This window comes from Anopheles moucheti, chromosome 3 (assembly GCF_943734755.1).
Source record: "Anopheles moucheti chromosome 3, idAnoMoucSN_F20_07, whole genome shotgun sequence".
Lineage (NCBI taxonomy): Eukaryota > Metazoa > Arthropoda > Insecta > Diptera > Culicidae > Anopheles > Anopheles moucheti.
The window spans coordinates 41,878,414-42,019,004 of NC_069141.1; the positions used below are offsets into that span (position 1 = coordinate 41,878,414).

The window sequence follows — 140,591 nt, forward strand, 5'->3', positions numbered from 1 at the left end:
TTCGGGAAGAACCTTTCAAGCCGTTCCATTGGTTAGATCTGTTACAAGGATCTCGACAGCGGGATCTCGAAAATTTGGCCTGAGATTATAACAAAAATGACATTCCAAAGTGGACGAGAAATATGTGGTTCTTCTAAACGAGTTCGAGGAAAAAAAAAATCGAGGAAAAGTCTCAGTAGTTTGCAATCGAGGAGTTTTCACGTAATACTACTAATAATTTATAAACTACTGAAACTAATTTGTTTCCACTTTTCACTTTTTAAGCGAAAACTTGCATAAAATCGTAAAATAACTGAACATTTATTTTGGCAGTCGGAACGGATCGAGGTACCAAAGAGGTTACGGAACGCATTAAACATGTAGCTCAAGAAACCAGCATACTGATTTAACCTTACATTCCGAATTCTTAATCGTTTAGAAAAGAACTACATTCGACTGTCCGCTGCGTGCTTTGGCTTTCCATTTCTTCACCACAGCCAACACCACCGTACTCATGGAACCGTTTTCCACATTTTCCACCCACCCAAAAAAAAGGGTGCGAAAACGTCGCCCTGCACAGATCACGATCATTATCCTGGTCACGTTTTTTCGTACATCGTTACCAATATCATAGCCGTCGTCGTTGGTTCTGTCGGCAGCGGTCTGCGTTTAGGTGCTATCTGATGAAACACATCATCCACGAATGTCCACCCGTGTCCAGGCTCGTTACCATTTTCCTCTTGCCAAACCCACTTTCCCCACATGTGATGTGTGTTTGTGTGTGAGAAAGAAAGCGCTTTGATCCACGGTAGGATTTTTGGTGTTTTATTTTATTAGCTTCCGGCTGGACTTTATCGTGTCAGTTTCAAGAGTGCAACATGCCGGCGATGCGATATCTATCCCTGTGTTGTTTTAGTGGTTTAGGGTGTGTTTTTCATGGTATCTTATCCTGGAAGCAGCGGTTAGGGTGATTTTGTAATGTATATAATCTTAGACATTCGGACTGGAGGTAACTGAGTGGCTTACCATACCAGTCATCCATTCCGGGAGCGTGTTCGTAAAACGGAAAGTTAAATCTGTTTGCCTTTGCTTTACATAAATTTCCACACTTGTCACCAAAGTCACCACACACCAGGACAATAAAGTATGAATTATAGAAAAAAAACGTACTGTTTACAATTGATCGCTCATATTAACGAATTGAATAGGGAATAAGTTGAAGCACTCTCCAAAATAATGCCTCACAATCAGTTCCTAGTTCCACCATCCATAAATCATCCCCGAGTTCGATCGGATGTACACTTGTTTTGGTTGAATGTGTGTTTACACTTAAACTGCACGCGTTCTCTCCAAACGCTTCGCACTTGCCACATCGTACGAGGCTGCGCGAACAAAGACCAACGCCTATAGCGAGGAGGAAAAGAATTCATTCATGGTTATAAGCACTTGCAGCTGCGCGTTGATTTTTACTCCTAAACAAACGGAAACGATTCGAATATTTATGTTTTGAAATGATTCTAATCTCCTTCTCTAAAGACCCGTTTGATCAAGTGTGAGGTATGTTAAGCGTAGACGATGGTTTTTTATTAACCAAACGGCGTTAAGAATCGTTCTTTGTTCCGCACTGCCGAGACGATGGAACGAAGCGCTTACGAAGGTCTCCTATTTGGTGACATAAACAAATGCCTAGATAATGAAGTCACTGACATGAAAGGTGACCTTCGAGACAACTGAAAGGGTTGTAGTGTAATGTTTACTTTGAAGTGCGCATTGGTTAAATCTTGCCAAGATTGAGCAGTTTTGGGGTTTGTTGAAGTTAAAAATGTCTTCATGATCTTCAATAATTCAATCAAATTAGTCCTCCTAGCTTGAACTTGATCATTGAAAATCGAATTAGCTATTCACACTAAACTTCAGGCACGCTTTAGCTACTTATTTTTAACGATATTTTCCATTCGAAACCTTCTCGAACGAATCTCATTTTAAACTCTGCACCAAATTCAAATTCAAGCTCGTAAAATGCAGCAACGCCTATAGGCAAGAAAGAACATTTCATCTCACATCAATGTGCCACCAGTAAGTGCGGGACACTCTACACTGCACCATAAGTGTAAGCACCCAGCCTGAAGCGCAATGCTGCGATCAAACATAACGGCGACCCCACTAGTGAGGAAAGAATGTTTTTCCTTTCTTCGGGTTCTCGGAATTGTTCATCCCTGTTGACAGACGAAGCGTTATGTATCCGTTGTACACAAAACCACCCATGGAAGCGCTTGCCAAACGCTTGCTCTCCCGGCACTACTGGTGTCCACATTATCCGGAAGGACCTCGCTGAATGCTAATGCCACCCGCGCGAATACATTACACGATACGTTCGCCCGGGGGTTTTCGTTTCTTTACGATTATGACGATTGGTGGTCGGCGGCATCGGCGTAAAGAAAACACTGCACAGTGCGACAAACCTCCTCGCTGCAAAATGGTAAATAGTGAAGAAGAATAAAAACGAAATGTCCCATCCTCGTTACAGTTCGAACAGTAAACAAACAACGTCTGAAGTTTCCTGCCACCGCTATCGACTTTGTGGTGACCGATTTTCCAAGCGAACGGGCCCGGGACGGGTATATTCGCACGACGAACACCCAACGATCGGACCAACTTCACCAACAACTCACCCAATTGCGGAAGAAATAAAACACTACACGACCGTTCTTGTGTTTTTTTTTGTTTGTAATTTTTTTTACTTTTCTTCAACATCATTTAATGATAAACGTTTCATCGTACGTTTGATTTGAATTCTTATCTATTTATACACTAGCGGTAGATCAGCGATCCGGCTTCTTTACAGTTTTTTTTTGCAGTTTACGTTAAGGGCTACAGAAAATCATTAACTAAGAAGTAACAAAACTTTTAATTCAACCGAATTGAGCGGTTGAGCTCATTTCCTTTTCCCGATCGATACATAATACAATGGTTCTATCGTGTTTCGATCGATCGCTCGTGAATTATTACATTTTATTAACATGATATTTACTTCCCTCGCGATCCTTTTTATTGCTTCACTGCCTGTTGCTGCTGTAGTCTCTGTTACTCAATGTGCCTTTGTTTCAATATTACAACATATTTCATTCGCTACATTTGTTATTATTATCGTCGTAAACATTAGCCGCTTGTTCTACTGGTGGCCGCCGCGACCGGTTTTATACAAAGTTTTTGTTTTCTTCCGTTCCTAATGAGACACAGTTCAATAGTAGAAGAGAAGACCGTTGCTACACTTTCGTATACTCTACAGTAGTTACTCAGGTGAACACAATGAAACAATGTTTTAATGTTGTACTACAAGTGAGTACTGAACGAGCAATGAGTCAATGGGCTAATAATTGTGCTTACCAATGTGTTCCGCTCAAAATTGAAAATGCCCCCACAGTGTTTGCTCAAAAGAAGTTATAAAAAAAAAGATGGAAGCAGAAACAATCCTCAACATTTCAATTACGTCTTAGTGGAAGTACTTTGATTAATAAAAAAGTATGGGCCTTCTTAAAAATATCCAATAAACAAGAACAACTCAACAATAACAGCTTCCCGGTACCGGTATCTTGGTCATTTACGAACAAAAATTTAGAAAAATGTCAAAACATGGTCAATGTGGAGCAGAACAGAACAGAACTAATCAAAATTAAAGATGCTGTGCACCTGTAGATGCACCTGTTAATGTGCTCCAAAAGAGATATTAAACACCTGTTCACCATGCCGTTGTCTCGATCGAGCTTCCCCATCACTAACAGGATCTATTGATCATCATCTCACAGACTGTACTCGGCCGTGCACTGTGAAACTAAGGTCTACTATTTACAGCTTCCATCGGCCACCTCCTTCCGCCCTTCCGCCTCACGGACACTCTCCACTCACAATCACACACCTTTCCACCTGGCAGCTCGGAATTAACAGGCATAGCGCCCAACCCACGAGGGTGTTTGATGATTACCGAGCGATGTCTGGCGTCATACGTAGTATTCCTGTGACGTTACACTCTCCGCGATCAGCTGCTTGACCGAGGAAACTAACCCAGCACCAACACCCCCACTGCCAGCACCACCACCACCACCTCCTCCTCCAGCACCACCTCCACCTCCACCACTACCATTGCCGGCACCTGCACCACTGCCACTACCAGCGCTTCCACCGCAGGAACCGTTGTGTTGCGATGATCCCAAGTGCTGCTGTTGTTGATGATGTAGATGATGTTGTTGCTGCTGCCGCGATTGTTGCTGCTGATAGTGTTGATGCTGCTGCTGCTGCTGATGCTGTTGCTGATGTTGGTGTTGTTGTTGGTGTTGCTGCTGCTGTTGCTGGTGTTGCTGCTTGTGGTGGGCCTGTTGTTGATGTTGATGCTGCTGTTGCTGCTGCAGCACGTTGGCCGTCTGCTGTGCTGATTGATCGCGCTGGTGCATTTGCAGCGTCTGGATGAGCTCGTCCCGTTCCTGCTTAATCTTCGCCAGTTCCACCTTCATCTGTTGCATCTCGTGATGCAGATGCCGGTTAGTGATCTCGAGATCGTGTCGCTGCTGGAGCCGCTTCGACCGACAGTTCTGCGCGTAGCCGCGATTCTTCAGCGTGCGTCGCTTTTGCTTCAGCCGCACCACCTGATCCCGGGGACAGCCGTGAAGACGCTTGTTGAGTTCACGCACCGAGAGCGTCATCAGGAGCTCATCGTTGATGAGGTCCTCGGATGAGAGTCCGTTGCCGGATCCCGATCCTCCCAGACCGTTGTAACAGCTTCCTCCGCCACTGCTGCTGGTACCGTTGCGAGGCGAAATGGTGGAGCTGGTGGAGCTGACCGAGTGCGGTCGGTTCGTGTGCAGGCCGTGGTGATGATGGGAGTGATGGTGGTGCGGATGTTGATGCGAAACATTGTGCATGTTGAGCGGTCCGAATTCCAGCTGGGCCGTGATATGGTGATGATGATGCTGGAATCCTCCACCAACTCCACCTCCCCCACCCACACCGTTGTTGCCCACCGTGCCGACACCACCGTTGGGTCCGGCTGCACCACCACCTCCACCCGCTCCGAGCATACCATTCTGCCCATTTTGTCCGTTGGAAACCGCCAGCACGCTGGCGTACTCCTTACGATCCATCCAGTCGCCTTCCGGACCGATGGAACAGTGCAATGGCCGAAGATCGAGCGGTTGTTCGCCACGCATTGTCTGCGGCAGGAACATCATCTCCTCCACCAGCCCTGTCTGCGATCGTGTGCCATAGTACGCACCACCAACATAACCTCCGCTGCTGGCCACCACACCGTTGACACCGCCAGCACCGCCCGAAGAGTTTGGAGAACCAATAACTGGCGGAGTTTCCGGCGGTGTGGATGGAACGCCACTGAGCGGCGGATTGAACAGCATCGGTTGGCCATGCGTTGGTGCTCCGACGTGTGTGAACAGGTCGCCTGGGCCGGGCGAACAGGCGTGTATCTTGCGAGCGTCGTCCAGGTGCCATCCGCTACCGACGCCCGCAGTCACCACGCCGTTGTTGACCGCTTTCAACCTTATAGGCACGATGCCACCGTTCTCATCCATCGTGGTGCCGTTCCAGAGATGCTTCGACCCAGCCCCATTGCCGAGGACAGTGGGGCTAGTGTCCTCGCGCTTCACATTCGGGCCCGTATCGTGGTCCAGATGCTCCAGGACAAACTCCTGTATGTAGTTATCACCGAAGCTGGGTTCTTCCAGATTCATCACTCTAGCTAGTCGATCGAACGGCAGTTTCATAAAAGATCGTTTCGTGTCGTCGATCTGGTGTCGCATAGAATGTAAAGAAACACTATTTGCAAGCAACGAAACTACGCGAACACTGCGGCGATGAGTCACGTTATGGTACGATTATTCCAAAGTTCCGCGACGATGTCTCGTTTCTTCCAACTGTACAGAAAGATCACCACACTGGATAGCGCCTGTTACAGTCCACTTACTTTATCCGGTTCGGTGCGAAAGACTAAACTTAAACGCATGGTTTCGTACACACGGAAGCACTGACCGACATTAACGGGTCCTAGATCCGTACCTACCGGGCCAAGTCGACGCCCATTGGATGTGTTTGCCAAGATTTCTGTCTTACGAAAAAAAGCCCCGACTTTTCTGAAGGAAAAACAATACCCTTACACACCGAGCTCACTTTATACCGTGCTCCATCGTCGGAAAAACGTCAGAGACCGCTTTCCCTTTTATTCCTGCGCGACTCCCTTCCCAGGCACAATGGAACTTTGCTTTACTTTGGTTTGCTTCTTCTACCGAAAACAAATAGGATACACACGGAAACAATAACACGGCGGTGCCCCGTTCCAACTGACAACAACTTTGGAGCGCGATATTTGGAACGGCACTTCTTCTAGCCCAAGAAGACGATGTTTGTCGCTTGTTTAACTTTGGCCAAACAAAACACCTGGCCGGCTCACTTCTGAACGACTGCTCGCACTGCTTTCTCCACTTTCTCGCTATCGAACCAAGACTGCTCCAGGCACGTGATTCATTCAACCGTTGCTCAAGTGTGAGGTAATGTTTCAACCAGGAAATACACACAATATGCCGTCACCTAAAACACTCCGATGTACTTCTTCAAACCTGAGACCACTAATTTTGGGTTGTGTCCTTTCACTAGCCTATACCCGGAACATTTGTCCATCAATCGTTACAACTAATTCACGCCAGCTTCACTGCACTACGAGCGAAAGATGATGTACATCCGTCCGCACTCAGCAACAAACAGATTCTGCCGGCATTTCTTCGCTCGGTGCGCCGACGTACGGAAAACGCGTACGATTTTTTAACGCGCGCGTATCTGTTGCTCCTCCTACTCAGACCACTACCACGGGGAGGAGCGTGCTGTGTTGGTCGTGCGTTCCTGTGCGATAAAAAGAGAAAGCGAGAGAGGGAGAAAGCTCGTGTACGGCACAGTGGCATCGCTGGTGGACTTGCGCATTATGAATTATGACGCGGCTAGCAAATGCCTTCAGTGGCGATGGTTTGTTTTCCTTTCCAGTTCACTTGCCTCATTTCCAACTCGGTGGATGTGAAAAGTTTCTCCTTTGGCGAAGTGTCTTGTGCGGAGGAATTCAGTTAGAAGAGACCAATAATCGTTCCCTAATTCTAAGTTCACTAATGATAATATTTACGTCAACATCTGCCAACAAACGGCAGCATTCAATCAGGTGTTTGCATTATTGGTGGGACAGCATGCCCTGAAGTCGTCGATTATGTATGTGAATCCGTGAGAATTTTATCTCCTTTTAAAAAAATATGACATATTTTAAATGATGAGCTTCGTGTTTTCCATAGTTTTCCGTGACTAAATAATTGGAGCATTAGAAACATGGGACGTTAGAATTATCTGCTCTGTTCTTTTTTTTCTCTGTTTGTTTTTCAATGAATTATCTTTCATTGGAATTTTGGGCTCTTTAAGCAAGCGAATAAACCCGTGAGAAACCTCAAAGCTTTTAAGATTGTGCACGACTTTGGACAAAACTTTATAGTTATCATGTTGTGTAAATAAAATTCTTGAAATGAAGTAGGAAAAACCACCCCAGCTACAACAGTTTGAAAAAAATGTTCAATAGTCTTCAGAACATTCCATGTGTGTTTGTGATTTTTTTTTAGCCAACTATTCAGCTACGATATCAATTTAAATTATCACGTTTATTTCTATGGTTGCAGCTAAACTGTTGATATAAACGAACACAGTCTAATTTCGTTCCATGTTCGAATGTTAACCGAATACAACCGGGCCGAAACGAGCGATACACTTCAATGACCAGATTATGTTTCAGTGACCGAGTTACCCGATTGACTGAGGACGGCGCTAAAGCGGAATCGGTACTATTACTACGAAACCAAAATCTTCAAACAGTTGCAACTTCTGATAACCATGTAAGTAAGTGTGTTTGCAAGCATAACATAGTGCAATTAGTTCAGTAATCCACATTACAGATTTGCATCAAAATTGAAATTGCTTCGAAATTGCATTAAATAGAATTGAAAAAGAAATCCAAGGTTTTTTGGCAGATATGGACGGAAATTATTTTTTACAACTGCTGTAGTTTAGCTTGGAGGATGCAACCACATGCTCTGAAATACCGAAAGGGAATGAAAATTAAAACCGAATCGAGTATTTAACGGATTCGTTAGTTATATTACACTGTATTTGTTGATTGATCGAAATCAACATCGAAGCAAAAAGAATTGCGTTACATAGCGTTATAAGTATCAAAAATATGTTTTGCCGATTTTTCGTTGTGTGTGTCTGGCCCCTTTGATTGCGTTACTTGGGAATTGTCAACGTCTGCTGTCATTGATGATTTCCCCCAAAGCTTGACAATCGGTTTGTTTTGATGCGGATTTTTGGCGATGTTTTCATTTGTTTCCGCTATTCTGCGAATGGTTCAAATTGAAGCAGCATTTTCACATTTATTTTAAAGTAAAGAACAATCCATCTTTCTCGTCGAAACTGCTATTCTAATGCAATTTATTTGTTTTACTTTTAGCATCAAAACCAAGAGATTCGTAAGTCAAACTCGTAATTCACGGACAAGCTCATTTGTTGAACGAAGGCAGTATGTACTTCAGATGGAGGAAGATATCAGTTATTACGTGTACATCTCACTGACGCTCATTCCAGTATATTTAGCATTTAAACTCGTGCAGTGGATGGGCTGGGAATTGTTTGTTAACAACTAGGTGCAAGAGAGGTGCTGTAGAATATGCAGAACAAATAAAATGTGATATCCAACGCAATGAGGAAGTTTCTGCTGTTGGTAAGCCTTCAGTAACCACTCAGCGCAGTGGACGAGGGAAAATGAGATCGCAACAGTTGGCAACGATCACGATCAATTGCGATGGTGCGCCGCTTCAGCATGATTTCCCGTTCCAATTCATTGCGACGGTTGATCAGCTCCTGCTTTACATCCTCTTCCTGTTTCAGCTGGGCGTTCATGGCTGACGTGCCCACCTCAAGTGATTTAACTTCGGCAATTAGCAAATTTTGCGGCTGATCACGACAATTTTCTACCCGTGGCCGTTGATTGCGATTATCCAGACGAGTTTGCACAACCATCACAGAGTAGTCCATGTTTCTTATAGCCACCTTCAATTTATCGATTTGAATTTCCGTGTCTGCTAAACGCTGCAGAATCTGTAACAAGAAAATGAGATTAACATGGAAGTGATGTAGCACATTGTTAGCTACGATATGCATACAGTTCGAAGATCAATCTCAAGCTTTTCTCGAATTTCTTCCATGCAGGATATACGCGTGGCTAGCGCCCGCTCCACGCTATCGGCTTGCGTTCGCAAATCCCGAGCCGCATTCGTAAGTATTGCATCCAGCGTGTTTCGCAATTGTTCAGACTTATGGCGACAGTTCTGATACATGTCCAGCGTTTCACGCGAAAACTTTTCCCAATAGATTTCCGTTGATTGCCTGATATGACGGATGCACAAGAACAGAGCTGTATTAAACGGCCGTGCAATCGATCATAACACTTACTCATTCGAGCATCTGGTAGCTCCGGGTTTGAACAACGTGTTGGTGGATTGGTTGCGAAGATTACAGTTAATGGCATCGTTTTCGTGAGCCATCTTTTTCTCGCTCCAATCAAATTCCATTCGTTGTCGTACGGCACGGTTGTCGCTTTGCTGCTGCTCAATGTTAGCAAGTGTTTGGAGTAAAATCGCTTTTATCTCGGATATCAAACTGATCTCTTGTATTAACTCCTCTTCGGGCCGATCGCGGATTAATTCCGTGTCCGGACGTCCCGTACGGCGTTCCAAGCATTCGTTTGCTGGAAGTAAATGCAAAGGTTAACATGTTTTAAATGGATACGTCCCGTTTTGTCACTTCCATTACCGATAGCTTCCGGCATACGAAGCACCGCCAGTGATTGCTTCAAGCGTCTGCGTTGCCGTTCGAGTGCGGCTATTTCCTCCTGCATGCTGGAAATGGCTCGATTCAGTTCACACTTTAAGTTATCAATATTTTTGGCCCGCACGTGCAAACTGTGAGTGCAATCGGTTTGCGTTTTGTCCGCAATGGCGTATGTACGAATGATCGTATTTTTGCTTGCATTTTCCACCTGCACGCTTTGATCGACGGTAGTGTCGCAGGCATTTATCATATTCGCGTTTCTCTGGCGCCATTCGTCCACGCTATATCGCGTAATGGAGTACTGGTTGACTACGGGGCGTGTGCCGGTTTGACCGGACAAAGCACCCCAATCGACGCGCCCGGTCGCCCATGGGCCGATGGGTCCCATCGGCTTGGCCAAAGGATATCCATCCGAGTTGCCAACCCGCTGGGGAAGATACGGAGGTGGATCGCTGGCAGGCAACCCGACTGGACTCGTTTGTAGCTAAATTAAGAGCAGGTGTAATTTAAAGCATTACACAAGTAGGAGATGCAAAACTCTACAATACCTCTTGCTGATATGCATGAATGTCCGCTGCTGTCGGTTCTCTCGGCTTATGAAATGGATTATCAACGGAAGTTTCCTGTAAAATGGTAAGAATAGTTCTAATTGTCGATATATGCACACACCCTTCTACTGTTTACCGTTTGAATTGGTTGATGTTCAATGCACACGGACGCACACGGGGTACAAGGTGGACAGTTTAGTTGTGCCATTATCCTGCTTTACTGAAATTTCATTTACAAATAATCAAGCACAACGCATGTGAGCTACCTAGACCGATAAAACACGAACTAGAAATCCTTATTATTTAACTATAGAGACCGTTACTACGGCAACGTACCGATGTCTAGACAACGGTGTCCTTGTTTATTTCAGTCGCGTACGAAGAGCCAATTTGTAATAAGAGAGCGCATGGTTTAAGTATATCATACCTCTTTTATTATATCTAATAATACAGGATTTACAATGTTTTTACACTGATCCATCTCCTTTACGGAGTATTGCATATCGTCTAGCAACTCCTTTACAGAGGCACGATTTTTTATCACACCCGACAAAGCATTCACATAATCTTGCATGCTCCGCTCGAGTTCTACCAAAGCCTTCGGTGAAGCCGTGCCGAGCGGGTTCGCAACAAGGATGTAGGAGGAACTGTTCCAACCATGCCTTAACAGCCGACCTGTTGTAGAATCGTAGTGTGAAACGCTTTCTTCCGGTTCCGTACCGTCCGTGTACCAGGTCGTTTTCCGTACCTCTTTCACCGCTTCGGATGGATTCTGTCGATGCGCTTTCGGTACTGGGACCGCAGCTGAAATGTTATGTATACAGTTTCCAACTCTCCCTTGAATGTCGATTGTTTGGCTACAAATTTCGCCCACAAAGTTGCTCAGTACTAAATAGCGCAGCAGCAGCAATTGCAACCCATCGGGTAGAATAGTTTGTCTTGTGTCGCTACCATCCTCACCGCCCTTTTCTGGCCCCGACAGCAGCCCGTGAAAGCTTTCGGTATGTAGCCCATTGCTTTCCTGCCGGTAGGCTGTGACGTTGTACGCCTCGTCAAAATAGAGCTGTATTTGTTTCTCCTGTTGAGAAAGAAGTTCACAATAATACGTAAGTTTGACGTCGTTACCATCGGTAATCAATGTGTTAATTATCACATGGGCGCGAGAAGCAACACTACGCCCCCACCGTTGACCCACCTGCCTGCCCGTTGGACCAGATATCAACGTTTCGCATTTGCGTTCCTGCAGCGGTCGACAGTTGCGGTCCGCAAATGACATCAGCTCACTTTCTGCCGTAGAATGCCCAAGGAATGTAAGTCTCGTACTGGAAAATGCCGCCAACACTTCGTCCGCTATCATGCTCACGTTGATAGCGGCTCCTCCAACGATGGTTTCGCTGCCATCACACACAAGCAACATTTCGCTGAAGCACAGCTTTCGCAGGACCTCGTCGGAAATTGGACGTTGCAGGATATCTTCCAACTGGTGCACGGAATGTACCATCGGTGCCTTATCGAAGGATTCGTCTGTTCGTAACACTTCCGGTGCGATGAGCTGCACATCACTGGTAACCGGCTCGACAGGCTCGCGTAGGGTGGTCTGGCGGAGAAAGTCCTCTGATAAATTGTACATGCATTGTTCAATTTCGAAAACTTTACTACTTTCTCTGCGATCGATGCTTTGTGCATGAGAACGGCAATTGAAAGCAGATTTTGAAGCCATTGCAAAGACGATCGGAAACTGTTCCAAAAACTGTGAAATATCCTTAAACCGACGAGCCGATCGATCGGACTGCACACCGTGAAATGAAAGCAGTTGCTCTCGTCGTAATAGGCGGTGAGGTTGATCCGAGGTTGCTTGATTCTACGACTTTGCTCAATACAAACGCATTTTCTAGCGGCTCTCCATCTGTATCAGTGTAAATTGCGCGATAGAAAAGCCCACCCGGTATGCAAAGAACGGATTGTATATGTACGACAATTCGCTAAATGATCTGCTAAACAAATGAACGCTGATGGTGCTTTCAGCCAAACATTTAACAAACACAACCGAGGGTGTGACTTGCTGTGGCTGCTGCTACGTTACAATGTGCGCGCCATATTTAAATAGCGATTAAAACGAGCCTAAAAATAGGACTCGCTGCATGTGCAGTTGCACTCAGCATCAGTTGTAGGGAGTGTGTGTATGAGCAGCACGTTGTGACTATTGCGTCTAGTTGTATAACGCACGATGAAGCTCGTGTGCTTCACACATTGTAACGTTCGAATGCCACGCTTTGCTCATGTGGGCCATTTCTTTGTACAAACTTTGGAATGTTACATTTGTGCAGGACTCGAGCTGAACAGAACGTAACACAGTTCTTTTCATTCAATGAAGATTACTTTTGCTCTTCGTTGGATAATTAGCTCTGTGCCCGCGGGAACGAGCCATAATTTTAGAAATTCCAGGATTGTTAGACTTCGCAACTAGATGCCTACAGAATAAGCCGGTTTACCATGGCTGGGTATTTGCGTTAATAAAACTGTTTAGATGAACTCTTGAGTGATATCTAATTAGTATAGAAGAATATGAAGACACTCTCGTGACTGGATATTTTATATTTGGTTGCTGAATGAAACGAGAATTTCAAAACATTCAGCGAAACGAAATGTCAGAGTCAAGTGTCATAAACCCGAAACGTCATCCAAGCGGGTCAATTGTGGCAGTTGCAATTTCGAACGCAAACAAACTGTGTTGTGTTGTGAATAACAAGCGAGCGGAATGGACCCGCTGAATACAATATTCCAGAAGCAATTGGATACCATGCAGCGGATTGAACTTTTTCTGGACATCTATAAATGTAAACCCTTCGTAACAAACGATTTGCGAGAGCTGAAGGAAGAAGCATGCAGCGTTGCGGAGAAACTGCAATGTACCAAGCTATACCTCGAAACGGATCGCAAGGATGTGTGTTCACAGTTTATTGAAATTATGCAGAAAATGCGACGCAATGAGCTTTTGATGCTTCATTTGTTGGAGCTGGGAATACAGAATGAAAATTTGGATGCGAAACCAACCCAATCATCAACCACGAAACAGATGCCACTGAAAGAGGTTCGTATCGATTGTGGACGAAACGGGATTGTCAATTTCAAATTCTCCTCTGGTGCACCTTTCAGCTACAAAACGAAGCGAATCCCTCTAAAATGTATCTACAGGATTACTCCAAATCTCCGTTTGCATTACGTTCAAAGCCGAGGGACATCCATTTCTATGACTTTGATGTTAACATCACGGAAGAAGAGTTTGAAACGATTCCCAAATATTTGAAGGGCCGTATGCAGCTGTCTGAATTGAAACAGTTTCTCGAAAAGGAAGTCACAAAATGTTTCGAGGAAAAGTACACGCTCATGTACAAACATCGCAAAGCCTTGGTAAGCCAGCACGATGTTAATGAATGGAAAGCGTACAACAGCATGCAAGCTCACTTTCCGGGTAAGTGCCACATTCGTGTACCGGTCAACCCGGTATTCTAAAGTTCTAAAGTATACTAATGTAACATCCACGCGATTCATTCGCAGATCAAAAATTCATTACCCAGGAAGACTTATCGCGCAAAACGGGCAAAGTTTTAGACAAAAAGAGCTATTCAAAATTACAAATGCTTCGACATCTTCACATTCTTCAAGAAGTGCGTTCCGAAGGAACGATTTACTTCCTATGGAGTTATAGCAAATAAAACATTCAACGTTTTCCGCTTGCAGCCATGAGTTTATATCGATTAGAGTACATAAAGAAAGATTATAGTTTCATTTTCTTCTCCGGTGGTACATCGTTATTGCTACCTCCTCGTGACCCACTACCGTCGGTAGGTTCTTGCTTAATCATTGCGTGATCTGAACCGGAATGATCATTCTCACCGGCAGCACCACTATGATTATTGTTCGCGTTGTTCCCATCGGACGAATTGACGCCTGCAGTACTGTTAGTCATCTGTGGTAAGGGTAGAGGGAACTTTCGGAGCAAATCACCCAACAACATGTCGACACGCTGACGTTGAAAAATTGAACTCGGTTCCTCTTTTACCGGAGCTTCCTTTTTGGTTTGTGTTTTCGTCTTTTCCGCAACTATGAAGCGAGAACAATGGTTTAGTATAGAAGTCAAATAATGTACGCAGTAAATACATACTGGCTTTGTTGGAGGAGAAATCCCATGAATATCCTTTGCTCGGATGGTAACGGGAGTAAGAACTGGCTTCATCGAACGCTGTTTGTAAGTGATGTACGGTGGAAAGTATTCGTGAATTGAACACGCTGGCCAAATCCGGTGCCTGATATACTGTGCCAGCAATGATGTAGTAATCAGCCATCGGTGTAGCCTCGGTCGGAGAATGACGGTGCTGCTTACGTATCACGTACAGTATCGGATCTTGAACGTGGAGAGGAATATATTCCACCCCAGTCATGTTGCTGCAATTGCACAAAGTCAGAAACAAGATTAATTTCGACGTACTTAGGCATTAACACTTTACTCAAACGCACTTCAGAAGCTCCAAACTTTGGCGCTGCATTCGTACGATTTCGTTGTTGCATGTTCGATCGTAGAATGGATTCGATTTCTCCGAAAAGTAGTCCATCACATTGCCAGGGTTGAGTACCGGTATCCAGTTCGAGTCGTGCCACGAAATCCATAGCGGATTCTCTTGAACCATCGGCGTAAGCCCCAATCTACCAGGATTCATGGTGGCAGGGAAAATTAGCACTGTGCGTGATTCGAGAGTACGTAGGAAAATAAATATTGCCCGAATGCGACCGATGTTTACGTTTGCTTTTTCTCTCTTTCTCCCACTCACGCGTTTATATTCAATGCGTGAAGTGTCATATTGGTGAATGGATGTCTGTTCGCTAAAAAATATTTATTTTAATAATTTGTACTAATTCAATTCAAAGTGAAGAGACCGGAGGGATGGAGAATTTTGTATAGTGCATCAATGCCCCCGAGTGTGCATCAATTTGTGGTTGTTTTCCATTCCGAAGTTTCGCGCCATTTACAAATTTACCAGAATTACTGCAGTTTGGTTCGAATCCCGAACACAACAAAATGACTCAAGCAAGCTGTCAAACGTAGAAGCGAAGAAGAAACAATCACCAATAATAGGAAAAAGTGTCTGATTTCTAACCTCCTATGTTATCCGAATAGAGCATTTTAGATTGTGCGAACTGTCGTAATTCCCGTTCATTTTGGCAGGAAAATTAAACCTTCTATAACTTGTCGCACAAGAGGTGCAGCCGAAACCCAACGGAGCAGTCGTTTTTTCCGAGAAAACGTTCCAAAGTGCCGTTCCGATACCTGCGAAAGGGAAGCATAAAATTGCGCTGTGCGTGCCAATCTGAGGTGGAATAGTTTTACGTATCGACCGTGCCCCATTCATTTTGCGCACCACATGTGATGTGATCAAAATACAAAACAAACATCAGCTCATAGCAACGGTTCTTCCCCAACGAAAGAGCGAATTTTTCACGCTAAAGTGCACGAACAAATAAAAACAAACGCACGCCGTATAGTGAAACTACTCGGGTGTGTGGAATGTTCATAATATTGTCACCGAGTCGCACATGAGGTGGCATTCGTCGAACTAGAACCCCCGAGCCGAGTTGACTGTGAAGTACGCCGTCGAGAAAGAGAGTGAGATAAGCGAAAGAACCAACAGCATTTTGCCTGTCGGTACTATCTGGAACAAAATTGATAACAACAAACGGGAGGAAAGAGCTTGATTGAAATACTTAGCAGCATCACCATTCGCTATCGAAGCGATTGAGGTATGTAAAGGATGTTGGGAAGTTTGGGTTTTTATGTAGATTCCCTATGTTGTGTATTTAGTAAACGAATGGTGGTCCAACAGCCTTTTGCGCATCGGTTGTCTCTCAACCATCTTGAGCATTATTTATTTTAATGAAATTTGCTTATTTCTGTACTGTTAACTCAGATTCTTGCACAAAAGGTGAATACCGGCAATATCGTCTTTATCGAATTACGGGGTGCAATTAAATTCTACCAGATATGTAACATCAGTGTATTAAATACAAATTTCAATATCTTTGCAGATCTGTGCGCGCGTCCCCAAATCGTCACATTATTATTCGTCTAGCGCGTGTCAAAGGAATGTAAATAATGATTGAAACTACAGAGCAATCAAAGGATTCGAACGACACGGAAGATGAGGACGACGCTTTGTTACCGGTCAGCTTTAACTGTGAGCGCCACCGTGGCAAGATAGAGGGAATCAATTGCACCACGCAATGTTGGCGCGTAAGAGACCGTATGAAGACGGTCAGCGTGGCGCTAGTGTTGTGTCTGAACATTGGCGTCGATCCACCGGACGTTGTAAAAATCGACAAATGTGCGCGGGTAGAATGTTGGATCAATCCGGCCTCCTATTCCCCGGGGAAAGCATTGGAAATGATCAGTTACCAGCTGCAGAAGCAGTACGAACGGTGGCAACCCCGTGCACGCTATCGCTATTCGCTTGACCCAACGATGGAAGACGTAAAGAAGCTCTGTACCTCGCTGCGTCGAAATGCGAAAGAGGAACGGGTGCTGTTCCACTACAACGGTCACGGAGTACCTCGTCCGACGGCAAACGGCGAGATATGGGTGTTTAACCGGACGTTCACGCAGTACATCCCACTGTCGATCTACGATCTGCAAACGTGGATGGGTGCGCCATCGATCTATGTGTACGACTGCTCAAACGCTGGTATCATTGTGAACAGCTTCAACATGTTTGCCGAACAGCACGAAAGCGAATTGGAACAAATGCGAAATCGAAGCGGCAGTACGGCTGGACAACCGCACGCTAGCGCGGATCTGCAGGCGGACGAAAGCCGTGTATCACCGTCGCCATCTGCCGGTGGGACCGGTACGACGACGTACCGGAACTGCATTCAACTAGCAGCGTGCGCCTCCGATCAGTTGCTGCCGATGAATCCAAACCTTCCAGCCGATTTGTTTACTTCATGCCTTACGACACCGGTTAAGATGGCATTGCGATGGTTTACGCTTCAATCCACCTCGCAGCTTGTCCCGGAAGTGACCGAGGAACTGATTGAAAAGATTCCGGGACAGCTTAACGATAGACGCACGATGATGGGAGAGCTGAACTGGATATTTACCGCCATTACGGACACGATCGCGTGGAATACGCTTCGGCCTGAGCTGTTTCAGAAACTGTTCAGGCAGGACTTACTCGTAGCGAGTCTGTTCCGTAATTTCCTGCTTGCCGAGCGCATACTGCGCGCGTACGATTGTACACCCATCTCGAGTCCAGCACTACCCCCTAGCTACCGGCACCCGATGTGGTCTGCGTGGGATTTAGCGCTTGATCAAGCCCTCGCCCAGCTGCCGGACATCCTAGAGAAGGGAAAACCATTCCAGCATTCGCCCTTCTTCGAGGAGCAACTGACGGCGTTTCAAGTGTGGCTGGAAGGCAGCACGGAGCAGCGAAGCCCTCCGGAACAGTTGCCAATCGTGTTGCAGGTGCTATTGTCGCAGGTTCACCGCTTGCGTGCCTTGGAGTTGCTGGGACACTTTGTCGATCTCGGACCGTGGGCCGTTAATTTGGCACTGAGTGTCGGTATCTTCCCGTACGTCCTGAAGCTGTTGCAAAGTTCGGCGAAAGAGTTGCGACCCTGCTTGGTGTTCATTTGGGCGAAAATAGTAGCGGTCGATGGAACATGCCAGATCGATCTGATACGTGAGCATGGTCACAAGTATTTCCTTAACGCCCTGCTAGAAACGAATCCGGGTGGTCAACCGTTTAAGGGCAATCACCGAACGTACGCTGCCTTCGTGCTGGCCAGCATTGTGCATAACTTCCCCAACGGACAGTCGAGTGCACTGCAGGGTCAGCTCGTTTCAATCTGCCTCGATCAGCTGAACGACGATAGTAACCCACTGTTACGACAATGGTTGGCCATCTGTCTGGGCCATCTGTGGCAAAATTACGAGCAGGCCCGCTGGTCCGGTGTGCGAGACAATGCGAACGAAAAGCTTTACCCGTTGCTTAGCGATCCTTATCCGGAGGTGCGAGCTGCTGCCGTCTACGCACTGGGAACGTTTATTAGCTCGGTGAAGCAACGATCCGATCATGCAAACAACATCGATCGTTCGACGGCGTTGCACCTTTTCGCCACGGTAAGCAACGATATGAGTCCGCTCGTGCGCATGGAGCTAATAGCGGCAATCCAGTGGATGGTACTGTTCTTCGAATCGCAGTTCGCCGGGACGTTTCTACAGTTGGACAGCCCCGAACGTAGCACGAACCCGATGAAACGTGTTTCAAGCACAAGCAACATCCTTGGCGTCGGCAAAACATCTACGCGGCAAAGCATGGTTGGCTTTTTTCAAAAACTGTGGAATGGATTCATCTCCCTGTCGAAGGATCCGTTCCCGGAGGTGGCTACGATGGCACAGAAAGTTGTCGATTATGTACGAGCCGACAGCGCAAAAGAAGTAACGGTTTGCGAGAAAGGCTCACACCATTCCGGTAGTACGTCCAGCGTAAGTTTGCCTCCATCGCCAAACACTCGGGTTGGTTTTCTGGCTGGTGAATCACCACCAACGCATAGCGGATTGCACGGCTCGAGCGATAACGGTGGTAGTCATAACAGGCTCGCGAATCAACAAACGCCCTTAGCAATGAAGAAGCGAATCCACATCGTAAACGACAGCCCATCGAACGATTACATCGACGGACAGGATAAGCCATCATACCCGTCCACCCACTCTCTGCAAGCATCCACCACCCCGCTGAAACCGATCGTTGGGACGAAATTTATCGAATGGTCGGTCAGCTTTTTTGCCCAACCGTCGAAACGCATGAACGAAACGAGAGCGGCCGGTACGGACCACAATTCGTACGAATTTCTCATCCGAAAGTCGCGCTGGTTGCGCAACAAAGAGGTACGGGCCGAGGGTCGGTTGCAGCGAAAGAAGGCAATCTTCAAGCGGCTAGATGTGCAGAGTTGGTACTGCCGAACGCAGCATGCGCCAACGATCATTAAGCTGAATCCGTACGACGAGCAGGTGGCTTTTGCCTACAAGTAAGTGAGCGTAGTTTGGAAGTATTCTTTCTGTTAGCTACTCATAGTCGTGATCAGGACAATGAAGAAGCCGGTTTTGAAATCTGAATTGTGTTTCCTTCCCAGGGATCGAGTTATCGTAGTGAACATGAATACGGAAGTGACGCACACTCTTACGCCCCAAAGACAATCCATTTACGACAGCTCCAGCAGTCTGATCAGTAACACCAGCAGCGGGTACCAATCCTTGCAGCATCATGGAACGCATCGGCTAATGAATCAGTCGATCACTTCTCTTGACCAGCACCATCCGTCACTTTTCCAGTCACAGCAGCCGCATTCATTTCCGCACCACCAATCGAAGCCGTCGAGTGAATCGTTACCCACGCATGGATTCGGCAGTCACGCGCTCGCCGTTACATCGCTGGAGTTCCTCAATGCCCACGACGTCGGTGTAATAATGGCCGGGTACAGTGACAGTACGATACGGCTGTGGCGCCCGAAGGATACAAGCGATGAAAATGAATTGCTTTCCGCATGGCACGGTTTGCTGGATTTCAATACTTCGAGCGCAGCGAAGGTGAGCTGTACGGAATCGGCACCGGTAGCGCACGGCAGCAGTACCGCGCCAGGTGGCCTAATTCTTGCGTGGCACCAGCGTTCGCAAACGATCATGGCGGCGGGCGAAGCGAAATACATTCGTCTGTGGGATGCTGAACGGGAGATGCGTATCTGTGATATTCCGAGCGGGTCCGACACGGCCGTACTGAAGATGTCCTGCGCGCCGAATGGTTTACTTGCTGCCGGATTTTACGACGGAAGTGTTCGCATATTCGATCAGCGCTGTGCACCGTCGGAGACGCGATGTGCGACGATACGCGAACACATTAATCCCGTGCTGGCCATCTGTCTGCGGGATGATTGCGAATCGCTCGTGACGGCCGGTGTTGATGCGGTGGTACGCTTGTACGACATACGGAAGGCGTACTCCTCCGTACAGCACTGGAGCGCCGGCACGGATGTGTCGGCAATGGCCATCCACACGAGTGCGGACATTTTGGCCTGTGCGACCAGTCAGATCACCATCTACGGGCTTGACGGGGTGGTCCTCAGTACGGGGCGCAGCAACGAAGGATTTATGGCTCCCAGGAAGGGGGTAGCCTCGTGTCTGTCGTTCCACAAGTTTAAACTCAACCTGGCGGCGGGATACAACGACAATACCGCGGCGGTTCTAGTGCCATAAGGGAATATAGGATGGCTAACGCGTAGAAACTAAACAACAAACTTTGCTTCATTCCGCGCATATAATTTGCTTTCGGATGCATGCAAAACCAGTAACTTGTAAGCTACAAGGCAACGACACTCGCAGGTAAGTTGACCTCCTTAGTAAGCCGTCTATCAAAAATTGATTACGAGAATGGTTTCTATGGGGTGATGTTTATGCCAAAATGTACTTTCCATTTGTTGCAGGTAATGTTGCTCACAAATCAACTATTGCCGGTCCAATCAGCCTGATAGCAACCGTTGAACCCGTATCACCCATTACTAATACCGTCAGATTGGATGGCAACAGATTTTCAACTGAAAATCCAGATACGCCATTGCGTGGGATCTCGTTCCCAGTTGCTTGCTAATACGCTAGCGCCATGTAAAATGTATTTTTTCCAAACGATGTACGACAACAAAAAAAATCGCTTAGAAAGCAACACGAAGCAAAGATGATTAAATGGAATGAAAGTTTCGAAGCAACTTTAATTGAAAGTTCACAAACATTTGGTTGTTCCGAAATCGTGCAATATTAACCCCTAAGCCCATGGTACGTACATATCATGTAGTTGCCTAAAGTTAGTCACTAATCCGTAGTCGATGTAGGTAGAAATAATGTAATTATCTACTTTTTTATATGGTTTTAAATGATCGATACCGTATGTTGTGCATATTTATTATGTTAATGTTGCTTAGTAGCTTAGTTTACAACATGCGTTAGGCATATTTCCACAGGTTGTGCTTGGGTTTTGAGTGTTAATCAAATTATTTTTTTGTTTTATGCAATAGATGCAATAATGTTGGCAATAAAACTATTATTCAAACATAACATTAAATCATTCGGTCGATGTTTTTAGTAGTTATAAAAAAGATGTGTAGTTAGTTTGTTGTATATATATTCTTTTATAAAAAGTTTGTTATATCGGTAATAAAAAAAAAACTTGTTGTTGCTTGTTAATGATTTGCTCTATGTGATGCTATTTTGATTAACAATTTCCTTGCTTAACTATGTCACTAACTGTATTATGAAACTCAGAGAACTATGAGTACTTCTTGTATGTATACTGCTGCTATTTGAATTATAATAAATTACTAACATATAATTTTACAGGTATGGTCTTTTGAGAAATAAATAGTTTATATGAATGCGTACGTTATAAATGGTTGTATTGAGCTTGGAATATCCGTGGGATTAACATGCTCAGAATTGGTCAAGAGTTTGTGGGCTTTGTGAATGGGCATTTCTCTATTTAAGTGATTACAACCATGGCATTATATTGGGATCTAATCAGAATTTGCAGGATAATGAGGATAATATTGCGACCACCACCTTTGTATGCTAGATGAAAGAGAAACTCTTGAAGCTTTTGTGTTGTTTGCAGAAATATTTTGTAGATGACGAGTAGTGTGTTCATCTTCTTTTAACCATGATTGCAAAAACAACTCCGTCCGGGCCGGATGTTTCTGTTAGTTACTACAGCGGCGGATCAAACGGTAGGCGGAGTAGGCGGTCGCCTAGGGCCTCGCCGTGTTGGGGGCCCCAAAAAATGTGTGTAGTAGTTGTATACATAGGCCCAGTCTCCTATGCTAGAGGGCGCCCCGAAGGGTACCACAAGAGGCCCCTGGCGAATTTTGAAGTTGGGACAAAATGCCCCGGAATTGGCCAGCTTTTTTTCTCGCATAATGACATTAAACACGTCTGCCTGTCGGTGTCACATTCCTATCAAACGCATTAGACGCGTGTTTTGTCATCTGGATTGATAAAGCGGATAGTTTTGTAGCCAAGATCTTCGACGCTCTCGGCTTGCTGGGTCCAAAGATAATCGTCGCTAAACTATTCATGCAGCAACTAAAGGAGTCACGGTTCACTTGCTTACAGCAATTGCAAACGCGAACCAAGTATTGCAATGGTCGGTCATCCCTGAAAGAAAACCAACTGGTGATCGTCAAAGAAGACAACATGCATCCTTCCTTGTGGGCAATGGGGCGTATTATTTCGGCACATCCTGGCAAGGACGGAACAGTTCGCGAGGTGACGCTCCGCACAGCATCCGGTAAACAGGTCGTACGCGCAGCAAACCGGTTGGTAATGTTATCCAATCCAAATTCTCAGCAATTTGGATAAGAAGATTGGCACTGGCACTGAATAGCATGCAGCAACAAACCATGTTCACGTTTATTTACTTTCATAGTTGTAAATAAACAAAAAATAACAAATAGACAAATAATGGTAAATAACAAGGCAAGGCACATACCCATATATACCCATAAATTCAATTTCTTTGGTGACCGGAATGTGAGAATTAAGATTTATAAAGGAACATTCCTTTCACATTCCTATCAAACGCATTAGAGTGAAGGGGGAAAAGGCAAAACGGACCCTGCATCTCTTTCGTATTTTGCGCCGTTCCGTCCGTCCAAAACGCTCAGAAACGATGGAATTTTTGGTTTCTGACACCAAGAGAGCATCCAAACGAAGAGGTAGCACAAATTTCCGTACCACGTGGTAGCATTTCATTTAGCTGTACCCTTCCCTCTACTGATCATAGCGCTTGATCCGTCGATTGATCTTTCATCTCTTTCCGTTCGTCCAAACAGCACAGCGCTTACCATAACTATACACAAGTTTATTTTTATGGAAATAACAATGTGGAATATTTATGGAATATATTTATAAATGGAATCCTTTCAAACCCCCGGACATTCCATGACGACAAGAGATATGAATATTGGAAAATAATCGAACAATAAAAAATGAATAATGTCTTCGAAAATAGTGTCACTCCACGTTTCCTACTCCTAATAATTAAAAATCTTAACTGCTGTACAGTTATGACACGCACTGTAGGAACTGGAAGGATAAAATGAGACGGAGGATTCTCGCCACAGTACCTGAGCTATTTACTCTATCGATCGCTCTCGGGAGAGTGCTCTTGTTTGATAGTATGTGTAACTAATAGCCAATAGTAGAAGATCTTTAATTGATCAATAGCATCACAGTGACTGATAACGTGAGCAAACGTCATGTACAAACATGGCGGATCCTTGTGCGGATCAGATTGATGTTATCTCCTTTCGTGGATGCTCTCTTGGTGTCAGAAATCACAAAACTTGTCGCTTTTGGCGAGTACGATCGCATACGCGGAGAGACTTCGACGAAAGGAAAAGCGCACAAATGATATGCAATGACGACTAAGATGATCGTGTGCACCTCTAGCTCTTGTAAGCTGGACACTAGCCACTAACGGTGATTAATTCTTTCCATTTTGCTCTCTGTTGTCCCCCAACAAAGATTGTCATCAAGAAGAAGAATAACCATGTGGGAATGTGGGAGGCAAACAGTACCGCGAGTTAATCCGCTGATATATGTGATATGTGATATTAACATCTATTGTACTGCTCTTTATCCGTATCGTCGTATGCTGAGCGGTATCCACGTCCTTCAGGCACCGGCGCAGCTCAGCTCGTCGCTATATTCCTGCAAACCATATACTCAGTACATAACCGCATGCAATTATTAGGCGCGATCGGCATCTGCTGGTGGCGACGCTTTCTTCAAAACGCTTTTACGTACATGCGTGTTTATATGAAATATTTTGTGGACAGTGTTTTTGTGTGTTTATTAAAAGTTTATTTAATAGTTCGATGTTCGGATTCGTGGTTAAGTTGAGAAATGGGATCAACGGCGGATCAAACGGTAGACGGAGTAGATAGTCGCCTAGGGCCACGCCGTATTGGAAGCCCCAAAAAATGTTTGTAATGCCCTTCTTACTGCGCCTTTAGCTTTGCCTCATTTGAAGGGCCTCAAAGCCCCCCAAATTCATCGTTTTTTTTAATTAGAGGCCCCATTTATAATTCCGCCCTGGGTCTCCAAACGGATTGATCCTTCACTGAGTTACTATATAAATTGCAAGTAGAGAAAACGATTCTCAAATCAAATGATTACTCATTATTATACAAATGTTAAAAAGCCTAATAATAACTGAGAAATTTTAGCAGTTAAACATGTACTATCTGAAGAATGATGTTGCCATCTGGAACATGTTGAAAGGAAATTAAATTTCTTAGCAAACATGGAAAGATAAATTCTTTGGTCGCATTATAAAACAAATGCTAGATCGTTTTGTCACATTTTGAAAATCATACAATACATACAATGGATACGAACTAGCACCAAAACTATATAAAGATGGATTTTTTTTCTTTCGCACACAAGTCATATTGATACGTTGAATTATTTTTAACAAATTTCATTTATTGCTAAACTACACATACATCCTGCTTCGGGCATATTTCGGAATTCCTGTATTGCTTCCATACGTTTTACTATACACCACTGTTCAATGTTCTGATGGTTTAAAAGAGAATTTTCAAACAACAAACATGAACAACACAATTGGTCAAATTTATACGAAAATTAAGATAACAATTGGTTTGTTAACTTGCTGTGTTCGGAAACGTTTCGCGCCTTACGCTGACTGTATGTATGGAAGGTGTTTATCCGTCTAGAGTGGCCTACAGCTACACTAACATCATTTGTTGGGAAGATATGTCATTATTTATAGGTATAGTGGCAGAAAAAATGATTTTTTCTTCGTTTGGAAGATTTGTAGTAGTTTGTTTTTAATTGCAAAATCTCGTTCAACATAATAGCTAACGGTTCCAACGTTTTACATCTACAGAATATATCTCTCTTCGCTTTTCTCCCGCCCGGCGCATGGTTTCTTTGTATTTTTTCTGTAAAAAAAATCTTAACGTTCGAAAAAAGAATAGGTTGAATGAGTAATATAAAATAACAGATTGTGAATTTGCGCCATGTTACACAAGCTTTTTTTCTGTTCAACTGTGTACACTGAGTACGTCTCTAGCCACCAGTGCAAACTTGTATGGAATAGGTGAAATGTGAGGCACAACGTTAAAAATGCTGCTTTAATGTCTGGCTTTATGGTAAAATTTTGCATTTTCAATTTCGTAATCCAAAAGTTATTTGTTAATTGAGTGGAACGACTAAAATAAAAGAACGAAATGGCATGATAATTACCAATGAATGGCTGCATTCAATTTAACGTTAGCGGAAGGAGACGTTAAATAATAGCAGCCAAATAAAAGTCCCAAAAAAAGGAAAATCTAACGTTAAAACTAACTGGACGCGATGGTCTAAACGGTATGCGCATCCGTTTCATCAATTGCACACTACTGCGCCACAGTAAAACAGGAGCTAAGAAACGTATTTAATAAATTAACAATCGCCTTTAGATGAAAACGCATACAACTGTTACCGTCGTGCCGCTTGGTTTCGGCACGACATTAGCGAAATAATGGACGTTGTTGATCAAACTACGCAAATTGTTGGTATAAATAATTGAAGTTCTCGTTACCACTTCAGCCCACGCGCAAATAGGCGATGGGATAAAACAGGAGACATTACTTACTAGCTGTAATTTGTACGAACCATCTTCAAGGGGAATCGATTGCTGTAGAGCTATTTTTACATAGTAAGGTTAGTCCAGCGATTTCTCTGATACGAGTTCGATTCACTCAAAACGTTAATGATTTTTTCCCAATTTTTTCGTTTTTTTTTTCTTTTCTGAATGTAATTTGTTCCTATACACGGTTTCCATTCGCTTACCACAACATAAGTCGCATGCCAGTGCTAGCAGTGTCTTGGCTTGTTTTGGGTATTTGCTTATAAAATGTTTCTGTACTTCTTACATGTTTATTGGGCGTGCACTGTTTGCTGTTTAAACGTATCGATCACCATTTACCAAATCTGCGCATGCCGGGTACGCTTATCTTCTGTTCTCGATGATGAAACGTTCATCACACGTCTTCTAGCCCTCTTACAAATCAAACAATCACAGGCATAATCCGTGAATCCTGGAGCATTTCCGTGTTTTGATCCAGGCTGGTAATAGTAAGCAACATATTGTGCTTTAGTATAGGAAGAACTGATCTCTCTACCGTTGCTTTCTCACACGTGGCGTGCATGGCCTAGTTGTCGAAAGCATCACCAGCAGTGTTGGAGTAATGCAGACGCGAGGACGAGCTGCCGATGTCATTCTCGTCCGATGGGTCGTACCACTCCGGCACGCAGTGATCATCAACAGCGGTACCAGCACTGTTGGTACGGCTGCCCGTGTGTAAGCCGTAAGCATGATCTTTGCTGTCGTCGTGCAGCAACCACGGATGAAACAGTACATCCTCCGAGGCAATACGTTCTTCCGGGTCTCTCCGAAGCAGGGCACGTATCATACAGCGCGCCTTTGACGAAAGGCACTCCGGTACAGTGAACTGTCCGCGGCTAATTTTTGCAAACAGAGACGCATGCTCGGAATCGTTAAACGGATACCTAAAACGAAACAATGAAAGAGTGATGTGTTAGTTAAATTATTTCATAAAAGCAGCTTTCCACGAAGAAAATTAAAAAAAAAAAAAACAGAATCAATTCTATTCTACTGCTTCTAACGGTTAAACTAAAAAATGGGAATCTGTCAGGCTTCCATCCAACCGGCGGTTAACACGCGAGCGAAATCATTTTACAAAAAGAGCTCCATGGTTCATAAGAAAAATCAAACAGACGGCAGGTGGACTACCATAATTGCAGGATTCTAAAACGAATCGCCTTTACATCGCACAACCTCCACCAGATGAACGGCGATCCACGGAAAGACAGAAATGAAAGAAGTGGCAATCAGAGAAAAGCATAATTTTCTCTCCATCCATCTTAGCGTCATCCGTGTGCAAAGCGTGCAGCAAGCGAAAGAAAAGGCAAAAAAGTGATGCATCAGTTCAAAATTGGGATAAGCAAAGGACCTGGACCCGGGAAGTTGATCGTCCATCTGTATCGTTTTTGTAAGCCCTCAGGAGACCTTTGACAGTAGCGGTGCGGGAACCTGTATCATAGCGAAGAATCCTCTCCTGACCAAGCGAGCGGCGGCGCAAGATGCGCACCCGTCTCGTCCAAATGCTTTTACACTCAACGGAGTACTATGGAAAGTCCACCCGCCAGTTTCCTCCCTTAAACGCTTTTCTTTTTGTTATGTCTTAGCTCGCCGCTCTTCAACGTCCTTACATTCGCCTCGTAGTACGCACGGTGTAACGGCGCGACCGATGAGGATAATACACAATACACAGCCGGCTACGCATATCCTTTGGCAGCGACAGGAAACTGTGCAAGCAACATGTGTTTCATCATTATATTGCCCTCTTCGTCGCTCTGTCCCTGCTGCATATTCCGTGTCTTTGGCCCGTCCATTCAAGCGTTTGCCACCGAGAACCCACAGGGCATGGTACCGGGACGCCATCATCAGCCTCACAACACACCGAGAGACAGAGAGCCGAAAAACGTTGATGTTTAATATCCTTTTCTTCGTTTTATGGTGTGGTGGTGGCGGTGCTACCTACTATCGCCCATGCTGTTGCACGGTCAGAGGTTAGTTCAGACAGTGTAATAGGAAATATGGAGAAAAAAGCACACAACACAACCCGGATCGACATCTGCTTGGTTTTTTGTACGGTTCTCCTCGATCAGTGCATTTCATTTCATATACATTTCCTGCCAAGTTTGTTCGATCCCGGGTCTCTTCTCGGTTTCGGGCCAACAGACAAGCAGAGCATATACACCAATGCACAAATGCTTATCGGCTAACCGAATGTTATGGTTGTACACGCATGATTGGGATGCGTTCTTCTGGGATTTAAAACGATATATTTTTTTCACTCAAAAGATCTCTTTAAAAGGTGGAATGGTTAATTCTTCTAGTTGTACTGTTTTACTAGTTTGATACAATTGGAAATTTTAAAAGTTTCAGCACCTCGTAGAGACCATTCGTGCAGCCGAAACATAGTGGATTGCAGTAGGTTTGTTTAAATGAAGCATGTTAAAGATAAAACTGTTTGGACGATCGCGTCCTTACATCGGGCAACAGCTTATCAGTTACTATTTGACCGAATTGCTTTTCAAATGTGTTTCTTTCTTTGTACAGCTTGGCCCACACAGTTTCAGGGTCAGGCCGTTGACAGCTGCGATACGATCGCGATCGATTGTAAACGGAATACTGTCGTATTGAATGATACCAAGTCTGTGTTTGATTTAAGCGATTAACTTTAAACTTGACGATACGAAAAAAACATAAGAGATAAGTTTTTAGCACTTCTTGCTCAATGATTTACAACTCCACACCGACAATTAAAGATATGTTGATGTGAAGTATTTTTAATTTTCGTGGTTCGTGATCACGTTCGTTTGCTGTTGCAATTGCGTGGGCATCTCAGTGGACTTTTACAGTTCTTCCCGGCCGTGTACATTGTGCCACTTGAGATGGACTAAGTTAGTCACTTCTGAGTTTTCTGAGGTCTTTTTTAACGTAACTCCACCGTCATCATGACAGATGATGCAGATGCAACTCTTTGTATCGCGAATCTTCGTACACGATTCGTAAACTGGTTCTTCTAATGCAGCTTAATCCGGTCCCCTTTTGGATACCGTCAGCATGCAGGAACAAATGAAAAGGAAAAAAAAAAGGATGTCCGGCATGTTAGCAACGAGCAGCGGGCACGGTACGTGTGAATGCGTATACGGAGCACGCAAATTAAAGCCAAAAACAAAATGTGGTCGCGTGTGCACCTGCCGCGAAGTTATTCCTCACTCCTTTTTTGGTCGTATCCTGCTGCCTGCCTGCCTGCCTGCCTGGTTGCCGGTAGTCACCATCCTTTACCAGCTAAAGGCTTATGTTTTTGGTTTTTCTTTTTTTTTTTGCTGTGAGTGTGGTTTGGTTCGATTCTTCGCGTCCACCACGCTTCTCTGATAGTTCGCTTTTGCTTTTGTTGAGCATCTTTCGCTAGCAAATATGGCCGCTTGACCGTTGCGTGTTTTGTTTTATTTTCTTTGCGGCATCCTTCGTCTTTACTACGCTTGGCGTCGGCTATTGCCCTTTGGGCAGTTGAGCTGCTCCTTATTCTTACCGGCGAGTGTGCAAAAGTACATGTGTTTCTTTTTTTGTTGTTGCTTTTGGTACTTCCTTACCATTCGCGATTATTGCTGTGAGTTACGCACAACAAGCGCTGGTGCAGCACATTATCAAATTCTGTACTACAATATGGAATAATCTTATTCAATCAACATGATCTTAACGTTATAATACTTTAAACGCAGCACAGAAGTGCGAGAAGCATTCTTAAGCAGCGCGAATGGTGAATCTCCTCTATCTAACCGTGCTTTGGCGCTTTAGCATTAGTCAACAACACAAAATACATCCATCAATAGGAATATTTAATCTCCTCCACTATAGCGTACAGTTAAATACACACGTTCTAGAAAAATTACGTCACCCAAACATAACAACCGCGTTGCATGACTCATACCAACTGCTTCAATCCCGTTTGTCCATTTGAATCATTCAGGAATGAGTAACGACAGTAACAAAAATCTTTACCGTAAATAATCCTCACCGAATGGTCAAATTATGCTCGTTCGCAACGTGGACTGATGTCAGCATACGTCATCATGACGTAGATCACGATGCTGAGCGTAAATTCTCCCTTCGGGCTAACATGTACGACAGGGGAAACGTAATAAAACTACCATCGTATAAGAATTCGGAATTTCACAGCATTTGGCGGCAGTATTAAGATTCTGCACTACAACAGTTCTATCGTACGTTGGGATCGACGCACTGCGTGTCGTGGCGCACAAGCATGTTTCGACGTGATTCCAACGCTTTCGCGTCACCGTCGCCGGCAGTAAACTGTAAAACCAACGATAATGAAAACCACGGAAACGATCGTTTCGAAACGACCAACGGCTGACATAATTCCGTCGGGAGTCATCAGCGCCATTCGGTAGAAATCGTGTTCGGGCAGGTTAAGGCTTGCGCACAACGTAGGATCTTCGCATGCCGTTCCAAACACTTGAAATGCCTTCGGCCATGGTACGACGGGTTTCGTCCGGAATGCACCCACAAATGCAATACGCATCGATGCAACGGAAAACAAAGACAATATTGGTTATCTTCGTCGATCGTTACCGTTTGTGAGTGTCAATGTTGTTTTTGTACAATACAGTCACAAATGTGCACGAATAATCCTGTTGATACCATACCCAACGACAGCCATCGTCGCATCGTCGTATGCGTGTTGTGTATTATCTCGAGGTTCATTATCAGGAGGAGTGATTATCGCTAATTCTAGCAATCCCTCAAACATTGAAGTTGCAAAACAAACAACAATGCAATGTGGCAAATTACTGAAGTAGTTCCTAATTTTTGGGATGAATACTGATTAGTGTTGTGCTGAATGAACCTTTTGAGAAGAGTCTTCAATATGACGCTTTATTGAAGGGTATTATTCAAATCAGGAATCGACTCTCAAAAGATTCATGAATCCTCAGAGCGGTTCATGCTCTTTGGAGACCTAAAGTGGAAGGGTAGTCGTGTCCGTTTTTGGCAACTGATGAGCGGGAGAGGGAAGGTGGATGTACATGACGGACAAGTTCATAGGCCAAAATCCAGTCAAATGGATGATTAGTGAATCTTTGAAATTGAGATTCAGTTCAATACAAAGATTCATTCGGAATCATGAATCTGAATCGGATTCACCGAAAACTAATACCGATACGATACCACCATGATGATTTATTACGATCCGAATATGTTCACACGATCGATCGATCATCGAACTTGGCAATCAAATTAAATCAAAACCACCTAACCATACCGGCTTTGATCGAAAATAATGAGTGCGTATAATGGTTTCTTTCCCCGAAATACAATCGTTTCTTCCTCTCTAGGCAATTAGCCACTTCCGCACTGTGAGCGGTATTGCTGTGTGGGGGAGAATGTGTGGTGGTGGCCCTACCTTCCAACCAGCATCGTGTAGAGTATAACGCCTAGCGACCACATGTCGGCTGCCTTGCCCGAGTACGTCGTATTGACACGCAGGATTTCCGGCGACACGTAGGCGGGACAGCCCCGTTTGTCCTGCAGCAGATCCTCGGCCGGATCGTCGAGTACGACCGCATCTTCCAGCGATTCCAGTTTTAATTGCGTCCTGCAAAAAAAAAAACAAAAGAAGGTAGATCAATTAGACGAGCGGTACCGAGCGGAACTCAATTAGCAAATGCCGAGTTAGTCTGTTGATGATATATTGCTGTGTGGTCTTTTGCAATGCGAATTCCAATGGAGTAGAAGTGACCTACGGTAATGACAGGTAATGGACTTCGAACGGACCTCCCAGAATGGAAGATGGTCCATATCGTATCGGTTGATTATCGCATAGAAGTTGTTACCGGGGCAACTATCTGTGTATGAATATTTTGAAGATGTTTTCCTCTTGCAGCGTACAATATGTAAAACTCCAAAAGACAACCCCCCAACCAATATCGTCTGCTAGACATATCCTTGTAAACGATTGCAAAAACACTCGACACTACGGCGCATTGTGTAAATAACAATTTCACGACCGTTACCTTGGCCCTCAGGGTTGCAAGCGGGGGGGACATGATGTTTCTCCATTACACCACCCCACACTAGCGAGGCGCCTGTGAATATCACTCGATCACGTGTTTTGGAAGGGTGGCGCAATGTCTACACCATTGGATACACTTTGTTGGCCGGAATTTTTGGGGTAAATTGTATTGTCGCATCAATACGCGCTGACATCGCTTGCGTTTCGATCGAAACATTGGCTATGATCAAATATCGGCTAATGCAGCTTTTATGGGCATTCATAATTTCGGCAAATTTTTTGTTTACATTGCACACACCATGCCGAGAAGACACGTACAACACATACGGAGATTCTCAAACGTGTAGGTTTTCTTTTATAGCGTTTGGTTGTTTCTCTTTTCGTCTCGTGTTTGCCCCTGAACAAGCGGACGATCATCAATTTCGTCATCTAATACCCGATGGACACCCAATGGCTACGCACGGTAGTGGTGTGTCCTCCAGGCGGTTTCTGTTTCACACTGAAATTTTCATTACCACAGCCACAAAAAAACAGCGATTGTTTCTCTCTTTTTCCAATTCCAATCCACAACACGGCACACCACCACCACCACCGTGGATCGGTATTGTGGTCTTTTTCGCTCGTTTTCGGCCGGCAAATGCACGGCAACCCCCCTCTCTCGCTCCGCTGGTTGTTACTTGCGCAGAACCGCACCGGGTCGCGGGCCAACCGGCCCCTCCCCGGCCGCATATATCCGGTGGTGCCTCTGTGCCGGCCGCGCTGGTTTGGCCGAAGGTGAAACACCGGATTGTTGTCATGTAAATGAGCTTCCACCCGGTGCACCGGACGGTTTCATCGCGGTTTCTACGGCGAGGTTTCTTCGCGATGGTGCGTCACGCACCGTCACCTTTACGCTTTATCACCCTCGCCCGCTCGCTCTCGCTATCACATCACCATTCGAGGTGGCGAACGAATCTTCCTTTCTAAAATTTCCCCTTGAAAAGTTATAACAATCAAAGGTCGTCCAATGTGTGCTAGTGAGTGCACGCTCGCTTCCTTAATGAAAGATCATGCGTATATTTAAATAGAATTCAAAACAGCGAATGAGCCGATGGAAAAGGAAATTAAATGATATTTATTGAATATCAAACTACTTGCGATTGCTGCAATTTAAAACAACTGTCCGATAGATAAACAATTTTAAAAAATAAGCAAAATGCACCAGCCTACAGTATGCCTCTTTTAAATGCACTTTTGCTTTACATATGCATGATGCTTGCTTTACCACTCCAATATGACCCATTTGACCTCAAAAACATTTAGGATGGAAACAATTTTCGCTCTCATTGTTAAAATAAAGTTATTCGTCCGAGAGCTGACTTTTGATTTTTTGCATCGTTTATTTTGCACCTTTACGTGACTTATGGCTCTCCTTTTCGCGATGAGGCAATGAGAAATTTGAATTAAAAAAAAACGGAGGAAAGCAACGACGAACCAACATTTTATCGGTAAATAAACCCGCACCCGCAGCCCGTTTCTCGTGCAGTGTGTTATAATAATGATGCAAATTTTGCGGGCAATCACAACAATCGCAACTGACAAAAAAAAACCGCGTTCGCGTCCCGTTTTGCTTTCGTGCGACAACACGGGATGATTATAAATCGCGCGCTTGGCCAGCAAGCCGAAACCCACCGTACCGAACACCACGGCGACGGATTTAGCGCGTTGGGCGTTTGGGTGTTGTAAAATCCGAACCGCTGTCGTCAATCGCATGGCTCGAGCGCACGACAGTCCTTTACAGGCGCGAGCGATCGACGTTTGGTGTATGGTACGGTGTCGGTGAGTTGTCGCTTCATCCTGCAGTCCCCGGTTGAACGGTTGAATCCGAGCGTTTCGTAAATCTCCAACACCACACACAGGCGGCACCGGTGGTGAGAAGGTGTTCGGATCGAGCGTCTGGGAGCGCGGTGCAAAACAGTACGCCGCCACGTTTCGCAACATCATGAAATGAATCAAATCACACTATTACTCACACATTACAGCGGGCATTACACCAAACGTGGCAAAGCCACGGTTGGCACAGGAAGCGATTTATGCGCGATCCCGCATACTTCCTTTCGGAAATACTTTAACCCATTACTTTCGCGTAGTTGGAACGATACAGCTGCTGCGCAGGGCATGGACAATAGCATCAAGGTCGAGGCGAGCGGCTTCATAACGTGCTCTGTGCTATGTTTGAGCAGAATGAAATCGTTTGTTCTTCGAATTTCACAACACTCGCTGGCTGGTGGTGTAATATGATGAAAATGTAGCAATCTTATATACACGACAAAGCAACTCGCATCAATTTACGTTTTGATATTACATGTCGCCGACAGTTTATTATGTTTGTTTTCTCTGTTGAATGAGTAATTTTTTATAATCAACATTTGGGTTTTTTCCCTTGATTACACCACATAAATCACGTGAGGTCCAAAAAGTGGAATGTTTTGAACTGAATTCTTTGTTTTAGGGCATAGTTCTACCTCATTATTTCAATGAATGAAAGCCATCGAATTTTATTGGAAGATGATGATAAAAATTCTCTAGCTGAAGCAAGCTATCGGAAATGGTTTGCAAAATTTAAAACTGATAACTTCGCAATACTACAGGATCTCGGCGAAGATCCTACACAGAGGCAAATTAATATCTCTAACTATTGAATTCCCTAGTTGCACCATGAGATTATCTCGAAGCGAAGAAGAAGATCCTTGAAGATTCAAGTACGGAAAAATACTTGCAAAACCACTTGGAGTAACTTAGCATTATCTATCGCTTAAAAGAAATAGAAAATGACATTGAGTACATTATGATCCGAAGCAACTTCTTCTGAGCAAATGTTCCAATTGCAAAAACGAAAGGGCTTTTCGTGTCGGATTGGAACAGGTGATGAAAATTAGCCCTATTGCGATAACTGAACACGTCCGCAAGTCTCGATGTTTACCCTAGCAATATCTAGAGTGTGAGAAAAATTCTCTACTGACAAAAAAGGCGGATCGAACGAAGCTGGGACTATATAGAACATACTACTATATAATAATATACGCTAGGACTATATAGTTCCAGTAATCACATACGCCTCTAAAGCAAGAACTCTGTTCAAAACTGACGAAACTCATCTAAGTCGCGTTCGAGAAGAAGATGCTCAGAACGATTTTTGGTATGTGTGGAAGAACAATGGAGGAGCCGCTACAGTGACGAACTCTAGAAGCTGCAATGAGAAAATCTACTCCACTCGCTATACTGCCGGGACATTGCACGTTCAGATCACCATAGTTCCGGCTGTTAAAGTATGATCTGGCTGACCGGCATTTATCTAAGTAGGATAACAATTGAAGCATAGATCGATGCTAATCGTGGGTAGTGTCTAAAAAGCCAGTTTCAGGTATAAATAACCAACAGTCCACAAGAACAATAAAATTTCAATTAAAAGCGCCACGAACTCATCTGAGCTTCTAATAAATTTGATGGAGTTTTAAGTTATTACCTATGATACTCATTCGCTTCAATTTCAAATGTAACACATTCATCACCAATAGCAGGGGGTTGAAGACAAGTAACCCTTAGGCAAAACTGCACAATGGCCAACATGTTGGGTCGGGTTAAAATGTACGACAAATGAAAGAAAAAAAAATGTCAACAGACACACCTCCGACCAATCATGCTGATCTCTCATGTGCGCAACCAAATGGGACTGCTCTTTTGCCACGCCGAGGAAAACCGGGGTGGTGGTTGGTTCCTAAGATACATTTCGAAAAGTTTCGAAACACCCGTATGAACGGGAGCAACGCAAAAGGGGATTGCAAAGGGACACATACAAACATTTTACGCCAGAGCGTACACAAACGAGGCTCCCAAATCCGCGCGTGCTACTTCGCGCGCGTACCATTCAGCCAAATTCGAATAACGCAATTCTACACCACCAACTGCGCGCTACTCCGCATGGTCGACGGCGACGTCTCTTTGGTTCGCGCGTTGCTGAGTGCGTCATCGGAACAGAGCGGTTGGTGTTGTATGTCTATGTGGCGCGACGTGGTGGAGTGCAGCAACGTATATTAGCATTGCATCATGCTAATGCAATGCGCACGTGAAAAGGTCCAACCGAAAGAACACGAGCCACACACGTTCGCTGCGGCCGAGAGTGTATGCGAGCAACTAGCTATCTATGAAGTACGGGCAGACGCTGTCGTACGAGCGGTGTGGACCTTTTTTCCAAGTTGTGATTTATATTTGCGTCGTCCCGCCAGAGAGAAGGGAATGCTGGACTGGAGGAGGTTTTGAAGAGGAGATTATTCGACTCTCGATCATTTCGCCAGCCCAGACCGAGTGTGGCGGAGTGTGTTGCAATCTTGCACTACCTAGAACGGGAATACGCGAAAGAAAGTCTACCGAAAAGCCGATTCGAGACGATTCCGCTGCGATTACTTTAAATAGACGTACGATTGTACGATTCTCGGCTCGGTGTTGGTGAAAACGAAGGTATGAAGGTATTCCCAACGCGTCAGTGAATGTCGCTCCGGTTTTGGGGTTACGTTTTCACGAATCTATGCTACAGTGCGGTCCGTTAAATATTGCTAAATGCTCGAATAACATTCCATTACTCGGGCAAAACAGGCAAATGCCAACTGTGCTCTTATAGTACAGCGCGTACTGCGTGTAGGTAATAAGCCGCCTATCGCCACGTTTGGGAGTGTTTGCGCTGTGTGGAGTGGAGCCGGCTATCACGCTGCGATCATCGCAAGTCGACTTAGCGAAATAACCTCACCAGCTCTCAAGTTCAAACACGCTCTCCTGCGCTCACAAACGGATGGTGCAACATAAGTATGTGTACATTTGAATAAAAATAGTACTACAGCGAGCAGTGACAGATGAGATGCGAACCAGTCGCAGGTATAAGATATTGCTCAATGTGTTCTGCTTTTGTAATATCGATCAGTTGATCGTACAACGGAGGGCAACACAAGACGATCAATTATTTGGACAATTTTGGATCCCTTTTCCTCTGGTCTTCAGAATGTGCCAGTGTGTGTGTTACTAATCAATAATATTTCATTAATGTTCAATTTAACACAAACCAGGCATTTTGAATAATAATACTACCCACTCGTCGTCCGTGATACCAATGTCTAGGCAATATCCTTCTTCCAAAAGGGAGTGAACAAAGAAAAATATCGATTACAACTGCACCAAACATTACGCGCTCATGCAAGCCGCGTTGGTAACTGAGATGGTGGACATCGTGAACTGCGCGTCTCGATCGTGCATAAAAACCATGATCGTGGTCATTACGAGCAAGATGCCATTTTTGCACCGAACACGCCTGCTGAAGTCGGCAAAAGGTTATTGACAGACGGTCCAAGTACCGAGCGGTGTGATATATATATATACATGTGTATGTATGTAGGTGTTGGCGGCTGGGCCACCGTCTCGACGCAGCTTGACATGGGTGAATGTTTCAGCTATTTATGGCCATTGGCGCCTCCGAGTTGCTGCTTGCCGTGGTGTGATTTGCTACTACTTGGAAGTATTTTTGTGACTTCATGCTTTAGTACAAATACTAACGACAATGTGCTAAAAATGTTTCACATCGCTCATAATGCGGTTGGGAGTTTGCTTTTCTGCATTAAAACAAACATATGAGATGTACGTTAAGGTTTGCGACCGAGCCACTCAAGTTGATCGCGATCAATCAGCGTTTGTCACCGACTCCAGCAATGTTCTTTATCGCAATGGTTTACAGAGACTCAGATAGATATTCATTTCCTGTTCCTCTTGGCATTCATCAACTGGGAAACCTTTCGAAAACATGTTACGTATCCCGGAACCCATTGGTTTCCTGTTCATTATCTAAATTTTCCTGCCTTCACTGCGCTATGCCTCCATCCGCCATACACTAATGGCCATTCAGACATTCCTCCGCGTTTGATTTCGCTTCCGTACCGTTACGGCGCGTCTACACCCTTGGCAAGTCTTTTTCACAGAGTTCCAGCCAACACAAGAGAGCGAATGAAGAATGAAGATCAAAAGGTAAAACAGAAAATCCTAGCAAAGGTTGTACATTCAACGCAAAACGAAAATATGCAATTGCGAAAAATGGTCGTTGTGATGGAGGTGAAGATATCGGGAAGAGGAAGCACCGCGCCGTAGCAAATTAATAGCTCGAAGCAAACTTTGCCTTCATGTACACAGGAAAAACCTGAGAAAGTTACGGCACGGTTTGGCCAACCATCATCATCATCAGCAGCAGCAGCAGGTACTATCTCCGAGTTATTTTTCTTCTTCGGAAAGCTTTCTTTTCCACGGCCCAAGAGTTCACCTTTTCTCGTCCATGTGAAACCGGGGAAGGTGCTCGGCTAAAGAGATTGATTCTTTTTTTTTTTTTGTTGGCAAGTTCTCGGTTCCTGGTTGGCAATTGCTTTCCATTGAATAAAGCTCTTACACAATGTTTTCACGCAACTACGGCAAGATGCATTGGAGAAGTGAGCTTGTTTAGTTGAGAGAAATTGAACATTTAAAATGCGAAGGAGAGTGCTCTTTAAGAAATAATTGTCCTCTTTCGGAGCTCTGATGCATTCAAAAGGTACATGAGATGAACGGTTTTTCCTTGTACCTTGTATGGCAGAGATCCTGCACTTTTGAAACAGATGTAATTCAAAATCTGCAATTGGTGAATGCATTTCATGGTTTGTGAATTCCTGTGATTTTTTTCATTTCATACGTTGTCTTTCTGATACGAACAACGGGAGATCTTCGAGGAGGAAGCTTGCCGGGTTATGTGTGTCTCTGACAGTAAGGCGTTTAATAATCAATTGCGTCTGTTAAGCAATAGATCAACCACCCTACGGCGATCGCACGGCAGCAGTTAGGTGAGCATACAGGAAAACCCACATCGACGAAACGCGCACGGTCGAGCGAAAGATAGCGAGAGACCGACAGGGCAAACACAGCGAATCACTCTATTCCCAATCGGAGTGCGTTACATATTTCAAACGACGGCAGCACATAACTTGAAACGCACTTTGAATTATTTCCCGTGCAACAGCGCGCGCCACCCATGCGCTGCACCGACAACAGGGAAGTGAATGTATAACGCACAGAGAGCGCTCCCTTTTGCCAGTCGGAGCACGCCCTGTTTGGTCAGGTGAAAACTATACTTTTACTAACCAGTGGTGAAATGCTGTGGTGCAGCTGGAAGAAAAATGAGTGATAGTAGGTACGCGGATGGTTATGCAATTTCACAGCTTTTTTTCGCCATAACACATCTTGCCGAGCAATCAAACTCGCAAAGGTGTACACACACACACATTACGAATCATTACATTTGTGCAAGCGTCAGGATTGTTAAGAGTGCCGACGTACGCTGAATTATGTAAATAAAAGCCTTTGCTTTTGTGTGTTGCACTTTTCGGTAGTTTATATGATTCAAGCGAATGTAACGTTTATGAACCTTACGAGCCCGCGTTTATTAGGTCAGTTCAGAAGCGCAACGTAATCGATTGTGATGTGACCTCTTTATGATCCTGCTTCCTGCTTTAAACACTGTTAGCTTCCTACATGCAGTGGCACAAACAATTCCACAGCATCTGTTCAAAATGCGCACCAATTGGATGCAATGCTAGAATGGTTCCTCCGTTGCCACCAGGTCCGTCCGATTCCCAAACCGTATTTCGTGTTGGGATGAAATCTTCTCATCCCAAACAGTCCCTTTTTGCGTTCACACCAACGCAGAACACCAGGTAGACCAGAAGGATCCGCACACATCTTCGGTCCCATGAAACTCGATCAAACAACAGCCGGCCAGCCCGACCTATGCTGCACGTACACGTACGCATGTGAGCCTTTGTCACCCGCATTCCTGCTTTGTCTAGCTTTTCAATATGCGCCGAGCGCTCCACTGGATCAGTTAGTCAACCGTGTCCTGGAATCTAAAACTAGGAATCGTAATGCATTCCTCCCGCAACATTTCGACCCCGGCAGGCACATGATCGTACCACAGCAGCATATGGAGTATCGGCCAGGAATCAGACGTTCAAGCGCACTGCAGTATCGCTGCAGAGAACAAACGCCGGTACGGCAGGGTAACAATGCCCCTTTCTATTTCTGGGTAGTTCCTCATGGTAACCGTAGTAATCCTTGATCTTTCGTACGGCAACCGTTTCTTGTTCAAATAGGAAAAAAAGGTTCAACGAAGGTGCTAGAGGCCATCCCTGACCTCGACAGCCATGCCTCAGGTAAGAAGCGTTTGCAACCTGGGTACGAACGAGCAGAAGAATCGAAAGAAAGCTGTTCCCATATTTATACACTCCACTATCGGCTGTGCATCATGCAGCATAGAACGATGGGAAGGGAAGCGTGTATGTGGGTCGATAATGTATACCATACCTTCGCATCTTGGTCCTTTACCGACGTGTAACACATACAATTCTACACTGGGAACACCTATTATACACCAAGTGCAATGCTGCACCAAGCACCAGACTTGTAGTTCTTCTCGCAGGACGCTCCGGGTGCATTAAGGCAGCACGCCGTCGTAAAACAGTGCAACAAGCCCAGTATGTGCTATAAAAACCCCTAACCGATCATCCTGCAGCATTTACCGCGCTGTAACACTGAACATCTGCAACAGTTTTGGGCTTCCTTTGCCGGCATTCTGGCTATTCGAACGATCGGTTGTGAACGGATGAAAAAAGGACAACTGTTTTTTTTTTGTAGGTTACAAACAATGCAAACATATACAGATATGTGGGTGATTTTTATTGCTTCAATATAGCCATTATAGCATAGCCTGTTTTCGGTTTCCCTGCTCAGAGAGCGAACGATAGGATTTATAACTTTTTTCCCACAGATCCCCTTCCACATTCATACAGAATGGTAATACGCTTGTAATCATTATTAGCCTCTTTCGTTAAAAGAATAAAGTGAAAGCATCTGCATTTCTGTGGCTTTTTATAAGAAAAACAAATAAAAATCAAATCTTCCCTTCGCACAACATGCTACAGCACTAGTTATTTAGATCTGGTCGATCTAAGGAGAATAAAACAAATGCTACAGTTTGTAATGGAGACACGACTGAGCCACCCAATAAATGCTGATAACGCTCAAGGCACTTGGTGCTCCGGATAAAAGGGAGTGTGAGAAATAAATATGCATCCCACAATATCTGAAGGCGCGAAGATTCATGACTCGTGAGAACACATTATTTTCGGTACGTACGTCTCGTTGGAATTGTACCCCAGAAGAGTGCTCAAGCTTATCGAATTTCTTTTCATTAAAAGACAGCACGTTTACCAGACGCGAACAGAGATCATTAATATGCTGAACAGTATGCAGGTTACAACCGGCGTTTTTGAATGGCTATAAATATTTCGTACAGCGTATGGATAAATGCACAAAATTTGGCGCAAAATACTAAAACAAATTATTTTATTACATTATAACGCTATTACGTTATCGCTGCTAATCGAATAAGTGCCGCTGGTTGCTTACTGTTAGGAGTTAATTATGCTCGATAGGTCAAATTCCGATTCAATTAACGTTGAGATTTGTAAACCACATACACACAGCGTTTGTCACACAGATCGATTACACACATTTCAACACACACATATTGGTGCCCTATGTTGGGGAGTATGTATTCTCCTTATTAAATTTATGCTTATTCAATTAAGCTTATCTAATTTTACTTTATTTCACCGCACTTTTTCTCTCACTTTAATTCAATTTGGAATCGACACATCGCCCTTTCGCGATCGTGCTGTGAGCCCGTCAAGTCAGCTCGCTTTCCCGGTGGTCGTTCGTACCTTCCGCAAGCGATTCATGTGCTCGACTTTATTCACTTAGTAGATGAGGTAATGAGTGCGAACTAATTGCTGTTAATCTAATAAATAATACTCATCGGACATACGATGGTTCTATATGAGCCTAGGAAGGAAGTTTCCTTTTTCAGTAGCTGCGAAACAAAGTTCAGCTTGAGACAGTTAGAAGATACACGATGTAAAACAGACAAATTTATGCCTAACCAGATATGAATACCGCCATGAAATTATATCACAGGCTAATTCATAAGATATTGAACAAAGCAAATCTTCGAAATTTGTACTTTGCTTGAAGATTAGAATTTGCTATACGATGAGGCACTAAGGATAGGAAGGGATAATGATGAGGTAGTTCCAATGCCAATCCAATTGTGCTTGGGGTTGTTGCAACATGCACCGTTTTCCCCCATTTTCCCCGACACACCGCCATATGCAACCGAACCGTACTCAAGGTTCTGGGGCTTGATCTTCTGTTTGAGCAAAAGAAAAACGACACAACATCTCCCACAATGCTGAAGACAAAAGCATTAGATGCAGATCGCGTCCACAGCTTGGTGAAGGTGGAGGTACACACATACTCCTCTGCTGGCCGCAGATCGACTTTTGGCGGTCTGAACAAAATCTTGGTCATGGCCAAACAGCTCTCACCTTCTCCGTGCCGTGGTCTTTTCTCGCTGCCTGCTAACTGTTTTCTCGTCTACCGCTGCAATTGTTGTCTTCAATCGTTCTTCTTCAATGTCTCGCAGGCATCGTGTGCGGTGTGGGGAGCGGTTGGAAAAGACGACTTAACCAATTGCAAACTTCTACTTGAATGTTCGCCCCACCGCTGAAAGCCAGAAAGATGGTGTGGACAAATACCAGACGAAAGGTCTTTTCTGTGGTCTTGATCTCGGTCAAATGTACACCCGCCCGTTGTCGCACGGCAAATAGCTCCCCCGTCGTAGCGCGATCGAGACCTTCAATCCGAAAAGCCGTATAGCTCCGTCGGTCGTAAAAACGATCTCCAGCGGAAGATGATATTACCCACCGACCGCCCATGTCTTGTTGTTTCTTAGTCTGTTAGCAAACGCTTGTTTGAAAGATGCTACTGATGAAGTTAAGTTGCGGTAGATGTATTGCAACAATTGCCATCACATCATGCAGAAGATGGAAATATAACCACCATACCAATACGTGTTCGATGGACTTCGCTTTCTCGAGTGCGTACACCGAGGCGTTACTTACTGACTTGTAGTAATAATAGCAACAAGAACTCCGTCACATCGGTTTTAGACTCGTTGCCGTTTTAACTATTTTTATGCAAATTTTTATTATACCAGCTATTGCACAACATGAGAGTGATGGATGGTGATCATTCTATCGGTGATTATCTACTGCTCATATCTTAAGTTTTACATTTACATAGTAGAATATGTTAACGAGTCAGGTACTGCCCTTGTTGAAAGAGTTCTGTGTTAAACTGTTCAACTCTTTACAGTGTTTATACATTTGATAGCCTTCTGGGCACCATTCATTCGATTCGTCAACCCTTAGCCAAATGTCAATATAATTAGGCAGGTGTTAACAACATTAGCAAAAGGTAAGCCGACTGTGTGTGTGTGTATGTGTATATGTAAATAAACATTGAACGCCTTTTCCATGGGAAAATCATTTGTTTAAATCCATCAAAATTGCATCATACCGACAGGGGTTGTCCTTCTAAGCTGCCTCGTTTCTCTTTGTCCCACACCCTGTACATGATACCGTACCATCTACTTCGTTGTCATTGCTCCGAACGGCGTAGTGTACGGTTGTTAAGCCTAATTTATTCAAGGGTACTAATTAGTACAGTTTGGCCGCTACCTGCCATTACTCCGGAGCACCGGCGCGCTCTTCTCGCTTACAGCATAGCCGCCGTTAATACAACCACACTGGCGAAGGTCAGTTATCGGCGTCGGCGCACCGGGGGTTGTTCTGGATGTTGTGCAACAGCTAGCACGAACAAAAATGTTCCGCTGCACAATCAGTAGCGCCACCCGCATTAACGCTGAGTGGAAACACCAAAAGAGTTGTGTATGCTGGCCGAGGGCTTCACAATCTCGAGCTGACTCTGCGGTAAGGTTATGCTGTCTTCGCTCCAAAAATTCAACGCATCATTGTTGGAGGTTGTAGGATGCAGTGTTGCCCTCCACCGTAACTAACGGTGGCAAAATGTAGCAGCAGATGTAGTATAGAGTGTCGCGACATCACCACCTCTCGCCCACACCACCCTTTTTGGCGCGCGCGCCCGCCAGACTTGTTGGTTTGTTTCGCATGTTTCAACGGTAAAGATCAACTTCCATTATTTGAAAGAATTGCGAGATGTCGGTTTACCTTCGTGTCGCGATTGCGTCCAACTCTCTGTCTCTTTTTTCCATTGATTTCGTACACCGGCGTGCTTCCTTGCTCAATCCTTCAACATCCATCCCTTCTCTGCGCGTCGCAGATGCGTTCGATCGTACGAGGCAATCGTACAGCCAAGACAAACACAGCTGCATGGCTCGACGTATAAGCGACGGTATTCGGTGGTTAGGTGAGAAGATTATGTTGAATGCCACCCATTCGTCGATCTAGCACCAGCCTCCTTCTACTGTACCACCTCCCACCCCACCTCAAGCGTAAGCGATGCAATTGACCTCGCAATACTCCAACACACCGGCCGTACTCCAAAACACTGTACTCCGTCCGTTTTGCAGTGTACATGGGTTGTAGTGGTCACACATCCGAAGCGGTTGTACGTTTTCGCATCGTGGTACAACACACCGGAGAGAGCATTGGTTTTGCTTGTGGTTGTGCCGTTGGAGCTGGTCGCGAGCTGCTAGGCGAACAGCGGCGACTGCCCAGTTGCTCGGTGGGGTCTCCTCTATTGGCATTGCGATAACTTTGACGATCGTGCGCGACGGCGAAACCGCTACACCACGCATCCAATGTCACGTTGCAACACGTGCTAGCCTGCTTTAACCGGTTATTTTTGTCCCTGTCACTCTTTTTGCTCACTAAAATGATCACTCTTCTTGCACACTAAAACGATCGGAAAGTTAACGTATTTTTAAGTGTTTTCATTTAAAGCCATATAAAACATCTTGTTGTTCTCTAACGTATGGTAGAAGTTAATTATTTAAAATATGTTTAACCTCTACACAAGTTCTAGTTTTCATCACCATGTCAAGATTCTCAAGATCACACAAGATCTTTCAAAATCTTCGCAGCATTCTAAAGAGCTATCGATAAGCCGTGATTGCACAAGCATCACTGTAACCACGTGCCTCGATTTTTTGGACAATGCTCTTATTCGCGTTATACCTCTCTGCCACCACCGTTTGCCTTGAAACATGATTTCCATTACGATTGCGACTCTATTTCCTCTCGATTTCCCATCCCTTTGCACATGTACCACCTTCCTCTCCAATTATGATGGTGTATTTCACTGTAGTGCCCATACTGTGGTTGTATATTGAGGTCATAGAGCATATGGCCAAAGGCAATGCACATTCGGGCAAGCACCCTAAAACCCCAGCATAGAGCAACCCAGCAAGCATATTGTGTTGCGTTGGGTGAGAAAAATGAGCAGCGAAACAAACAAAAAAAAAACAAGAGTAAAAAAGCCGTATGTCCGCCGCTAGCATGCCGCACCCAAGACACGGACCCACCTGGACTGCTGCATCAACGTCACCGTGGTAGAAAAAAAATCCCAAACGGAGCGAAGAAGACTGGACACAACGCGTCGACCAACGCGGGAGAGAATGAACAAACATGGCGAGCTCTCGTCGGTGGCCGGTCTGTCCATGTAAAGGCTACTCATTGAACCATAGTTTTCAAGGTTCCGTTGTTCCAGTTTACTACCCATGCAACGAGGTAACGCGAGTGGAGGTCTGCAATTTGCCAACCTTTGGTAAGCAATAGCAAGCTGTACTCATCATCAACTCTCATCAGAACATATCTGGTCTTTGGAGAAGTAAAGGTGTACGGTACAATTGGAACTTGGTTCAGAACATAGAACCCTCACGAGAAAATAAAGAATAAAAAGGCTTCATCCCCAAAGATGTTTGCTCTATCAAGTTTCGTCCATATTGTCCAAGTACGAAAGTTACCTACATGAGGCAGCGGGGACAATGATGATGACCTTTCACGGTCTAGTGAAGAACAGAATATTGGTTCAGCAACGCGTGGTGGAATGCTTTACTAAGAATGACGCGTGCTTAAACACCAAAATATTGGCTTGATTCACCGGTTCCGGATGGGTGCCGGGTAAGAGCAGAAAATCGGTCCCCTCTACGGTTTCTTATAACGCAGCCTCAAGCCTCAATTTCCGACACGCGCGCAATAGTAATTGCGTACACTGGTAGATATGCAACACGTGGCAGCGGCAAATTTTATGCGAATTTTCCTTTTTCCCGATTCTTGATTCTTACATTAAAGCACGCTTTTGCTTACTGAACTGGAATCGTGGCAAAGCCATGCTCACCCTTGTGCCTTTTATACGTCCATCCCTAACTTTTTAATTGGTCAAAAGCCTGAAACACCGCCAAAGCGATCTGCTTCAGTTCTCTTTGGCGGTCCGAGGGAGAATCACCTATTTTAAAAACAGCAAGACGATCGTCTGAGTCGCGTGCCGGTATCTGTAGACACCAAAAGATCCCCTAACCGATGTGTGATAATCGTGTGCGGTTGAGAGTACGGGCTCAACCGAGGGAACAATTCAGTTATCTTGCATAGGTATTAGTTTCATAGAAGAAAAATACCTCTTTACGCAAAATTTCATTTGAACATGTATTGAAGATAGTTTTGAAAATCAAAATTGCGTAACAACTATTTCTTGCAGTTATTGAAGATGTATCGCAGATAGTTTTGAAAATCAAAATTGCGTAACAACTATTCCTTGCAGTTATTACAGAATTATTGCAATTCTAAAATATTTTATGATCGGAGAACCTCCATCATATTTCGATACGATCTGAGACTGCTAAAGAGAATTTCCCCTCTGATGGTAGCATTCGAGACAACTGATCGTTACTTTGTCCTCCACCATGTCTCCGTGGTCTAAAACCCTCTAATAAGTAGCCACTAATTTTATTAGCTAACCTCAACACTCCTCAGGCCAACACTATTGCACTGATGCACACACAATCTACAGTAGCAACAATAAAGCCCTAAAAACAGTAGCATAGCTGCTGCCAGATCTCTGAGTTAGCTCACTCATTGAATTCAACTCAAAAGCCCCTTGTTCTGCTACCCAGCAATTATGATCCGATCCACGGTTCACGGCAACCATGCGCGTGATTGACACACTTTAGGCTACAGGAAGTTCCGGAGAATGGATCTTGCAGTTTTGCATCATTTCTTAAAATCTCCCATAACCTTCATCGAGCTGTGGGCGAAGCATAACGGCATTAGGTACAATTATGCTGCCGCCCATTCGATTCCGTCGATGTGGTGATACTGTAATCCCCTCAGCAAAAGGCAAATTTAGTTCCAACCACAAAAACCAACCATCTACTTGGTCCAGATAAAGTGTGTTCTCTCTGATAAGTGTAATCTCATCTCAGCGGCTTTGCCAATGAATAGCACAAGGCGCGCGTTTCGCTAACGTGAGAATTAATTTCGTTCACATATAAAAACATTCTGGGCGGCATTTTTATGATTTCTGCACCGCATGCCGAAGGAAAATCTTGACACACAATGTAAACATACTTGTACGTGTAAATGTTTGCAACTTCCGAACGTAAGGTTTGTTCAATGAGTCGTTGTATTGGGGGAAACTGTGAAATTTATTCTAACAATGAATCAGTTCCGGACCACAAACACTACCTTGCCACCGCGTACTGACTGCCACGTGTATCACCTGTATCCAACAGCGCAAACAAAGACTCATATAATTGCCCCTCGCTGCTGATTCTTTCAGCACACATACGGCCTGCTTCAATGCACAATCGACGATCAAGAACGCATTATTCGCAGTGTCGATACTTTCACGCTTTATGTAGCTCATGGCTGACATCATGGTGCAAGGCTACACGGACCAAACTGGTTGGGAATTTTCGGATTTCCAAAAGTGGAAACCAGATCTCCATCACAACGTTCCACCTACGCGGCGAATAAAACCGATCGTAGCTGTTCCAACCTGTTGCATCTTAAATGTTTCTTCGCAAGTCAATTTCCTGTAGCTCTTGTTTTGGTTTGTGTAGATGTAGTTGGGTAGATAACCCGTTCGCTCCATTAATGGAGGTTCAGGAAAAGCGGTCCTCTACCGGTAAACGCAAAACTGAGCCTCCCGTTCATCAACACAAAATTTGCTGTTTACTTACCTCTCACGGTCCGCAAATACAAACTTCCGCAACTTGAGATCACGCAAGACAATGCCTTGCTCGTGACAGCTTTTGACTACTTCGCACATTTGCCGACACAATCGCCGCGCTTCCGGTTCACGCAGCCGTTTGCGCACCCGCACGTACGAATGTAGATCACCCTGCCGAATCGAAAAGGCACAAAAATGTGCTTAGTTTGGGTAAAATCAATCTCGACCGCAGGCACTGATACTAACCTCCGATGGGCTGTACAGCAGATACGTTTGATTATTGCCCTGTATGACTTTGTGCAGCGAGTTGACGTGCTGGTGTCCGTCCAAACGAAAATGCGCCGTCAGCAGATTGGAGCACGGATTATTTGCAATCTGAAATTGAATGTCACTGCGTTAGTATGGTTGCTATATTAAAACAAGATCATTTGGTACCACATTCGCGCTATCCACTTCGCTATGGGTGATTCTCGCTTATCGGAACACTTTCCAAAATTAGAAACGCACAGAGATAAGCAAGGCGGTTGTACGCATTTGCCAAAGTGACGCAGTAAAATACTACGTAACAGCAAATGAATCATCGCTGTGCGACACAGGCCCGTAATATTAGGATTGTGTTTATTTTTATTTTAAATCCTCACTGTTGGGGATCGCAAAAAAACGTTGTACCGGTTCCCTATGGGTTAATTAATTTTATGCGACCAAAAAAAGCGTCAAGTGCAGTGACAATTAAAATGCTATTAGATGAAAATAACCATTTAACTGATTGTCACCTGATTTGCGCGTTTAATGGCCAATTTTACAGCACTGTAGACAATTTGTTGAACAATTGAACACAGCAGGTATATGCGTATTTTACTTTCAGGAAATTCAATACTGTAAGGGTAGAAACTGAATGCGTTTGAGCTTTTGGGATGTCAGGTAACGCGAGCATCTTTACATACCTTGCACACAAGCTCTTCGTGCGATTTAATGTCGTAGCACCGGTACAAATTGTTTCCCTCGACCGGTTCCATCAACAGGTAGCGGTCGACGAGAATAACAGCGTTTAGCGGTGGCGGCGTAACGTTCGTCGAGATGGCATCTCGCAACGGATAGGAAGCAGTTGATGAACCGCCGCTACTACACGCACCGCTACCGTCATTCCTGTATCGATTCAATCCAGCTAGAAACGAACTTCCGGGAGCCGGTTGCTGCTGCTGATGCTGTAAATGCCGATGCAGATGGTACGGGTGGCTGGAACAGTGCCGATGATAGGGACACTTTTTGTAGCTGGAATTTGTACTGCTACTGTTTCTGGAGTTCCCACTACCACTCGAACCCATGTGGGCGGATAGTAGACGGTTCAGTATGGCCACGCTAGCGTTGACATCCGTCCCAGCGGTTGAGCCAGCACCTGGTGAAGCATGGACCGCTTCGGATGTCGTATTTGGTACCGTGGTACCGGCTGTTCCGATCGCGGAACCATCGGGCACTACATTTCCAATCAGAGGCACAAAACCAACCGAACCACCCACCTGATCGTCGGGCTTGTTCAAGCGGGGTAGTAAATCATTGACGTGCACTACCGAAGCAGGCGGTGAGCCATTACCCGCACTCATTATCTGCAACGTGCGAGAACTGTTGAAGCGCACACAAATTCGTAGGCAATGCCAGGCTAGTAGTAAAACAACAAGCTTCACTTTTCAGAACACTTGAACCAGATGATATCTCGCGTGGTAGAGTATCACACTTAGTTTTAAGGGGGGTTTCAACAAAATTTTCTTAGCAATACGGGTTTAAAAACTATTAACAACACTTAGCAACTATACTTTTTTACACAAATTCAGGAACGATTCGGTTACCGCGCTGCTATCTACATTCACCGAGCAGGGCTCCCTTCCGACTTGCAGATGGAACTTGGGATCAGCGAACGATTAGCTATCCCGTGGCAGAGCCATTGCGTGTGACTCATTCTGATGAACCATTTTGATGAAATTTAAAATAAACACACAGTTCTGCTACCTTATTTTACACATTTATCACACAATGTCGCACGAGCCTGTATAGTAATGGGGTCCGGACAACATTGACAAACACTTCATATACACATTTTCGCGATCGTGGATACACACACACGAAAACGAACAATCTAATCGTAGCTAACGAAGGAGACACACAACCTGCCGCGAGCACAACTTCGCCCTCGCATACATTAATGAACAACACCGCGTTATCACAGACAGGCACAGAGGGGGCACCACACGTCACGTCACAAGGCTATAGTAAACACATTGTTTCCCATTGGCAACGGCGGGCTTGGTTGAAACCGAATGCGCGACCACAACTACTTCTTCCTCAGCGGAACTGCCTGGCCAAATTCTACGTTGCACAAAACACTTGAACGTGGGGGTTTTAGTTGAAGCCGGCGATCATTGTCTTGCGATGAATGATACTCGAATATTGACTGGCGATGAGGCTGATGTAGAAGAAACCAGAAAAAATGGAGTAAGTAGGTGGAAAATTCAGCGCTTCAAAATTCAGCAGAAATATCTCTACACTCAATAATAGCTGTCGGACAAGCAGAGCAGAATATAAGCCATTTTTACAATACTTGCAATTCCCTTAATACTTAAGCACCTTTAGAATCGTGACATTCTACAAGTATCGAATTGATAACAAATCCCGGAATTCCTGAATTTCACCACACAGCGGCAACAGTATAAGAAAAGGTCGAGGATGTCTTCGATTATTCGCGGCTGTACAGTGACGATGGTGAAACCACCTTTAGATAATGGAATGACGACAGTGGCTGTACCTTCAGGGTTGGCTGATAGTGCCAAAGGGAAGTTAAACAGACGAGGGAAAAAAACTGCAACAACACGTCGCCCTTATCTTATCTGCTCTGTATTCCGACTCTAGCAACCAGGGAACAGGATTGTCTCGTCTTATAGGGGTTTTTATCGCAAATAACCGCACTTGGCCAATAGTAGATAAATGCTTCACGTATCGCTGCTATTTGTACGTATTTCTAAAACTATTGCTAAACACTTTTCACAGACCACAAAAGTACTACTAGTTTTGCAAAACAGCAGCTACTTGATTCAATCCAGTTGCGGCACTATTGCGGAAACCCCTTTACGAATAACATTGCTCCAAATCTACGAAGATCCGGTTGTCGTTCACAATATCGGCGCAGGCCCTGGATGCATGGCACCCTGTAACTATGGCAACGGTACGAAACAGGTCATCCAACGGAACTTCAACGCAGTAGCCACCGCTTCGTTGCTTTCACTCAATCTCTAGTTTTCTTTTACCTCTACGCCCCATTACATTCACCAAGCCACCGGCTTTGCAATTTATGCACTGAACTTAAACATATCTAATTGTGTTTTTTTTTCTACTGAGAAATAAACCATTTGCGTCACCAGAAGCAACAGACGGTATTGGAATGGTATGAATCAAACATTGCTCAACATTACAACACACACTCGCACATCTATGTGTACACGCGTGCATACTTGTGAAAGGACTTGGAAAATCCTTTGCATCCTTATTCTCCCTTGTTTCTTTTTTTTTTTAACTTGAACAGCAATAAAAAAAGAGGTCGCGCGAAACAATGACCTACTGCTCACGACAAAAGGCATAAACCACCCCTTTCGCGTAAAGGAATCATTTATGCTTCTTGTTTCTTTCTGACACAAGCGTCTCCTTCGTCACTTTGCCAAGGAATACCAGATCCTTTTGTACACAAGCGAGTAGCGTATTTCACAATCGTGATGTTTTTTTACATATGCTGTAGTAAAATCATTCATTATAAATAACCACTACATTTCACAACACCTTTTTGCTTTGCCACACACACTTAATTCTATTTACAAACACAAAACCCATACGTGCAAAAACATTCAACCAGTTTCACAATATTAACCCGAACTATTACTCACACACAAGGCCAATTCAAACGCTTCAAATAAGCATTTTTAACACAAAACTTTTTCTTTTCGATTTGAAACTTCACAACTAGCTGCTAGCGCACAGCACCCTCTCGCGTTGGCTTGTGTACGCAGAATAAAAACGAAACATACACAAGCGTAGCTTGGGCTTCGTTGATCCGGGGGTATGTGTTGTGTTTATAAGCGTTGCTACAGTTCTCGTGAATTCGTTTCTCATGCGGAGCTCAATTACGGGCTTGCTGGCAAGATTGGTAAGGTTTTAGAGCGAGTCAGAAAGGAAGGTGGAAGGGGCCGTGCGGGGGCCAGGCGGCTCTCATTCTCGCAATGTTCATTCTCTCGCACAGCGGGATTGGGCTACCACCACAGCTGTTTTCTGATGTGAACAAAAGTACGATATAGAATAATTTGTATGTTATTTGATACTCATTTCCTAGTGCATCAATTGAAATTTTGTCTTCTTTTAAATGAAAACGTTTTTAAAATTACACTCACACTTTCATGCTGAACGAGTAAGCAAATAAAACAGTGGAATGTACTAACAGCAGCTACAGCAACATGTTTATTTGCTAATCATCTTCTATGGGGATGTAATTTCTTCATCCAAAAGCGGAAAACGTGGCCATATATCCGTTGCAGAGCATTTTCATTGCGTTAATTTTATACAGACTCGGTGTACAATTTAACAAAAAAAAAATTAAAATCCCGGATGTCAATGTATTGCAGCAAAATGCGGGATATAACAACAAATTTAAAATAATCACCGAACTCGTGTGACTGATATAAGTAAGGCTGCTGCTAAGGAAGCTGATCAAACCATAACTCCTTTGGTACTCGGTACATACGGCTGAAGCGTTCTGGATAGATTAACTTAAAAGAAACACGTATAGGATCAATTACTGAGGAAGGCATTGAAGTCTACTTTCTGGTAATAGCTGATTACTTTTCAACTTTACAACCTGCTGGGTCACTTTTGCTGTACAATCATTATCTAGACTTACTTTCACAAATGTTTGCTACGGTAGGCTTCAGATCTACAAAAATATTGTTATCCACATTTTGGCCTATCGACATGAAATTAAAGCTAAAACTTTTAATACGTTTGCAAAAAACACCAATTAATTAAAATTTAACTGCGACATTGAATGCAAAGCATTAAAAGGTGTCGTTTGTTTATGTCTAAGTAGTACGGCATTTATTTATTTAGTTGATATCATACACAAAAACTTCATTTAACAAGCTGGATACGACTGACTTGAAAGTTTTACAACCGTACGACGTACAAGTCCCATTTTTCGTGTTTAAATATCCATTCCATCACTACAGCATTCGTCATTCGTAGGATTTTGACATGAGTGAAATAGTTTATCGTTTTTAGTTCTTGTCGGCGGCTTGCTTTTGCTCGTACTGCTTCATCCTAGACTCAATTTCCGGGCGGAAATGTCGAATAAGGCCTACAAAGAAGCAATCGGTTGCGTGTCACTAAATGCAAAATACTTCAGAAAAGTACTTCTTATGCTACTTACCTTGAACTGGCCATGCTGCACCATCACCCAAAGCACAGATGGTGTGACCTTCGATCTGTTTGGAAATTTCCCACAACATATCGATTTCGGCCGGACGTGCATCGCCGGAAACAAAGCGGTGCATAATCTTGTTCATCCACGAAATTCCCTCGCGGCACGGTGTACATTGACCGCAGCTTTCGTGCTTGTAGAACATAATCAGCCGCGAGATGGCCTTGATGATGTCCGTCGATTTATCCATCACAATAATGGCAGCCGTTCCCAGAGAGGTTTGAGCCTGCACCAAGCCGTCGAAATCCATCAACACATCCTCACAAACCGACTTCGGAATGACGGGCGTCGAAGAACCACCGGGGATGATACCGAGCAGATTGTCCCATCCACCACGAATGCCCCCGGCATGGCGCTCGATCAGCTCCTTCAACGGAATCGACATTTCTTCCTCGACCGTACACGGCGTATTGACGTGGCCGGAGATGTTAAACAATTTCGTACCGGAATTACGAGTACGACCGAAACTGGCAAACCATACACCACCTCGACGGCAAATTGATGGCGCTACAGCCACAGTTTCCACGTTCGAAACGGTCGTAGGACATCCGAACACACCGACATCGGCCGGGAATGGCGGCTTTAGACGCGGCTTGCCTTGCTTACCCTCCAGGGATTCAATGAGAGCCGTTTCTTCGCCACAAATGTACGCGCCAGCTCCTCGGTGCATGAAAACGTCAAAATCGTAACCGGATCCACAGGCGTTCTTTCCAATTAATCCCGCCTGGTAAGCTTCGGCGATGGCCAACTGCATGTTGGAAGCTTCGTTGTAGAATTCTCCACGAATGTAAATGTAAGCTGCCCGCGCCCCCATTGCACGTCCTGCGATCAGGCAACCTTCAATCAGCTTGTGAGGATCATGGCGCATGATCTCACGATCCTTGCACGTTCCCGGTTCACCCTCGTCGGCATTAACAACCAGATACTTCGGACGTCCATCAGAAGGTTTGTTCATGAAGGACCATTTCATGCCAGTAGGAAAACCGGCACCTCCACGACCACGCAAACCCGATACCTTGATTTCATCTATAGAGGACGAAGATAGACAAAGGTCAAATAAACAGTTGTTTCATGTCGGGTTTGATGCTATACTGCACTGCACTTACTCAAAATCCAATCCGTGCCTTTCAGCAGGATTTCCTTCGTCTTATACCAATCGCCGCGCTTGAGAGCGCCTTTCAAACGCCAATCGTGACGACCGTACAGATTGGTAAAGATACGGTCCTGGTCGGCCAACGCGCCGAACTTCGTTTTCGTTTGTGGTGGTGGTGCGGATGCCTGGGCTGACTGGAGTCGCACTTGCTGCTTGTTATTACACCCAGCAACGACCGTAGTGTTGCGTAGAGCTGCCGGAACGAGAGCAACTGTGCAAAATAGATTTCGGAAAGTTAGTATATTACGCGAAATTACATAATTTACACCTGTCCTGTAGCGACGCAAAACAAACATTGATAATTCGCGTACGTGGTGAACTGTAGTGGGTACTTACCTAATTGCTGCTTTGGCATGCAATTAATACGCACTAGTGCGTTTGCCATTGTTTGTTGTTTCGCTACGCGTGACCCTTCTGCGTTTTTTGGGAAGATCTGGTTCCTCGCGACGACGAACTATTTCGCGATATGATGAAGGAAAATAAATACCAAGGTCAATAGAATATGCAGATCAGGTTGTCAAATAAAATTTGACAAGCAGTCAAGGATAAAAAAAAACAATACGCCCACCTTGTTTATATACACGCTATTTCCCGTAGCTGTCAAAACTGACTGTAAACTGACAGCTTGGCAGTGTAACTGAAAGATTCGTTAAATTATTGGGTGAAATATTTCTCCGATTGTATTTCTTCGTTCCTAAAACGGTTGGGCAGAGGACTCGAATATGTATTCATTAATTGCAGTTTGCATTGCAACATCATTAATATCGTACTGTAAAATCTATGGATCAGTTAGTAATATAGAGAAATGCTGAATAGATAAAACCAAAACGATATTTCTAGAGATAAAGCAACGCAAGTTCCAGGACTGGTGTTGGCGTACTGCAAACGACAACAAAATGAAACGCTGCATTAAATCCATTGATTACTTGTTTATTACGTTTAAATTATGCGGTTATAGTCCACTTTATTTTGCGCTCAATATCATGTAACTCGTTTTCCATATAGTCATTCAATTGAGAATGCAAATCCGAAAGAAACCTTTGCTAGATAATATTGTGTGTGAATTTTATTTCCTTTACTTATGTCTTGAGTTACAGATAGACCATATTCGCATTTCTCATTTCGTGTGGTACTGCTTTCAACGAAGGATATAGAATGCCACCCAAGTCAATTCTAAAAAAGCTATAATCGATCGAATTTCATCTTTTGCAACCAGCACTTGCCATTAACTTCACTGAACGTAAGGAAAAATCGCTAGTCTGCAAGGTTCCCATTTCTATGGAGTATACGGGGAGTGGGGAGAGCGAACAACTGTGCTAAGCGGTCTTTTTCGCATCTGTCGGTCCTAACATGTCGTGATCATTGTTACGAGTATTTCAATCTGGTTTCTGGTACACGTCTTCAATTTATTCCTATTTGCATTCACAACGACTTCTGTTTAGCTTGTTAGTTTTCTTAACTTTTTCTACACGACTGCTCGTGTGCATGTTTAGAACTGGTTACAATTATGTTCATTTTCGTTTCATTTATTCCGAAGAAAGAGTTCCATTTGTCCTACTTATATTTCCTTTTCGCTGTTTGAAAGTTACGGTCAATGCTAGTGAATCTCGGTTACAGTTTTAACTTTCTGATGTACTTCTAAACATCATTATGCATTGCAATGTTCTAGTGCTTTCATCTGTGTGTCTTTTTTTGTTTTGCTATTTTCCTTTTAATTGATATACTAACTTGCATTGATTCTATTTTTATTGTTTTTTTTTCAGCATTAATGTTGTTTTTGTTTCGCATAAGGAACTTTCAATCACAAACCTTCACGAAAAACCAACGAAACTTGCATGTATCGGAAAACCAGCGGTTGTACACTATCTATTGCAAAGACTATGGATCTATTCTGTGTGATTTTGTTTTGTTTTACATATTATGAAAGTTTACAAATGAAGCTTCAACAATAACCCAAAAAACAACAATGTAATAACCTGATTCTAAGCTGGATAGTGGGGCGAATTGGGTTGGTCGCGAACATTAGTGTGTGAGAAATTGGTTGATGATCGCTGTGTTACGTTTCTTCTGCAGCTTTTTAACTGTACGCAAAACATAAATCAAATTCAATAACATAATATTTTTGATAAATTGTAAGTTCCCAAAAAAGTTCCAAAATAATAATTCTCTTTTGCCTGAATCGCAAGCACATTGAACGGTAAATATAGTTTCCTACTACCCTTTCCCTGCAAATGCTCTTAAACATTCCATCTACTTAAATCGCGCTCCTTTTCAGTTCATAACTACTACAGATTCAGCTATTTTTTTTTCTTTTTGTTGCAAATTCGAAACCGCATACCACACTAGGTGGTGCATTATTCAACTGTAAATTTGATGCTGATCGAGATATTAACAATCGTATGGTAAGCAAGAAAAAATAATAAATATAATAAATACAAACTAATAGCTGATTATTTCCCAACCCATTTAAGGATATTTTGTATAATAAATACGCCATGTAAAGCGTCGCAGAAGAGAAAGGGATAGTGTGGTGTGTGGAGGAAACGTTAATCCTGTGTCACTTGTTGTCTATCAGGATCTGGGCAAATCGGCGCGCACGCACACCTTCAGCGTAGAAAGACACACTACAGATGCTATACAGCTTCCCGCATATGTTTGGTCGCCATTAGAACTTTCTCGCCATGCCGTTCCTCGATACCAATCCAAGCAGGTGTTTTAGATGATTCTCGGCAGCAAGGTGGCATAGTTGTAGTCCAGTACGACGGCGGCCGAAGTCGAGTGCATGAGATGGGCAGCGGCAGCGTTTGCGGCGGCGGCAGCAGCGGCCGGTTGCACCGGAACGCCCACATTGCTCGTCGTAGGCTGCGCGGGCTTCGGCATCTTGTGCTGAAACACGCAGTGCGGCTTACGGCAGCCGCCCGGCTGATCCTCCCAGAAGCACGGCGTGGCCGAGCGCGGCTTCTCGATCTTCATGTGGCGCATGGTACAGGTGCGATTGTAACACTTGCCCTCCGCCCACAGCTTGCAGGTTTTCTCGTGCCCGAGTGCCGCCGGCTCGTGGCGATACTCGCAGTTCGTACCCTTTTTACATGTCGAGTAGTAGAAAAAGTAGCAATCGTGCAGATTCCTCGGAAGGTCCATAAATGGCGGATGGACCAACTTCCGACGAGGGGGCTGCTGCCTTTTCGACCGAAGAGCAATTTTTGAGCCCAAAGCTTGACCTCGTCTGCGGGGCAGTTTTTCGGTTACGATCGGCGTCTTGATGGTTTTTTATCGGTACGGTTCGCCTCAAGCAAGTGCCCTACTGGATGGCCACGCAACGCAGGTCGCACTTCGATCGGAGCTCGGAGTAACCAAACCTCACACGGTCACTTTCTTTTTTTCCCACCTTCTTCACCAACACCAGCTGAACCACTGCACAAGCTCCAAGCAAGATGCACGTTTCTTAGTTCCCTGTTCGGGGAAGTGTGGTACACGTTCGTTTGCTGCACGATATTGCACTGCGTTTCGAATCTCTCACATGGAGATTATTCCACGGCCAGCGAACAGGAAAGAATTAACCGAAACAGGAATATGTGAACTTTTGTTGTTGTTAAAATATTTTAGAAGTGTGTTTATTCGTACGTCATTTGGATACCATGAATTCCCAAGTACCAACTTCACCGAAAAGTTGCTCTGTTGGAGAATAGTTCTGCGAGCTAAAGGAAACCTTGCGAAGCAGGATAATGTTTCTTAGTTGTAATGAAAATATCGTTTACAGCCGTTTATAACAAAAAAAAATGGATGAATGAGATCCAAAATCGAATCAGAAGATTTTATTACACTTTGACAACTATACACGCGTTTTGTTTCCTCTCTATTTGGTACTTGGGTCTGGTGTGAACACCAACACTGCGAAACATTTCTATTTACAACACAACATACGGATGGAAACGTCAACGGGAGAAAAAAGCAAAAAAAAGCTGGTTTGGAAAAGTTTAGAAAATTTGTAACCAAAACGGCGCCCTAGGCCCCGACGATTGAAGTTCTTCGTTGTCGCTACCGGAAGCATCAATGAGCGCAGAAACTCCCACCGGAGCTGGCCGAGCCATCACAGAAACAATTCTGCAGGATGAGTCGATTCCCGGCACGAGCAGCAGTAACCACCAGGCAAGTAGTACCACACAGGATGGTTGTGCACACTAGCAGAGGGGCTTTATCGGGCTGTGTGGGTAAATATTCATAAATCCTCTGGTGTTGCTGCGTAGCAAAGTTTTGCGCCCCACCTGTTCCCGTCTGCAGGACGTTATCTCTTGTGCGACAGTTGATTTGCGTTGGCCAATCGTATCGAGAGCATGTTGCTTAAATACCTGCGTCCCACTGTGGTGAACTATGGCATGCACCGTAGGAATTATAGCTCAGCAATCACTGCTGAAGGTGGCAAACAGTTTCCGCTCGAAGGAATCCGAATCCTTGATTTGACGCGCATCGTTGCCGGCCCGTACTGTACCATGGTGCTGGGTGATCTCGGCGCCGAGGTGTACAAGATCGAGCGCCCATTCGAGGGTGATGAATCCCGCAAATGGGGTCCACCGTTCATGCGCAATTCGACGGATTCTGTGTACTTCATGGCAGCGAATCGCAACAAGAAGAGTGTTTGCGTGAATTTGAAAACAGGTCGCGATGTGATCTACGAGCTGGCAAAGAAGTGCGACGTTCTGGTGGAAAACTATGTGCCTGGGAAGTTGGATGCGTTGGGGCTGGGTTACGATAAGCTGAAAAAAATTGCTCCCTCACTGGTGTACTGTTCCATAACGGGCTTCGGATCGGAGGGACCGTACAAAACCAAACCCGGATACGATGTCATCGCAGCATCGATGGGCGGGCTGCTTCACATTACCGGAAGTGAAAATGGACCACCGGCCAAGGTCGGAATAGCTATTACAGACATCGCCACTGGACTGTATGCCCATGGAGCAATATTAGCAGCACTTTTACAGCGACATCGAACCGGACGGGGACAAAAAATCGACGTGAATCTGTTTTCCACCCAAGTCGCTTGCTTAATTAATATGGCAAGCAATTATCTGAATGCGGGCAAGGAAGCGAAACGCTGGGGAACGGCTCATGAGAGTATTGTTCCGTATGAGGCATTTAAAACGAGTACCGGTTATATTACGCTCGGTTGCGGAAGCGATGCCCAGTTTATCTCGCTTTGTCGTTTGCTGGGAATGGAAGAATTAGTTCAGGACGAACGGTTTGTGAACAATCGAACGCGTGTCACACATCGGAAAGAGCTGATCGCCATTCTTTCGGACATTCTGCAAAGCAAATCTTCCTCGGAATGGATGGACGTTTTTGAAAGCGCTTCGTTTCCTGTCGGTCCGATCAACAGTATGAAGGAAGTGTTTGAGGATCGCCATGTACAGGCTATTGGAATAGTTAAGACGCTTCCCCATCCGTTAGCGGGTGAAGTGAAGCTTGTTGGTCCACCAGTAGTGTACGGGGAGGCCAAGAATGAAATTACATCCATTCCACCACAGCTGGGCCAACATACGGACGAGGTGCTACGCAATCTGCTAGGTTATGGGGACACCGAAATGGGACGTTTGCGGAAAGCAAAAATTATACAATAAACAGTTATTAATTTTTTCATTTATATGGATACAGTAGAACTATTGAAAGAAGTTAAATGTGTATGTTTGTAAATGCATTTCAGGAACCACCAGTATTACGGTTACGGTTGCAAAAGCCTCGCAATGGCAAGAAAGTACAATGGACTAATGGAACCGTAGATAATGAGCATATGAATAAGAAAAAGTCCAAATGCTGTTGTATCTATGTTAAACCACGCGCTTTCGGCGAAAGCTCTTCCGAAAGTGAGGATGAGTGTGAACATTGCTTTGGTCATGTTGAGCTGAAGAAAAAGAACCAGAAAGTACCACTGATGCCTGGGGAAGGGGACAATGGCGACAATGGCGACGACGATGGAGATGCAAACCATTCGGATGATATTGCTGGATCTTCCAGGGGACCGGCGGCAAACAGCAGATCAAGCCAACCTTCAACGGTATCAAGTGGAGAATAGTTTCCTAAACAAAAGGCAATTTGCACCATGTTTATGAAGCTATTTTCGTGCATTAATACACCAAACTGCATCAATGAACGCACTCACAAATCGCTTCGGCAATATTTTAATGCTGACAAATCTGCAATAATTTATCATTTCGAACCAAATGTGTACATAAATCTATCGTTAATAAACTGAACATATTAGTAAGGTGAAAGTGAAAGATAGTCTTCATAAGAACGAAAGGTGGTCAAACAGAATGAAAAGCATAGTGGATGACAGAATGAGAAAAGCGATAAATAATATATTTAAATTTCATATTCGTAGAAGATACTTAAATGCGTGGCACGTGTATAGGGGCGGCCTAGTGGTGTATTTGGTAGCGGTGTCGGTTTTCACGCGTCAAGCCCGGGACAAATTTTCTTCCGAACCCATCCCCCGTACTACGCATGATTGACTATCCAGCTACGAGTAATTTAAATCAAAGAAAGTCCGAAATGACAGGCTCAGAATTCTATGCCGGTAAATAAGAGAGGAATCTTAGAAGATACTTAAATGTGCGATACGGCCTGCTCGGTTTGCACGATTAAAAAACAGAAGACACTGAAGAAAAAGAATTGTGGTGTAAGGTAGAATTCGAAAGTTCTCTATCGTAACTTTATTTCGCAGTTGTAGGCTGTGTAGGCTATAATGTGTAGACCAATAATGCTACTCTCACCTATTAGTGATTAAACTCGAAATATCATCCGTCAGTTCAAGAATAACAAGGTACTGATGGAATAATAGTCGAACTGATCACGAATTAAACAATAATATAATCATCAACAATACAATTCGTCGAATTATTACCGAGGTTTAGGATAGTGAAAGGATAGTTCTGGAGTAAAGTATTTAATACCGTCTAGAAGATCAAGAAGCTGTTCCGCGCAAGGATCAAAACATCAAAAAACAAGACATGAAACAAGGAACGGCATATGGATATGTATCCCTACGAATCTAGCCGTACAGGCCATAAGCCTTCAGCTTTCAGTCCCCGTTGAGGATAGATCACCACTGACATCGGTTTTGACCAGTCAACCGACAGTTTGCTCTGGTGGGACACAACGTGTAGAATGATCCTTACACAGGTTTTTAAAGGGCCCAAATGTGGGTGATACTGCGCTGAACGTGTTAAAACGTAGAGGTACCACCACCTACACACAACCCGTGGGCACAAACCGTGGTGATTTTATTTTTCAACCGTCACATGTGGATTTGACTGAAAACGCGTTATTTTTTAGAACTGCAAGGTCGAAACCACGGAAAAGTGGAAACCTTTTAGATCTCTTCTAGACGTCCAAAAATTGTCTAGACCAAGGTCTAAAATTTAGATTTTCGTACATTTGGGAATTTAATCGATGATACGTATACTGCGCTCAGTCGATGTCCAAGGAAAAAATGACACTTTCGATGACCAAAATTGTTACTTGGGCGAGCTAGCTGCTGTCAAAGATTATTTTTATTTGTCCAACGATTATTTTGGTTGTTTTTCGCGTGTGTGATTCAATTTTTCGATAGGACGCGAGTAAATCTGACTAAACTGGTGAAAAAATTTATCTGTGTATCGAACTGACAGCTGTACAATAGTTTCACACAGCTAAACAATCTGCTAAGAGCCACATTCGTTTGCATGGTAGAATGTTTACATTTCGTACGCCGTATTTTGCGTAGAAAGAGCAGAGCAGATACAGGAAGGAAAACCAGTAGCAACAGATACGCAACGATAGTGAAAGTGCGCGGCGCAACTTCCTCAAGCGTGTGTGAAAATCGCTTCGGCGGGGGCGTAGTAACATTCGGGAACGGTAGACATGGATGAAACAATTGACCATGTACCGATGGCCGACAGCAGCGATGGCCAGATGGAGCACGATCGCGTTCGGAACAGTGTGCAATCGAATAGCTCGTTTAGCTCATCGTACAGCGATCAGGATGCTGACGACGGAACGTACATAGACAACAGTCCATGGGTGTTTATGCCAGAACCGCTGTTCATCAAAATTTTCCTACAGCTTCAGGCTCGTGATGTCTTGAACGCTGGCCAATGTTGCAAGCGGTGGTACAAACTGTCCAAGGATGACTACATATGGCGGAAGTACTTCCGCAAAGAGTTTAATGTGGATGCATCAATTCCGTTGAAAAGAGGTAGGTTATTCGATAACACACACAGAGTATGGTGTTAAGAAATGTTAAAAACATTGCCAAATGAGTAAAAGAGAGCGCACGGAATATATCTCTAATTGCGGTGCTGCCGCTGGTGACATAATGCACCGAGCAATCTTGTTTTTAAACTGCGCAACAAGACGTGCAGGGAAACGAACAGTGAATCATTGATTGATATTCATTCTCCACATCATTTCAGGTGCGGAATCTTGGCGAGCAGAGTACCGACGTTTGACGAATAATGTACCGATGGTCATGACGGATGTCCTGACCTTCCATTCACACCAAGTGCTACACGTTAGCTTTTCACACAACGGGAAAATGTTTGCCACATGCTCTAAGGATGGGTTTGTGATTGTAAGTATAAAGAAAAAAAAGGTTTTCCATAAAATAATTCATGTGGATGGGCTCTCTTGTAGGTGTGGAATTCGGCTTACCCGTCGACGATACGGGATTCTTACGACATGCGTAAGCTTAGCTGGAAATATACTCAATTTTCACAGTTCAATCAAAGCGACACGCTGTTGCTTGTGTCCGGAGTTCATTTTGGTTCGCCACACAGCACTTCCGGCGAGATTGCGGTGTTCACTGTACAAAGTAAGTTTATGATAAGCGAAAGTGAGAGAACTTGTGGTGCGTTCATATGGTCCACATGCTGATGCGCGAATGATTACGGCTAGGAATAGTTACACCCGTGCTACATATCTCGATGAATGTAATTAACCACAGTTAAAACGTACTTTTTTAATCCAGACGGCTTCAACCTGAAGTGTCGGGTGACGAATCGACCTTACGACATATTCGGTACGTGGTTCAGCGATCAACATTTACTGTCCGGAGATCTTAGCTGGTTGGCGCACTTGGTCAGCTCGTCGATACTTTGGCTCAATAAAGCGAACCAGGAGGTTGATTCCGAGCATACGCCAGTACGAAGTCAGATGTACAAATTCTACAACCGCAATGCCAGCTCGATACGTGCGATTATGGTCGCCAACTGTCCCTGGTTGAGCGATGAAACTGAGGGGAAAAGAGATAATGGAAAAGATTTGGGTACCGAGCAGAAATCATGCGACGAGGAACCCAGCACCAGTGGCGGGGATCGTCGTGCGGGAAATCCGCTTTCTCATTACCAGATGAATCAGGACGTAGACTCCGACGATGAACAGGAAGAAGGAGCGGATGATGGCGAGTGTTTGTCATAGTATCACCTAGCCGTAGGTAGACGCGGAATGATCTAAAGTTTTTTTTATGGGTTTGTTATGGCAGGTCAGGAACAAAGGGCTACAGAGGATGTACCGTACCAGTTGCTTCTTGGTGATCAGGCAGACTATGCCAGTCCGATACAGTATCTGGATGAATTTCGCCAGGAGTACGAGGAATCGTACTACGAATCATCGGACGACTGTCTGGGGGACGACGAGGACGATGCCGACGAGGAAGAGCTGTCCGAAGGAGAGGACGATTTGGAAAATCTCTGCCCCAAGTATCTGATATTTTCCACCGGTTCAAAGACATACACGCCGCATCAGATAGGATTCAAGCGCATCACGAGCGTGAACTTTCCACGGCGTCTCGATCCGGGACCGTCACTACGTGAGCGCATAGCGTTACGCGATCGGCAGCGTGAACTACAGGTAATTATGGCCGAGATGTCACCGGAAGAAATCCGCCTGCAGTATATCTTACAGAATGAGGAGCCTCCGAATGAACCGAACTGGGCGAACTATGAAGCAGTTGCCGGCCGCTTCGACAAGGTGGACAAGCTGATTGATCTACACGGGCACATCATCGGGATGGGGCTGAGTCCGGACCATCGCTATCTGTACGTGAACAGCCGACCGTGGCCGAAAAGTTGTGTCATTCGTAACCCACTCGACCCGCCGGCAATCGCACAGGAGATCGACATACATGTTATAGATTTGATGACACTTAAGAAGGTGGGCAAGATGCTGCGTGCCCATAAAGCGTATACACCGAATACGGAGTGTTTCTTTATCTTTCTGGACGTCTGTGATAATTATGTGGCCAGGTACGAACGACCCAATCGGTCAGGTGTCGCAGATGATTGAGAAGTAACTAATTTCTTTATTTTGTGATTGTTTTTTTTTTTGGTTACAGCGGTGCGGAAGACATGCATGCCTACCTTTGGGATCGTTATTATGGCGTGTGTTTGGCAAAGTACCAACACGTTGACGTGGTGAACAGTGTAGCGTTTAACCCACGTGACAACGAGATGCTTGTGACTACCAGTGATGACTATGAGATAAAGGTAAGTTGGCGTTAGCACTTTAGGGAATTGATCCTGTAACTAATCCTTTTATTTCTCTCAATTCATGCATACTGATAGATATGGCGATCAATTTCGAAAGCGCAAAAGTTGGGCATACCAACGGTGAACCGAGCTTCGGAATTTCGCAAACAGAAGAACAATCGTCCTCCACCGCAACCGCAGCAACATCAGCATGGTATGCGATCGTTTGTGTAGAGTAATCTGGTGCGCAATGAATCATTACTCAAAATCGTATGGTTCATGAGATACTATAGAACCGTAACCAATGAAAATTGCTTACGGTGGCTTTAAACCAACGTGGATTAACTGCTGTGTAATGTTTGGATTTAGTTTGTATTTATTCCGTGCCTTTTCTAATTATTTTTACGCATGGAAGAAGCAAACAAACAGAGTAAATTGTTACTTTAATTATGTTGACAACCGAGATGATTCTTTTTGCATTACGTCTATGTTGGTCTTTTGTGCCACACCGGAACAAGAGGCCTTAACCTCTTGTGGTTGTGCCGATTGCCGATACAGAAGAAGAATCTCGACGCCACGCCAATGTAGAAAGTAAGTTTCTCATTCCGCTTGGTTGCGATTGCAGCACGTTGCTGTAGAAAAAAAACTGATGCAAAAAATCTCGGCATACGCTGCCAAACCATATGACTAAATGTTACATTTGTTGAACGTGTTTATTGCTAATGTTTGCATCCTCATAGATCATTTTAAATGACGGGTTTGGAAGCAATTTTATATACCACCCTCCCCGGTACGGTAGTAACATATTTAAAATGTTTTTAAAACCATCTGGAGGTTGCTGCGCTTCTTCCAACGGAATCGGTTAACGTAAGGTTTTTGAATTGAAATTTTAATTCACTATTTTGTTCTGCGGCGGCGAGCAAATGAAAGCGAAAAGTGGTATAGATTAGTTGTGAAGCGGTGAAGCGAACATTTTAGTAAACCAACAATCAGTTGTAAAGGTGGACGAATAGTAATAAGATATTGAAAATAAAACGATTCGTTAAACGTTATTTATTGTTGTGCCTCTTCCGTTTTAGTAGTAATCATATATTGTGCTCACAGATCGTAGAAAATCCTCTTGCCTCATGACTCTTGTCATGAACATAGTGTCTGGATGTCAAACTGTCGTTGAGTACACGATTTTTAGAAAGGTTTTTGATAGTCTAACGCCGGACTTGTTGGTAAACAAGCTAAAAAGATTTGCTATGGGGAGTCTCTCGCTTCACAACTGCAGTGTGACTGGGCGTCTCCATTGCGTCGTGTGGAAAACTCTAAACAGAGGCATCACGGAAAGCATCTTTCCATCGCTAAAAGAGGTCAGAGATGACTAAAACCTAGCGTGCTTTAATGCGTATTTCAATCATCACCTGCTCCACGTGGTCGGAATGTGCACTCGCGTGGTAACGAGGGAGTTGGATGACGGGATCCACGATTCCCGATATTATGATCTGTATGACCAGTAAACCTTGACCTGTGTCCATAGGGATCGGTAAATTTTCGATGATCAACAGCTTATATTAAGGAAGCTTCTGGCGAACGGAAGGGATTTATACATCTGAATAACAGTAAGGGTGTTTATTTTTTAACTTTTGTATCTGGAGGAAACGCTTTCTTTTAATGTAACGTTATCGCATAAAAGTAGAGATCTTGTTGCTCAAAGGCTCCATCACACCTTCTGTACTATCGCTGAGACTATTCCACTGTAATCCGTTCTTTTCCAGTTCATTCGTGCGGTTGTTCGGCGTTACTGTGCGGGATATCAAATCAAATATCGCTACATCGGGATATTGGTTGAAACTATCGTAGCTGGGGGCCACTTACACGTTAAGGGCTCATTCAATTATTACGTAACGCAAAAATTGTCAATTTTTGACCCCCTCCCCCCCCATTGTAACAAAACGTAACACTGGACGCAACCGCCCTCCATTAATTACGTAACATTTGGATGACCCCCCCCCCCCTGGTTTAAAAAAAAATCAAATTTTCTTAAGTAATCTAGTAATGCCATCGTATTCCGACTAATGCAAAAAGAAACAAACATACTACATAATAAATTTACTACTCACGCCAGGCTAATTTGTTTATAATTTGCTTGCTTATAATTTAAAGCGGTTTTAGAACCTACTTCTTTCTATACCGCCACGATTTTGCATACGATGCTTCATTAACCATGTTTGTTTTCAGGCTGTCCGTATCTTTCATCAATATAATTGGCATCATTTACATATACCAAGTTAACTAAACCAAGCTTGGATAAGTTCTGGACAAAGATATTAATTTCCGGAAGACGCTTTGTACACAAGTCTTCAACACCACAGATCCCAAACGAAGGATTCATTCGCTAATCGTCCATTCAAAAAAGCTTAAGAAGCTCGTTTGATAGTTTACATTACATAGTACTATGGCGAATCGATGTAATCTATTAAGAAAAAGGATTCGTACGTAAATTATTTATCAGTACTATTTCTTTCTTATTTATCTAGCAACCTTTTATTTGCGTATTTGTCTTCTGTTAATTTTCATTATTCATTTACTTTTTTGTCTAACTTTTTTTCATAAAACACAAATTTAAAGGATCTAAAAAATTGGCGAAAGTATTTCTATTACATTTCTTGGTAAACTAGATTTAGTGAATATTTTTCAGTTGAACGAAGCTGGGAGTATATAGAACTTATATAGCTCTAGTACTTACATACGCCTGTGAGACATGGACTTTGTCCAAAACCGACGAAATCCTCTTAGCCGCGTTCAAGAGGAAGATGCTCAGAAGGTTTATTGGCCCCGTATGTGTGGAAGGACAATGGAGCCGCTACAATGATGAGCTCTATGAGTTGTACGGCGAACCTACCGCTGTACAGAGAATTAGACCAGCCTGGGCCCCTGGTCATGTCACGAGAATGACACCGGACGACCCTGTCCAAAAAGCCGTTTTAGGTCGTCCTCATGGACAGAGGAAGCATGGTAGGCCCAAGTTAAGATAGATGGCTGACGTTGATGGGTCCCCCAGACAGACCGGGATTATGTATTGACAGACGATGGCGCTCGACTGTAGGCGATTTAGAAGACTCCTGATAATTCAAATTCATGTTTATCATTTAACACCCAATGGAACACCAGAAATTTAGAATGTCAATAAAAAACTGCATTTTTTTGGGGAAAAAACGATAAAATTGAATTGATAAGCATCGTAAATTTCAGCACCATTAAAATCAACTATTTTAGCTGGTATGCTGAGTTCAAATACTGCCATACAAGCACCGATCACGATGTGGCACGTTCTAGTTGGCAAAAGTTATTCGTTGTACCGTGAATAAGCTTCCGAGCAATAAATTATATTGAATAATTAACTGATGTATGGATAATGTTTGATGTATGAAGCTCTTTACGATAGTGGATAACTTGGATGCATCATTCTGAGTTTGTTTAGAGCTCTTCAAGCTCAATATAAGTTTTAAGAGGCGACGATGCTATGAGACAATGAATGCAAACTGGATCCACTACAACACACAGGAATTCAAAATCACCGTCTGATTAGATACCAGAAGTTCTCAATGAATGGGTAGCAGAAGATACCAAGAGAATTGACAAGTAGATGGATAACATGGAATTTGTATATAAATCCCTTAAATGAGTTAGTTTTTCATACATAGACTGTGAAGCGGCAATCTAAGTATAATCTTATATTATGTTACGTAACAAAAAGTTAAACCCCCCCTCCCCCCTATGTAACAAATTGTAACGCTGGTACTGACCCCCTATCAGCGTTACGTAATAATTGAATGAGCCCTAACTTGCGGGTCATTTGCCCTGGTTTACATTGATTACAAGAATGATGAGAAAGTCAGTGCTTATTTAATCTTTCAAATTACATTAAATTACACACATTAAGCAATACGGTCAGGACGGTATTACGGTATACGGTATACGGTATTTGTAGAATATAAAAAGTTTCCATTTGTTCCGATTAGTTCCTTCTTGGTGTCCTTTTCTTGCGTTTGTATTATTGGTGGCTTGCAGAGCTTCTCCTTCAATCCATCAGCGGGGTGGGAAAATTGGTGCTCTACTGTCAGAGTGCCAACAAAAAAAGAAGAAAAGGAAAATGAAGAAGAGGAAGACCCTCTGTGTCATCTACACTACACAATACCCGTTAACGTGATACTTATTGTGAGGGGATGTATTTTGATACAATAAAGAAACTCGAATTGGTAAAAAACCGTGATACTTATTTAACTATCAGTGGACCACTATTTAGAGTGCAGTCTGCCTTAAGTTGTACTAATCACTTGAAAGCTCGCTAGAATTTTCATCCTGGCAGTTAAAGATTAGGCGCCTCCATTGAGTATTGCGTAGATGTGCATTTAGAATTTTAATTTTATTTGCTGTCATTTTACATTTTGCCAATTCATTAATGATAAAACAAGCATTAGTATAAAGTCTGTGTGTGTGTGTGTTTGAAGGTGTACCGCTGTTAGCGAATTGTGTTAGTAGTACCGAGAGCAATGGACGATGAATCAGCGTCCTCAATCTCAGTGCTGGAACAATAAATTAGTGTTGTTATGCCTGCCTGATCTGGTTTAATGGGGTAGAGTATCAACACTGATGGTGGCCGAAAGAAAGAAATACACAAACGCAGCATCTCCTATCAAGTTTAAGACGTATACCATTTATTGTAAATTATCCCTTATCTCTTATTGACCAAAAACGGTACATCGAATGTACGTTAACAGTAATACATTTACACAGCTTATTACACCAGCGCACACCGCATATGGTGGCGTATCACGTATCATGTTTAAACGCATGATTACTGATCGGCTCTGGGTGAACTTTGTTGTTCTGTTGCTGTTGCTGCTGTTGCCGTTGCTGCTGCTCGGCTATTTCACGTTCCCCGTACAGGTCTAACGTTTTGCCGTACCACCACACTAAACCGTCGAAGAATACTCCAACAGATGTCAGGCCTGGTGATATTAATTAGATATGAAGAAGACAACTTAAAACAACTTCAATGGACAAGAACAAAAACATGAAAGTTACTCACATAGTGCTGTTATGTTGATATAATACCGAAACAGCTTCTGATCGTACAGCTGACAGTTGCCACGTTTGCCGCACTCCTCCGTCCACACCAAACACGTACTGTCGATGATTCTACCGTAGATGATTGGACCGGGAATCAACGCGAACAGACTGATCATCATCAGTATCAAACCTTGGGTGAAGGACTTGTCCTGTTTCGAGACGCATCTAGAATGGAACAGGTGAGATGTTAGGTTGATGTGTTTTACTTCCCCGCCGATCATTCCCAGTTCCGTACCGGTAATTCACCAGTAGATTGCCGATTCGTCCCGATGCACCCAAACAGTTGATGATGCTGGAGATGATGGAGAAGAGATAGAAACCCATGGCACAGCCTTTTATACATGCTCCAGGTATCAGTTTCGCCGTGTACAGTATGCTGTCCGGTGGGCTTGAAGTCGTCGTTGTCGTATATTGTTGCTCGTCCACAGCTCGTTTTCTTCTTCTGGATAGTTCGACAGGTGGTTCCGTAGCATCCTCGGAGTTGCCTTCCGTCAGAGGAGGCAAGGTGGTCTCTGCATCCTCCACTTCATCAGTCTTTCCGGCAGTTTCCGACTGTTCATCGGGACCGTCTGTGTGCGCCGGATTGGGATCCTCCTTCAGTTCGTCGTGTGAGAGAGTATAGTTGACCACTGGTTCATTTCCAGCTAATAATTTGATTGCGTCTGCTCCTATGTTTGGCAACGTTGCATCCGGCTGTTCGAATGTTGACGAACTCGTACCGATTGTGGTTGAAGTTGTCCAACTTTGCGTCGTGGTGCCTTGACTCGCTCCAGGTGTATTGGCATTTGAATCATAAGGGTTAGTTGTTCGTGTGTATTGCGTAGTTGCCGAACGGTCCCAGGGTAGTTTTGTGATTGGGGAGTAGTTTTCATTCTGGCAGGAACAACTGTCGTAATACTTTTCGGCCATGTGCCACCGATCGCAACCAGCATGACAGGCGGAAAAGAATGTAATGCCCGTGTCTTCCTGACAGATCGGACTGTAAGGGATCCCGTCGCAGTGGCAGTGGCTGTTACAGTCCGTCGTCAGATTTAGGCGACCCTTCACCAACGGCATGGTGCCGTCGGGACAAGTGAGGAAAAGGTAGGATATCTGTCCAGCGATATAACCCGCACCGACGATCACGTTCCAGAAGAGTAGCTTTTTGGGCGAAGGCTTTTTCTTCGATATCACAATGCCGGATATCAAAAATCCTGCCACCATACCGAAGAGCGTTATTGGCCCGGTTATGACAGTCGCGTTCGCAGTGGATTTATGGAACTGCACCTCGATGTACTTGCTCAGGAACGTGATGTAACCGCTAGAGCCGAGAATATAGAATATGCCGGAAAGGATGTTGAACATGAGCAGCTTGTTCTTCAGAAGTCGCATCAGCGCTAGAGGAAAGTCTGGAAATGGAGTAATAATCATTAGAACCGACACATTAATATCAGTACCTTCGGCAACGTACCTTTCAGCTGCGGGAACTCCACAATGCTTTCGGCAAACTCGGATGCGTTCTCCGACACGGTGCGCTGTTGCCGCTTGCTAAGACTTTCTTTCTCCTTGCCGAACGCTTCCGCATCGTTCATCAAAATGACCGGCACGGTGGAATGTGGTCGCGTTTTGTTGGATTCCACCGATTTGCTCTTTTTCGGTATCTCCTTTGGAAACATGCCGATAAGAATGGCGAAGATGATCATGGCAACACCGAGCAGTATCCAGCCCAGCCACCATGCACCCAGCCAGCGTGGATCGGAGCTATCGATAATCGGTGTCTTGGTGGGATCAATGTAGATCTTAAGTGCGAAGTATCCTGCAAAACAAAAATCCCCCTTTTATTACTGCCAGCTGTCCAACACGGCCTGGAAAAGGCTCGTTCAACGTACCGAGTGCGAATCCAACGACCGGTCCGAAGGTGCGCAGAGAGGACGCATACGCCAACATTAGCGGTGTGTTGGTTTTCTTCGTGTTGTCATCCAAGTACGTTTGGCCAAGCGAATAGTACAGTGTGTTGCCGATGCCGAGCACGAACTGGGACAGGAAGATCAGTATCAGCGGTACGACCGATATTGTTTCGAGGCATTCCTTCGGTGACGACGTATCCAAACACAGCCGGTTAGTGCTCTTCACCATGATCGTGTAGTTTTGGTGCGATCGTATGCGTGCTTCGTCCTCCTCCCGTTCGCGGATGTACTCCTTGGTAAGTTGCAGTGCCTCATCGCCGGCACCGTAGATGAAGTGTGGGAGAGCGAGAATGAAACAGGACAGGGCACAAAACACCACGCCCCAGGCAATCCACCGTGGCCGGTTCCGATGGCCGCCGACGTACGACAGTATGAGAGATAGTAGGATCTGAGATATTTCGTTACCACTCAGGATGATACCTGCGGGAGACAGCAAGAGGAAAGCAAGCAGAAATAACAATAAAGGCACGATTCTAAAGTCATTTGATTTGATTTAATCGGTACGCTTGTGTGGCGGTTTAGTTTGCTTTAGCAAGGAGCTTATAGCGGCGGGAAATGTTCAATGGCAACTGTGCGCTATGGTTTGGAGCAGAAAAGCGATAAAGTATGGACGTTTCGCTATTGCAAGCAATCAATCAATCAGCCAATCAATCAATCAACTCATAAAATGGCGCCAAATGTAACTACTAAGTACTGCCCTAAGACTCTTCTAGCGGATACCGAAATGGGATGAAGAGCTTGTGGGAAGAAGATTTAAAATGGAGCTCAGATTAGAATATCACAAAATGCTTTGTATCGTTTCTTGCATATATGAAACCTTGAAACACGTGCTCTTCCTGTTTAGTTAGAGATATTCCCCAATAAAAGAGAGCAGATTTTCTTTTATCAGACACATTGAAGAAAAACAGTTGTTTACCGATCGATAACATTGTGTACTGTATCAGCATGCGAGAGTAAAAGTATTGGAAGACTCGTTGGGTAGTATCGTTTACATGGCGTCTAGCAGCGATAGTTATCGCTGAATATCGATAAGATGTCTGAATAACGTGCTGCAAATTCAACACAAAAAAAATCGATTAAACTTGACAACTCCACATCCAAAGCCTTCCGCTTCAAGAAGTGCCTTTAAGGTTGCTATTTGTTCGGCAGTTGAACAGTGAGTAGTAGATAAAGTAGCGACACTACTTGAACTTATCGGAGGAATCCATACGCCACTGTATCACCTCCATTTGACACAGGTTATTGACTTTGTGATTAGTTAACTTCTATTACAAATAAAATCATGGATAGCTAGATGGATATCGATCAGTTCAGCGATTGGAGTTTTAGTTAAGGAGATTTATTCTTCAACTTTTTTATTCTCAACACATAAAAATGTGCTCCTTTTACTTGTAAAGTAATGTGCAATTTTAACCAGATTGGAGGCAACTGCTGCTGTAGATGCCATTTAGAAACATTGTGAAGTATGTGAGAAGTGCGGCATTATCACAAAACTTCAGGCAAGTGGGAACCCCTTAACGGAGACGATGACGGGGCGGGTATTAGTAAAGCAATATCAATACACAGGGTCTAGACGACTAACGAACGTGCCGAATGATAAAGCTGATCGGTCTTCTTTGCTGATAGAGAACCACCGACATATTCGCTCCACGGATCCCCCTTAGCATTTGTAAGGGACAGGGGTTTCGGCTCCATTAAACTTGCGGTTTCTTTTGTCCCGCTGTCAGTATCATCCCTCTACTTACCGGTGGTCGAGGAAGGTATTTTGAATCGTTTCTCCAGCGTGGTGAGCGTGATGACGAAGTAGATGTATGCCATCGCTTGCACGGTCCCGAGAAACCCGTACACCATGATAAACGATCGTGGCGTGGCGAACCGCTGCAGCCAGGCCGGATGCCAGCAGGATATACCGCAAAGCTGGTTGGACTTCATGTTGCAACGATGCACACTAGCTGCTACACACTTTCGCACAACCTGTCCGAACCCGCTACCACTTGCACCACTTGCGAACCTGTCGCTCACTACCAAAGGCACGAGCAGTGTCCATGCACTACACTTACTGTGACGAGCGGATCGGTCTGTCACCGGCGGGATTTTTTGGCGAGCTGTGAAAGTCCCGAAAATCACTATCACTTATCATTGCGTGCATCGAACGGGCTGAAAGACGACGTTGGAAGATGCGCTTGATTCGATAATGACCACGCACGATTCCGTTGCTGCCACCGATGCTACTCAGGACGGCGGGAGAACCGTTCGTGGATTCGTCCGCGATGGCAACCTATCCCGCGCACGACTGTTGCCCGATTGATTGATAGGGGGTGCGATATATTCGGTGTTGGACCCTCGCTCCAGGGACAAGTGCTGATATGAATAGCCGTACACCGTGGGTGCGAGATAATCACATCATTTATCGGAGAAGAGTGTGTACCGGAGGAAATTGTTTCAGGTCCCGACGGTCGGTACGGCATGAAGTACGGACGAAAAGGAGGCAATGAATGGGCAGTTTTTTTTTATTTGTATTTCATCGTGACAGTTTCGATAGGCCAATGATAATACAGCGAAATGCCTGGAGGATGGTCCGATAGTAGGAACTGTTCCTATTGTTGGAAAAGACTAAGGCATGGTGCCCATTGTGGAAACGCCAAACCAACGTCCTTTCGATTATCATTCGACCAAAGCATGCATAATTTGTACAAAGGTGGTCAGGTAGGTGTAGATATGTGCATGTCTATGTACTTGGGTGGTTTTGACGGTGTGGTTTAACACCTGCTCCCCATTGAGGGGTGATTTTATTGATATGCGTCAAGCGTGTTGCGGTGCTGGAGCAAAGATAATTCGGAGATAACTGCCAATGAAAGTGTGGTGAAGGGTTTCGGGAATTTTGTTGCTATACTATAGGTGGATTACACGCGATAAGAACCTGCTGCCAAATTACGTCCATATCGCTTGGAGACGACCGAAAACGGAAGGGACTTTATCGTGCGCTACAGGATTTACGGTACATTTCCTGCTTCACTGTGTATGGACGGAGTGTGCTAGAGAGATATTCTTTGTGTGGGGTCGACTATTTTTACTGGGTAATTTAAATTGAGCACTATCGGAATCTGTTTGCCCTTATGTACTAACAATGCTCGTGCTTTTACTGGACGCTATCGCGAAGGCAATATTAGAATGCAATTGTTCGGAACCGTGTAGAAGAAATAACAAGCAAAGCATGTATCGGATATGAAAGCCTTTAGATTTTAGTAGAGAAAGTATTTCCACAGTCTTATGAGAAGTATTAGAATCTCCTATTTGATTATGATCGATAAGTGGATAAATTGCTTGAATGATCAAGAAGAGGTACCTTAGCTATGCAGAGTACTTCCAAAACCAACCATGAAAATACAATTAAACCTACACTCAGGAATTTTTTACATTATTGTTGAGTAAAACACTTTTTCAAACGACTGGAATACTCGAAATGATGTCACGTATTGTGTTCAGTGCGAATTGTACGAGATTCACACCATTCGTCACTTCGCCGAGCATTTTACGTCAGAACTTGATATACATATGCACTTTCGGCACAAGATCAGAACACAATTAACCATTGAATACGATTCGAAAAAGATTTTTAATAACTCGTCTTGCTATTGCTATAAACTGGAGAACTTCAATTTCAATCACGTTTTTAAATCGCTACCACCACTTCGTCACACAAGTCCCATTCTTACTAATTTATTACTAGTACAATTGGGACCACAGCCTGCAAATATTGCTGAAGTTAGAATGAACGAATGTTTGAATCTGAATCTCTGAATCATCCTTGCTTATCAGTTGCCAAAAATGGGCTCAACTATCTTTCCGCCAAAGGCCTCCAAAGGGATGATCCGTCACTGCTCTCAGGGATTCATAAATCATTTGAGAATAGATTCCTGATTTGAGTGACTCCTCACTAAAGATTTATCTGAATGACTCTTCTCGAAAAATTCATTAAGCACAAGCTTGACTAGCCTTGACTCATGAGTTCCGGTTTTCGTTGGCTGTATGAGACTTGTGGCCGTATAGTTAATCAGTCACTTATTTTTTATTTGGCTTTCGTAAGAACGGCCAGGCCGTATCGACTTATTTTACCACGTAGCCGGATAGTCAGTCCTTGCTACGGGCTATTGGTCCGGTCCGTTTCGTGTGAAGACCGGCTCCGCTACCATCATGCCACCGGACCGCCCCTAGTCACTAAATTAAAAATGATTGCATTTCTAAATTTGCATCCGAAATACCCCTATTCAAAACTGTGATCGTTCATCTAATTTTACAAGTATTTGTTAAGATCTCCTTTGTATGATTTCAATTTTAGATTTTTTCACAAAGAAGTGGACAGGACGTACTGTTGAGCTTTACTTTAGAGTTTCAGAAGAAAATGATAAATTTAATGTACACTTGTCAGGTTACAGTCACCACCAAAAATATCCTCCCATTCGGCTTCCAGCGAATGCGCAAAAACGTTGTTAATTTTTAACTTCTTCATGCATGGATGCAGTAAGCAAATCGCAAACTTGTTCACTAATGGCACCAACGGCTGATGATGACGATGATGATGTGCGGTGTGCTGAAGATCGCAATGCGTAAAGCTCATAGAACCGGTTTCAGAATTTTTACTCTGACGATACACACCGATCGTGGCCTTTCTCAACATGTTCAAGACCTTTTTCGTGCTAGAAATTGAGCGTAAATGGCCATACACCGCGGGTTTCGATCTAGGGCATTGGTGACGCAAAGGGTTATTTAAGTGATTGGAACAACTTACACTACACACCGCGACCGCTCGACATGCAAACAGATAAAATAGAAAATCTTAAAAATGCTAGTCAGATTTTTGTCACGTGCTGAGCAAACCATAAACATTGAAACGTTTGACAAATAATGTTGAACAAATGGTACTTTCAACATTTATTTTACACAAAAGCACGATCCTTACAGCGCTCGAATGACACATCGGATTTTTGTGTTTAAACACGATCATAAATCAATATTGGGAAAATGTAAAAAGAAACATCTATTAGTCCTAAGTTATGACCAAAAACACATAAACACACATCAGCTCACAATCGCGTTACTTTGCAAATTAGCGGATGTTCTGGAAGCCTTCATGATCATCACCTTTTTCACCTGTTCCTGTTCGTGTGTTTGGCGTTGATCGCTTCGGATATCGCCTAATGTATAGTATTGCTGCTAGAATTAACCTTTTTTATCTCAAAATTTTCCTGCACTCATCCCAGTCAACAACAATAGGACAGCGTTCCGGCACGACAGATGATCAGTAGGCCAGCTTTGTTCACTACCATCCGCACGAGCAATCGCGCCATAACTCGAGGAGGAAAGAGAACATTCTCTGGTGGTCACGCTGCTGCCAGATAGTGAACCCACACGTGGAACACTCTACAATGCGGATGTGCTCATGTGAGCATAGCATGGTTCTAACAAACCGAATGTTTCCAAATGAAAAAAAAAATAAATCCGCACCGACAACAAAACGGTAACGTGGCGCGACAGCGTCACAAGCGTCGGCCTCAAACAGTGGACAGTAGTAATTTCACACTATTATCATAATAACATCAGCGCATCTGCGCTACCGAATTGGATAGAGAACGCGGCGGCGAACAGAGGTTTGCGGCATCGGGCAGTACACAATAGAACACCGTGGCAGTAATATGATCACCGAGCGAAACCAGAACCGCGATTGGTTAAATGATTTTGCGAATGGCATTTCAAGTGTTTAATTGTGTACCACTTTTTTGTCACATTCATTACTTCACTATAATTTGTGTTAGACGAAACAGGCCCCACATGAATTCGAATTCAAACGTTGTACGTACACAAAATGGCAGTGGCTTTAAGTGTTGCACACATCCACTACCGTTCACAATAAATAAGCACCTCAATAAGAGCTTGTAGTATAGCCGATCAAACTATGTACAAACATTTTGATTTGGATTTTTTTGGTCGAATAACTTGGACACTTGGGCTGGAAGTTTCACTCGATCGGCACCGCGGGATATCGCGCGCGAAAGCTGCTCGACCACTTGTTAACGGTGCCTGCAGTGCGCACGGAACGTGATCTCAAACTAAGGAACGAGAGCTTCCGATGGCCAATGAACGCTGTAGCCATTCGGTGCCAGGGATGCTCAACCGTAAATATGAAATTGAAAAAAATAAAGGGTTTTTAGGGAGGGAGCTTATGTTAATGGGAATAATATTTTCTGTGATTCGAAAATGGTGACAAAGGTACATACAATAGCTTACAAACAAATCGAAATTGTATTTGTAGAACGGTCAGAATGTTTCAATTTTTTTATTTACAAGTTGTTGAATTGTTAGTCATCATTATGGGGGAACGGTCCGAATGGGATTTTAGACCGGTTCTGTTGTGTGTAACCGGCGTCGCTATCAAATTCACCATCGAGCCCACTTAAAGATTAAAGAAAGCGTTGGGCATTGGTCAAGTAGTAGTAGTCAAGTAGTAGTGTGAACGATCATTCAGCAATCTTCATGCAATCACCAACCAATCTTTCTACCTGTGATATCTATATAACCTTTAAATAAGTTAGATCAAGATCAACAAGGGTAGCAGAGCATAGAAAACATGTACAAATGTAAATAGTAAATAGAATATTTTAAGTACCGCAGTTCAGTAATGGCTTTAAATTATCTAGTGTGATATAAGTGTGACGTTGCAAAATTGTATTCATTTAGAAAAATTGTTAATTTTTGGGATTGATTGACAGAAATATATTTTTATAAAAAGGCAATTAAACCTCAATGAACTTTTTAAAATGACATGTAAGCCATTCTTTAATAGAAAATTTCATTTAAATGCTAGTTGTAATATACGAACGCGCACATGATTGCACTAAGGTGAAGTTACAAATGATTCTTTCACTGTCTTGTGATCTTCTTAGCTATGCTTACATGCTTACATGCTATCGAGTGATGTAGCAATGTGGCATATTTTATTTAATTTTATCACAGTTATCTATGTGGAATATTAAGAAATAAATAAATTGTTGATTGGTGTTATATTGTACTCACTTTTAACCACTACAACTAGGTGGACTTCTCAGCGAGAATTCCATCTCATCGCTTTGTGTCGAACTGTCGTTGATGTGTAAACCGTTTATCAATATCAAGAAAAAGAATGGTCTTTCTAGTCCAAATTTTCTTATTTATTTTTATTTCATTCAATTTCAATATTCAATAATTTCAATATTACTGATCATTCCAAATAATTACCGTGTTAAGAAAGGATTGCGTAAACATAAAATTTATGATTGAAAAGCACTGATTGACGCAATGAGTCAAAGTGTGTAAGCTCCGGTTAATAAGCACTAATGCAGCATTTTCACGGGTATCAGCAGAAACCTTAAGAAATATGAAGTAGCGCAACAAGAGGATATATCTTTTTAAAGGAAAGGTTTCATCTTATATCTTATGCTTAAAAGCTCGTAAACTTTTAATTAACAACCTACGATACACATTTCTACCTGAAAGAATTAATTTATTTTAGTTGAAATTTTTTACTTCAGTAAACTTTTCTGTTACACAAAAATCTAATATTCTGTTTTACTTTCGTATGTGCGCAAATCTGCAAAAAGGTATTAACGATAACAAACAATATCGGATTTAATGTTATCGGTGTGTTATTGGAAATATGAAATATCTAATCTAATCAGGTAGAAGATTTCGTAACTTCAAAGGAAGTATGACCTAGCGTACTGTGTTTAAATGACCTGCAGCTACGACCGTTACTCGTCACAGGTTTGTCACGGTGTTGGAATGTTTCTTTATGATGAAACTGTGGGAAACCAACCGAAGATTCAGGGAATGAGAATTCGGAAACAGAGCTAAATGCACTTAAATTTATGCGTCACATAATTTTTATAGAGTACTATTGTACAGTGTACTATACAGTATTGTGTACCACACTGGATTGGATGCAACTTACAATGAAGGGAAATTAAATTTTTAACACAAGGTCGCATTTTTTCGCGTTTTTAGAATCACCCGGTGAGCACTGGAGCATGTGTAAAAGCATTCTCGATAAGATTAGATAACGCACAGTGGTGGCAGTGCTTCAGATAATGTAGAACTCACAATTTGCCTCACCGATAGTATGCCTCAGTAAGAGTTTGTCTGCGAAACAATCCACGGGTGCGTTGTAATACTTACGATTTGCCGACAGAGGGCCCGGATTGACTGTACACCGTTTCGATAGCAATTTGTGGGACAGGATGGTGTTTGATTGAAGAACGGAACCAGCTTGTAAATCTACAGGATGATGCGCCAAGAATCGTTGCTAAGCAACTACGAACGACAGCCTCGCATAGAGGCCAACGCAAACAACATCAAGCAAGGTGAGTGTGGTAGGCGACACTACATTACTCACCAGACGGCCGGTTGCGTAGCCAGGTCCGCGCCCATTGCGCGGTAGATAGTGGCGCGTTATCAGCCCTTGCGCTTACCTCGCCCAGTAAAACCCCGTTCCTTTGGCGGAATTTGTCCCGCATTTTGACAGATTCGATCGACTGCGGCGTGACGGCATGCAACTGTTGTAATGGGCCAGGTTGTATACGACTGGGCACTGCTACCTCCTTCGTGATATGTCTGTCGCTGGTGGCTTTCGTGAGTGGTGGCATCGAAAGCTACTTCCGGCTGGCGGCACATCAGGCCGCCAGCGAGCTAAGCTTCGATCCGATCGTCCTGGACTGGTTGCTGGTAATGGCTGGCGTTGCGCAGGGCGTTTTTGCGCTGCTGGTGAGCTATTGGGGCAATCGCTTTCATCGGATATCATGGCTGGGAGGAATATTTATGCTGCAGGCACTCAGCCTGATCGTGATTATCATACCGACGCTGACGCACAAGTGAGTATGCAATGAGTGATAACATGGCAACGGGTGTAAGAACAATCCTTGTGAGAGTGATGAATGGAACGGTGTTGGATGACAGTGATTAAACTTCCTTGAAAGTACTACAAACCAGTGTTTATACAAAACCATAAAATGTGGTACGAATATCAACAAAAATCAACGGCTTATCGATGGAGTGATGTTTCTGTTCTTTAAGCGTATTGAAAATTATAATAAATTTGTGTAGATTACTCTGAAACTAATCTGTTATACCTTCTTACTCGGACAGCTCGGAAGAAAGCAACACAATCGAGGCTCTCAACAGGGACAAAACGTGCACGCTTGAGCAATCAGCAAGGTTGGTTTTGGATCGACCGTACGCCATTACAACGCTGGTGTTAATGTTTATCGCACAGATATTGATTGGCCTCGCGAATGTTGCCATCTACTCCCTGGGCATCAGCTATGTTGACGATAACGTGCGTACACATCACAGCCCCGGTTTGATCGGTATGTATTAATGGCAAATTGACATGGTAGCTGACAATTCGCGTGCCTGAAGTTAAACTGTAACCTCTTTAAATAGGGTGCGTCATAGCGGCTCGCATTTGGGGCGCCCAGCTCGGACTTGCGATCGGTTTAGCGGTCGGAGCTACCACACTCGGCTGGTGGCTCGGATGGGCCATCATAGGGCCGCTAACGTTCCTGCTGGGTTTCATCATCTCGCTGTTTCCCAAACGCCTGCTCGCCACGATGGTTCGCCAAGCGGCCAACGATATCGTTGAAACGGCCACCAACAACAGCATGCAATCGATCGCCACCGCCGACAAATGGCTCGCTGACATTTCGCTCTGGTCCACGGTACGGCGCGTCTTCTCCAACAAAGTGCTGGTTTGCAACGTGCTCGCGCTGGTATTCATCCAGACCGGCATGGTGAACTTCCATTCGCACGAGCAATCGTATCTGCAGTCGCGGTTCTTTCTGCCGACATCGCACGCTGACGGTATCAACGATGAGTGGGCATCGCGACTGATCACCAACCTAATACGACCATTCGCGGCTGCTGTGGGTGTCATTGTGGCGGCACTCGTCATCGCAAGCGCGAATCCTTCGGCCAGGTATGTACAGGGGCGTATTGTGTTGTGCGTTTCCCTTACCAACGGAAGAACCTCGGAGATGTTGGTGATGATGCTGGGGAAAATATTCAGCTCAGTTAGTGTAAAACATGGGTATGGGTATGAGTTCCCTGTCACATAACGGAGAACCCAACATTATTTACAGTTTTGTAACTGTCTTATTAAGCACAACAATCATTTGACAACGATATCATTTAATTTGTTTAAATTACCACGAAAAGGGGCGCGTAGGGTAAGCAACTTCGTATCCGTTAGATTGGGTCGATAATGCATGAGTAATACCTTTTTGCATATGTAGAAAGACCAGAATCTCAACACACATCAGATTTTACCGTAAAGTACAGCAGAATAAAAGACACCGCTCTAAGTGAAAGTAATCTCTTCGATCTCTGTGGAGGTCGAAGAAAACGGCTATCAAGTGAAGAAGTGCCTAGAGGAACTTTGTTTTGCGAAAGTGTTAGTATTCCAGAATAATCTTCCAGAAGGAGAGCCGGAAGATTTAGGCGAAAGATTAATTTTGAGTGGTTAAGGATAACATTTTATTGAAGACCAGAAGTCCTGCTAAAGGAGATTAAAAATGATGAACATGATTTTCCCGACCAAATATCAAACAGATAATCAAATCCAATCACTTCAAGGCCAGGATAGAATAACGTCTAAGTCAGCGAAAAGGCTAAATTAGATGTTAACAGTTTTATTTTGGGTAGTGCCCTACTGCCATATTGTCATTTGCTAGGACGTCAAAGCATTTTTCCAGAAGGCTAATTAAACAATGGATTCAAGTGAACTTTATTGCATTTAATAACCTCTACGATTCTTTTCGTGGTCACTCAAAATGTTGTTAATCTTTTTTGTTTAATACATACATGATATCTTTGGAGAACATTGCGCAAGAATGATAGATTGAAATGAGTATGTCACTGCGTATCGATTCCTAAGCAAGTAATTTTAATTGAACGTGGTAATCTCCTTGCTATTGAAGTCAGTACAGTTGTTGGAGGCAATCGAATCAGTTTCTCTGCCGGGCATTAGATTAACTGTGAGGACAACAGTCGTTAATTAATGTCATTCACAACTTGGTACACACAGGAGCCACAACGCAGTGGCCATTCCCATACAATGTATAGTTATTAAAGAAAACCTTGCACAATTAGCAACTGTTGATCTTGAACACCAATAGAAATCATACATAAGTAAGGTTCAATGAAGTTGCTGGAGTGTTTATAATATAGATTTTTGTTGGTTTATTTTCATGCAGGAAGCTAGCTGGATGGAACATTATCGTTGGAATATTGGCTACAGGATTATTCATAGGTATGTTCAATACATTTTTGTACTAATTCAAATAACGGATATCTGTGACCTTAAACAAATGAAACCAATACAAATTTTACCGTATGAATCTAGATGTATGAGAGCTCAGTGATGCTTTACATCGCGTTGAAATTAATTAATTAAAATAATAATCAAACTGATTTTTGTTTAGTAATAATTTTAACAAACAAGGGAAAACTTATCACTTATCTCAATCAGCCATTAAAAAATACTGTCAATGTAAATACAAACCAAACCTTAAACTACTAATTTTCTGTAACGTTTTTCTGTGGCGCCATCTATTAGAAAGTAACAATACTACACCAAAGAATTTTTGTTTTTAAACATTTTCTTTCCTAAACGTTCCATTAAAATAGAATAGTTTGAACAAATATTACATGAAATATCTTGCATACTAACCGTTAAAATACTTTCAGCATACATTTTTATCTCGTGTGGTGAGGAACAAATAGCTGGTGCTTACCGGGGCCGAAAGTTGATCAAGCCGTTCTGCGCATCGAATTGTGTTTGCGAGGAAAATGTACCCTTTACGCCGGTCTGTCCTATCGATAGCCGTTTCACGTACTTTTCACCGTGCCATGCTGGTTGCCAGGACCGGGAAGAAATTAACAGTATCGTCATCTACCGAAACTGTTCATGCGGCGTTGATGTGGATATTGTGCTGGAGAATGCTGGCGATGCAACCGAGGGTGCCTGCGGGATTGACGACTGCCAACCGTATTGGATCGTGTTTCAGGTGTTGACGGTGATTGTGGCAATGCTACTTGCCTCGGGCTTGACGGGTAAGGTGATCATCAGCTTGCGCTCGGTGCTGACGCAAGACAAGGCGATGGCCCTAGCGGTGGAGTTGACATTGGTGGGACTGGTGGTGTATCTCCCTGGGACAGCCATTTATCAGGTGGTGGCAAGTAAGTTATCTCATTTCCGACTGCTATACAAGCAAGCATCAAACAGCTCCTGAATTAACGATGTGGGATTACGTCCAATTTTCGATATTTCATAGCACACACTTGCCAGTTTTGGTCCTCAAACGAACGACACTGCTTCTTACACGAGACGCCAACGTTTGGAAATATTCTCAACATGATTACAGCCGCATTGATCATAATAGGACTGATCTTCGAGATGGCGGTGTTCTATTTTGTAAAGGATATGGCCTTGTATGGCGAAGACGAAGTTAAACCGCTCCGGTAAGTATTTCGTCACCAACACTTCTTTGGTTATCATTCCTACATCATTTCATTTTTATTTCAGCAATCCGATCGAGATGCGTTTCATATCGCCAGCGAGGACACAAACCACGGCGGAAATGACGCATAACATTAATCCCACTGCAGATACGGTGGACCGTTCGACGACTTCTGACACGATCATGCAATCGGAAACGTTGATCGCCGGTGACGGTGTACCATCGGTTCAAACAATACAGAACACCCAACCTTCTTATCCAACGGTTCGGTCCATTTCGCCACTTGCGGCAAACTCCGCAACGTATGCTCAGGTGATGCGGCAGCTCCCGAAAAGGGAGAACTCTAGCGAAATCGATGAACAGCTGGACTTCCGGTCAGCGACTAGTTTGCCTCGCGGCCAAACCGACAGTGACGATGAGAGCGATTACCGCTCCTCGCTGGTAGGACGCCTGCAGCAACAGCCGCCTAGCTCGAGAGGTGACCCCGGAGTACGCCGTGATTATGCCCGGGACGGTCTATTCTCTCCTCGGGCGACTTCACCAGAAAGTCCGGAGGCGGGAAGCAGTGGGCTCGCTTTCCAGTCACGAAACGTTTCCGGTCGGCCGATGAGTCCGGAAACGGATTTTTAAGCTTTTGATGATAGTATTACATTTTGACAAACAAATAGTTATGGAGCAACGATACTTTGAAGTTGTTATTAGATAATATTAAAATAAAGTTTGTAGTTCTATCAGTAAGAGTTCACACTTTACTTCAGACAACTGTCTAATTTAGTGGCAATCTATAGTTAAAAGACAAATGCCATGGTTTTTTGGCTTATTTTACAATTGTTACAAAAACTGCTGAGAAAACAAACAAGTACATGATTCTAAAGATTTCGGATATTTTGAAGTTTACTTTTCCGCTAGTTGTAATTGATTGTATTTTGATTTATTATAATCTGTTTCTTTTTTCAGTACTTTCATGTTCTTTTTCTCTCTTCTCGTAATGGCAATGCACGATTTTCGGTGCACGGCGTCAGCACATCATTTGCAATATATAGTAGTTTCGATTCAGTTTTTGTTCCTTTTTTTGGTATTTTATTTTGCATTAGAGTAGGATTATTTGAATAGGACCTTTTTTGTTGTAATAAATAAAAAAAAACAATGTAAATAAAAGGGAGGCTGCTTTTGTCGAGGAAATTAAAGCGATAGATTTGGAAACAAAACTGCTTCCATTTCTGTGCGAACAAAAAGCAGAAGCCAAACGTTGCCATCGATGCTACATGCACACTCTATATTGTGCAGCCGTCTTCTATTATCCACAAGTGTGTGCAATTTCCCATCGTTGATTTGTCTCTATTGATTCTCTATTCCTGCGAGTAGGAGCTTTAATTAAATGGGGAGTTCTTTTTCCTATTAAACTTAAACGCTAGGCGCGGTTGACAAGCGATGAAGGTAATCTACTATTTATGCTTTTCATGACTTATTTTTTCTTTTCATCAAATCCACTAGCCAGTTGGATGCTTGAATCACCCACACCATTCACATCGTTTCATCGGTTTGTGTGTATTGTTGTGGCATTGTTCGATAAAAATATATAACACATGAGGCGAGATGAAGTTGTGTGGTTGCTAAACTTTCATCCTTTTCATATCTTCTGTGTGCTATGTGCTTGCATTTAATATGTGTGTCCTGGTTTTTTGTTACTTATTGTTGTGTAACAGCACATCATGGCTTCAATGTAGCGTTAATCTGTTGGGATTTGGGCACAGTTCCGACGACCGCCGCTTTGTGTTTGATTCTATGTTCTGCTCGCGGTACGCAACGATGATAACAGTGGCTTAATTTTCTTACTTTCGTGTGATTCCGTGCAGGCGTCTGGTACTTGGTACCAATTAGACTACGGCCACGGGATAAAAACACAAACAATAAAAAAGCACATCACGCTCAATTGCTACAACTTGCTACTTGTCTGGCTGATGACGTCCACATACTTCTTGCTTGTCGATCTATTTACGGTCCAGATTTTTTTTTTACATGTATACTATATACCTATCTCGAACGCCCATGGCATGAACGCGAATGGTAGCTCTGTGTCGTGCCTTCTAGCTCGATAAATCTCTTTCATTTCTTTTGTTAAACATTCCCTATCATCATTATGTACAAACGAATCACATTTATTTGCCTTGAATCTTCTGTTTTCCTAATCCTTGCTGAATTTTCGGATCCTAGCAACTCACACAAAGACCTGCTTTTTCTTGTGATACACCTTCCCTATGTTTGATGGGGTTTACACTAAGATCAACGAAACAGTAGATCAAACAGGAAAACTATAAAAATGAAAATAATTTAACAAAGTATTGCTTCCACCAGTACTACACAACTGTAGCCGGGAGTATTCGTTCCGTCTGTCGTCCTACCATCCCGTTTGCTACATTACTTCCCGTAACATCACTCGTGCGGAACGGAGCAGGGGCAGCGATCGTTTCTTTTTCCTTTTGTGTTTGGCGTAGTTGCCAGCGAAAAGTAAATTAGCCAATAAACTTTAAACTGTATGTTTGTTTTTTTTCAGTGACGACCAATATGACAACAAAAATATGCAACCTATGCTGATAACACTCCAAAGGCTAAAACACAGTACATATCAAATACTTTGAAATAAAAGCAAATAGTTTTTGGATAATGCTGAGTTACGTCCAGCATATGTTACGGCGTTCGTTTATTACTCTCCGGTGCGTTTTATAACCTACTTGCTTTGGGAGTCGGCTAAATGTATGGTGCGATTTGCTTTCCCACTAACAACAACACTTTGCCTTATTCACTTGTCACTAGTCACTTCCTATCATTAAATCACATTTTAACGTATCTCAGTTCCGTTTGTTGGCTTCTTTCCGCGTTCTGTAACGTTTCGCTAACCTTTGTCTTTCCATCCCTACACAAATCTGTTTGCATTTATTGCGTGCGCCAAGCTATACCATTTAAAATTTAGACAACTGCTTGTGTATGTATGTGTAATGTGTGTTATTCTTCAACCGCTTCAACTAAATAGGCCTGCACTTTTACCGGTCGGCTCGCTGTTTTTGCTCGATTTTTTAGTCGAGGTGGTACAATGGTTTAGCTTCATTAACCAATAAACATTACCTTACCCCCCTACTTCTACGAAGTGGTGCTACGCTTCATACGGGTTTGAGAATGCTTAGCTATTTGTTTTCAACTACCATTGGCAACATTATGTTAGATTCTTCTTTCAGGATTCCTTCACTATTCGTGCTTCGTCTACACAATTGAAGCAACCGCGACCGTATGTTTGTATTGCTTCGAATTTCTGGTGTGTTTGGCGTCATTTGCGCTATCGTTCGCAGTCGAATTAGCTAAACGAAACGTTCCATTGTCCGCATTCAGCTGATCCTTAGACATATCCGTGAGTTGTGGGTGCGTCTAGTTGTTCCTTCACCTTGCGGCTACATTCGAAAATCCCGAACGGGCAGGCAACGCGAATCGCCACTTTCGAGCAAATGTGCAAACAAGATCCGTGGGTCTCGATGTGCAATAACGTTAATACTAACAGGGGCTTGGAATTGAAGTTGCTGTATCGAAAAGCATCAGCTCACGTTAAGGCTCCTCCTCCCGGAGACAACCAGTGTCGGAGTGGGAACACTTCTGTCCGCTCACCTCAACAATCACAGAGAGTCAGTTACCCGCTGGACTAGGAAGAAGCATCGCAAAACGTAGGATGTAGACCTATTACGCTCCAATAGTTTCGAGGTGCGTAGAGCGGCGGCTCTTTAACCCGAAACATCTGCGGCTTCTCTACACGCATAGGATGCTCTCAGTGATGATGCTACTTGCTTCGGTTAGTAGTAGTAGTAGTAGTAATAATAGTCTTTATGTCAAGTGTACGTCTAACGGCTGGTTTGGAACGCTAAGCTTAGGAAACAGAACCGTTGGCAGGGTTTGCCGAGGAGGTTGGTACTTTGGTGGAACCGGCATTGGCGGTAGTGGTGGTCGTAACCTGCTGCTGCACTGTGGCTGCGACTGTTGGCGCTGCTGCCACGCTGTTACCGCCGGTGGTCAGTTGCGCCAATGTTTCCTGTGATGCGTTCGCTTTGAGAATGCCGTTCTCGTACTCGAGTTGGTTAATGCGATCCATCAGCTCCGATATCCTCTCCTTCAGTACTTCCACTTCTTCGCGAACAGCAAACATAAGATGCGATTTGACCAGATCCTAAAATAAGCAGAAAAAAACGTATGTTAGTTCATCATAGTTATTACAAATATCCAATAGTAACCAATTAAGACATTATATTTGATAGTTTAAAGATGTAGACTTTAAAATTCCCACCAGATGATCATTATATGGAAGTTATTAATCAACTTGTCGAAAGTAACAGGTGATTGATATTTGAGTGTTTATCGCACACATTGTATAATTACTGAACATAATCGGAAGTAGTTGAGATTTTTTACGTCACCGAGTAAAAATTCACAACTCAACCCACCTAACGATCGTCAATGTGAATGTCAATAGTGAATAATGTTTAGTAATTGGTTGAATCATCAGCACTTCCGGTGTTTGTGGAATTGATCACGCTACAGAAAAAAGCTCTCTAAGTCCTTTTTCCCTCAATCGAATGAGAGAGAACAAGATCGACTGTAGTAGTGAAAAAAAGAAAGAAAGGCTTCTGATGGCGTCATCGTCACCATATTTTACGCACTCCACATGAAACCATTACCTCTACACACAGCGATCGTCATGCGATGCAGCGCAGACCAATCGAACGCGACGCAAAACCATGACAACATTGCGGAAAAACGAATCTCACTGTCACGGTACACGTACGAAGCGAACGCGATCGTACGCGGACCCGATCACGGGTTGTCGCTTTGTCTTGTGATGCTAATTGATACTAAACGGCTAGAGTAGAGTATTTTGCGTTCCTCACTGAACTGCATCCGATCAATGGCATCTATATTTAGACACACTTCATGACGGAAGAGCAATCAATTTTCATTATATAGTGTGGCAGAAATTGGCACTCCGCTGGAAGGACATGAAACGTGCGTGAGTAATGCAGGGAAATCCTTACACTTTCCATGCCACATTGTATCAAAATCGTATACCGGCGTATCGTATAAATTTTGATCATTTCACTTCGGAACCGGTTCACAAAACCATAAAGATATAGACAAAAACGTCAACAATGAGGAAGAAACGAGCGCAAAAACATGTCTTGTATCGGCCAGGAATATAAAAAAAAACAGATGCACAGATAAGATAAACCACTAGAGTGTCAGCTCACAAGCGCTGGCTGGTTCACTGTTTTTTGTACACAGCTGGTTATACTCTCCCGAAGCAGCAAAACAACCCCTTACACTTTACTATCGCACCATTGCACAGCCTATTCTATTATTGCTCCAACACGATAAGTAATCTCTACGTCATGATCATGCCATGATGAGGTAGAATGAGGAAGACATTTCATCGCCAATTTTTCATTCCCGAACGTCCAACTTTGGTCACCCAAAAGATCACCTCAAATGCGCGTCAATGAGCATTCAAAAATCGCAATGCTTCGAGGAGGGTTCCTCTGCTACCGACCCAGCAGTCATTTGTGTTTTCAATTATCAGTGTACATTTTTCGCACAACGGAAACCGAACGCTCACTCGGTCGTTCGCAATAGTTATCGTTTATTTCGCACAACAAATAACAAAAATGTTTCACCCTGGTCCAATCTCGATTGGCCACCGCGCTTGACGGTGCTACAACACCGGGAGGGCGCGCAGAAAGCATGAACTATTTTCAAGCCGATTGATTGCGGGAACGAAAACACACAGATTAACATATTCTATTTATATCCTGGTGCTTCTGCTGCTGCCGTTTGCTCCATTCAACGCCATCGCCACAAGCAAAGTTTTGCCTTCTGTGGGGTGTGCATCGTTTTAAAACTAGCGAAATATACATTTGCGGAGCAGCGCTGGCGGGACGTGATTGGTTCGCCTGGCTCAATTAAAATCAATTCCAGCCAGTCGTCAACAACGGCAGCATCGGAATGGTATGTGAAGACCCCCCCATCGGTGAAGACGCGAAACGATCGGCAGCAGTGGAAGATTCCGTGGCCTCGATTGAGATATGTTCAGCAGCGCGTGTTTGGGTATCGTTGATTAATCAAGTGAACAGCAAAGGGAGCAGAATTTTTCCCCTCGCGACACGCAGGGTGTGTGTTTTTAGAGATTTCAAGCTACCCAACGCAAGCGATAGGTTTATGGCTGACAAGTTCTCTAATGCGCTCCAAGATCCAAACAAAACAAGGAGACCGAACTTTGTCCCGATATGAATGAAATATCACCTGTGGCGAACTCACACGACCGAGTTCAAGGACCACTCCACAGTCGGTAAAGGTGGACACAACAGGTGTAAAATGGGTGAACCGATCTAGGAAATACATACTTCCTCCATGGGGGGTTCGTTAAACTGTCATTTTTCTTAAATTGTGCCAAATTCTATTCCACCACGGGGAGGAGTTTTGTTGGCAGAAGAAATGTATTTTGAGACGCCAAACCGATTTGGACTGAAGCGCTACTGAAGAAGAGTAGCAGAAATTGAGGTGTGTGTGCTGACAAGGCAAAAAGAAGTGGTATTTTATAGCCCTTAACACCAAACACCAATGACTCATCAACAACACCGCACACTATCGCGCATTCTTAACTACGCACTCCCATATGCTACCGCAAACTTCCCCCGTGGGGAGGGTGAAGGTTATCGGACTTAATTTCAGCGAAATAGTAATCGAACCCAACCATGCCATGCCACTGCAATTTAAATTTAATGAGCACCAAGAAACCGAACGGTAGCCGCCTGTGGTGAGTGTAGAACAGCGCAACAGGGCAAGTAAATCACACACAATCGCACCTTGCCTTCGAGGGGGACTTAATGATACGCGTTCTGATTTGATACGCGACGTTGTTGCACGTGTTCGTAGCACATGTTCCGCCGCCTGGAGGATACAAGGAGTGTCCGGTTCGGGCGACTTACTTTCACATTTTGCACCATCACGTAGCAGGTGTTGTCCTGGCCCTTTTGTTTAATCTCATACAGCCAGTTCTCCGCCAATGACGTCGACTGGTGTTGCAGTTCTTGCTGTTCCTGCTGTTGCTGCTGCTGCTGTCTCAGAACCGTCGATAGGGCCGGATATGGATTGTTTATCGCCGTAAGGGTTTCCATTCTAAACTCCCGTTGTTCGAACTCTTTAACGCAATAAAACGTGTCTGTCGATGTACGTCTATTACTTTAACGAAGTTTTCCTTGCTCAGTAACGGATTACGGCGCACGTAGTAATTAAAGGTAGTGTTTATGAACCCTCTAAACACTCTGGATGTTGCTCTTGCCAAAACCAAAAAATCACTTTATTCCTGGATCACGTGATCGCGCGAGGTGAGATTCGGCACCCGGTATACGTTGTTGCACACCGCAGATGACGCAGATACGAAACCACACACGACTAATACTTATTCGTACTGCAAGTTCACTGGCTGCGACTAGCTCGCAAACTCAAGGACGATCGCTTTTTGATAATGGCACAACAATTCACGGGTTTTCGGTAGCGTTATCGCTCGTGTACCGTTGGGCGATGCGATTTGACACTTTGCACCCCCGGCTGTTGTTATCGTGCGTATTGTTGCGCTCTTGTTTGTGCGGTCTCACCACGAACCGGTTATTTGACTCCCGGCACTGCTTGAGGCTTCAAGAATGGCGCACAACCGAAATGAATAATGCCTGCTGTTACGATCCGGACAGACTTTCGAACGGCGACTGACTGTCTGGCGGTGGGATGCGAGCAGTTTTATGGTGAACTACACAGAGCTCCACGTCAGGGAGCGGTGCAGCTGGCTTGCACAAACAATCATCATCTCCCACGGACCTACTGTGACACAAACAACCTTCCCTCTAATGGGGCTGTTTTGCTGTTCTACTGATTTCTTATCTCTCTCTCTCTCTTTCTCTCTCCCTCTCCCGTGATGTAGTGGACGTTTCCCTCTTGGGTGAGCTCATATGGAGAGCTAACGCGTGAGCTACACACACATTGGGGTGTCTCGCTCAAAAGGCGATTTTTTCGCTCAGCACATAGTCTGTAACTCTCATGGGCTCAAATTGGCCCGAAAGCGAAAGGCCTGCCTGGCCTCTCGGCTGGGAAAATGTGAGAATGATCGTGGAAAATTGGGGAGCAAATGCATCCGCGCTCTACAATATGGAGAAGTCGCTTCTATCGGAATGCTCGGTGCATCGTTACGGCTTATCCACCACTCTCACTTTTCTCTTTTGTGTGCTCGTCACACATCACAGTTCCGCTCGTGAACGGCAAACGAACGTTCTACACCCTTTGACTGTAAGCTGATATACCTTTTAATCGTACAAACACGAGCCCATGGCGTGATAGCGTTGTGATGCTTCCACCTTGCCCAGCACCCGGTGGAACGTCCTTCCAATCCTTTGCCGAATGGCGGATGGGAATGGGCAAATGCGAAAGAGAACAGATCTCTATCAACATTCAACACGGAGTACGATGGAATCAGATTCTAAATATGTACATAGAAGAGAGTGGCAGGCCTTTTGTTGGAAGTTGTAAATCTTTCTTTTCATTACCAATGTTCCATCTATAAGACATTTCTCTGTTCACATCGATGCATTTGGAGCAATGCGAAGGTCACTACGCCTAGTATCGCATGTTAGAACGTGCACGTCACGCACACTCATCCATGAGCAAAACTATAAATGGTGTACTTTTACTGTGACAGTACTTATGTCATTTCATCAAATTCAAAAATGGAGTGCCCCATTACAAATGATAGTGTAAAAGGCCGCGAAGGTGCGGACATTCGTATGTGACTGTTATGTATTTCCATCCCTTTACTAATTAAGAACAATTGATTGTGCTATTTGATAAAGAATTACATTCAATGATGAATGCTTCACTATTCTCAACGCAACTTCACTATTGCAACGACAAGTAAAATCGCATAGAATGGCTGTCATTTTAAAGAGGTCTAAAGGCAAACAACACAATACAGGCTCTGCTTTCAATGGAGGTATTGAACAAATAAAAAAAAAGCTCCGATGTGATTATCACCCCTCAAAGCTTCTCGTTGTACAATGCAAAAAAGAAATGTTCAAACGACAAACATCGCTCGGCAAATATCAGCCTGCTGATAAGATTTGTAATGAGGTGCCTGAGGCTTGGCCTTTTCGCTTGTAATAACTGGTTTCGGCCAGTTGACATCAAGTTTGCTCGGTGTTGAAGTTTCCCGTGCCGTGTTTCAATCACGAGCCGCGATCTGCCCTCTACCACGACGACTGTCTCGACTAAGACGACTCTATCGATGGTGAGATATCAGCAATGAAAGAAACGTTGTTTTGATGGGTGCCACACAGAGCGACGCATCGGCTCTGACGGCAGTAACACGTCCCGCACGGTAAAATATGAGGAAGGTGCAACAAAGACGATTTTATGCAGCGATTAGATCTTGTATTTTTGAATTATGTTTCGATCAGATGCGTCACGTTTGCTGTAAACGTACGATAAGAAATTACTGTCACTGATATTACACTGAACAATAGTAAAGAATGCTACCACAAGCTACCACAATGACGGAATTGGAAGACAAAAGTACGATAGTAAAGTTGCAAAAACTTGACCAAAACAAACCAATAAATAAAACTTTAAATCTGACCATTGTGAACTGCTGTCCGTTTGGCCAAATAAACAGGATTTTCAAGTTGTGGAATCCCATCTCAGCTGCAGCAGGTTGTGAATGAAGTTTAATTTTAGTTTAACCTGTTCAGGTAAGTTCAAGCTGTCGCTTCCATATACGCTGTGGATTGTAAAATCGATAGGCCCATGAAAATCCTTGGCCGTTGAAAATAAATGCTCGTTAAAAAATCATGCATAGCATTCGCACGAAGAACAGAAAAATGTGCAAGACAACAACGCATCGCGGTGGTAAAGTGTTCCTATCCTTAATTGGATTGACCTAGTTGGGTTGGTAGGATTTTTCTGTTTTATGTTTGCAACAGAAAAAAAACTGAAACAGCACACCAGCAACAATTCGTGCACATGCACATACATCCTCCCAAATCTCTGTCCCGCCGGGTGAATGGAGAAAGCGCATCTGCTGCGTTCGTTCTCCTGCTTCAACATTATGTGCATATGTGGAGTTCGTGGCCTGTCCAGCAGCCACACACACCGTAAAAGGTTGTGTGTGTGTGTGTGTGTGTGTGTGTGTGTGTGTGTGTGTGTGTGTGTGTGTGTGTGTGTGTGTGTGTGTGTGTGTGTGTGTGTGTGTGTGTGTGTGTGTGTGTGTGTGTGTGTGTGTGTGTGTGTGTGTGTGTGTGTGTGTGTGTGTGTGTGTGTGTGTGTGTGTGTGTGTGTGTGTGTGTGTGTGTGTGTGTGTGTGTGTGTGTGTGTGTGTGTGTGTGTGTGTGTGTGTGTGTGTGTGTGTGTGTGTGTGTGTGTGTGTGTGTGTGTGTGTGTGTGTGTGTGTGTGTGTGTGTGTGTGTGTGTGTGTGTGTGTGTGTGTGTGTGTGTGTGTGTGTGTGTGTGTGTGTGTGTGTGTGTGTGTGTGTGTGTGTGTGTGTGTGTGTGTGTGTGTGTGTGTGTGTGTGTGTGTTTTTTTTTTTTTTTTTTTTTTTTTTTTTTTTTACAAGGAGTTTGAAATCTTCAAAAGACACCACTAGGGGCGACATGGGATTTTTACCCAGTAAAAAACTCTCCTTGGACCCTCTTTGCACCCTCCCACGGGATCACCTCGCGGTATTACTTCGTGGGAGGGGCAGTGCTGTGGCACTCAGTCTACGTAGGACACGCTAGCAACAATAACACTCACGAACACGCACATTTCACAGACGCTCACTGTACACACATTTCAACGTTGAACACTGAACACTCAGGCGCGACCATTCAGCTGGTCCTCCCTCCACTTCCGCTGTAGCTCCACCAGGATCAGACGCATCGTTGTAGCTGTGGCTTCCCACAGATCACCACTCTGTAACATCAACTGCATCAGGTTCGATCGGCATACCTCCGTTCCGCATTTGTTGCTCAGCTGCTGGCGCTCCTCGGCGAATCTTGGACAGTGGAACAAGACGTGTTCCGCCGTCTCATCAACGTCCACGCACGCTGAGCACCGAGGCGAGGAAGCGTGCCGGAACCTATGTAGGTAGCTCCTGAAGCAGCCGTGACCGGACAGGAACTGCGTAACGTAGAAATTCACGTCACCGTGCTTCCTACCCAGCCATGATGTCACGTCCGGGATCAGCGAGAAGGTCCATCTCCCGCTCGTTGCGCTGCTCCAAGCGTTCTGCCATTTCTCCATCGACGCAGCTCTGTTTATCGCTCTCGCTGCTGCGGTGAGTGGTTCCCCCGATCGTGCTTGCCGAAAGTTCTTCCGGTCCTCCTCTAGGATGATACACAACGGCATCATGTTCGCAATCACGCATACCGCTTCATACGATATGGTACGGTACGCACTAGCAACCCGCATAGCCAACCGCCTATACACCTTGTTCACAGCATTTTGGTGCTGCTTTTCAGTCAGGATGTGCGCCCAAACAGGCGCTCCATATCTCAACATGGACGTGGCAACGTTGGCATGAAGAGACCTGATGCTGCTGCTCGGTCCTCCTATATTTGGCGTAAACGATGCCAATGCGTTTGCGGTGTTCATGGCCTTCCTGCAGGCTTCCTCGAGATGGTCCTTGAATCTCAGTCGGTCGTCGATTTTAACCCCAAGGTATTTGAGATTCCTGACAGACTCAATGCGTTCTGAGCCTACCATTATCGATGCCTTCTGAACCTCCTTGTGGCTGCTGATGAGTATGAACTCGGTTTTCGCGTGTGCAATCTCCAGCCTCACTGACTTCATCCACTCGTCGATCGTTCCGACAGCGTCCGTGGCTAGTAATTCCACCTCCTCGATGGACTCGCCGGTGACCGTCAGGGCGATGTCGTCTGCGAAACCGGTTAGCTGTGCCCCTGGAGGTAGTGCAAGGGTTAGCACGCCATCATACATGACGTTCCACAGGGTGGGACCAAGAACTGATCCCTGTGGGACGCCTGCAGTGATGTTTACCGTCCTTACGCCTTCTTCCGTGACGTACTGCAACACGCGTCCGTTGAGGTAGCTCCTCAGCACCCTGCACAGATACGGGGGAACACTCATGCCCTGCAGCGCGACCGCAATCGCCTCCCAGCTGGCGCTATTGAAAGCGTTTTTGACGTCAATGGTGATGACCGCGCAGTAGCGAGCTCCACACCTCTTCCGCCGAAACGCCGCATTACCATTCTCCAGCACTGCCAGTATCGCGTCGACCGTTGACCGGTTTTTCCGGAAGCCAAACTGTCGATCCGAAAGACCATCTTGCCCCTCCGTGTGCTTTGTCAGGCGATCCTGAATTGGCATCTCCTGTACCTTTGCCAGGTTGTCGACCAGACCCAATGGCCTTAGGGCTGACGGGTCGCCCGAGGGTTTACCTGGCTTTGGTATAAGCACCAGTTTTTGCCGCTTCCAGATCGACGGAAACTGGCCAGACGACAGTGTGCTTTGGAGAATGGCCTGGAACACCGATGGAAACGCCTGCATTGCTGCCTTTAGAGCCTCATTTGGAATGCCGTCCGGACCAGGGGCCTTTCCTGGCTTGAGGCGGGCTGCAAAACTGAGGATTTCGTCAATGGTTACCGGCGCAGGTTCGGATTCCGCGTTGCTGAAAGAAGGGCTCAGCACCGGAGCGTCATGCGTCGGGAACAGCTGCTCAATAATACCCTTGAGCTTTATGGGGCATCGTTCAACCGGTTCGTGCTTCCTCGCTTTCCCCATTAGCACCTTGAAGGCGGACCCCCAGGGCTCGCGAGCGACGGTAGCGCAAAGCTCGTGGAAATGTCGCCTTTTGCTTGCCTTTATTTCCCTTTTTAGGTCCGACCTGGCCGTAACGTAGCTTGCCCTCAGTTGCTCCTTCGTTACAGGACACCTCTCCCGTTGCAGCTTCCTGCGCACCGCAATGCATTCGTCCCGATGCCTTTTGATGGATGTGTTCCACCAATAGGCTGGGGATTTTGTGTATTTCGGCGCCTTCCTCCTGGGCATCGTGGCGTCGCACGCCTTGGTCAACGCTGCTACTAGGCCCGAAGCATCGAGAGTCTCCCCGAAATCACCGAAGTTTAACGCCGCCACAAACAGTTCCTCGTCGAACAGCTCGGTTTTCCAACCTCGGATACTCGTCGAGGGGACAGGTGCTGGGCTGCGCCTTCTGTTGACGTAGTACCGGACTACGCGGTGGTCACTGAGAGTGTATGCTTCACTTACTCGCCAGTTTAAGCTCTGCGCCAGAACGGGACTACAAAACGTCACATCAATAATCGACGTCCTGTCGTTCCTGCTAAACGTGGGGGTAGTGCCAACGTTACCCAAAACCACGTTCAATTGGGCAAAGCTCTCGAGCACCGCGTCTCCCCTGCTGTTAGTCCGTTTACTGCCCCATTCAACTGCCCAGGCGTTAAAATCTCCAGCGATGACAACCGGAGTTCGCCCGCAAAGCTCCGCAACTATGTTGTCCAACATTTCGGTAAACTTCTCCAGGTCCCACCTTGGGGGTGCGTAACAGCTGCAGAAGTAAACTCCATTCACCACGGCGATGGTAAACCCTTCGAAGGCACAGGATACAACCCTTTGTATCGGAAATTTTCCCGTTGCCCAGATAGCTGCCATTCCCGTTTTGTCCGACACCCAGTTGTTGCTTCCGATAGGTGTGCGATATGGCTCCGATATCAAAACCACATCACCGTTTTCCTCCACCGTTGCTTGCCACAGGAGGTCCTGTGCCGCCTCGCAGTGATTCAAGTTGACTTGAACTACTTCCATGTCTTTCTTGCTGCCAGGCAATATGTTCCACCAACTTGGTGTCCGTTGTTACCCGGCGGACATATCAAGCAAACGGCAGGTCTGGTGCACGTGCGTGCTTGGTGGCCCTTTTCTCCGCAACGCAGGCAGTTTTCCCGTCTGTCCGGGCCTTTGCAGTCACGCTGAATGTGGTCAAACTCCCAGCAGCGGAAACACCTTCTGTTTGGCGGGAGGATCCGGACGCGGCAGATGGACCAGTCGATCTCCAGCTCTCGTTCAGCTACTAACATCGCAGACTGCCTAGCAGGCACCCTAACAAAAGCGGTCTGTGTTCCGTTAAACGCCGGCTTCAGCTTTACGTCGAGTTTATCGCTGCCCAACTCGAAACGGCCTCGTAGCGCACGTTCAACTTGGTCCACCGTTGTGACCTCGTCTATGTCGCGTATTTCGACGGTCGCGAGGTTACCGCGAAGAGAGACCTGACCGGCTTCACCCACTACTGACTGTAAGAGGTCTTTCACGTTTCCTCCGCAAACGGACTCTTCCTTCTTTAATTCGAAGATCATGTTGCCCTCTCTCGTGCGCCTGATCTTCGAAACCTGCTTTCCCAGCGACTGGAGCGTCGTGTCAGCTTTCACTTTCCGCAGGATGTCAGCATATGTCTGCTTTTCCTTTAAGCCGATAACAATGGCTTCGTTCCTGGGTCGTGCTTGGATCGCCGGCTTGGACGCTGGTTTCGGGTTCACCGTTGGCTTCTCACACGACGCCTTCGGTTTGCTTCTCACCACCGTGGTCCACGTCTCGCTCGAAGAAGACGCTGGTTTCGGTTTAACGGAGCCATCGTTTCTCGCCTTCTTTTGTCCCTCTTCTGCTTCAGGCGTTCTCTGGTTCCTCCCGCGCTTAGTCGGCCCCGTGAGCATGGGTGTCACGGGACGGCTGCCGGTAGCCCCAGCCTCACTGAGTGCCTTCTCAGCACGCTCAGCTCGCATTTTCCACGTGAGAAGCTCATTTTCCGCACCCCTGATTTCGGACAGAGTTTTGACCACCATCCTTTTAATCTCGAGGTGGACGTTGTGGCGGTTCTTGACGAAAAGATGCAATTCTTTCGCCGTTTTCAGGGCTTCCTGAAGTTTCCCCCCGTTTCCTGCATCGCCTGCACTTAACGAACTCACCGACTCCGTGCGCTGGATGCGGACGTTCCTTTCCTCCGTGACACTAGCTTGCTCCTCCGTGGGCAATTCCGGCCCTGCAGGCTCGCTCTCGGTCACGTTTGCGTTTGCGGGCTTACCTGCCACACCACCTTCCTCTTTCCTCTCGGCATCCGGCTCGACTCTTGGCGGGGAGCGGAGAGTTTTACTGCTCCTGCCAAAAAACAGGAGTGTGTGTGTGTGTGTGTGTGTGTGTGTGTGTGTGTGTTTGTGTGTGTGTGTGTGTGTGTGTGTGTGTGTGTGTGTGTGTGTGTGTGTGTTAGGCTCTAAAGCGTATTTCCTTCAGTAATGTCTAACAGCCAGCGAAAAACGTGGTCGTCAACAAGATTGACCAGATGCGGGTCCAAACTTTAACACGAGACATGCTCGTTTCCAGATAGTACGCGGATAGATAAGCTAAAAATATCAATGGGCCTAAGCGATAATTAAGATTGAAATTTGGCATAGCTGTTCCTGTTTTTATTCGATATCAAAGTTCAGTGGGTTCAGCATTCGATTAGAGTTTTTGTTTGTAACCTTGAGACTAGAGTAAGGAAAAGTAAATATCCTCTCTCGCGTTGGTTTAACTACCAACTAGGTCATGCTACTAGACTTCATTTTTGCCGCGTAGTCTGATAGTCAGACCGTGCCAAAAGTGGCAGCCAGGTCCAGTTTATTAGACTGAACACCCAACCGCGGCACCATGAGACCCCCATGGCCTTGAAAAATATATTTAGTCTACAATACGAAAGCATTACGACCTGCAAAAAGTAATCATACTTCTGATCATAGTTTAATATTTATTTGCGATAACTATAATTATTGTTTCTCTGTTAATGCCGTGAATGCAGCAATCAAAAAATTGTAAAACATAATTATTACAAGGATTGATCGTGTAAACAAAAAAAAATCTCTTCATTGCCACCAACAAGCAAAGTTTGTTTTCTTCCCTAGAACAATCACACCGTCTTGGGAAAAATCCTCCTGATGATTTGAAAATGGTGTCACACATAGGTTTGACAAAATAAACAGAAAATGCTGTTATCACTTCGACGATCAAGTACACGTCAATGTAACTAGAAGAACCTGAAGCAGAAGAGGTTTGTACAGTATATGACTCCATACCATAGTAGATGCACACTGCTGAAATATTATTCAAACGGCACATCTACACGTTCATGACTTCATGAACATCAGCAGCAATGATTATTATCATCATTATGTTTAATAAAGAAGGCAGCAGTTCCATCAGATAATCAATGTTGTCGATGAAAGTAATCGTACAGCTTTGTACAATTGAAAACCGAAACAGAAAACTTGTACATTAGTGAATATTTTAGCAGGCCAAATCTACATAACCGGTTCCACCATCGACCTGCAATGTAAAGCCTTCTTCAATGGGTAACCATTGCGCGATGTTTACGCTGGCTTTGGATGCTCCAGAGTAAGATTGGGGATGGAAAACAAGCAAACAGGGAAAAGAAAAAGCAGTTCAAGTAAACATTTCGTCCAATCCTCCAACCAACATGGAACCATGATAAGCCCTTGGTACGCACGAACACATGTGTGCGCGGTCTCGAAATCATGATGGACGATCTGTTTACCGTAACGTACAGAGTTGCTCGTTTCTTCGCCACGTGACATCATGGGGGACGACTCAGCCGAGACGAGTTTTTCAAACTTCAAGGTTCTAGTGGTAAATTAATCACATTTTTTTGGTGTTTGGAAAATTTAGGGAAATTTCAATCATCTGTGGGCTAAACAGTTTTGTAGAAATTTCAAAACATTTCATAAGCTTAAAAATGATTCATAACAACATTCATAAACGTGTAACTTGACATTAGTCATTCTTTGTTAACGATAGATGCAAGCTTTTTCCTTTCTCTACATTATTACGTGTTGTTTTATAAATATACCGTAACAGTAAAGTAAGATATGATTCTCTCCATATCTTATCAGCAAACAAACTTACTGTCGCGTTACTTGAATGCGTTTTAAAATAGAATGACATGTTTACCTTTATAACGTTTAATACCTAGAACAGAAATTTAAAGCGCGTTGAAAACTTACCATTGCTTGCTCGATTTTGTTATCGATGGCGACCGCACTTGTTCCCGAAGCACTGAAATAAATGAAATAAAGATAAGTTTTAATTGGTGATTTGTGCTGTGCTGTAAATAAGTCACATCAAGTGTTCATCAAGATATAATCGACCCAAAAATAAGCTGTTGGTAACATATACTTATTTGTGTGCAGATTATAACCCACATGATACCCATATCAGTACGAAAAACGTTGTCTAGGTTATTTTATGATCTCTTTGATATTCGTCAGTATTACGCTTATATCATTTTTGCGGCGTTTTTTGATACAGATTATATCTTACACAATACATCACGTGTTTCGACATTGTTTGCTTCTGGTTCAACTTAAATGCCTACAAACGTTGATGCGAACATAATTGAAATAATTGAGATATTGAGAAGACTAAATCACATTTTGGTTGGTGTTATAAGCCTCAATTGCGTTTGGGACCAATACACCACTGGCCGAAAAGAAGTCATCAAATCAGATTTAAATAAAATTGAAGATGACGTAACGTTTCAAACAACGCTGTTTCGATTATTGACACAGGAGCTCGCAAAAAAAAAGTATTTACACTGACACCAGGTGATCCGTTTGAACAACGCTTTGCTCGTTCACGAATTATTCACCATATGATCACATCACGATCGCTAATATCTTTCTACCTCGCCGCATTTTCTTGCGTACAGCTCAACACTTGCAAACTTCAGCCACATGTGGGTAAACCTGCGCTACCATGTGGCGTAGAGTACAAGCGCCGGTATTATGTTTCGTCACACGGTACGTCGTACCGCTACGTCATTGACTAAACTAAAACACGCGAAAAGAAGGATTCAATGGCGGTTGTTCTTGATGATTTTTCTTGCTGCTGGTCAACTACTTACATCTGGACATTTTGATTTTGGTGTTCACAAATCGTCATGAACAGTTTAAATAAAACATGATACGATTCGATGCACATGGTTGTCGCACATTGACTTTCCTGAACATATTCAAGCGGATCTGCTTAACAGAATAGCCTGTTACGGGTGCGTTTCCATTAAAAGAGTGCACAGATTTTGCGTCGTGAAGACTGCAACACCACGCACAGGACCAGTTGCGATCTATTTAGTAATGTCATCACGAGGGCAATAAAAAAGAACCCGTTTTGCAATCACCGGATCGGATTTAAAATTTAAATATCGCGGCAAACAGTCGCATCGGTGAACACCACCAGCTCCCGCCCCGATCGAGGTATCGATTTTGATCGTGCAAAGGCGATCTTGCACATGCCAAACCAATGAAATGGAGTACGAGTATAAACAGCGCAATGAGGAACGCACGGCCAGCGCCAAAAGTAATCACACAATCGCTCGGGGCGAGCGATTGCTTTGCACCACCACCAACGACCAGCCCCATTTGGGTTGGTGTGGAGAGGTTTTTTTTTTCGTTTAAATTCGCAGCGTGCGAAACGATGCTTTTGTTTTATCGCGATCGCGAAACAAACGCTACTGTTTTCTGCATGGGCACTCAGCAACGATGGCAAACCATCTGTGCGCGTTTTGAGTATTTTGTATCTCCACCATGTTTTCGGTGTTGTTTTTCGTTCAGCTCAGCCCGCCCGAATTGGTTTGTTATGTTTTCATTTTATTAATTCTCCACTGCCCACTCGGCCCACGATTCGATGCTTTTCGCGCCCCTTTTTGCTTGATTTACGTGTCTCCCACTTGCGAGTGGAAATTAAATAACTCTTTGCGTATTTGTTCGACTTCATTCACGCTTCACACTAACGCGCGTGCGAAGCGAACGAAAAAAAAGGTATTGGTGGGAAAACAGCGTTTCGACTGTGAAGCTTGTAAACATAACATTAGGAGTTTATCGACAGCGTTTTGGCTGGTAACGTTTAGCATTGGAAAACCTTGTGTGCTTAAGCAATACAAGTTCAAGCGTTGCTAGATAGTTCCTGATACGAGATAGTTAAGTAATGATTTCGTGCGATACTTTTGATTTTTTCTTTTGAAGTGGAAGATTTTTCACGGATTTTCATGGTTAATAGCAACAAATGTCAGGCAAAAATTAGCCTGATACTTGTTTGCAAGCAAATGCAGTAGGTATCCTTAAAATTGATGAAACTTAAACCGTTATTCTTCTTGAAAACGCTTTTCATAAAAGAAGATTTTAATGACAGCTACAAACGATACATTCGTTTCCGATAAATTTTGTCTCTAAATCAATGTTTTCCTCTTAATTATATACCATTTTCTAGTAAGGTTTAAAACATAAACACCGACGCCATTTTCTTGTAGGTGTCAACAAAAGCAGAAAAGGCGTCAGTATTCGCTTGAAAATTTCGTATTATCTGCTAGCTACTACCCGAATAATTTAAACTAATACTTTTGAATGAATTAAATGTCAAGTAGGTCAGGACCTAGTCCATATTTTAAATATATTTTTCATAATAATTGCAATGTACGCGACAATTTTCCGTAATTCACATAAAATTCTTAAGAATTGGAATGAAAGGAAGGAATTCGAACGAGTTTGCGTTCATTTTATTATGACTTACAAAAAATCTTGAACAAACGGTAACAAAACATTAATTGAAGACTATGAGACAAAAATCGACCAACGTTGTCAAAAATTGATGATTTTGGTGCAATTTAACAGCAGTGACTGTTCATCCTTTTATACTATCGATCGATATACTTAACCATAGGCATCGTCATTATCCATTTGTTTATATAAATTATACTGCCAAACCTTGGCAAAATTATCGATGTTGCAATGCCCGTTAAATCATACGGCAAATCTTCCATGTATTGCAAATTCCTCCACCAAATGGGCTCATCACTTTGCTCTTGCTAGTATGAAAACGAAAAGGAAATCGATTAGTGTGTCACATTTTTTATGCCCCCCGCCATCCGCCTTCAAATGCCAGCCATGCAAAAATGAGACTCATTTTGATCGCTATTGCAAAAGGGCCGTAACCGTGCAGCCTTAAACATCGGCCAGCCCCCACTCGTCGGCCACTCGGTCGTCTCGGGAGCTGAAAGGCATCAATCAATATTTCCACCCTTCCAACCAAGTGCTTGGTGCATGATTATTAGTTTTTCAGCCACCTTTGCCAGCAGTGCGAGATGTGGCCGAGGTGGTGCCCAGCCACAAATCGTGTTTCCTTCCACCGTAACAAACATCGATGAATGTGCGCGGCCCGCGACAAGACGTGCGAGTGTGAGCAGACGGACACACGGACAGATATTGCGCAAACACGTCTTTCTTGCTTTGGGGGGAGTAACGCGGGGTGGGTTTTGGGTTTTCCTACCGTTGCGTTACGATGCTGGTGTAGTAGCGCGTGTTGCACCAGGCGTTGGGCGCAAAAATTCCCATTCTAAAACTTCGCTTCTCCAACACACACTGTACGACCGACTGAATAGGACCACCGTTAAAGGGACTTCCAGACTTTTCGAAAGTGTACGATTATTGTTTTCGGAGGCCATTTTATTCCATTCCCCATGGCATGGCGCTGGAGTCGCAATGGCGCAGTTTGCCATTGTCGTTGCGTACAGCAGTTTTCACTTTTCTCCCAGCGATTCACTCTCACTGTCGTCGGAGCAATGTGGGACGAAAGAAACAAGAATAACAGTAAAAGGAGAAAGAAACGCGAAGAACCAAGAGGACAAACCCTGCTCTCCCTCGATCATTTATTTGTTCCACCATGGTTACGGGCAGCAATTGACGACAGCGAGTACAAAAATCGTTGGTTCGTCGAAATATAGCACAGGGGGTACAGGTCATTCTGCCCGGTCGTCGAATGCAATATTAATGTAGTACGGACGGTTCAGATTTCAGACATACAACCGGGCAAGCAACCGGGACTAGTGAACGAAGGAACGTAGGCTGGAACACTTACTTTGGATAAAAATGATCGATGTACTTGATAACGACCTCCCGCAGGATGTCCTTTTTGCCGGACACGGAATACTGGTGCATAGCCATGATATCGCTTTTCATTTTCGGTGCGATTTTGTACGTCAATTCAGGATGAAATGTAATGCTCGTCGTACGGCAGGGTTTTGTTTTGAAGGCGCCAACTGCTAAAAAGCGCACTGAAGATTTCGCGAGGTTTATGAATTGAACGGAGTGCCGGAGTGCGAATGATTCGTTGAGCACAAATAGCCAAGCAACTTGGGTTTGTACGAAGAAAATCGCGCAACTGGGATGAAGATGAATAGGCCCAACGAAGAACTGATGCCGTATTAAAAATCTCAACTATGACCAGATAAATCTTCACCAGCTAATGGGACTATTTGACTGCAGCTTGGCACCACACACAAAAAAAAACCACACACTATAAACACGGACGCTCTCTCGAATGCCGGAACGGGAGCGTAAAATAATATAAAACCAATCGCACACCTCGCTGCGGTCACACTATGCTTTGCGGCTGGTTTCCCTTTTCGCTTCAAGCGCCTTGTTTGTCAAAGGATCAAAAACCATTTGGATCGTGTGATGCTCGTGGGTTTGTCAAAATATCACTACACGCCCTTTCGTGACAATCACATGCTTTTTTTCGCTTGTCGCACGACACATTCGACACATTCGTTGTGTAGGACTGCGCGAAAATTGGTATGTCTCTGCCTCTGGTCGTGTGTATCCTTGGCGGAAGGATTATTTTGCCCTTTTATTTAAACGAACTTTTCAATAACCACGCGGTGCTAAGGTGCAGATTATCAGCATGCATTTCACATTTCACACGCTATGCTGCAATTGCAATTGCTACTGCAGGGTTTGCCACCGATACAGCGTACAGAGACACCTGCACTTATATATATATAAACATATATTCATGCACAACCGAGCTCGCGTGTACACGGGACCAAATAAACGCACACCACGACGTTACACAGCAGCACCGCCAGCAGCAGCAGCAGCAGCAGCTTCACAACCCAGCACAATCAATAATACAGACGAAACCAAAATGGCCGATTGCCTCCCTGTGCGGTCGAAGGTTTGGATGTACAGTGGTGGTAGTTAGCTGGTTGTTTTCCTCGGCCGAACAAAAAAAAACAAAACGGGACAAATTTGAGGAAAGCGAGCTTCGAGTTTCGAGCACGGCCGTTGGTTACTGTGGTGTTTTTCCTTCCCAGACGGTTTCCAACACGCCCGCAGGAACTAACACACGTCGCAGAACTTCCAATAACGATTGCACTTGTTTTTGTTTGGTCACACGCGTTCCAGTTGAGTGGTAGAGTGGTAAAGGTTTGTGTCACACTTTTGCAAAACCCCAAAAGCGGCCCAGGTGAACAGCGCAGGGCTCTAAACAGCGGCTAAGCGGCTGTGTTTTCCTGGTCGTTGTCCTGGGTATGGGTACACAATTTGCCTTGAAGTGCAGCGTGCTGATAAGCGCACGGCACCGAGCACCACCGACCCCGCGTGAGAGGGGCTCTTGCCGTTTGCTTCGATTGGGTTATGAATAATCACAACATAATACGGCCACAACAACCGATGCTTTGAGGGACAAAATTATAGCGACCTTTCCGATCGGGAAACAAATAAAACTCCGCAATGCGAGCTGGCCCTTCTCAGTCAGTTTGGCGTATTTTCTTGGTTTCTTCTGGTGTGGTTTGCAGCAGACACAACGCCGTTAAACCGCACAGCCAAAAAAAGCTTCACCGTCGAACGCGATGCGAAAAGATGCAGCACAGCACAAGCACGACACACCGAACGACCGACGCGACGGTTTGTACGGATGAGAGTGTAGATCACATTTTTGAAACTCAGCACAATTTGTTGGACTAGTTCCTTCGTTTTTTTTTTTTTGTTGTTGGCCGTTTGCTGCGATGCTACCGCGATGTATCTCGCGGTGATCTTTCGAGGTGGAAACAGCTGCGAAGGTGGCGGCGAGATTCGCTCCCAAGAACGGAATCGATGGCTGCCCGCTTTTGAGCGTTGATTATTTTGGGGCGTAGTACATCGGCACGTTCTGGTGGATATTATATCTACAAAACTGCTGCTTATTTTAGGCAGCCACACGGACGCACTTTCACGAGAACGACGCGGTCCCAACTTGGCCGATACATGACACACGGTGGTCAACGACGAGGATGGTGTAACGCGAACTGGTTTTTAACACTACGCAGTTGGAGCTGCCCGACGCCTCGACGACATGGTGTGTTTTCAAAAGTCCGCACTTTACTACGAGAATGTACGCCACACGATGCAGTTATTTCGAGCCAAACATCGCCCCAACAACACACGCATACACGCGACCACCCCAGTGCTCTCAGAGCATTACGGCGGGCGCACACCACAGCCACCACGAGGGCCGCAGTGGGAAACAGAAATTCGAAAGGGGGGAGCGGGCCTGTCTGTTACAGTCGACAGTATTTCTCATTTTAACTGCTTTGGCCTCTCATTCGCTGGGAGAGCATTTTCCAACTTTTCTGCATTTCTTCAGATCTGCTAAAAATCTCTCACGAGCACACACACACACACGCACACACGGCGCATATCCATGCGTGTGTTTTGTATTACGAAAAGGTCTTACGAATGCGAATGGGTAACATTTTCCGACCATTTTCTCCGTTCATTTGCGAGCGACAGGAAGGCAGAGAGAAGCCCACTGTTCCAATGCTTCGAGAAACCCTGAGACTCGCGAGTGCGCCGAAAGTGTCTGTATATGTGTAGTTTTTATGTTAAAGTTAGGGGGGGGGGGGGCAAATACGGGGGAGTGCAAAACACGATCTCTTCTTATTCTACGCGAGCAAGCCAACATAAGAGCAATAACGGTAGTTAAGTTTGGGAGAAACAATGTTCGAAGAGCATAAGGCAGCTCCCATGCCATCCCGAAAAAGGGACTTCACGGTAGTCAGAAATGCGTTCCTTTGAATTGGCAAAATGTTGAGATAGGTTCAAATCTTCCTTAACAGCAATTGAACATCGCTGGACAAATGTCTAATGAATACCAGTAACACGTAATGGCATCGCTACTTCTATCCGCTGGATGGACCAACTTCCATCTTGCATTCTAAAATGGAGTCCGCGAAAACCTTGGAACAACAATGCGATTCAATACATCCCTTTTGCCAATGCAAAGCTCAACTTCCTACAAACTGGTGCAGCCGCGTATGCTCCACTGTGATTGTGGTGCACGCTTTATGTGACGTGTATCAAACGATGCAAAAGTAAAAGTTACTCAAGCGAACTAGCAGCCATTTAATGGGCTACGGCACAATTTAAAGGCCTCTCATTCGTGTTTTGGTCCGTGAGTATCCCTGGGATTTTAATTCTCTCCGAAGAAAAAGGATTTGATCAGAATCAATGCTCGCAGAGAACGAGCATTTCTCGTCCGGTAGTGTGCGTTATGGCGTTTGCGGTACATCAAAACACGAACAGAGCTTCCAAAAACATAAACAAACATAACTTCCTCCCATAGTATCTGTAATGATGATGATGATGATGATGATGATGATGTATCCGTGTACGTATGTTGGAGGACAAGCAAGCATAATCACACCGTTTGCAAGTATTGCTGGTTTCCTCGACTGCCTTCTTATCGTTGCTCGTATCGTTGCAACACACTTGCAAACATTGGTGTTTTTCGGAGCTAGCGCAGCATAACGCAACATAGGTGCTCGGCATTAGATAGGTGTGCGTCTCGAGGGAACCTTTCTCCGTTGTGGGACAAATATGAACCATTGGGATGTAAATTTGAGCATACGGCAAGCATTTAGAGCAACATTTGTAATATAAAATTCTCTTTTTGCTGAGCATTTTAGAAATAGTACTGCATAATAATTATAATAAGTACTTAAAAAAAATGGCAAGGTCTTATTACTGCATCACATTATTATTAATAATCAACAGTAACAAATGAACAACTGCAAAGGCATTACATTTCCGGAATGTAGGTAATTGGAAACGGACGAAAGAATGTTCTGCTGAAGAACATACAAAAAATAAAACAAAACTATTCCTACAAACCTGGCAACGCGTTTTATTTTAGCTCTCAAGGACGGACGAACTCGATCGCATTCAAGATCATCGCAAGTTGCTGTGAAAACTATTTGCCGGCTCGAGTATGCGTAACCTGCTGACGAGGCAAGCTACGGCCACTGTAAACCTCGGAACAAGGATATAGTGTGAGCAGATCAGTAAAAGGAATAGCGCGAAAGAGAGCGCTGATCGCCAACGTGCGAAGCAATACCAACACCGCCATCTTAAGCCGGTCCCAGACTACGCACTGCAACCGTACGCGCACGGTAAAGATGGCATTAGCTCATTTTGTAAAGGCCAACCATGGGAACTAAGAAGTAAAAGTTTAAACCCTTCAACAGCGTGAGCACGCGAATACGGCACAAAAGACTCACACACACACACACACTAGCGGATTTTGATCCAACGTTCACCCGGCTTCTTCTGTAAAGTTGGCAAAAGACGACGGGAGAAGATTAAAACGATAGCAAAAAAAAAACACCCCAACAAGGAACGGCTACGCCAAATTGTGCTGAGCGTTGTGAATTCCGTTTCGAAGTGGAGACAGCAAAAACGTACAACTACTGCTGCTGCTGCTGCTGCTGACCTAAATCCGATACTCTTGCCCATTCTCTCACTTTCCCGACCGATCCCCGCACGGTTCCTTTACGGTCCCCCCTCCCCCCAATGGGCGGATGCAAACACATTAAATTTCATCTCGTCGATCGCATGCGAAAAGGAAGGGAAAAAGTGCGTACGCTCACGAATACTTACGCACTACGCGGCGCGGTGGCGTAAGTGTGTGCGCAACAGCAGTTTGACTGCGCGCGATCGAGGCGGTGAATTGCGCGATCCGTGCCGTATATGGTACGCACCGCTTGAGCCAGAGTCTGTACCATTTTCACACATTATTAATCGAAAAGCTTTCCTCGTTCCATTATTCGTTCGAAACGCACAGCGCAACAAAAAAAAGATCCAGGGTAGATAATGGTTAATTTAAACCAAATGTACATCCTAACCATTAATGATCTTTCTCTTTATTGTATACGTTTTTGTTTATGTCAAAACATTTACGCTATATATATAGAAAGGCGATTTAAATGTTGTTTAAATGTAAAAGTTAATTGTACAAAAAACATTAAATCATAACAGTAGAATTACTAGACAAGTCATTTGGATTTCAGGTACGCTTCAGATTTAGCACATTAATATTTTGAGATTAAAATAAATGTTTTACTTGATGAAGAAAAAGTAATTTGAGAAATAATTTGAATCATGAGCCGAATCTCAATTTGATTTCGATATAACACTGAACAAGCATATTTAGCATAACTCTTTGGTATATTAAATATTATTTGTACCATTGTCCAACCATTGCATATTGAATCTACATAGAAATACATTTAGATTAAGCTAAAATGTATGCCATGCATACCACTCATTCATTTAGGGGGCGAATGTGGTGTGTTGATAGCGGCACCGGTCTTCGCACAACAGGATCGGTCCAAAATCCTATCCGGACCAATTCCTTCGTAGTACGGACTGGCAAAATTAAGCCTAGTAAGCCAGGCATGACGCCAAGAGAAGAAGAGAGAATATGATTCATTATTCTTCATAATATAGATAAAGAATCATTCATGAAGCTTGAAGATTTATTCAGTTTCATAAATCTGAATCATATCCACCCAAAAATGTGTAAATGCTTAAAAATCGTAGTTTTAGTAAATTAGTTGAAGGTATCGTTTAAGCTTTGTTGCTGCATATTAACATTATTTAATATAGTTTGCTTTCTGATGTAGTCTGGTAGCAAAATATGTTGAAATAAAAAAAACCTTTTAGATATAACATTTAAGCAACATACTTTGAAAATAATTTAATAATTCATTCATTTAATAATTTAATTTATTAAAAAACGCATACGCAAGCGATTAACTCTTCTTTCTGTGTTTAATTGATCTATTGTTGCAACAAAAACGTACCCTTAGATCAATAATGGCTATCCTTGGCGAATTCTGCACAACAAAATGGTGACTCTGTTACACAATAATGGCAGTGTTTGATATGGTGAATGTATATGTCGTTAATGAACTACACTGAAGACTTCGCACTGTGTGTATATGTTTTTTTATCCATTCATTTGTACTTCTCGAAATATATGAATATCACTCGATTGAACCACACGCTACTCTTGATGACACAACCGAGAACCATTTTCAGCGCTTGTTTTCAATATTTACAACGCGACCGGATAATCACTCGTGTCCAACAAAGTCGATGAAACGTTAGCGATGGTAGAATGCCCGAATGAACGAACACACTCAATAATTCATTGTACCTGTGTGTACGGCTCTGGTGAAAACCTCATAATGCTTTCTTGATTTTTCCAAAACGACCAGCGTTCGGTTTGTGTCCTTTTCCTCGAAAAGTCAATGAACTTGTTTTCCATGCGTCAACTTTTGCCACTGCGAGCGAGGTAGAGGAAACTCATTTCACAACCAATAATGCGAAGCAGCAATATTGTTTTTGGCTGGTATGTTTCACATTTCAGGGCCCGTTACTTAATTTTATCACATATTTCACTCATTACGGCTCAAAAAAAAATCCCGGCTTGCGGTTAGTTAATATTTCCCAACGTTAACCAAAAATTGGCGGGTAAAAGATGGTTCTCTTCGCGCACTACGGCGACGGCCTTGACACAACGCGAACATTATTCCACCACTTGAATATTTTTGTAATCACGAACTCGTTCCATTCCATGTTTCGGCACTGTGTGTGAGTGTGACTTTTTATCTGTATGCCGTTTTTGCGCCTAAAACTAGGCACTAGCGAGCGAGCGAAGGAAGAACACGGAAAATTGCTAGCCTCCGATCGTGACGCATTTCCACACCAAACATCAAAAACAAGAAGTAGTGAGTTGGATTTGGCTGTTGTAGCACTATTGATTTGGTGCTGTTGTCTGGGCCTGCGCACCAACATCATGCTCGGAGACACTCACGAAAAAGAGCATAAGTTTCGCACATCAAGAACGAAACCCATGACCTAGGGCCAGAACGGGATCTCGAAAACAAAATCGCTTGAGCGCCGAATTCTCTCGGATGGGATGCTATAAACATTTTTGCAAATTTTGCTATCACATTGCTGCAGGCGCTCCAAAAGATGGAACACGATCTTCACTATGGTCAACTTCCTTTCAACAGGACCATGCAATCTGGCGTGTCCGGAATATGAGTAGGGATACGCGAGATTAGCTAGAAACCACCAAAGGACAGCTTTAATTTTCAGCTGGCTACAATTTTAGTCACACATAACGCGGTGAAGGTTTGGGTTCAAAGCCATCCGCCTGACGCTGGCATTGGCAGATTTCGCCACAGCAAATGGTTCGTATAATTGCGAAGGCCGTTTGTCAAATTTTGCAGCTCATTAACGCGTTCCTTCGCCTTCATTCTATCGTTCTACTTTTTTGGTGGATTTAAAAAAAAAAGCTCCCTGTATCGTGGAATTTTGCCGTAGGCAACCATCGGGTGACCGATCACCGGTCGGCCCCTAACGCGTACAGTACCTCTCAGTAATGTTGGGTAGGTTTTGCGAGACCAATTTTCGCCCTCACGACATTTTCGTGAATAGCCGCTAACAGTCAGCAGCGCACCAATCAGCACGCTACCGTTTCACGTCGTCTCGTATGCTGTGGCTCAATATGTACTAATGACGCAAAAAACAGTCCGTCTTTTAGCATTTATGCAAACGTACCAAACGCGTAGGTTTCACACAAGTTGCGAATTAGAAACCAATGTTCTACGCCCCGAAGGAAGTGCGGTGAGCTTTTTTCTCTGCTCCAGTCAGTGCTGCAGTTGGGTGAGTTTCGCTTGCGTTTAATTACATACCGCACAACACGCTGCTCTGATAAAAAAAAAACCAAACCGCAAATCCCACACATGCATGTAGATGTAGAACAAAAACATTCCTCATATGGACAAGCCAACACCAATCAGGTTACGGTTGCTGCCGTCAGCTGTCAACCCCGGTTTGATAAGCGTAAATGATTGATTTTTTATTCCATTCAATCACTGCCACCGGCATTATTTGCAAGCACATTTCCTTCTTTTTCCCGGTGAACTTGTTCTGGTTTGTGCGTATTTCACTTTCAATCTGGTTTCGATCTGGTTTCCCTACTTTCTGCTCTGCCCTGCTCTGGTGGATCCTACGACGACCGCGAGTGGTTTCCACTAATTTGTTGCTAAACGCCGGTTCCATCAGTGGTGCTTGCGTTAGTGGGGAAAAAAAAGTACCTATACCTCCTCTATTTCGCCTACAGCACCAGTAGCACTTATAAACGCATGCTGTGCAATCGCCGGCGTCTCATTTGTGCAGTTGAGCATTTTGCGTTTGCGTCATTCGTACCTGCTTGGACGAGGAGCAGAAGCGCGATTAGTTCTGCTAGCCGAGAAAGCAACCTCACTGACACCTGAGTACGTCTCTGCTGCACAAACGCTACTGCACACTGTGGAGCCTTACAGCAACAAATGGTGATGACGATGAGGTATACAGGTTGTCATTTAGATACGGCTTACGGCTCATTGTGGCTAGATCGTCAGCCATCCCCCGGGCGTCTTGGTAAAGAGGTTACGTAACGCTCGGAGTTGAAGTGTCTGGGAAATCAATACACATGTATCGATGGTACGATGCGATCAGCTAGTGAAGTTACTTGCGATTTAATGTCTCGTAATTTTTGATTGGCCTGGTATGAGATGAGTAATTGGCCCTAAGTTGCAAATGATTTGACAGCAGTCTCATACATCGCCCCATAGAAATGAGCGTGACAAAGTCTTTTGTCAATGCGATAACACCACGCAAACAATCTATATGTGACATGATTATGCAAAATGAATTCTTGCGCCGTAACGCATCCAAAGATGGGGTTTTGAAAAATCATTCATTTCACTTGGAAGATAGACGTTCATTGATGAAACTTCTACTTATTTGGCATTCGTCTCATTGCGACTTCAGCAATCCACACTTGTATGGTAATACCTATGTATGGGAGTCCGTTTACGCATGCTTTTCCGACTTTATTAATGGTCAAGGCCTAAACAGGCTGCACAGTTGTGCATTGATGTATGGTTTGGCAAATTACCATATTATCTCATGTGTAAAATGGAAATATTTGTGGAAATTTTACCTTCAAAAACGTGCCTGAACCACCGAGGTTCACGTTTTTGCTGGGCTAATACAGATCGTGTAACTCCTCTTCCTCCTCCTCCGATGTTAGCTCCTGAGATCTTTGGACTCATGGATTTTCCCAGAGAAACAATCTTTTCTACCATCACATTCTCATCTTCTTCTCTGAAGCAAGATAGTATATAGAGTAATATCTTCTTTGATGCAAGATCTAAGATCCTCGTAACAACCAGCCTGGTGTGATTTATAGGCATACCGCAATGTTAAGCAGAGTCTTCCGGAACTCTCCAAGGATAAGAAGTGTTTTTGTCACCTCAAACAAAACGAGGGAGACTAGTTATAATGTATTGGCTGGATTATCGATATAAACTTTTCCATTCAAGTATAAGCGGACACTTGTCCAATTGTACATGAACCTTGACCAAAAAATACTTGAAAGCTTTGAAATAAGGAATAACAAACAGTAGTTCTGCCTTTTCGGTTCTTAAAAATTCAAAGAATGAATTAACCGTGACGAGAATAGTGCAGAAACATTCGTTTTACATACATTGTTAAAATTATCACACCCAATCAAACTGCCTGAAAAAATGTGGGCATTTTGAATCAAAATTTGTTTTTACTAGCTAATTGGCTCGGTTAACTGGGCTACGCCAAACAAAGCTGCTGGGTTTATACAAGCTCCAGGGTGCATAGAAGGCGGATTACTTCCTAAAAGTTAAACGTTGGTCATCCATGCAAAATTCTACCAACATCAGAGGTTTAGGAAAATTACGCCATAACATAACATGTTATTTCTGACCTTCTTTAACTTTTTATTGACCTGTAGCTCGATAGTCAATACTGCGTTCGAATGTGAATTTGGATCGGTCCTGTCCTGTGAAACCGACGCCCTGATTCCAAATACATCAAGGGACGAATTACTCATTATGTATAATTTCGTTTTCGACTACAAATGTTATATACATTCAACTGTTTATCGGACTCCAATTAAGAAATCAATAGCACACAATTTAAAAATTAGATTAGCAAATCGTAGCTACATCTTGGTCCAAATACAACAAAATTCCATTTCAAATGAATATGTCAAGTTCGACATAATCATTTGTCAGACTTCTTGTGTCGTGTTATAACAATTAGATCATGTTGGTTCATCGGTCCTGAACCTTGAAGTAGATGTTTTGGAAAAAAAATTACTAGACGTCCAATTTGCGTTCAACTAATACTTGGACATTTTGCCATGGGTACCAAATCACACGTGGAAAATGACCCATTCGTTTGTGTCGATTTTGTGTCGATTTGTAAAATAATATGTTTTTTTTATTTGAGCATCTAATCAAAATTCTAATTAAAAATAAAAAGCAATTGAATAAAATTGAACAAACTTTCAGAAAATTAAAATACTTTCATCTAAAGCATTAAGAAAAAATGGTGCGTAAACTTTAAGCTGCATACTTCTCCCAAAGTTTAATGTTACCACCTTTCAAATGTTTCATATATTGTACAGTCACCTTTAACTGACTACATTCAACAGGCAGGCAGGCAATTGTGTACAAACAAACGCTACCAAATGGCAAACAAATGTGGCATGATCTGCGCTAATACGCGTGTCAATTTAAGTTGCTTGATTAGCAAGACATCGCTTTGATCTTCCGATTTAATTCACACATTCCCATGCAGGGGATGTTTTTGCGATGAAAGGAAAGGTTATTCCAAACCCTGGCGAATGTTGTGTAAATGCGTGCAAATCAATTGTCAACATATCACCGTCCGTTGGCACAACCGTTTGGCGACAAACTGTCTGCTGTTGCGGTAGGTTTCTTCGCATCGCATTGACATTTATGGCGGTTCTGTCAAGTTCGTTCGCTGATAATTTAATTAGCGCTAATCATATTAGCAAAAGCGATTGAGGCCGATATGTTTTAAAGTCCGGTCTTAGTCACTACCCTTCCCCGACATTGTCCTTCTCGTCGTACGTTGGGTTTTGGACAAAAAAGAGAAATGTGTGAAATGTAAACAAATACAAACAGAGTCAAAAATAGAGCAGCATGACCCGGTACCCCTTTTGCTACAGAGCAGCTGTTTGGCGCATAAGATGTGTTGTAATATACTTACGCTAATGTAGATTATAGATTATTGTAACGTAACGCCAGCATGTATTACCATGTTCAAACGTACCCAGTCGTACAATACCTACGTACACAAACCCCTCGCTGTGTTACGTGCGTAACATATTACCACAACAAAACCCATACTGACCTGTAATGAGAGAGAATAAAGCAAAATTAGATACCATCGCTAGGATACGGACATATGTACGATCCCATCCCCGCAATATCATTCCTGAGAGCAAAAGACGAAACCTTTCTAAAGAAGAGGGATACCAACTATTGTATTGCATTCGAAACGAAAAATAAACAAATAAAAATTAAACCAAAAAGTAGTAAACAACAACAATCAACATTAGCTACATAACGAAAATTATTCGAGAAGGGAACTATTACACTCTCGATTAGACGATTACATCTTGCGAGAGAATCTTAGCATCACTATGTGCATGTAGTGTGTATATATATATAATTTATATGTGTGTTGGCGTGTATGCAAGAGGATGTTAGTTTGCAATAGAGAGAAAAAAAAACAACGAATAAAAGGAACACAGATCAGCAGCTTCCAAACGATGGATACAACGGTTAACAATGATGTCGGTAAGCGGACAGTAGGGTTACACAGTAGAGATTACATGTCCCTGAATACATGAGATTCAAAACTGCGATCAGCGTTGATCAGAACAACAAAGCCGAGAAAATATGAGCCTGCCATGCCATCGCGCAAATAGGGGGTGTAAGAAGAAATGCGTTGACGTGAAAATCCTTAACGTCCACCATTCAAACCAAAACGAGGATGGAGAGTTGTTCAACGAGGGCGCATGAATCGTTAGGACATTGCAAGACCGGATTGAATTATTACGATTGTTTTTGTTTAGAGCTAAATTTTGAATAGACACTCGAAAAAATGTTCAAACCTTGCGTGTTCGCCACCGCCAGCGCTTGCATGAAGAACAGAGGGCGAGGGAGCTCGGCTTACGCGGGCACTTCCTCCACCACCACCGCCGCTGTACGCGGGACCGAGCGTGTTCAGGTATCGTGGCGGACTACCAACTGGCGTTGTTCCTTGCAGGTACGCTGGGCTCGAGCGTCCCGACGCAGGATGCGACTGTGAACCGCCGGCGGTAAACAGATCCGAATCGGTGCTCATATTAATCATACTTCCCGCTTTGCTCAGCCGACTGCCGCCCAGCTCCTCTTTGATCAAATCCTGCACACAACGATGCGGATGCGTTGCCGTGCACGCGCTCACGCTGTTGCTGCCGGTGAAATTGCCCAGCAGACTGCTGGCGGCTCGACAGTAACCGGTTGCTTCCGGTGCCGGCGTACCTTCGGGCAACTCTTGACACGACCCAAGGGCACCGACCGAACGCGTGAGCGATCCTCCGGTTAAGCGATTGGCCACGGCCGTCGCCAGCACGGGCGTGGGTTTCATGAGGTTTTGGATGCTTTTCCCCAGTGCAATATTGGTGTAGATGTTGCTGGTGTTCGACGGACCCGAAACGTGCGTTGTGCTGGAAGGGTTAGTGGTTCCGGCCGTGCTGCCGGAGGTAATAACAACATTGAAAGCGCGTGCAACAGGTTGGAATTTGCGTGCGGCGTGCTGTTGCTGCTGCTGCTCTAGCCGACTTTGGGCCAGCTCCTTCCGAAGCGATTCTTTCGCCGCAGCACTCATAGACGGTGGCAGTGAGTACGCTTTCGAGAGCTTGTCGGCATTCTCGTGATACAACGGTGCATGATACTGCGGATACTGTTGCGGCGGCACCGGCTGCTGTGGCATTTGCTGTGGCTGCTGAGCGATCTGTGGCTGCAGTGCTGCCAGCATAACACCTCTGTCTAGCGAAGCATTCTGGAAATTGTCATACGACGCATTCGCATCGGGAAAAGCGTTTGTGCCTAACGGTTGTTGCTGCTGCTGCTGCTGCTGTTGCTTTGCAGATGGCAGAGACGGCAGTTGCTGCTGCTGCGCCTGCAACCCGCTGCTGCTATAGACAACGAAATAATCATTCAAGAAAGATTCAAAACCACATCGTCCAAAAACAAAACAGGACATCGCAACGATCGCAAGGAGGAAGGTAGGCGGTTTTGGGCGATGATTTGTTTCCCGGAGTCGCATGAAGGTTACACATGCATGTTGATGATGGTGTGTTGTCAGCGCATCGGTCGCATACGTGACGACCAAAAAAACAACAACGAAACAAACAGTCAGTGAACGTCGTGAATGGTGAGCAGTCGCGCGCAATTTCGTGAAATCAAGAGCCAGCGGATTACCAATCAGCAAACAGCAGATATGCGAAATATGGCACGCGCCTGGTTAAAGCAAGCATAGGTACAAAATGCAACCGAACACCGGGCAGCGCAGTATGAATGGGTAGCGATGATATGCACCATGAAGCAGCCAGCAGAGCACAATATGTATAACCAAACACCACAAACCATGCTCGAAACGATTGCATACTCATGCGTCAACAAAGCAGTAACAAATCACCCGACCCGCGCGCAGAGCAACGATGCGACCAGCATCCCCCAGTACCACCACCAAGGGATCTTACTGCTGATGAAGCAGCCATTCCCGATGAAGAGCGAAACGTTATGATGGACGAATTACACACAACAAGAACGATCGTAGCTGGGGTTTCGGCACCACTCTGTAAGGCAACACCAAGGCTGCGCGTCTGATCATCGGGATATATGGCAAGATTTCATTGCCTTCGACCAAACATCCTGCAGTCAATTGCTGCAAAACGATAAACGAGCTACGTGACTAGAAACCCTGCTCCGCTACTAGCAGTGACAAGTTCGCTTGTATAACAGAGCTATTCTAACCCCAGCCAGCCGTGTTACACACGCTACCTTATCACTCCGACTAAATCAGTCACGATCGGTAACGATTCATTTCATGCTGCACCAGTAGCCATGTGTGCACGCTGCTACGGAACCGGGTCGGGTCGGCCGGGGTTGGCGGGGAACGGCCAGTATTTCCAAATCGTACATCCAGCAACATATGTAACATGCACGTGCAGCATGACGGCATGATTTTTGCAATAGGTTCACCAGCATTAGATTCATTGCTGCAATTAGCTTTAACGATGAACCATCGCCGTCCATGTTGCATTCAAGGGTTTAACAAACAGCACCAGCAGTTTGCATTAGCTTTACGATTATCGTACTTTACGTTGTGTTCATTTGGGATCACATGAAGATTATTTGGAGATTAAACGCGTTTTAACCCTTCACAACGGCTTTACGAAAAACAAGCAGATTAAATCATTCGATGCTCAATTTACAATTATCCTATTTTGGCGTGCTTACATTATATCGTGGTTGACCATGTTTAGAAACGAGATTTAAATATATTATGCCTGGAGTGTTCATTCGAATTCATAATACAGAGATAAATTAATGTTTTAAGATACGAGCCGCTGAACGACCGATGTTTTACTTTGAGATACGAGCAAGATTTAAGATACGAATAACCGCACCCTACACCATTACACAAGATAGATCGTTACTGTGAATACTGTCTTTCAATTATGTTTGGCTTCCTATTAGTTCCTTTCACCTCAGACCGGAGTTCAGTCCAGGTACTTGTTTCCCTGATTTTAGTTTAAAGTGCCATAAACATTTCATTAAGAATCTCCCGAAGATATATGTGATATGCCGAAGAATAATTAAGATGTCCTAGGTGTATGCTACAACGATAGATTGGGGCAGACCATGCCATAAATTAGACAGCTTAAGCTCTTAGTCTGTCTCTGTTAAATGATCCAGTTACTGAACTGTATCATTCTGGACATGAAGAATGACATAAGGGATCATTTTTGCGGAACTACAATTTGAGAAAAAAACATGAAACATTAGAAAGCTTCGAATTCAATTCTTTTGAAACAGTATATAAATCTGATCATTCAAATAACACTTTTTTTGTCTTCGTTCAAATTTTATGTTTACAGCCTAATCTGGTTCAGATAAACTAGAAAAATGGTTTGTTTGACATTTGCAACTGAGCGAAGCTTTCATTAGGAAAACAATCTCATCCATTATACCTAGGATAAATCAGGTTTGCCATTTGTATGAGGAGCTGTAAGCGCATAAGCCTGGAAACGTCAAGATGCATACAAAAAAACTGGTTTAAAGTATGCCATTACCAGTATTGGAGGATTTTATTTTTCTGGGATATTCTATACGTCTGGAAGTTGATGGGAGAAATGTTTATGTCCTAACGAGTGGGAACGGGGCCTCTACCAAGTACACCACTGGGTCACGCATAAAATATATCTTTCTGCTTACAAATACATTTTTCTACGTCAAAATACTTTAAAAACTGAGGAGACGTCTAAAAAGGGAAAACCCGGAACGAATTAGTGAACATTTTCATTAATTTTAATACAGAAAATTGCTTTGTGATAAAAGCAAGGTATGGAATCAATGAATCTCGAGGCAAAGAAACAACGGACGACCCAGCTTGTAAAGCATTTCTGCATGAAAAAAGGTTGTGCGGTAGCGCTAACCTGAATTTGTATGCAAGAGTCCACTAGCAGGTCAAGGCTGCGAAGAAATTCTAGCAGCAAATAACCAAATAATAACAACTAAACAATTTTAATTAATTTACAAATAATAAAACATGTTACTGAAAATAAGAATCATGTTGTGATGTTGAAGTATATTTCCCTATTTTACACACCTTTTATTAGAGCGCTATCGGACTTCAACAGCTCGTATCACTTGTTCGACTATAATGTCCCTGTGCCCCACATTCGTTCTCGCCTACGCGAGTCCGCTTTCTCCCAACTTCTAACCTGCTAACTTCCTATTGTTTGTGTTTTTTTCCTTTCCTTGCTTCTCCATATCCCTTAGTTAATAAGTCATACATATTTGTAAAACCCTTGCGGCATACACATTAATTAAATAAAATAAGTAAATAAATAATATGTAAGATGAGCTCATGGACTCGTATTCGTATTCGTAATCGTTTAATATACCAAGGGTTGTAGTACGAAAAGCATCTGAACCGGCACTCCGTAAGTAACAAGGATTCACAATCCAGGTGCGCGGTGGAAATGCGGGTATGCGCGATCTAGAGTATTCCATTCAAGTCAACAAGAAGTAGAATATTTCCATCAGATGGTCGACCGAATCTTCTAGGCGTAAACAAACAGTTTCGGTAAAGAGCACGCTGTACTAGCGTACTGGTTTTATTCAACGCTGGTTCGCTCAGAAATGCTCGAAAATAATAAACAAACCCCTTGTTTGTTAACGCATTACCACAATTCTGGGCAGGTTTTTTATGGTTATTTATTGGTCGTCGTGTGGACGCAGCAAATCGTTCAATCCACTCCAGGTGATCTCATGTATGATTCGGTGATATCATTATGGTGGTACAGATTCAGCATGTGACGATATTACAATTTGCGTTGGATGCTTTTTCTTTGGTTAGCGTACAACTGTTTGGTTTGGCAAGCTGATTTGCACGACGACCGAAGCGACGGTAAACAGAATACGGTTGTAGGGATGGAACCGAACAGTTATATTTTAAATTATTTAATATTTTAAAAAGCTCTGTCCTTAGTCAAGTGTGATTCACATTTAATTTCATGAATATAATAATAAAAGAACCAAACTAAAAAACAGAAATAATTTATTCACAACCTGCATCGGGTCCACGACAGTATCTCTCGAATGCGAACAGCGCCATCTATACGCACACAAGTTCGTACAGCGCCGCGAACAAACTGACGGTCGTTAGACGGTATAACAGTTCGAGCTGCAATGTGTTATACACATTGCGCCGAACTGCGATTTCAAACGAAGTGTTTTAGCACAAGCTGTAGCGGAACATGAACACGGCAGCCAGCTGTCTGGCGTGTTTGCCAAAAGTTAATGCAAAAGAAATGAGAAACAAAATTTGGCTTGACATCGTGCAACTATGCGCTTTGTTTCGGAATGATGCAAACTGACATGGGTGGTCCTTCCGGGCATTGAGCGGGCATTATGAAACAACGGGTGTGTTTGTGTGTGTGTGTGGGCGTTTTTTCAACAAACAATTTAGATGAAAATCAAACAAGTCACGAGCTGCGTATGATGATCATGCGGGGACACGATGTCACCTACCCTAAGCACAGATTGGATTGCTCTTCTGCGCAAACGTTCGGTTGATTTCTTCTGCTAGATTTGCTCCATACGTGTGCCATTTCGTGAAATATGCGGCACCATCAGAGCGGCACACCAAAATGATGCCAAATCGATAGAACCACAGGGCGCACACCACCAGATATCTACACACAACAAGCTAACAGCTCCACACCGCAACGCAGCGCGAACTTTTCGTCTGTTACGTAAAGTCAAATTTGTGGCAAGCAAGCAGGAAAAAATCAAGTGACCACCGTGGCATGGCAGCAACCAAAATAAAAAAAAGGATTCACAGTTCCTGTTCGAGGACTGGTGAATGTAACACTATCCTCTCATACGCGTGTACGTCCGCCCGTTGGGTGGGAGTCGAGCGTAGCACATTAACGCTGCAATGTTTTCGAACACGTGCACTTCTAACTTCACCAGTGGGCGCTGTTTGTCCGGCAGACGGATGGATGGATGATCAAACGACAGACGGCATCAGTAGCACCTCTAGAGCAGCAGAGTCACACCGCAGTGTCGCGCACAAAAAAGAACTCGCGAGTTTGCTTTAATTTGTTGTTTTGTTTTACTGATTTGTAGCGCCTTTCTCGAGTGCCATTCCTTTTGCTGTGCACAACAATAACAGCAACCTGTTGTGAGGAATATCTCGCGTGCATGCAAACGGCACCGACAGACACACACTGGCGGACGCGCATTTACCCAAATGCCTTAATGGGGCGCGAGGAGCACGACTGCAAAATTGCTTCTGTCGTTGTCGTTTCACATGTCGCATGTCGACAAGTGCACGAACACTAGTGGCGTAACGCCATGCGTCTGCCACTTACAGCGACGCCAGCGAACCCTTCCTTCCGTTCCTAGTCGACCATCCATTCTACGCTCCTATTTTCCATGTCCTTCGAACCCTACATGACGACGTACGTTGATGGGGGTAAAGTGAGGAACTCTCTTTACACTGTGAATCTCACCGATGACGACGTTGTCGAACGGCATCATCTCGGAACGCGATGATCGTTCGATCGCTTCTCAATCAAACAGCAACCCTTCAGTACCGTACCGCCGCTGCTCATCCCCTAACACATATTCCCGAGGCATGAACTATCACTAACTGGCGGGGAGAGCACAACAACAACAACAACAAAAATCGAGAGACCCATCCCCTGGAGCAGCTATGCCGCTTGTCAACAACGAATCGCCATCGGACAGGAGATGAGCCGGGAGGGATCTGTCGGAAGGGAACATGATTGGGGATTTATATTTGGTTCAAAGAGCACGAAAGGAAGAAGAGCGCAAAGAAGACCCCCCTTCGACGACTATGGCCGCCGTCTGCTCGAGCGATCGGGAGGAAACTCACGGCTTTTAGCTCGTTAGTGCAATAAGTGGCGGACCAACACACCAACGGATTATACACTATTTTTAGCCGTCTTGTTATCATCTTCTGGCAGTTAGGTCGGACACCGCATCCGCGTGTGTACACGGTGGCCTTCCTTACTCCACCTTGCCGCCCGTATAGAACAAATCGTGCCAGCTCGGTGTGCGGTTAAGCCGTGCGGGTATGGGCAAATTAGACGATGGACAATGGGGTCTCATCATTCCGTAGCACACCGGACCAACGAAGACTGAGAAAGATGATTGAATTAAATTGATCCTTCGGTAGCATAGGTTGTTCTAAAAGTAACAACACACAATCCACAGTGAGTTTCATACATATCAGCGGAAAAGGGGATTTTAGTGTATCATCTTCCGGTCTCCGATTTGAAATATTCGCATCCGGTTGCACAGTCACAAACCTCCCTTGCCAAATCGAGTGGTTTACCAAACAGAGCTGTGATTTCATCGTACAGTATCAAAAGACAAGCAGTGATTAACCGGCTTCAACTTGGAGCATGAATGCAGCAAACCTTATAATGCAGAATGCAGATCTCTGCATCACACGTGCTTAATGAAAATAAACAGCCCTGAGGATTTCTCCTGAGCGATTTAATTTCTCGTCCATGAATCACACAAACCGAAGGAATTACCTTTGTAACATTCAGAAGATTCCCAAATTCATACCCCTCTTATGTGTCACTCATAGACGTTGTTTAATTCCCGCAAAGCTACTTGAGCGCAAGGCAACAAATGGTGTTTAATTAGCTGGAAGTCTTCAGCTTATTCCAATACATCCCCATAACCTCATAGACATGAATGACCCCAGCTGGAATGTTTATCGATCGACAAAACCACTTTGCCATTTACCTTAGGGAGATGCGCCTTGGGATGCTCACAATTTTGGACGGTACACCACCGATGGTAATTCTGCGTACTGGTGGAGTAGACATGTTTTTGCTATTCGGTGTCGACCCACGAAACGACGACAACAACAGCCGTTCTTCGCCGCGTCGAGAACCAAGTAACATCGAGTGCTGTTTATACCGGTCTAGTGGATGGGTTTGTTGTAACCGTGGGTAATGAATCGAGGGAGTTCCGCACACTAAACTCAGCCACACAATGTTTGACTGCGGGCGGGTGTACCTTATTCGCAGCCCACTGATACGATGCACTTGTCATAAGTTACGCTACCTACACACGGATACGCACGTGTTATCACTCGTCGCGAGGTGCGTATAAATCACTCGACACAAACTCCACAATGCAGATATTCAGATACTAGTTGATCTTTCCCGTGCGCAACATCACCGTCCGCGAACTTCTTCAATGCTATTTGCGTTGTAATTAAACGGTGCAGCAACGCGAATCCTCGGGAAACAAATCTGCCGTCCTTCAAATTATGAGATCGCGTTCAATTCACTGCAGTCACCAAAATCTATACACAAAAGAGATCTCAACAATACACCACTAACGACCCCGGGCAGGATCTAGATCTGATCGCTTGCATTCACAAAACAACGCAATGTTTTTATTCGAAAACCACACAAAAGACTGTATCACTACGAGAGCGCGCGCGATTTACTACACACGGAATCGCTAGAACACGACAATATCGGCGTAAGGAAATTGTCTGAATGAAACGGTACGCTGGTGCATTTACAATTTGCTGCGCTTGGCTTTCGACGCCTTCCTCCAACCCTAGGGCGGCGCACGTCAGTGTCGATCAACAACGAGATCATAATGTACTATCGCGTACGCCACACTATTACTACGGCGGGGGACGGAGAAATATAAACAAAACTGACCGCGTCGACCACCGCCGCGAGCGGCAAAAACATTCCATCCGAATACTAACAGCAGAGTACTTGACGGCACAGGGTGATAAGGATGTGTGTAGAAAACTTGAAAGCATCAGAAACAACAAACGCAATACGTTATGAGCGTATTGAGATGAAATGTATAAAAAACGATCATTTCTATAGATCATATATACTGTACAGATTTCGGTACGGAATGGCTTTTACTATCAAGTAATTAGATAATTTATGATTGTCGTAATTTAATGTTTTTTTTTTATTAACGGAACAACGACCAGACCGTATCTTATTATAATTTATTGTCTTGGAATGAAGCCAACGTGCAAATCGGTGTTCAGTTGGTATTAGTCCAAATAAATTATGTATTACATTTTTAGGAATATAGCTTAATAGTAAATCACCTATCAAGTTAATTATTTACTCATAATTGTGTACCAATTAAGTCGACAATAGAAGTGTAACGTGTAAAATGACGCAAAAATAGACAAAAATTAAATAATAATGCTCGTTTTCCATCCATTAAATACTTTGCGCTTTGTAACACATTCTAAGCACGTTTAGCGATATATACTACCAATATGGCAGCAGTGGGAGGCAAATTCGATGCAGATTTGCATATTCTTCCCACTGAAAGGTTCACCCTGTGCATGCGGTACGCGTAAAATGGTGCATTAGCTGATGATGATTCAATTCACCTAAGGGTATTAACGAGACGTTACCGCCCATGGGAGAACCCGCGGCAATGTGCCGTCCATGTACACTGTTTCACACGTATTTCATCACAAATTCCCGACCACATTCAAACACTAGCATACCCACACTTGACACAACTACAGGGTCCACCCGGGAGGGTGACAAGAGATAGCAAACTACTACGTAGCGGTGGCATCGGTTATATGATCACCCTGTGGGTGAGTGCAATTGTGTGTGCCGTTGTTGGGCCGCTGCTGCCGAAACGCGGAAGAATCAACACCATACAGCAAGGGGAGTAAATCTCGATCCAAGATAGGGGGAGTCCTTCTCAGGAGAAACCAAATTTCCAAAAAGGTCCACAGGAAAAACCTAAATTCGAGTAAACTAAATATATTTATTTTATTCCGCCACTCATTGAGAAGAAAAGGAAGAATATGCTTTGATAAGGTAGATTGCGCACAACACGACGGTGATTCCGGCGAAGACGATCCATAAACATTCGCAAGGAATTCTGAACAATAATCTCCAGGAAAAAGTGGCACAAATTAATCTGACCTCTACTGGCCTTTTGGTCAAATTTTTAGTTTTATTTAACTTTGTTTTACAAGCAGAACAACATTCCTCAAAACAAACCCCGCACAAGTAGCGGATGCCGATGCAGTTGTTCTATTCTAGACCACCGTGAGAGATTGTGAACACTACACGACACGTTGCTTCCACTAGCATCCCATAGAGGTCGCTAGGGAAGTGCCGTTTGATTGCCTTCGTTTGCCGCTGCAGTCACTTGGAACGAAGAATTATCAATTCATTGTCAGCCAGCGTTATCCTTCCCCCTACTGTTCGATTAATCTGATCCAATGGGTGCATTCTAACATTAGAAATCGAATATTTTAGGAACGATCCCACCATTGTACTATGCCGACCGATTCGGCCGCTTACTGCTACCTACCACTACTAATCAAAAACGATGCAACCGAAAATAATGCGGATGAATAAAGTAAACAGGAATTGGTCTAGTTTTTACTGTGGCGGGTGGTTCCCGCGTTGTTTGCCTCGTTGCATTTTCCCGTACAAATAAACAAAGTCCGATGATGCTACCAGAAACGCGCCATTGCGTTGTTGCAAGGCGGAGGAGAAGAATAAGCCGGCGTTTTTGTTTGCTCATTTCCACATTTCCAAAGAAATTAATTTTTGATTTGAAAGCATCTCGCGGGGTATTGTTGGAGCAGTATTTGCGCTTCGTTAATCATCCGCGATAGTGTCCACGGCGGTGTATTGAATCTAATTATAACGTTTTAAAACCAACTCAAGTAGAACGCAATCGAAAACGCGGTTCGATAGGGGATTTTGGTGTATTTTTTGTTTGTTCTAATGGCGTGGTGGCCATTATACACATTATACTCGATTAAATGTTCAGCATTTAATGCGAACAACAGTATTAAACAAATTAACGTTTCCTCCCATCCTTGTTGTCCCAACAACACAACAATCGCCATTACTCACCATCTCGGAATCATCGAGTTTCTTCGCAGAATGTAAAAGTTGGAGCTCCGATAGTATGACGTTCCGACGGATAGATTATTCCCGAACATGGTTAGTCGCGTTGCGTGTCCAAAATTCATTCACAAATCACAACACACCTATTAGCGTATCAAAGAATTGTCACTGAGGTAGCTAGCACTGCCAACACGATTATATATGGAGGCGCCACTCGGATGGTGCATATGTGCACAGCACGACCGTACCATGTAAACTGATCTTCCTACGGGGACGGAACACGGAGTCTGAGAACTTTGGACCGCTTAGACTAAAAGCCACACACCAGACTGACCGACTGTATACGTCACCCGGCTCTCGTCTACCATGCAGTGATGTGTGCAATGGCAAGGTCGGCTAGGTAGATATAGGAATAGGGACGCATTGCAGGAAGATTCATTTGTTTACTCACAACTGACGGTGCACGATCAAACAAAAGAAACACACATCAGAAACGCACATCTAATCTAGCTCAACACTCGTGTCTATTCTTGCCTCATTATGCTCACATAAGTAGCTGGCGCTGGCTCAGACCCAGGCACTTCTCCACATACTATCGAATGGCGGAAGGCAACGTCGGAATAGGTGCCTTGGAATCGGGAAAATGTTGCTGTATTCAAGTTGAGTTATTTAAATTCTTTGCCTCTCACACTTAGGCGCAACAAACATCGTTTCGTTCACACGGGCAACATCAACAAGTACAGTTCGACCCGGTCGATCCTCCAGTGATGAAAGCTCTTCATCGTGCACAGGTTGATAGGTTCGTTTGTACGTCGGACGCGTCGGCGATATTGGATACTCTACTGCCAGGGTATGATAGGCTCGGTGCACCACAACGCAAAACCAAACTGAACTGAGCGAGCACCGCCGCCTTGTGTTGTCTAAGCGTGCACAGAGCCAGTTGTAGTAAACTATTTCCGGTAGGAAAGGATACCTAACACGATCCGCTGTGATCGTCATTCGTCATGCTTGAGGAAGTAGAACGGAGCAGTAGGTACGGCCACACTGGTGTTCTTTATTGGACAGGTTTTGGGGACGCGATCGACCAGCTCGTGGCTCGACCAGTGGAGGTGGATGGAACTTTAAGCTCGCCCAAAATGTTTATTGGAAGCTTTCGCTCACGATTGTTTACAGCAGTTAAACAAGTCATTAAGCCTTCGATATGTTTTCAAGACGCGTAAAAAAATCGATAATCAGGCTAATGACTTTTTAAACCCCATTTTGTATCTCTAACAACAAATTTTAAACATTTTAAATATCTTTTCCAGAGGTATAGATTATCAAAGCGATTAACCTATTGACGTGAAGAATATGTCTTCATATTTCGTTGTCACAATACGAACAATGAACGTCACAATTTCATTGCAGAACACGTAAAAAATGGTAATTAATTAAAATCAGGTTATAATCAAATATGTCCCACTGTATGATTAGACATCATCAATGAACCAGCACGCATATCCCGTAAACGAAACATGAGCAGTTAATATCGATTCAACAAGTCTCTTTCATGAGGTCCAAAAATAAAATACAAGAATGAAGTGGCCAACTAACAAACTAGCACGCGAAACGCTATTCCCCGTACGCTCGTACCATGCAGGATTCACTGCCGCCCAAAACATTTTCCGAGCGGGACACAGCGAAGGAGGAACATGCCCATGTTTCGCCGGTAGTACAACTTCGAGTCGATATTTTCTTCTGCTTTTTGTTGTTGTTAAGAACAACGGAGGGAACTAGGTATTGTAATACAGCAAAGTAATTGTACCGCAAGGGTGGAGGTTCACTGGATCCGAACCAAATTTGTATAGCTGGTGGTGTAGTTTACATCCACATGACAGGATATCACACACTGCCGTATATACCCGCACCCACACAACGAAGGATGCCTGTCCGGAGGTCCGGTACACTGCTTTGGTAGGGAGTTCATGATTACCTTGACTTTTTGCACATCGTATCCGGCCACGGAATTGTCCATGACCTTCGATGATGGATTTTGCTTTCCCATACATGTGCCCCACAGGTTTCGCACACAAGTAGTGCAATAAATATTAGGAGCTGACCAAAACGGCGCTCACCAAACAACGACAACTGTATCCAGTAACGATTGCAACGGTTTAGCAAAAGAAACAAAAGGATTTTGCTCATTTCCACGACATTAAATAGAATTCATTAATGATACAATACCATTGTGTGTAGAATTGGTCACACTTTGTCCATAGAGTAACCATTTTTTGGGGAGCAAATAGTTAGATATTCAGTGTGTAAGTCACCCTTCCCCAATATAGACAATTGAATTATACAGGGTGCGGCAGGAAATAATGCGAAAATGGTAAACGTTCATCATGGAGTAATTACGGTGTCTATAATGACCATAACATGAAAATACACTCTGCAAAATCCGATTTGTTTTATCACAAATTTGTGAGAATGTATGCTGAAGAAGAGGTTCTGAGTTTACTGTTCGCTCAGGACATCCTCGGTGACACCAAAGAATGAACTCTAGTCGAGCAATTTGTGCCACCATTGCAGGTCGGACCTTTATTCGAACAGTTATACGACGTAGACCCTAACCTGTTAAATATCTCGGTCTATTGAGATATATCATATATACCTTATATCACGCAAGTGACAGTCGATTTTGCTACCGGTATATTCTTGCCAAACTTGTTGATAAATAAAGGTGCATAGCAAGGGAAAGTTGTTTAAAATTACCTAATAAAGGCATAAAAAACACATATATTATGTATGTTACCATATGTTACTATTTGTGATTAGTTAACAAAGGATTTCATATATACCATATATTTACGCATTTATTCCTTCTGCAACTTGTAGCTTTATCTTTTGTTTTTAAAACAAATTTCATAAATTTCCGGCTAGAGGCTCTTATTTAAAGTGTTACATGTATTATTTACAGTTATTTACAGTCAGCCAATAATTGTTTCAACAGAGATTTTTATGTTTTTAAACGGTTTTGAAGTTCATAATATTTACAATAATTAAATGTTTGGTGATTGTTAGTAGTAAACTGGTACGAAAATTACGTATATGACTACATTGGAGGATTTGCTCAACCACATAAATTTATAAATAAAAACAAGATCATAAACAATAAAAGCACACAAGCGAGGTGATTGTTTTACACAGGTAATATATGAATTCGATAGTTTACAATCATTTGTTCTTTTCAGTGTAACATGAGTTAGAGGTAGCTAATATACGTCGAAGCCACGAATAGTTTAGTTTCAATAGCAGATAAACAGTACAACGTGCATGGGCAATACACATTCATTTACCAACAGGATGTCTATTTGAACTCAAACTAGCGATAAGCCGGTCCCTTTCAGCCTTAACAACAAATTGATTCTGGATGTACTCAATTTACTCAATTTCAACTGATTAATAAAATTGTATCAATAAAAGCTTCAAGAAGTAGCGTTCTGTTTGAATATATAACTGTGTTAATAATCGCATATATTGATAATATTTTGCATGTATAGTTTTGGCAAACACAAAACATCAGATCAATCAATTATCAATTATTATGATTGTTGAAGGTATTAATAAAAACTTACACAGAAAAGGAAAAGCATAAACCTGGCCATAATTATGAAAACACGTGGTACTCTTAATAATGGTTGGTAAATAATATTTAAGCCACAACATTCAGAAACATTAAGTAAAACACAAGCATGAAACAGAAGCGATCGAAAAAGGAACATATTTGTACCCAGCAATATCCCTACCAATTGAATGATCACTTACCTTTCACCATCTTCAGCGTTCGCCTTGTCTGGGTCCTCACCGTCACCAGCAACGGTTCCAGCCGTAACGCCAGATACAGCCGATAATAGTTTCGCTTCCGACGACAGCTGATCGGTGCCCGAGCTACCGGCAATTGAACTGGCCGGGCCGATAGCACCGGTAGACGACGGAGAGCCAGCCGCGACGACACCGTTCGTGGTGGTGCTTCCACCACCGACAGCAGTGTTGTTGCTGCCGCTAGTAACGGAATTGGGAGCCGTCGTAGCGTTCTGTGGAACCGTGGAGGAAGGATCACCGATCGCTGCGGTGGAAGCACCAGCACCCGGTGGAGGTGCAAACGTTGCCGGTTGTGGAATTATCTGAGCGGACGAAGTCACCGGTGAGGAAGTGGCCGACGGCGAAGAATTCATCAGTGGATCCGTGACGATCGATACAGAGCCAGCTGTATCGTGAGCACTGCCGCCACCGGTAGTCGAGGAGATGGCAGCACCTGCATTGCCCGAACCGGTGGATGGCGAAAGGATGGTTGTGCCCGTGGTGGCATTGTTCAGCGGTACGGTTTCCCCGGTGACGGTCGCGTTGTTGTCGAGCAGGGACGTGGGAACGACGACGGGCGAGTTTGTCTGGGAGGCTGTTTGCTGCGGTTGTTGTGGCTTAAACTGCTGGTGGGGTGACGGGAAGCTCGATTGGATGGTCGGATTGTTGATGATAATGTTCATCTCCTGTGATGTTGGGATGGGCGCGACCAGTGGCGGAAGAATGTTGTTGGAAGAGACAGCGGTGTTGCTGGGTTGCTGTTGCTGCTGGGGTGGTTGTGATTGCGGGTGAATTTGCATGTTGCTTGGAAGAGTAGCACCGTGTTGATGGTGTTGATGGGCTTGCGGGCTCGACACAGACTGCTGATTCAGGTCAGCCAGGTTCGTCATCGTGTGGGGATAGTATTGGGATTGTCCTTGCTGTCCTTGCGAGTACGCTGCGCTTTGTTGCTGCGGTTGCTGGCCCGCCAGCGCATTCTGAAGCTGCGACTGAGGTAAACTGTGCGGTATACCTGTCCCACCACCGACGGTACCGTTGCCTTGGCCCGCGGTGTTGGTAGACTGCACGTGACTAGTAGCAGTATTGCCAGTAGTTCCGGCAGCTCCTCCTCCGCTTGTGTTTCCACCAGCGAGAGGAAGATTTAGACTCTGGCCGGGAGATTCGTTGTTTAGCATTCCATGTAGCGTACTGCTTACATTGGAGGCGGTAGTCGTCGACGTCGATGTGGCTACCGAACTGCCCACTACTACCGGCGATGAGCTGACGGCGTTTGGATGGTAATCCATACTGGGCAACTCGCTCGCCATTGTCCCGTCCGAAGGTGCGAAACTAGCGTTATCGTTCATACCAACGCCACTGTCCTGCGTGGTAACGGATGCATTCGTGCCACCACCCACCGCCTCATTGCCCTCCGCACCGGTCGAGATTTCTTTCGGCTGCTGTAGCGTCGTATGGTCGAGATAATCCATACACACCCACCGACCACGCTTGAACGGTTCGGTACTTTCAATCTTGACCACCTTAAACCGCTCGTTCCGATGATGCAGCTCCTTCCCATCACTCATTTCACCCTTGCCGTGCCCCATGATGTTAATGCCGCCATCCGTAACACTGACGTGCATCGCATCGGCCAGTACCTCCCCACCGTGCGTTCGATCATTCGGCGCTACGATCGCCAACCCGTACTGTGAACTGGTCGGTATGACTGGCACACTGCCGATCGCGTTCGTAAAAAACACATCCTCTTTACTGAAGGTATCCTCCGAAAAGCTGGGAGTTTCATTCTCAAAGTCTGTTATCCGGCTATTATCGTCGGTGTGCGACTCATCCAGATCATCTGCCGAATCGTCACCATTGTCGGCACTGTGCTTGCCCGGTCCAACGATCACCGATGTGATTGTGAAGGACGACGTTTTGCCGCCGGGTCCTGCAGCACCACCACCAATTCCACTACCTCCAGCTCCGGCTCCTCCATGACCAGCGCCACCGCCGGTCGATGTGCTGCCACTCTTCCGCGAAATACTGTTCGCCGATGTGGACGAATTTAGCATACTGCTGCTGACAGAGTTTTCGTTGCTGCCCATGTTGCCATTCCCACCGCTGCTCCCCATCGTGGATGCACCACCTGTGCTGCCGCTAACACTGTTGTTCATTGATGAGCCACTGCCGGCTCCTCCACCACCCAATCGTAAACTTTCACTCGTAGTCCGGTGAATTACATTAGTGTGATGTTTACTTCCACCTCCGCCAGCCTTGCCCGCACCGCCCATGTCCATCGATTTATGGTGATTGTGGTGATGATGATGATGATGGTGATGATGATGATGCATTCCTCCTGCTCCACCGGAAGCTGGACCGCTCCCCCCGACCGTGACCTTTGACTGGGCAGACGACGGTGGTAGGCTGTTGGAGACCGTGTTTTCGGCCATACTGCTGCTTCTGCTCATCTGCCCGTTTGCCGTCCGCCGTTCCAGTTCCCTCACGGTGCGGGAATTCCGGGCAGCCGGAATGCGGTGTCTTGTTGCACCAATTATGTTTTCACGTACGCACGATTGCTTGTGAACGGGGATAAACTACGCACCAACAAAACACACACGGTACGCGCTAAAGGTGTTTTACAACTTGCTATAGAAAACGCACACAAACACACGTACGCACACCAATACACATTAACACACTCACGCACACACCAGCGCGCAATCTATCCGTTTCGTCGTGTCACGGTTCCTCGTACGAGCAAAAAAAAACGTGTTTTGTCGATCGGATGTTTTGACACCAGACGCACTATCCGGGTGGGCAGAACAGGGAGCGTTGCGTTGCGGTAGTGCGTTGCCCGTGTGTGTGTGTGTATGACAATTACGCTGTTGGACTGGTGCTCTTCACACCAATCTAGTAAACACTTTTATTGACAGCTGGAAAATCTTTGTTGTGTGTGTCACCACCCGAAAAGGATCGATTATTCCATTGCGGCGTTGATGCTCTTCCTAGGACACTTTTTTCACACAAACGGGACAAACGATGTCGTGTCTGTAGCTGTAAAAAACAGGGTTTATGTGGTTTTAGTAACTGGACGAAAACATTCCCAGGGAATAACCGCCCACAAATCGACGGATGGAGTTTTGCTTACGAAACAACAGATTTCTGTTCACGCATTCAGCAAAAGCAATTCTTGTTGTTGTTGTCGGAGATGATCTTGTTGCTGTTATTGCTGAAATGGGCGACACCTATAAAACGGAGAACGGGTTTACAACACGGCATCAGGGGTTTTGGGACGCACTTTGGTCGCACGTTGTGGCGGTGCTGATTTTCGTGGACATCCCCCCATCAGCACTTACACGGCGATTACTTCTAAATTGTTTCACTTTGTTTGCATTTCTACCACACCACAGTTTCAACGCACACACACTATCCACTTTTGCAGTGTTTGATGTGCATCATTCGCTTGCTTCGACTTTGTGTAAACTGCTGCTTATGCTGGCACTGAACTGATGGAAAACTAGACAACAACAACAACAACAACACATTAAAGCAAAAGTAGAAACCGTGAGAAGATCAATAATCCTTTCCTACTGCTCTGCATCCATGCCTTCCCTCTTCGATGCTGCTTCTCCTAGCTTCCTAGCACCCTTTACCCAGTTACCTGCTGCTGCTGTCAAATGCACTGACGTTTTTCATTCATCGCACACACACTGCCGCACGACGCACGCACGTACTACGCACACACTCGGATGCGTCGACAATTACGAATGAGCACACCATGCAATTCCGAACCCCACAACCCCCACACCCCCTCCTTCACTTCTCCACGTACAAACTACCCTTTTGGGGTAAAACGCAGTGGAACAAAACTTATGCCTAACTTTCTTTCTCTCCAGACTGTGTGCGCCGTGTTTCGGTAGTCACACTACGTGCTGTCACTGCTATCACGACGGATCGATGCTATCGGTGGGTGGACTGGAGGGTGAGTGCGGGGGAAACACGGGGTGTCTCGGCAGCTGATGGCATTTAACCATCAAATGCAAATACTCTAGGTCATTGGCAGTGCAGTGAAGGAAACAAAACACGCCATTACTGAATTACGCCAAACAAACAAACTTAGAACCAATGTTGAGGGTTCTCCTGCAGCGCTCACTGGTTTTCGCTTTTCTTTGCCATTCCGGCCACTCGGTCCACACAGGAAAATTGATCTTTCTTGCTTGTTTTTCGTCCCGTTCGCGCAATGTCGTACGTCGTCGTAGCTGTGTGTTCGTCACCGAGCGACTAGTCAATTGCCTAATAATAATCTTCGCACGACGGGAGCTCGGACGCACTGCTACGCACCGGCTGGGAAGGGAATGAAACACCCACTAACACCTTGCAGTCGGGTTACACTTGCTCAAAACAATCGTTTCGTTTGTGGTCCAATTGGAGAAACTTGTTTAATATTGACAAAATCGACGGCAAAAATTTTCCACACGGCAGCCATGTTCGTTTTTTGCAACACGAAGAACCTGAACGGAAGGTTGGTTCACGTGGTGCGCTTTTCCAAAGAATTTGATAGACAAATCGTAGCTGCTGTGACGTTTGCCGAACTGTGCGCTGTTGTGCCTGTCACCCAACTAGCGAAAATGGTGCCTTGAATTCGAAGTTTTAGTACAGGACGTTATTTGTTTCATTTCAATTTTTGTTAGTTACGGCGAGGTGTAATTTATATTGGTTTGTTAACCACGCTTTAACATTTCCAGGGGCATCATGATCATCTCGAGGAAATGTATGGAGAGTGGATCTTAGATCTTTATAGAAACGCTGAACATAAACATCTAAACACATCTGTTTGTTGACATTGATTTGACTGCCCGTCAATGTAGGAGCAAAAGCTTGTTTATCTCTTGCTGCTTGCAGTTGTTCTTCTCAACACAATCGTAATTGAAACCGTTTTGGTATTAATAATGGTCAAATTTCATTATTCAATGCAATCTTGTTCAGTTTTCTGTCGTGTGGTTAGTAAGTTTACATACTTGTAATGTCGGTATGATTGTAACAACTATGTTTTCTTTTAGCGGAACGGGTCTGCACACATGTTGGAAGCAATGGTTATGCGGTGGAATTAGGTGGAATTACCCTACCGAATTGTAGACACTCACACTGTTCGTAAACAGCTCACGATTCTATTCTCAACTGTATCAAATTTAATACGGTCCTAGGATTATATTAGGTTCGCTATTAGGTTCGTATATTAGGCACTTTAAATAGATCATTAAGAAAAACTAGGAATCATTATCAATATTTCGCTACTTGAATTCGAAATGTATACTTATTTACCACATATGGAGGCTATTGCTTGAAATCTCTCTCTTGGCGTAACGATCTACTAGGTCAAGGTCTCAAATATAGGCTTACTTGACTTATTCTACCACTATCAAATACTCTACCGGGTCGCACATAATGCTTGAAATAAAACGATCAATTAAATCGTAGGGGCTCTAAGTCCATATTGAGATAGAGTGATGGAGGTTGATGCGACCGCCAGAAAGGCAGACGACGTGATCGTGAGCGGTTTAGAAGCAGTTGTAGCGCCGGAAAGGTTAGTAAGTAAGTTAAGTTAAGCCGCATTACCCAAATTTGGATGATGGTAATCGTTACCGCCTGGCCGTATCACCTAAAAATAGGTGATGTGCTATACAAAAAGCCTCCCCACGGTAACTATTGCAATTTTTAACACGGCAATGAACATGATAAACTAGGTCGTGTTTATCGAATTAAATAATTACACAATAATATGTTCAAAAAAAGTTTAACCAAGTAGAACCCTGCACAGAAGTGCACGCGGCGATCACTACAGCATTGGTCGGCTTATCTAAACCTGCCCTACGTAGTAAAAACTGTGATTATCCACAAATGTAGCGTGAGCTCACCAGCGTAACAAGCGTTGCGTAGCATGCGCGAGTTCAATTGTAATTAAGCTGTAATTGATCAATACTGTTCAATTGTGACCTGTCCGTACACTGTTCTACCAAAACGCTATAACAAAGCTAGGTTGGGCAGACAGATCCATGCTATTACCCTACAACCAGCGCTGTCTTCTTTGGGGCCTATAAACCTTAGAAGTCAGGCGCAACAGGGCCCAGGTTTTTTATAGCAGGACTACAACTACTATGCCCTGCTCAAAGCCATGATTAGGTGATTCAATCGAAGTTGAAATCAGTTCAATTTCACATGCCAAGCCATTATGCTGTAGTCGAAAGTTTGTAGATCCTTATTCTATATTCCTTATTTTTGGCACTAGAACCTCTTCATGGCATTGTAACTAGCTTGTTGCTTCTGCATGATGGAATTTTGTTTCGATCTTGTCGTGTGAGAAACTGATGTTATTACCTGTCCATAAGATGACAAAACGTGCCGTTGAGCCTAGAAGAATTTCATTTCAATTTCTTAATCCTTGGACCGCAAATCTGGGATGATGTTGTTGGAGCTGTATGATGAAGGTACGTGATTACGTATCTACCACGCGTAAATAAGAACCAAAGCCTTTTTAATATTTTCTGCCCAAGCGATTATATTCTATCCAAACAGAAAAACATGATCAATTACAAAATCTAAATTTTCAAATGTGTGTGACAACACGCGATTAGAATTTAAAAAAAAACGACCACCAACAATTAACAATAATTTAGTATTACAGCATTTTGAAGTAAAAAATAAAGTAGTAGTTCATTTGAATCAAAACCAATCAAAAGGGTGTTTCGATCTAAAAAGAAAGACAACAAACAACGCCAACAGGTCGTGATTTTTATCTTTTATTTGCACGTGATTATTCTGCACATATGGTTTTGTGCTTAAATCCGTCTAACGAGATTAAATAATTGTAAAAACAATATTATGGATTCTGTATTTATTTACAGTTAAAGTTTAAGTTAAGCATGCAAGAATTAATTGTTTTATCACAAATTTAGTACAGTGCTACTTCGACATTATATCGCTGCACACACAGCATCACTGCGCTGGAAGGTCCTCTTTAACATCGTGAAATGGTAAGAATTAGGTTGTTACAACGAGGATTTTAATTTATGCATGAAAGAATCTTGTAGGAACCTTTCGAAAGAACGGAAGCTGAAATATCAGGGGAAAAGCGATACATATCTATTGTGCAGGACCAAGTCCAAAAATATTGAATAATACTTTAGGTCTTCGACAATTTTTACAAAGTAACTATCAATGAAAAACGCTTTAAACGCTTGGTCAATCTAGTGTTAAATTATACAGTGTTGAAAAATAAAATACTTTTTGTTTCCGGTGTTTGCTGTTGTCGTGTAGGGTATGCTGTACAAGCAACTTTGTTATAATTCTTAAATGTTGATCGTGCGTTAGAATCACGTGTGGTCACTGGTATTGTCCCTTATCAAGAAGTAAATTCAACAAGATAAATAATGAACAACCTAATAAGAAACTATTTTTATACTTATCTCATACATAATCTCGTAATTGCGTGGTATAAAATTTTTTTTTTCCACATTTGTTAGCGATATGGAATCACTGGAATGCAAATAAGCTAAAACCAACATTTCGACTAACAGTAGCCAAAACAAAATAGATCCTGCTATCAGATAACGTCAACGGTGGCAAACAGTGTGGAATAAGCTTGTATATTTAAATGCTACTTTACTGTTGTAGCAAAAAGTTAAAATTAAAAAAAAACGATTTGAATGTGGTAACGATATTGTAACTAAAAGCTTTGGGAACAATTAA

The 140,591-nt window shown here is 44.1% G+C and overlaps 16 protein-coding genes across 19 annotated transcripts; 7 read left to right on the forward strand and 9 right to left on the reverse strand.

Moving 5' to 3' along the window:
- Positions 1–3,218: 3,218 nt before the first annotated feature.
- LOC128302038 (dendritic arbor reduction protein 1) lies at positions 3,219–6,584 on the reverse strand. Its single transcript, XM_053038752.1, has one exon. It carries the CDS (start codon positions 5,781–5,783, stop codon positions 3,978–3,980), a length of 1,806 nt encoding a protein of 601 aa, XP_052894712.1. The 5' UTR covers positions 5,784–6,584; the 3' UTR covers positions 3,219–3,977.
- A 1,766-nt stretch (positions 6,585–8,350) lies between these two features.
- On the forward strand, positions 8,351–8,747 carry LOC128304710 (uncharacterized). Its single transcript, XM_053041923.1, has 2 exons — positions 8,351–8,445; positions 8,513–8,747. The coding sequence occupies exon 2, from the start codon at positions 8,595–8,597 to the stop codon at positions 8,703–8,705; it is 111 nt and encodes a 36-aa protein (XP_052897883.1). The 5' UTR covers positions 8,351–8,445; positions 8,513–8,594; the 3' UTR covers positions 8,706–8,747.
- Positions 8,748–8,790: 43 nt separating this feature from the next.
- Positions 8,791–10,647, reverse strand: LOC128304813 (tektin-4). Its single transcript, XM_053042050.1, has 6 exons — positions 10,576–10,647; positions 10,440–10,514; positions 9,874–10,375; positions 9,514–9,808; positions 9,225–9,447; positions 8,791–9,159 (listed from the first exon to the last, which is right to left on the reverse strand). The coding sequence occupies exons 1-6, from the start codon at positions 10,645–10,647 to the stop codon at positions 8,791–8,793; spliced, it is 1,536 nt and encodes a 511-aa protein (XP_052898010.1).
- A 213-nt stretch (positions 10,648–10,860) lies between these two features.
- On the reverse strand, positions 10,861–12,196 carry LOC128304258 (uncharacterized). The gene is made up of 2 exons (XM_053041418.1): positions 11,635–12,196; positions 10,861–11,517 (listed from the first exon to the last, which is right to left on the reverse strand). The coding sequence occupies exons 1-2, from the start codon at positions 12,157–12,159 to the stop codon at positions 10,861–10,863; spliced, it is 1,182 nt and encodes a 393-aa protein (XP_052897378.1). The 5' UTR covers positions 12,160–12,196.
- Positions 12,197–13,191: 995 nt separating this feature from the next.
- Positions 13,192–14,177, forward strand: LOC128303846 (spindle and kinetochore-associated protein 1-like). Its single transcript, XM_053040922.1, has 3 exons — positions 13,192–13,530; positions 13,596–13,911; positions 13,998–14,177. The coding sequence occupies exons 1-3, from the start codon at positions 13,198–13,200 to the stop codon at positions 14,153–14,155; spliced, it is 807 nt and encodes a 268-aa protein (XP_052896882.1). The 5' UTR covers positions 13,192–13,197; the 3' UTR covers positions 14,156–14,177.
- A 7-nt stretch (positions 14,178–14,184) lies between these two features.
- On the reverse strand, positions 14,185–15,182 carry LOC128303847 (mediator of RNA polymerase II transcription subunit 6). The gene is made up of 3 exons (XM_053040923.1): positions 14,958–15,182; positions 14,605–14,885; positions 14,185–14,543 (listed from the first exon to the last, which is right to left on the reverse strand). Exons 1-3 carry the CDS (start codon positions 15,155–15,157, stop codon positions 14,218–14,220), a joined length of 807 nt encoding a protein of 268 aa, XP_052896883.1. The 5' UTR covers positions 15,158–15,182; the 3' UTR covers positions 14,185–14,217.
- Positions 15,183–15,941: 759 nt separating this feature from the next.
- LOC128303317 (regulatory-associated protein of mTOR) lies at positions 15,942–21,585 on the forward strand. Its single transcript, XM_053040240.1, has 4 exons — positions 15,942–16,235; positions 16,521–19,517; positions 19,623–20,865; positions 20,967–21,585. Exons 2-3 carry the CDS (start codon positions 16,588–16,590, stop codon positions 20,737–20,739), a joined length of 4,047 nt encoding a protein of 1,348 aa, XP_052896200.1. The 5' UTR covers positions 15,942–16,235; positions 16,521–16,587; the 3' UTR covers positions 20,740–20,865; positions 20,967–21,585.
- Positions 21,586–26,289: 4,704 nt separating this feature from the next.
- On the reverse strand, positions 26,290–52,411 carry LOC128300299 (tribbles homolog 2). Of its 3 annotated transcripts, none has more exons than XM_053036316.1 (6): positions 52,298–52,411; positions 49,316–50,829; positions 48,618–48,746; positions 48,382–48,542; positions 31,617–31,808; positions 26,290–27,111 (listed from the first exon to the last, which is right to left on the reverse strand). In XM_053036316.1, exons 2-6 carry the CDS (start codon positions 49,970–49,972, stop codon positions 26,754–26,756), a joined length of 1,497 nt encoding a protein of 498 aa, XP_052892276.1. In that variant the 5' UTR covers positions 49,973–50,829; positions 52,298–52,411; the 3' UTR covers positions 26,290–26,753. The 3 variants fall into 3 exon arrangements, with proteins under 3 accessions (XP_052892276.1, XP_052892278.1, XP_052892277.1); XM_053036318.1 differs by having other exon boundaries at positions 52,247–52,390; XM_053036317.1 differs by lacking the exon at positions 52,298–52,411 and adding an exon at positions 52,194–52,263.
- A 609-nt stretch (positions 52,412–53,020) lies between these two features.
- On the reverse strand, positions 53,021–55,498 carry LOC128301084 (NADH dehydrogenase [ubiquinone] flavoprotein 1, mitochondrial). Its single transcript, XM_053037402.1, has 4 exons — positions 55,370–55,498; positions 54,987–55,244; positions 53,830–54,906; positions 53,021–53,757 (listed from the first exon to the last, which is right to left on the reverse strand). The coding sequence occupies exons 1-4, from the start codon at positions 55,416–55,418 to the stop codon at positions 53,678–53,680; spliced, it is 1,464 nt and encodes a 487-aa protein (XP_052893362.1). The 5' UTR covers positions 55,419–55,498; the 3' UTR covers positions 53,021–53,677.
- A 1,216-nt stretch (positions 55,499–56,714) lies between these two features.
- On the reverse strand, positions 56,715–58,752 carry LOC128301677 (zinc finger CCCH domain-containing protein 11A-like). Its single transcript, XM_053038267.1, has 2 exons — positions 58,658–58,752; positions 56,715–58,533 (listed from the first exon to the last, which is right to left on the reverse strand). The coding sequence occupies exon 2, from the start codon at positions 58,172–58,174 to the stop codon at positions 57,749–57,751; it is 426 nt and encodes a 141-aa protein (XP_052894227.1). The 5' UTR covers positions 58,175–58,533; positions 58,658–58,752; the 3' UTR covers positions 56,715–57,748.
- A 1-nt stretch (position 58,753) lies between these two features.
- On the forward strand, positions 58,754–61,283 carry LOC128301676 (E3 ubiquitin-protein ligase PPP1R11-like). Its single transcript, XM_053038266.1, has 2 exons — positions 58,754–59,182; positions 60,732–61,283. Exons 1-2 carry the CDS (start codon positions 59,087–59,089, stop codon positions 61,098–61,100), a joined length of 465 nt encoding a protein of 154 aa, XP_052894226.1. The 5' UTR covers positions 58,754–59,086; the 3' UTR covers positions 61,101–61,283.
- Positions 59,246–60,648, forward strand: LOC128301675 (succinate--hydroxymethylglutarate CoA-transferase). Its single transcript, XM_053038265.1, has one exon. The coding sequence runs from the start codon at positions 59,368–59,370 to the stop codon at positions 60,646–60,648; it is 1,281 nt and encodes a 426-aa protein (XP_052894225.1). The 5' UTR covers positions 59,246–59,367.
- Positions 61,284–62,647: 1,364 nt separating the features above from the next.
- LOC128301617 (F-box/WD repeat-containing protein 5) lies at positions 62,648–66,543 on the forward strand. Of its 2 annotated transcripts, XM_053038192.1 has the most exons (8): positions 62,648–63,263; positions 63,481–63,638; positions 63,701–63,878; positions 64,035–64,466; positions 64,548–64,915; positions 64,970–65,310; positions 65,400–65,550; positions 65,629–66,543. In XM_053038192.1, the coding sequence occupies exons 1-8, from the start codon at positions 62,930–62,932 to the stop codon at positions 65,764–65,766; spliced, it is 2,100 nt and encodes a 699-aa protein (XP_052894152.1). In that variant the 5' UTR covers positions 62,648–62,929; the 3' UTR covers positions 65,767–66,543. The 2 variants fall into 2 exon arrangements, with proteins under 2 accessions (XP_052894152.1, XP_052894151.1); XM_053038191.1 differs by having other exon boundaries at positions 64,548–65,310.
- Positions 66,544–70,260: 3,717 nt separating this feature from the next.
- LOC128303455 (solute carrier organic anion transporter family member 74D) lies at positions 70,261–74,531 on the reverse strand. Its single transcript, XM_053040408.1, has 6 exons — positions 74,345–74,531; positions 72,522–73,019; positions 72,104–72,448; positions 70,889–72,041; positions 70,613–70,818; positions 70,261–70,532 (listed from the first exon to the last, which is right to left on the reverse strand). Exons 1-6 carry the CDS (start codon positions 74,529–74,531, stop codon positions 70,354–70,356), a joined length of 2,568 nt encoding a protein of 855 aa, XP_052896368.1. The 3' UTR covers positions 70,261–70,353.
- Positions 74,532–80,859: 6,328 nt separating this feature from the next.
- Positions 80,860–85,814, forward strand: LOC128303682 (solute carrier organic anion transporter family member 4C1). The gene is made up of 8 exons (XM_053040725.1): positions 80,860–80,992; positions 81,154–81,499; positions 81,774–81,994; positions 82,071–82,602; positions 83,879–83,934; positions 84,372–84,863; positions 84,959–85,145; positions 85,210–85,814. The coding sequence occupies exons 1-8, from the start codon at positions 80,914–80,916 to the stop codon at positions 85,772–85,774; spliced, it is 2,478 nt and encodes an 825-aa protein (XP_052896685.1). The 5' UTR covers positions 80,860–80,913; the 3' UTR covers positions 85,775–85,814.
- A 249-nt stretch (positions 85,815–86,063) lies between these two features.
- On the reverse strand, positions 86,064–136,063 carry LOC128305767 (protein bunched, class 2/F/G isoform). Its single transcript, XM_053043365.1, has 5 exons — positions 135,994–136,063; positions 132,831–135,899; positions 118,437–119,504; positions 102,272–102,323; positions 86,064–89,351 (listed from the first exon to the last, which is right to left on the reverse strand). Exons 2-5 carry the CDS (start codon positions 135,311–135,313, stop codon positions 89,055–89,057), a joined length of 3,900 nt encoding a protein of 1,299 aa, XP_052899325.1. The 5' UTR covers positions 135,314–135,899; positions 135,994–136,063; the 3' UTR covers positions 86,064–89,054.
- Between the last annotated feature and the right edge of the window lie 4,528 nt (positions 136,064–140,591).

Excerpts from the sequence above, each read along its gene's own strand:
- LOC128305767 (XM_053043365.1), bottom strand. The coding sequence starts at position 135,313 with ATGAGCAGAAGCAGCAGTATGGCCGAAAACACGGTCTCCAACAGCCTA. Across the intron at positions 119,505-132,830 it reads AACGCTGAAGATGGTGAAAG|CAGCAGCGGGTTGCAGGCGC; the intron begins GTAAGTGATCAT and ends CGTTGTCTATAG. Across the intron at positions 89,352-102,271 it reads ACAAAATCGAGCAAGCAATG|GATCTGGTCAAATCGCATCT; the intron begins GTAAGTTTTCAA and ends TGCTTATTTTAG.
- LOC128304710 (XM_053041923.1), top strand. The coding sequence starts at position 8,595 with ATGGAGGAAGATATCAGTTATTACGTGTACATCTCACTGACGCTCATT.
- LOC128300299 (XM_053036316.1), bottom strand. The coding sequence starts at position 49,972 with ATGAGTGCGGGTAATGGCTCACCGCCTGCTTCGGTAGTGCACGTCAAT. Across the intron at positions 48,747-49,315 it reads ACGAAGAGCTTGTGTGCAAG|ATTGCAAATAATCCGTGCTC; the intron begins GTATGTAAAGAT and ends ATTCAATTTCAG. Across the intron at positions 31,809-48,381 it reads GTATTTGCGGACCGTGAGAG|GACGCAATTAAAACTGGAAT; the intron begins GTAAGTAAACAG and ends TTTTTTTTGCAG.
- LOC128303455 (XM_053040408.1), bottom strand. The coding sequence starts at position 74,531 with ATGAAGTCCAACCAGCTTTGCGGTATATCCTGCTGGCATCCGGCCTGG. Across the intron at positions 73,020-74,344 it reads AATACCTTCCTCGACCACCG|GTATCATCCTGAGTGGTAAC; the intron begins GTAAGTAGAGGG and ends TGTCTCCCGCAG. Across the intron at positions 72,449-72,521 it reads GGTCGTTGGATTCGCACTCG|GATACTTCGCACTTAAGATC; the intron begins GTACGTTGAACG and ends TTTGTTTTGCAG.
- LOC128301675 (XM_053038265.1), top strand. The coding sequence starts at position 59,368 with ATGTTGCTTAAATACCTGCGTCCCACTGTGGTGAACTATGGCATGCAC.
- LOC128304258 (XM_053041418.1), bottom strand. The coding sequence starts at position 12,159 with ATGGCTTCAAAATCTGCTTTCAATTGCCGTTCTCATGCACAAAGCATC. Across the intron at positions 11,518-11,634 it reads CTGGTCCAACGGGCAGGCAG|GAGAAACAAATACAGCTCTA; the intron begins GTGGGTCAACGG and ends CTTTCTCAACAG.
- LOC128303847 (XM_053040923.1), bottom strand. The coding sequence starts at position 15,157 with ATGAATCCTGGTAGATTGGGGCTTACGCCGATGGTTCAAGAGAATCCG. Across the intron at positions 14,886-14,957 it reads CAAAGTTTGGAGCTTCTGAA|CAACATGACTGGGGTGGAAT; the intron begins GTGCGTTTGAGT and ends GTGCAATTGCAG. Across the intron at positions 14,544-14,604 it reads TTTCTCCTCCAACAAAGCCA|TTGCGGAAAAGACGAAAACA; the intron begins GTATGTATTTAC and ends CTCGCTTCATAG.
- LOC128303317 (XM_053040240.1), top strand. The coding sequence starts at position 16,588 with ATGATTGAAACTACAGAGCAATCAAAGGATTCGAACGACACGGAAGAT. Across the intron at positions 19,518-19,622 it reads CAGGTGGCTTTTGCCTACAA|GGATCGAGTTATCGTAGTGA; the intron begins GTAAGTGAGCGT and ends TTTCCTTCCCAG.
- LOC128301677 (XM_053038267.1), bottom strand. The coding sequence starts at position 58,174 with ATGGACCTTCCGAGGAATCTGCACGATTGCTACTTTTTCTACTACTCG.
- LOC128301676 (XM_053038266.1), top strand. The coding sequence starts at position 59,087 with ATGAGCGCAGAAACTCCCACCGGAGCTGGCCGAGCCATCACAGAAACA. Across the intron at positions 59,183-60,731 it reads CGAGCAGCAGTAACCACCAG|GAACCACCAGTATTACGGTT; the intron begins GCAAGTAGTACC and ends AATGCATTTCAG.
- LOC128304813 (XM_053042050.1), bottom strand. The coding sequence starts at position 10,647 with ATGGCACAACTAAACTGTCCACCTTGTACCCCGTGTGCGTCCGTGTGC. Across the intron at positions 9,809-9,873 it reads TCGTATGCCGGAAGCTATCG|CAAACGAATGCTTGGAACGC; the intron begins GTAATGGAAGTG and ends ATTTACTTCCAG. Across the intron at positions 9,160-9,224 it reads TTGAGATTGATCTTCGAACT|ATTCTGCAGCGTTTAGCAGA; the intron begins GTATGCATATCG and ends TTCTTGTTACAG.
- LOC128303682 (XM_053040725.1), top strand. The coding sequence starts at position 80,914 with ATGATGCGCCAAGAATCGTTGCTAAGCAACTACGAACGACAGCCTCGC. Across the intron at positions 80,993-81,153 it reads CGCAAACAACATCAAGCAAG|ATTCGATCGACTGCGGCGTG; the intron begins GTGAGTGTGGTA and ends GCATTTTGACAG. Across the intron at positions 81,500-81,773 it reads ATACCGACGCTGACGCACAA|CTCGGAAGAAAGCAACACAA; the intron begins GTGAGTATGCAA and ends TTACTCGGACAG.
- LOC128302038 (XM_053038752.1), bottom strand. The coding sequence starts at position 5,783 with ATGCGACACCAGATCGACGACACGAAACGATCTTTTATGAAACTGCCG.
- LOC128301617 (XM_053038191.1), top strand. The coding sequence starts at position 62,930 with ATGGATGAAACAATTGACCATGTACCGATGGCCGACAGCAGCGATGGC. Across the intron at positions 63,639-63,700 it reads CTAAGGATGGGTTTGTGATT|GTGTGGAATTCGGCTTACCC; the intron begins GTAAGTATAAAG and ends GCTCTCTTGTAG. Across the intron at positions 65,311-65,399 it reads TGTGATAATTATGTGGCCAG|CGGTGCGGAAGACATGCATG; the intron begins GTACGAACGACC and ends TTTTGGTTACAG.
- LOC128301084 (XM_053037402.1), bottom strand. The coding sequence starts at position 55,418 with ATGGCAAACGCACTAGTGCGTATTAATTGCATGCCAAAGCAGCAATTA. Across the intron at positions 55,245-55,369 it reads CATGCCAAAGCAGCAATTAG|TTGCTCTCGTTCCGGCAGCT; the intron begins GTAAGTACCCAC and ends TATTTTGCACAG. Across the intron at positions 54,907-54,986 it reads AGGCACGGATTGGATTTTGA|ATGAAATCAAGGTATCGGGT; the intron begins GTAAGTGCAGTG and ends CGTCCTCTATAG.
- LOC128303846 (XM_053040922.1), top strand. The coding sequence starts at position 13,198 with ATGGACCCGCTGAATACAATATTCCAGAAGCAATTGGATACCATGCAG. Across the intron at positions 13,531-13,595 it reads AACAGATGCCACTGAAAGAG|CTACAAAACGAAGCGAATCC; the intron begins GTTCGTATCGAT and ends TGCACCTTTCAG. Across the intron at positions 13,912-13,997 it reads CATGCAAGCTCACTTTCCGG|ATCAAAAATTCATTACCCAG; the intron begins GTAAGTGCCACA and ends ATTCATTCGCAG.